Raw genomic sequence first — 144,179 nt, forward strand, 5'->3', positions numbered from 1 at the left:
CATCCAATTATTAATAATTACAAATAGATCATTCAATTTCAAAAAATCACAAACAAATCATTCATTAATAAAAAAATACATTTTCAGTTTTTGAGTTTCTTAAAAATCAAGGCTCAATCCTATGATTTGAATGGTGGAGAGACTTTCGTTAATGAGAGGAATAACATATATGAGACAAGATTCATTTGACAATGAATTGTGTAACTTTGGACTCAATAAGTTTGAAAATTTTGAGTGATATTATGACTTTTGAGAGAGATTTTTGAGAATTTAATATAATGAATTAAACGAAGAAAATGAAGTAAAACTTGACGTACATCAATCATCCTATAGGACAACCGATGATAATCGATAGTGACATACGACACATTGTTGATCAATCAATGACTTGATTGCAACTCTCTCAAATTAATATTTTTAATGAATAAAATATTTCATATAGAAAGTTCCTCTGATATTCAACGACCAAGTGGCACATCTACGACAATTGATAATTTTAAGGATCCATTCATTATCTTTATGACTCATTTGTTAGTAAGATGTAATTTAACATTTTTTTTATAATTCTCTCTTCTTTTTTTACATAACCTTAACATTTCAAATTCGAATTGTCCTTTCTTTTTCTTATGGTACTGAACTTTTTTGTTTGAATTTAGTTGGATTTGCTACCATAGGCCTTAGAGCTGTCCTGTCAATGTTGTCTTCCTTGGAACCAAAGCTACCTGGGAAGAAACCTGAAGATTTCACATCTGATGTAGATGCCCCAACATTTGGCCTTGAACTCTATGAAGAATCAGCCATGTCGGCCAAAAAGTTGATTGTTTTGGCTTCTTGTCCTTCAAACATATCACCAAATATGTGAAATTTTCTTTCTAAAAACACCTACATGAAAGAAACAAAAAAACAGAAAAAACTTTGACCTTATCCGACAACACTACACAAAGAAACCCAAACAAAAGCTAACAATTTTACAAATCAAAAAGAAAAAAAAAGGGTACCTTTAGCATCATCAGGGATTCCAACGCTGAAATCCCCAAGATCCATTTCTTCTATCAAGCACTGGCTTAGAAGATTGACAGTGCTCGCTCTTTCAGGAGATTCCTGTCCTGAATTAGACATTTTGCTCTCTTCTTTCTTCTTCTCTTGTCTGAAAATTACCCTCAAGCTTCTTATGGAATGTTTATAGATTAAAAAAAAAAGTTGAAAGGTGTTTCCTTTAATCATCACAGCAGTTGAAAGAGATGATAAAATAAGGAGCAAAGTACACAAATGATCCCAATTATAAGGTGTTACTTTTTAGAGTCTTCCGACTATTAAAAATTATAAAATGGTCATCCGATTATTCATGTGTGACAAACTCATTTTTTTCCATTAAAATTTAACAACCATTTGAGATTGATGTTATCCTACTGACTAATTAATGTGAATTTATTTAATTAGCACTAAGATAAACCTAAAACGTACCATAAAATCTAATTTAATTAGAAATTGATCCAAATTTTTGTAGGAAAATTTTAAGATTCTAATACAATATAGTTTTATTCTCAAAATATTATTTGTTGATTAAGTTTATTTAATGTGAGAAATCTCATTGAATAAATAAGATTTCTTGGTAATTATAGATTTTTGTTGATATGGTAATAGGTTATAAATAAAGAATAAGGTCTCACATTTAGTAGTTAGAGATTATTTGATGAGGATTCGTAACTTTCTACTTGCAAAAATTATACATTGTGATGTGAAAATTATTTATTGATTTGTCTGTACAAAAGACATAAATTATCCTGAGGATTTTGTAACTTTATTCGAATACGGAGTCATAAAATTTAAAATATAATATTAATTTTATAAAATTAATAAATAATATTTTTTAAGCGGTGTAAATTTCTTTTAGTATTATTTTACATAAAACTTATATATAATTTTTTAAAATAGACAGCTGCTATTTGACATCCTTTCATGTATATGACTTTGTCACTTTATCCATGCAAAGGTTATATAATTACTGGATTTTACTTATAAATAGACATAAACAAGACGAAATTAATATGGTTAAATATTTAAAATATATGTCAATGTAATGAAAGTTAAAAAGCTTTTTTTATATCTGTTTATAGTGAAAATTGAGGATTGAGTGTTGCGTGCATCATCTATTTTTTTTTAAATATTTTTAAAATTATTAAATAAAAATGTAACAAATATGTTAAGTTAATGTTTATTTTTTTCTTTTTCTTTTTATTAACCGTTACATTTTAAAATAATTTTTGCATTGGGAAAAAAAGTAAAATAATTGATAACATATTTGTTATTTTTCCTTCCGTTGGTTCAGTTTGACAAAAAAATTTAAAAAATTAAAAAATAAGGACAAAGGTAATTTATAATTAAAAAATAAGGAAAAAGGTTATTAATAAGAGAATTTAACTCTAATCAATTCTTTAGTAGAGGCCTATAAATTGATAGTTAACCATCAAAGGTAATTAATAAAGAAGAAGAGTACATGAGTGCGTGAGAGAATAATTTGAATTCATAAAAGTAAATTGTTTACTGATGAACAGTGATCGGCTCTTACAAAAGAAGATAAGATGAAAGAATGATGACTAAATAATATTTATTGCAAAGGTATGAACCGATCAATTTGTTTTTATTATTAGCAGAGCGGCAAACTAAACATGCGAGTCTTATTTATTATTGTTGCAAACTCGCCATTCTCAAAAAAGAAAAAAAAATATAATTTAAAAACCTCGAAAGAAAAGGCAAGAGGTAGTGGTAATGGTTAGTTTGGTCGAGTGCAATCCCGTCGAATTTCACCTTGATTCCCTGTCAGACCTACGCGGCCTAGCTTGGTCATGGCAGCCACGAAAGCCTGGTTGAAAGCCGCATTGCTGGATGCGAAAAGGTTGACGGTGTTTCTCGACCTCGGGTCCGAAAACAGTACTTGATCCGAGGTGAACAGACCCATGCCTTGCTGAAGATTCTTGTAGTAGACGTTGTCGAATGTTCGAGGCGTGTTCGGATCCATGTTGATGGCGATGCTGGGGTCGACATTTCTCGGGCACATTTGTCTAAGCTGCATGGCGTATTGGAAGTTGAGTGTTGGGTCCACAGGGCTTCTGGGGCTGAAGTTGTAGATCCTCTTGGAGAATTTGCCGCAATGGGCGAATCCTAAGGTGTGCACCCGACAATGCGATCATATCGGTCTGAGAGAGACCGTGCCTGGCAAACATGGTATTGAGCTGGTCTAGGTTGAAACTAGGATGAGGAAGCTGCCTTTGAACACTGGCTATTGTGGATATCCTGCCGTCACGTCTTCCCAATTCCACCGTATAAAACGGTCCTCCAGTCTGAATAATATATATTAATTAATTAATGGTTTCGATTTTCTTGATTTCACAAATATTAGTTTTGATAATAAACTAATAAATATGTGGAAAGAATTGTATGAAATGAGATACCAATTGTACGACTTCTCTAGTGGCAAGAGCTAAGATGTCTGCACAAGAAACTTTGTTGCTACACTGAGGATTACTATCAACAGCCGCCTTTGCTTTGATCACCGTGTCGAATCCATCTCCGGCTAGGGATATATCGTCCGGATGATCCTTCTCCGCTTTACCATTCGCCGATGCCAGCAATACCGAAGCATCACATCCCTATATATATAAAAAGTAACATTTCATTACAATAATAACATTTATTACATCTGCAATCGATCGATACCATTTTAAGTTATAAATTCACTTACACGAACAAAGCAATCATGAAAGAAAAGCCGAGAGTTGCGGGAGCAGTCACGAAGGTTTGCTGGAACTTCTGTTGGACCGCAGACCGGACAATCGACTCAACATTGGGACATGTTGTACTGTAGAAGTTTGGTGTTAGTTTAGGGGTCTGAGCAGAAATGGTAGTAAAGAGGAGAGGGAGAAGAAGAAGCAAAGAGACAACGATTTTGCTTCTGTTTGCCATGATGTTACAACTTTTTTTATGCTGCTTTGAATGAATGTTTTGTTTGTGTTTGTGGTATTAAGCATTTATAGAAGAGAATATTAGCCTCTTGCAGCGTTGAACAATACACTCTGTCTGGCGGTCGATAAATGCCAACCTTTCAGAGAAATATTATATTCTCACGTTCTCTTGCCAACTTAATGACAAAAATGTTTAGTAGTTTTTCAAGAGTTGTGCAAATGATTGCACATGGAAATTCTTTTGGATTTCTTATTAATACTTTATATATTAGTATATACTTTTAAATATTATTAATAAATTAAATATTAATTGTTTGAAAAAATCATTAATTCCGAGAATAATATAAAAAATAAAATGATAATAATAATTATCATTATAAAAATTAATGATAAAGAATGAGTTTACTTGTCTTGTCTTGGATTATAAGAATTATGACATCCGATACTATATATCACCTGAGAAGATAAACAACTTAATTAAACTTTTTAATAATAAATAAAAATAACTTGAAAGGAAATACTATTTCTTAATTGATCTTTCGATCGGAAACATTTGAAGTATGTCGCTACACAATTTTCTTAAAACAGATTTTCGGTCACTCTTTTGGTGCTCGAGATCGTTGGTCGTATGTCTCCTAAGATATAACAACTGAATGTCAGCTATAGTAATACAACAGTAGAGATCACTTACTATCATTGCCTTTGACTATCACCGAAAAACTAAGGAAAGAATACATTTTTCAAGAAAAAAAATATCTTGAATTTTGAGATATCTTGTTATGAAATTCTCAGATAACCTAACAGGTTAACTCAGTATTTATAGAGATTTTCAAGAAAGATTTACTCCAACTAAATATCTTTTAATATTCAAATTTAAACAGATAATAATATATTTTAATTTGAAATCTTCAAAAGATAAAGTCATATTTTACTATTCAAACTTAAATATATATTATTGTAATTTAAAATATTCAAAAGGATATAATTATCTTTAATATTCCAAATTAAATAGGTAATATATTTTAATTTGACATACTCAAAGAATAATTATCCTACTAATATTCAAATTAAAAATATATTTTAATTTGTAATATTCAAAATAAACATGAATTTAATTTAAACATTAAATTCATCATTAAAGTTCACTCTTTTTCCAACAATCCTCACATGATTGAAATTAATGATTTTATTAAAACATTTTGACTCGGTGAGGTGATAGCCTCTATGATCAATAGTTGAATAGGATAGGTAGGGGTCCTCTTTTGAACCTTCTATTATGATAGTGTGTTTACTTTACTGGCTAATCAGTAAACGTGATATATTTGAATTGTTCCGTCGTTTATGTAAACAATAACATATTTAACACAATTATCTCTATGACAAGAATTTAGTTCTCATGGGTATGTCCTTAAAGCCATGGACATAGTCTGGTTCTGCAAGAATTTAAAAGAATTATGTCCAATAATCTTCTTGAAGCAACCTCACTTTACATTCATATAGGTGGCCTATGTTGCTTGGCTCACTGAAGCACGCAATAATCATTAAAAGCTTTGATTAACCTATACACTTTGATAATTATTTATATAATAAGAACAGACTCGAGATAAAAAAAAACTCACAATAACTATATGATTTATGCAATTTAATTATTCTTTTAAACCTAAATCTTAAGATCTCTAGTTAATATTTTCTTATTTTATGTCACTAGTTTTTGTAGAAATAACATGAAGTTTATTGTAAAAATTTGATAGTACGTAAAAGCGGCGGATAACGTGAAGGTACAGTGAACTGAATAAACAATATGGAAGAGTAACGCGTGTATGCTTTGCCAACTCAACCGCATGTTACTTCCCAACTACTCTGTCAAACAATCACTTTGCAAATTGCGACTTTGCTTGTTCTAACTTTTTATATTTTTCGTGGTGGATTAATCAATATATGTTATAAGTTACAAATATAAATATATATATTAGATTAAAAAAAAGTGGGTTGTGACTATAATAAACAATTATTTTTTATAATTTCAATGGAGAGAGTTATAACCGTTAATTTCATGAATGAAATAACAAGTTGTGAGCTGAGAAAAATTTGAATAATAAAAAACTGAGAAAGGAGTGCCAGAGAGAGAAAAATAATCTTTTCTCTAATCATATATGAGGTCTTATATAATCATCTCTGGTGTTAATGTCATATCTAAGGTTATGCTGATTATCAATAGACTAGCTGTGTAAATAAATATGATTGTTAGATAATAAATTTGATTCTGATAAATCATGTGAGTTTGTCAATAATCGTGTCAAGAGTTTGTAGTTAGTCAAAGGACATAAAACTCTAGAGACTTCTATTTCCTCTAGAGGTTTCGGTGACAGAATTCCTCCGAAGACTCCGATAAATGGAATAGTGACAATAGATATTCAATTTATGAAGATTACACAATAAAATATAATTAATTAATATATATGAGTCAATTATATTTAATATTAAGTATTATAAAATATGATTAAATTAATATTATATATATATTGAATAGAAGTTGTTGGTATTATTAAAAAGTGAATATCCAAAATTACAATAAGAGTTTACAACTATCATCGTAAACTAAATACATTAATTTGGATATTTTCTTTTAACATTAAAAATAGTCACTTTAGATCATATAAGGACATACATGGAAAAGGTTAAAAACCAATCAAAAGACTCGAACAAAAATATATAAAAGCAAATCATATTGCATCGGCAAGCGAACCACGAGAGTGGATTAAGCTATTAAAAGATCACTGAGAATCACAAATTAGAGTTGACCGTCGTGAGAAACTATCAACGAACGCAAAATCGCATAGCCAATTCAATCTGAGAGTCCATAGTTGGGAAGATCAACTGGATTACAAATAAACACCATCTTGATCAGTCGTGGTTTCGTCAAATCCATCCCTTAAAAAATCAAATAAAAAGAACGGTCAAACGATCGAAAAAAAGTGAAAAACGTGTCACAAAGGCAAATAAAAACGTGTTACAAAGTCAAAGAAAAATGCCTCGCAAAGACAAAAAAAAATGCACATAAAGACAGAGATAAACATCTCACAGAGGGAGATTCTTATTAAAAAAACTAAAAAAAAAACAAAGAGAGAAGAGAATCGACAGTCGGAAACCAACATCAAATCCAGTGTTCGTTGTCGACTAAACAAAATCCAAGAAGAAAAAATTGATCTAATATATAGAAAACGGTATAAACTCTAAAGAAAAAAAAAGGAAGGAGAGCAAAAATATGGTTAAAATTAAATGAAAGTAAATTTAAAAATAATTACATATAGTAAAATTTAAAGAAGAATAGAATGTGTCACAGATGGTTTAGAATACTAAACGTGAGTGCACAAGAAATTGAAAACATCACTGTTTAGAGGGGGAAATACAATGGAACATAATTTAGTGCATCCACAGAATTTCCCAGCTGTATATGAATTAGAGTACCCATAGTAAACTATAAAGGTGGCGAAGAAAATAATGATATCCATAAAGCAAGTCAACCGGCATATACAACTGAATTTAGGGTTGCTTTCATGACTTTACTTCTCAATATTATCTTATACACGTATTTTGGCCAAGTTATTATTATATTATGTATCTCTAAGTTCCAACGGAGCAATAATAATGCTATTACACTTCAATTATTACAATCACTCTCACATGGTTGGCGCTATTTGTAATCCCTGTTTTCATTCTATTTTATTTCTTACCTCACTTGTTATATTTTTAATTTAATCACTGAATTTTACGCATTAAATTTTTTTATCGTTCATCTAATTTTTTACTGACAGCTCGATGGTGCGGCTTATTTTATTAGTATATAGTGATTGTATGTACTTTTATTAATATTTAATTATAATATATATGATATTTAAAATAAAAAATCTTAAATTTTACTCCTAAACCCTAACCCCAAATTACAATCCCACCCTTCCACCGTCATCGTCTATCTTCAACTGAAACCTCCATTGTTACTGTTTCTTGCCATTCGGAAAGCACCCTATGTAAACACCATCTTCACAATGTCGAGCTCGTCTTTCAATAGAGTAGATGGGAAGATAGCTATTTGATCCGTCATTGGCGAGAGCTTGGAGTTTCTCATAGCAAATAAAAAATGTAGTAAAGCAAAGCAAGACAGAGCTGAGAATAGAGAAGAAGAGAGGACGCAATGTATGTATAAAAGAGAAGTGAGAACGACAAACGGTAGAGACCAAAGAATAAAAACTCAAAGTATTTAACGCTAGATTCATGAAACTTAAGGGATTTTTAGGTAAGATGGACACTTGATTTGCATTCAAGAGGATAAAACGAGTTTGGTGAAAAATTTACGGACTTATTGGTCACGGTCAACGACGACCGACGATGACCAGTGTGGTGGATGACCGCGAGAACGGTGGTTAGAATTCAAGCATATTGAAAGAAAATGGAAGAAATATAAAGAAGAAGAAGAGAAGAAAAAGAAAAATGAAGGAATATTTGAGTTTTTATATAGATGCAAAACGATGATGTTTCGGTAGAATTTTAGTTTTTTCAAAACCACATCGTTTTGATGTTATGTGTCATGTCATAACGTTGTTAATTATTTAACGAATGAGTGACAAAGACAGGACCAATGTCAAAGTTCAGTAATTAAATTGAAAAAAAAAATAAAAAATATAAGGAGTGAAATAGGGGAGAAAGTAAAGTTCAGTGAGTAAATTTATAAAAAATTAATATTATATATTTACTCATAGCTAAATTAAGGACAAAATCGCCCAATAAATGAATTGGAAAAAAAGATTATCACATGTTGGCTTCCTCATATTATTTTTTGAAATAAGATGGTTTCTATAATGATTGAAGAAAACGATCGGACGACATGACGTCTTCACAAAAACGATCAGACGATACAACATCTTTTAATCTTCATGCATGTAGAAGACATTATATCATTCGGTCGTCTTTTTCGACGCACTATGAAAAGATCCCTCCTTGAAAAATAAAGTCCAACGAACATTTTTCGAGAATAGATTTTATTTACTTCACTAGTTGATCGATCTTGCCCTAAATTAAGTATCCTTATTTGACCTATACCTCGACATATATAAAACTTCTTATTCGATTTTAAAAAAAATTATCATGAAAATTATTAATGAAAGAAAAGAAAATGTATTAATATTAAGCTTTTGATAAAATTCCATGATTAATGAAATAAAATATATTAACATTACTACATTTTAAAATAAAATATTTTAAATAAATAATTATAAAATTTAAATTAAATTAGTTTTAGTGCAAAAATTTAAATTTAAATAGTTTAGGTTTCTAAAGAATTTTTCGTTCAAAATAGGTGCATAATATTTCTAACCTTACATTTTTAGGTGCCTACGTCGTAATGGTCATTAAATTTTTTTTATTTTTAAAGATTATATTAAATAAAAGAATTATATTATATATTAAATATAAATTAGTTTTAATTTTTAGTACCATGGTTTCAAGCTCATCAAAACTGAAGAATTCTAATTTCCAAATGGAACTCTTCGATTAAACAAGTAGTAGGGGTATTCAATACGGTTGATTCGGTTATTGATTTAACTAATATTTTAAAAATTATATTAATCGAATTTTTTTAACCGTTAATCAACTATTGAAAAAAATTAACTATTAACCGACTGAATCAATTCTGGTGGCCGATCATTTAACTGAACTAATTAGATTCGATCCATTAATTCGGTTAAAATCAATAAGTGAACACCCCTAATAAGCAGTAAGAATTGACTAGCACCTAACCAGAATAAAGCATTAGGCTTGTTTCTTAGAATAGTGAACCCTTGAAACTTGAAGCATATTGTGAGCATGTACAAGAGGTGGTCCAACTAACCCCATGCAGAAATCATAACATGAGCATGCATATGTACTATCCCAAAAGTAACAGAAACTTAAAAGCTTTCAATTCAGAAGCAGATTCTTGTTTAAGTTCTTTCAGAAAGTAACTCATGTATACACTATGGAAGCTAATGCTCCTCATCCGAATTCGAGATTTATAGAAAAATTGATCCACTATTACTCTCTAAGCTGTCACAAAACCATGTATGATTCATTGCAGATGGCACAGTGTTTGAGCATACTCTCAAAAAGTCTACATCTCTTCCTGAAGATAAAAGTGGACAAGTAGATATTTTGTTTATCCTTTTTATCTGATTTCAGCAACAACAAAAAAAGCGAATTCAGGAAAAAAAACAAAAAGGGAAACAGAGTATCTACTTGTCCACTTTATTATTTAAGAAGAGATAAACCTTTTGAGATTATCTTCTAACACTATCATCTACACTGATTTTTGTATGGTTCAATGACCGCCTAGGGTGATAACTGATCAATTTTTCAATAAATCTGGGTTTGGACTAGGAGTAGCAGCTTCCATAGTAGGAAGACAGCTTTTTCAGGGAGAAATTGAACAAGGGGCTTGCTTTTCTTTTCAAGGAAAAAAATAAAACAAGAGGTGTGTGAAAACCAGAAATCCTGAAGCCATCATAGTTGAACATTTGCTTTAATGGAGTAAAATCCTGATTAACTCTGTAAACCTTGACAATATTAATATGCTGTCTCAGTCAAGACTTTATTACATGTATCAAACTATATATACATATATATCTTATGCCAGTAATCCATTGAGGCCTGTAATGATTTCTATACATTTAAGTTATATTGGCAAAAGCAAACCATAACCATGGGACAGCTGCAAAGCCAGTTTGTCATCCATTTTAACCTTAAAAACTCGTTTTGTATATGTATATGTATACCCCGAATTAGATGATACTTATATTAGCATCTCTAAGAATCTGATTTAGGTTTCATGGAGGAATCATTTGAATTCCTGAGAGGCGCAAACACATCAGAAAGCACCACGTGAAGGGTAGAAACTTTCTCTTTGAGCTGAGTATTCTCTTGGAGAATCTCATGGTTGTTCTCCAACAGATTGATCACCTTTTGCGAAAGCTGACGATTAACAGTTTGAAGTTGATTAACCTGTGATTGAAGCTCTTCAATCTGCTGCTTCTTTCTCATCCTCGATCTCCTCGCGGATTCCCTGTTCGATATCATTCTCCTCAGCCTCTTCTCATCGAAGACGATGCTCTGCTGACACACTCTTGCCTCGTCTTCGTTGCTCGGAGACGATGCGTTGGGCGAGAAAAGATGGATTTGAGTGTTGGGCGAGAACCTGTTGGAGAAAATGCCGGAATCAGGGTGTTGAGGAGATGACGAGTTTCCATCCCATGACTCCATATCGAAGTCAGTTGCTGCAGAGGTTGTTAACGTTTTCTGTGAAGGACAGACAGCAAAGAAGCTTTGAATGAGGCTTCCATGGGGTTGATGTTCGCGATGAACATCGAAACCGGGAACTTCCATACGGATCGAATATCTAAGGCGGTCGAGAGAAAAAGCTTGAAGATGGTTTCAAAGTTTTATAGCCGAGGATCTAGCAAATCAAGCAGGGGGTTTCTTGTAGTGCAAGCAACTTCCTTCACTGTCTTGTAATTCATTAATGATGCTTATAGGGGTTGGTTTATTGATTTTGTAAAATCATTTGATTATACTCATACTCGTATATACGTATTTGTTAATTATACCAATTATAGAAGTTGAAATTTTGATGGTAGCAAAGAATATTTATTCATGAAAATAACTTTCGGCTATAATGTTTAACAGACTAAAAATAGCAAAGAAATATATACATTTGGGGGTTAGCCCCTTGTATTCTCCACTCAGCCTTTTACTTAAATGGGCATCTATATTTCCATATTCATAACCATTCTCAGTTTATACCTTTTTTCACAAATATATGCGTAAGAGATTAGAGACGTGATTGTTTCTATCCAAATTTGGAAATCATTTATTTGATTTGGATGATATTTTTTGTGATTATATTCTATTTTTCTAAAATTTTTATATATTTATAAGATTATATTTTTATATTTATATTCAATTATACAATGAGCATGCACGAACCGACTTACCGTAGTGGTTAAAAGAATCATTATTGTTCTTAGAAGTCATGGGTTCGAGCATCAGCGATTGCAAGGGTGATTGAGCGTTCATCGTCAAATGATTGAGATTACTTAGAACATATACTACAAGGGTGATTGAGAGTTCATCGTCAAAATACAGAAAAATAAAAACCGACGACGATGGTTTTATTTATGCTTATTTAAGATCAAGACTATACCACTTTTTAAATGCAATACTTTTTAGTCAATTACTCTTATATCACATACTCATTTAATTTAAACATAGAAATGAGAATATAATATATTCCAATACATGAAAATAAGTTTTAAATTAAACATATAAATATCTCATCAAATGGTCTTAGTAGTAAAAGCAAAAAGTTATTATTCTTAGAGGTTTTGGGTTCGAATAATGTGTTGTCAATAGGTTAAAAAGATTCCGAATAGATATTATCTTATAATCACCTCGTACCAACATACACATAATATTTTAAAACTTTAGTTCTCGTATCGTGTCTATATTATAGAATTAATGCACGTTGATTTCAACCAAAAGTTGACATTTTGAGGTAACTTGTTAGCGGAGAAGTTCATTTACCACAACAGGAAAGTGCACTCAAGTAAATGCCATTGACGATTGCACCACTGGAGAAGACAATTGTTGAAGACTTTTTGTCATTCTTTTTTATCCTTAACGTGTTAGAATCGCTGTGAGGCAACTACTTTTACTATTTTCTTCATTCTTTCCCTTCTCTACATTAACCTAGAATAACTTTTCGTGATGTCGGTATGATCTACAATATTCGATTATTTATTTATTTAATATATATATCCAACACCTAAGAGTATTATATATATATTTATATATATATATAAAGGTAAAATGATATTCATATTACACACATTATATCTAAGACTCATTCATGATGTAAAAATATTTACGGGTCACTTATGTTCCAACTGGAAATGATTTTGTGTTGGTGGTTCATCAAAGGAGAGGTTTGCTTGCCAGATTACGAGTCACTTGTGTAGCTCCCAACTCTTTATTTTTCTTTAAATATTTGTACCTGTTAAACGAAACAAAGAGTTATAAGATTGTTAAGAATTTGTTAATGGTTGTTAGGTGAGTTAGCATATTGATAGATATTGGTAGGGGTATTCAAATAACCTAACTAATTCGGTTAATCGATCGAATCGAATTAGTTCGGTTATCGAATTAGTTCGGTCGGTTAACAGTTAAGAAAATTTTTAGAATTCGGTTAATTCGATTAATTAACCGAAATTAAATTTTAAATATATTATATATAACATATAGGCTCATCCCAAACCATTTAAAACTCAATTAATAATTTAAGATCCAATAACTTTTAAACTTAAATCAATATTAATTAATTAAAAAAATTATATAAATTTTTTATTTTATAATTATATATTATTTAAATTAATTGTAAATTGTTTTTTTAATTAAAAAATATTATATATATTATATATAACATATGGGCTCATCCCAAACCATTTAAAACCCAATTAATAATTTAAGATCCAATAACTTTTAAACTTAAATCAATATTAATTAATTAAAAAAATTATATAAATTTTTTATTTTATAATTATATATTATTTAAATTAATTGTAAATTGTTTTTTTAATTAAAAAATATTATACATATTATATATAACATATGGGCTCATTCCAAACCATTTAAAACTCAATTAATAATTTAAGATCCAATAACTTTTAAACCTAAATCAATATTAATTAATTAAAAAATTTATATAAATTTTTTATTTTATAATTATATATTATTTAAATTAATTGTAAATTGTTTTTTAATTAAAAAATATTATATATAACATATGGGCTCAGCCCAAACCATTTAAAACCCAATTAATAATTTAAGATCCAATAACTTTTAAACCTAAATCAATATTAATTAATTAAAAATTTTATCTGAAATTTTTATTTTATAATTATATATTATTTAAATTAATTATAAACTTTTTTTTTGAATTAAAAAACATTTAATTTTTATATAAATTAGAAAATTTAAAAAAAAATCGGTTAATTCGAGAATTAACCGAAATTTATTCGATTCGGTTAATATTTTCGAAAAAAATTCGGTTCGATTAACAGTTAAAGAAAAAAAAATTCGATTAATTCGATTATAAATAATTCGGTTCGGTTCGGTTTTAACCGAATAAACCACCTATATATTAGGCTATATATAAGGCTTATACTTGTAACGGGTTAGTTAACCTTTTTTTCAGTAAATTCTTTCTTAGTAGTATTCTCTAATTAACAAAACCCCCCAAGCCTATAACAAAGCGACAGCTGTTCATCGCCCTCGTTCACCATCCGGCCATCATGTCTCCTTTCTCACAGTACCGGACACATAACCGATTAAGAATACGAGGATTTAATCCTTCAAAAACTTTTAAATGTTGACATAAAATTGAACGTACTCGTATTTGACACTTATACCCTATGAAGCACGGGGATGGTACTGGTTCCCACGTTTCAGTACTCAATACGTCCCCAACACGGGGACGACACAGATACATACCGGGGACGTGTCACGTGACGAAGTACAACTTGGGGACGTTTCGATGCTTACCCGAGAACGTTTTGAGGACGATATGTGACTATCACATGCGTTCTCAGGTGGCCAAATTGACCCACAACGGCAGAGATTGAGAGCCAAAGCTCGCGGGTTTCGTATCAACACAACCCACATCGACGACGAGGGTTAGGGTCACAACATGAAAGTTTTTGGAAGAGGATCGACGACCTAAGGATGATAGTGGCACAACGAGATATGGGTTAATGGGATGACCGGCGAAGATTCTTTAATCATCGAAGGAAAAAAAATAGAGAGACGCGGATAAACGATAAAACAAAGCAATGGATTTGTGATTATAATAAAAATGGTATAACCTCAGAGTTAATCCTCAAATATTTTAGGGTTTAGAAAACAGGTTAAATGCTTTACATTAATTACAAATTGGTCACATAAATAATTTAGAGATTTAGGCCAAAATTCCCATATCTTAGGGCTTTAAATTTTCTATAAAGTATTTACGTTATGAATTTTATTTTTTAATATTTACTTATTGATTTTATTTTCTAATTTTCTGTGAAATATTAACTTTATTTATGATTTTTTATTTTTTTTATAATTTAATTTTTATTATATGTCACACCCTACCGTCCCCGTACACTATAATTTTAAGAATTGTTGTTTCCTGTCCCCATATCCGTCTTCATATCCGTATCAATACAACATAACTTATACCGAGTCCAACTAACCTAAAGTGTCTTTTTTTTATAAAGAAAATGTGTCTTAGAATCATGTTATGTTTGCTGCATTGTCTCTATCGCTTAGAAAACACAAAAAAAAAAAAAAAAAAAAAAAAACTGGTCTCATTGTATGTTGAGACCTTACACCAAATGTGGGGAAAATGTCAGCATCCCTGAACTTATTGGGGAATTCTTCTAAAAGTCAAGCCAACGTCATGGCCATGAAGTAAGCATGTAGTTAGAACACTAACCAAACCGCAATCTCACCAGCAATGATGTATCCAAGCTCCCGATTTCTACTTTTGAACCAAACTATATCGAGACGTTCGACCTGGCAACCACAAACTACAGATGTAAGAAACAAGGGATAGTTTGTAGTTCTTGCATTGAATCACATCATTACGAACTTCAGATGTAAGAGGTGATGGTTTTCGGCTCCAAAAGCTCTGGGTTCAACTTTAGATCCAAATTACACCTTGATGGGAGATTGGAGACCTGCGATCACAAACTAGAAATCGACAAAATAGCTAGAGATCGTTCACAGCAAATTATTCGATAATTCTTGTATTGAATCACATCATTACAAGCTTCAGTCCATGAGGAAATTCCGAGAATCAGAACATATCAATTAAAGATATAACCTTGATGTGATCTTTTTGTTCATTTGCTTGACTAATCTGATTGCTTAAACTCTGATCCCTGGTATATTTACAACATAGACTATTCTTAACATCGATGATTTCTTCTTCCGGACCTATATTTCCAGAAAGAAGACCGATTCAAAAAAAGAAAAAGAAAAGAAAACAGATTTCCAGCACCAGAATCTTATTCTTCAGACCTGCAAATCCACATTAACAGGATAGTTAACTAACTCAAAACTGGCACGAAGTACCAAGCCTTTGTCTATGTCCAATTGTTCGAGACCGGTGATTGGCAAAAGCAGGGTAAAGAAGCTCTTTGAACTTCACAATAAAGAGATTCCATTCCTCCTCATTCAAGTCAACAAACTTTACGAAGCTTATCGATGTAGGAAGTTGCTCATTGGCACTTCTACTCATCCTAAATGAGTAAGAGTAACCCATTGTATAATTCCCTTCTGGTTTTCCACCATGGTAGTGGAAGCCTTTCTCACCCAAGTTTACTTTTTTCAAGGAGGGAAACGACCTTGAAGCAGTGCGAAATCGATCCTCATCAACTCGTATTTCAGATTCTTCAACGGTCTCATCTACTTGAGCTAGAAAGCTTTGGTCATTCACACTTCCAAACTCGTAATGAAGGGATGCTTTAACAGACGACTTTCCAGACATATTAGGGGCCACATTAAACTGTGCTGTCTCACAGTCCATGTCAAACTGAAACTCATCATCTCTTTCATCAGCCTCAAAGAATGACAAGTCGATCTCCCTCAAGTGTTCTTTTGCCTCAAGGCATATGACCTCAAGTTCACTTGGTTCTTCTTGTTGGACATTGAACTGCCTGCTCATCATTTCACCAATTTCAGCAAGACACAATCCAAATGCAGCAGCTTCCTGAAGGAATATCGAGCAGAGAACCAAAATGCGGAGGCATGCCTCTCGAATCATAGGCAACTCTGCCCGCAGCATATTACAGTCACGAATTGGATCAATATTCTTTATATACTCAAGTTCCTCCTCAGAAAAAGGAATCGATGCCTGAGGCCAATGGATCCACTCAAAATATGGGTCCTCCAAGCTCTCAGGCAAGCAAAGGCCATGATCTATGGGAATGAGATCCACTTTGCCAAAGCCCCCAACTCCACCAAGTTTCCTAACCAAAAGGTTCCCACCATGCCTGTCAGTGTTAAGGATCCTAACATCCAATATTCCTATTCTATGTATAGCATCAACCGGAAAGCTCGAGGATCCATGGTCACTAGCATCGTAATCATGAGCAATGAACTGCTGCAGCGATGCGATCTTGCTGACCTTCTTCGCGTTTTGAAACTTGTTCCCATTCATGACATCGTTTACATTAAAGACCGAGTGAGTAACCTTCACAAGAACAGTTGGAGGCACATTGGCAAAGTGATCATAATCTAAAAGGTATGCAGCTACTTCTCGAAATCCCGTTTCTCCAACTCTCACTGAATGTTTCAGGCCAGGTTGTCCAAGAGCTTTCCCTATGAAGCCTTTCGGGTTATTAGGCGCAAAAGGTTCCTCGTCTGTCGGCTTCACTATCGCAATGTTCTCTCCCTTGATATTTCTAAAGTAATAAGCACCACCTAGCCCACTATTCACAGTGATCGGATCAACACCATTCTTGATTGCCTTAACAATTTCCTTCACAAGCCCAATAGCTCCACTAAAACGCTTTGAGCACCCTAATATCTCAATCAGACTACCCCGATCTCTCTGCTGAAGATTCTTCCCAGAGAGACACGGAGTCGATGAACTCCTATGCATCACATTTCGAGTAAGAAGAAGCGGCGAATCGTTCTGAATGGCACTAAGATCATTGCTTAAAGTAAGATCACCAAATGTTAAAGAGCTCTCATCAGTAGGAACATTGAAGGCAATCTGTAACTTCCTTTTAACAGTGTGAGCATTATCATTTCGATCCAATTCTAATCCCAAGACACAACCAGTTTCTGTCTGAACAAAAACACGCCGTGTTCTAGCGCGGTACTCACCATTGCATACACCATTGGAAACAGCATCAGCCATCTGAGTCTGAACCGAAGTGTCCAACTTGTCAGCCGTAACAAGGGTATGGAAGACGAAGGTGATGCAAGTGAAGTAACCCTTCACTCTATAGCAACAGCCAATGTATTCGTAGCAAAAAAAAAAAAGCTACACTTCAATATAAGTCGTTGAAAGAACTGCATGATTTAAGAATCAAAATAGAAACATTAGTAAAGAAATTACATGCTGCTAGAGATAAAAAAGTGTACAATTTTAATTTATAAAAAAAAGGAAAGAAAAAACTCTTCATCTTCTTTTCTTTCTTTGTTCAAGAAAATAGAAATCAACACGAAAAAACTACATATAAGATCTAAATAAAAATCTGCAAATAACAAAGAAAGAAATGTACGGAAAAGATGACACAGAGACAATCGAATTTGGCTAATGAGAAACATTAAAAAAGAAAAATCAAGGATTAAATTACAAAATCATTGAAGAAGAGAAGAAAGAAGAAAGCATTGAGATTTCAAAGAAGCGATGCTAACTCGCCAAATGTTGAGTGAAAACTGACTAAAACTTGAAGGCAAAGAACCTGAACTGAGAGAGACGTATAGAAGAAGAGAAATCACTGAGAGAGTACGCAAGATGAGCGGCGGAAACTTTCACCATGATTCCATCGCCGGCCGGCCGTCAACCTTTAATCTCTCTCTCTTTCTCGGTGTTTTGTTTTGTTTTGGGTTTGTTTTTGTGAAGGGAATGCAGTTAAATAGTGCCATACTCTCACAGGGAAATTGTGCAAAGAATCAGAAACTTCTTTATGCAATGACCAAAAACACCTTCTGGTAACTTTTTTTTAACTCATAAGAACTTCTTTCTAATTGCCCCGATGACATTTTTATCCCTCGGGTTTTGTTTTTAAAACATCATTTTAACTTTTAGTTTTTTAAATTTTACTTTTATTTTTCCAATTATATTTATTAACTGAAAAAAATAATGAACTTGTCATGATTCAATTGCTTTATTTTATTTTGTTAATAGGGTAGAGTATATAAATGCTCTCTTCAAGATGTCGCTTTGTTGAATAATTTAATTATTAAAAAGTTATAAAATAATTCATCGATTATAGAGAGAGTTACTTTTGTTAAGTCATTCAATTATTAAAAGTTAAAAATGATAATTCGACTGTTAATTATATTCCTGACTCGTCATTTTACGTTAAAAAATTAACAGTTGCCTGATCTTAACATTATGTGTTGATTGAGATAGTAGTTTCAAAGAGATCAAATTTTATCATATCTCAGTCAGTAGTTTAACGTCTAACTCATATTGCAGCTAATTTTTTAAAGGAAAATGACGAATTTAAAACATAATAAATAATTAGGTGACCATGACGTAACTTTTAATAGTCGGGAGACATAACAAAGCAACTCTCTATAATCGATAGACCATTTTATAATTTTTAATAGTCGAAAAACTCAACAAAATAATATATTATAGTCGAATGATTGTTTATATACTTTACCCTGGTTAATATTGACTTTAATTATTTTATCTCCTCAAATATTTAAAAAAAATGAGAGCTTTCTTTAATTTCATTATATATTGTTATAATTTTGAATAGTCTAAAACAGTTACAAAGTACCTAAAATATTTAAAGAAAATAATATCTTTTTATTATTGAAAATCGCTTGATAGATAAGATTAGAGCTTTTATTCTTAATCTTGTGGAGTCTTAATATTGTATAAAAGCCAAATCTTATTGCATAATTGAAATAGGTCCTTTTTTGTTTTGGTTGCATATGAATTTTTTATTTTTTTTGCTCTCCTAGTTTCAAAATTTTATATGATTATTTCGGATTGATCCGACCCTTGTTGCATACCTAGTTTTGGTAAGTGAGTCTCCCAGTAAGAATTTCTACATACACAAGAACTTGAATTCGATACCTTACTTAAACGATAATTTAAATAGATTTTGGATAAGTTAAAGCCATTATGGTAGGATAATTTTTTTTAATAGTTTAGGTGATTATAAGGTATTTAAAATCTTTATTAATTATTGATAATGCATACACACCCTGCAGATGCAGTTGCTCGAACCTAGAACTTCTAGAAAAAACAACAATTCTTTAATTACTGAGGCCGAGTTCATAATATAATTATACTTTGATTTTAGACACCTTTTCTATAAAGTATTGTACATTTTAAGAGTAATTTTCTATAGAATTTATTAAATGATTTTATAGGTAAAAAAGATTATTATTCTTCTTAAAAGATGTATGTTTGAATAATTATATTTGTAGAGTATAAATACATTATCAATAGGTTAAGAAAAATTATGAGCATACACTAACTCAGGATAATATAAGATTCAACTATAGTTTTTTTTTCTCTTTAATAAATCATTTAGAATATGAATTTGAAACTTTTTTAATGTGATATTTGTGTTTTCTTTGTCACTTTTATATCTGAATTTTCACTTTTCTAAATAAAATATTTATATTTTTGTTCTAATTTAATATCTAAATTTGATAAATATTACATATTTGGTACTTTAATTGGACACTTATTCTAATGTGTATTCAATTGAGCACTTGTGAACAAAAAGAATCAATTGGTCTCGTCCCTTATCCTTGTTACCGGTTAACTATTATTTCCATTAATGAAAGGGTTTAATTTTGGGTAAACTACACATGTGGTTCATTTTCTTTTTAGTTTATATTATTTTAGTCATCAATTTTTAAAAAAAATAGATTTTATCATTTATATTATCAGTCTGTTATATTTTAATCACTGATCTGTTAACACCCATCAACTTAATGATGTAACCAGTTAAGAAAAAGGAGTTAATTTTAAAAATCAAATGTTGCTCAATAAAAGAATTATATTCTAATACAGTAAAAAAAAATACCCAAAAACTTACATTCTAACACAGACATACCAAACCCACTTTAAAGAATACAAGTCCTCAGAAACATAGTGATCTTGGACTAGGAAAGAAATTCAATTGAAGTTCATGTTATTATGAGGTAAAATCATGGATGGATCAAAGAAGGTAGTTGGAGACAATCGTTTCTCCTAAAATTTTTAAATTAATATATATTATAGATAATTTCTTTGTATTTTCAGTTGATAATTTAGTTTCGTCTCTAAAATTTTAAAAGTTCATTCTCTCTGACATGATATCATACTTCCGTTCCTAGGCAAAATGGTAGCTAATTGAATATCAAATATTAGTGGAGTGGAGAAGGTCATATGATATACTTTTTATTATTATTATTATTAATTTAAAGATAACTCTCAATCATTTGACATTGAACGCTCACACCTTTAACATTCATTGTGCTCGAACTCAATACCTCAAGAAATAACAACAATATATTTATTATTGAGATCATTTGGTTCGTGCATATATATACCTTCATTCCAGCATTTGGACCCATTCTACAGCAGCTTCAGTGGCCTTCGAAATAAACTTTGCTAAAGTCCCTTATGCAATGGACAACAGCTGGAAAAAAAAAATTCAAGCATCTCTCGGTGGATTTTGCTTTTGTTCTTGGGCAGGAGGGGGGGAAACCCTAAACCCTATTACTTAAATAAATAGAGCTCGAACAGAGACAACTGGAGGTGACGATGATGGCAACAAAGATGAAAGTTAACGTTAGAAAAGAGAGATATTTCTTAGAGAAATAAAAAGGTTTTGAGTTTTGTTTTTTTTTATAAAAATGATGGAAAAAATACTTTTGAAAGTTTATGGGTTAAATTTAAAATTAATATTTTTTAATTTATATCATCAGCAAGTTAACAAGGGTTAACAATTTAATAATTAAAACAGACAGGCTGATAATATAAATGACCAAATCGTTTCTTTTTATTAAATTGGTGACTAAATAAGACACTTTAAAAAAATGATAACCACAACATTTTTTTATCTATCTTTGTTCTAAAATTGCGATATATATTATCTGTATAGCATGCACATAAATTCAAACAAAATTTTATTCATCCATGCATCCTTCTATCTATGCATGCATTAAATTAAGTTCGCTATCATGTTAATTATTACAACCCCATACTTAAGGGTGTATCCACCCTTAATTTAGAATGAACTCATAATTTAAAATTTTCTTTGGTTTTTTGACTTTATTGACTTTTTTATCTTAAAATTTTATTTGTGTTTATTTCATATATAAATTTTATGTGATTAATAAATATGTGTCATTTAGGCTCGTCCATGTACAAACTTTGTATCATAACGATACTTTCCTTCGAAGTAAAAACAAACTTTTTGTTTAGTTCTAAAGAAAGTGACAGAAAAAGTTACAAACAAAGATTTTGACAATATCTTTAATCGTTTTTCATAATGAATTTTAATATAAAGATCTCTTAGATTCCTCATAATTTCAAAATTGACAAATTAATCTTATTATAAAATTGACAGTATATGTATATCTTTTGGGACGAATTTACCCAAGATCACATATTCTGACTATCAAAAAATAAGAAATCATATCATTTTAGAATCAGATTCAATAATCATAAAAATAACAAAAGAGAAATATATAAATGGATCTCCAATGATGTTTAAAAGTTTAAAGAAGAAAATTACGTAGAAATAAATTCGCAGAAAAGTAGATCCTTGTGAAAAAAGGATTCATGAAATGACATTAATGACATCGACTTTTAAGCATACATAACAAGAGCATGAGGTTCGATAAAACAAAGTCATAAGGTAGTAGCGGATGTATGTATTATTTAGGATAGGTATGAAATTTTAATCTCTTTATGTTAATAATATCGAATTCATGCAAATTCAAATTGGATTAGCTGAAAAGATGAACTTTAGGAATTTTCAAAATAATCGATAGAAAGCGGGCAATTTTACTAAAAATCACTAAAAAAAATCAAATATTCCAATTTAATACTCTTTTTCAAATATTACCCAAACTAACACCCTTTCTGAAAACAAGACAAAAAGGTGCATTTTGGGTAACACGCCTTACACACGTGACAAGAATACATGTTCCTAGAGAAACGCCTTCGTTGAGGTGACAAGACACCTAGGAAGCTCATCTTACAAGACGCACCTTTCTCAAATATCTATAAATTATATTTTAAAAAAGATAATTTTAAAAAATAAAATTATAAGGACCAATAATATAATTTAATACATATTAGTTCATGAGTTAAATAGTCTAATGATGTTAGTTTATATAAGCATAATGGAATGATTGTGTTACGTTTGTTAACAATGTGAGATAAAAGAAAAATAGAGTTATTCTACATTTTTTCATGTAGTCTTTAATATTTTTACTTATTCTATTAAGTTAGAGTTTCTTATTTTTACTATTTAAATATAAATTAGACTTTATATTTAAAATTAAATATTTTTTATATGTTAAATATTTAAATATTTATTTTTAATTATGAGTTAATTTGTTAAGAAATATTTTGATAAGAATATTTGAATTAAAATTAAAACTAATTAAATAAATATATATTTTTTATTTTTATAGAATCATCAATTCAGTTTGTTGGAAAATTTTATATATTTCGGAGTTGTTGATGTTTACATCGGATGCATTTCAAGAAGCCAATCTATATTTTCCATTTCCAGTTGCAAATATGTCAATTGTTTTCTCTCAACGTTAACATCTATAGATTCAAGAATAATTGATTAACGAGAATCCTATACAAAGTGAAATTCTCACATTTGACAAGTAACAAAACCAAAATTAACTTTTTTTTTGTTTGAGGCTTACTACCAAAGTTCTTCAGAGCAATGGAGAAAGGATTATGATGCGCAAATCAGTCTGGAAAACAACTTGTGGAAGGTGCATCCCCTGAAATGTGTCTTCGTTCTATTTTGTTAGAAAAGGTGTTAGATTGAGAAATATTGTTAAATGGGTGTTATAATGGAAATATTCGAATTTTAGGGTGATTTTTTTTTTATAAAAACGCTTAGAAAATGTTTAATACTTACCCACCAAAATTAGGTGTACAACATAATTTAATTCAAATTAGTCAAGATAAAATCTTAAATCAGGAGGACAACAAAAAGGAAATAATGAGATGAAACATTAAAAAAATAATATATTAGGCTCATTAGAAATAGTGATTATTAATGAAAGTTGAAGTTTCACCTTGTTTCTCATTAAAACTTTAAGATGAAAAGTGAGATGTCAAAGGAAATGCAACTTAATATAAGGTTAAGAAAATACGTTATCGGAAATATTAATATTTTTTAATATTTCTGATAGAGCGTTACCTAAAATACTATTTTTTCTATCGGAAATATTCATTTTAGGTAGCGAAATTAACATTTCATGTAGAAAAAATAACATTTTAAGTAACGTTCATATTAACATTTCCAATAGCGTATTTACTTAGTCTTATATTAACATCAGAAATATCCGAAAAAGTGGCCTGTGGAAATTGTCCTAAACAGTTTTATATCTGCCCGGAATTTGTAACCATTTTTTATCACAATTTAACCGTTCTGATTTAAACTGAAAATTTTAAATTTCAGTAATCAAAATAAGAGTGATAAAAATATTAAACGAATGGTGTAGTTTACCCATATAATTATTACAAAATAAGAAGTTGGCTAATGTCATCCACATAAAGGTGACATTGTCACGTTCTGGTTCCCAGTTTTGTCTGCAATGATTCCTTTAACTTGGCTAAAGAAGAGAAAGACTCCTTCCAAACTTCGAGGCCATCAATGATCACCGATTGTCTTTCAGCACCTTTTCCGGAAAGAAAATAAAGCAACTGACAGAACAAAAGTAGTACACTTGGGGTGAGTTTGCAACTGTGTTGTAAATAACTGCAGGAAACGCCATGAAAAACCATAAATGTGCTTACAAACGCGATGCCTTTTTGCTCATAATTGACTGAAACTCCACCCTCTATTTCACACAAGAAAGGAGAACACGAGCAGGACAATTACAATGCCAAGTTAATTTAAACACGATCTTTATTTAAAGAGAAGTAAAAAAAGGAGATCAAGCTCTTCACCATACACACTATTAGCTTCGAAAATGGATCTCATGAAGCAATTGTTCAACACTCGATTACAGACTCAAACCCGAGCCGCTCAGTTTCTGCGTTGTTATCTGATCTAACCGAGCTGCCATTTCAGCAGTCAAACAATTCTGCCAATCCCCAACCTTCCCTTTCCGAAAATATGTACTGTTCTCAACAAATCCAGTATCAGGTGTCCCATAAACCCCACTTTTATTCACTTCCAGGTTGCTAATTTCTCAAGCTACACGTTTTCACAATCTTTTCAATCACCCCATTTTGCTGTTCTTCAAACGAGGAAAGGATAACCGACGAACTCCGCTAATTTCTTAACATGAAAACCAGTATCATCACTCATCTCTTCATATTTCAAGAACAGAATCCTACCCGGATGTTCCAAACTTGCTTTCCAGTACCCAAAACATGGTCCCAATAAGGTCCATAGAAACACTCACCTTCACAGAACAACTCGAACGCCTCATCAGACCAAGGGGTTGAGCATTTCGGGACTTTAGGATCCTGGCAATGAAGTGGTACAATGAAACAATGAATCCTTGGGGTCCCTGCAAATGTAAACAATTTACAACCAGAATCGATTATTGATGTGGGTAAGGAAGAATAGGAACATGTGTGGACAACAGAGGGATTCCAAGGTCTCGATTAGTGAAAACTGGGCATGCTGAAGCTCCATGAAAGGCACGATATCATGAGACAACTTGAAAAGCAAAGGGGTGGTGGAATCTTGTATGAAGTTCTTGTAATGGTGGACCGTTAGTGATTTCAGCCAAGTTGTGCCGTCTTTTGGGACGCTACAAAGGATGATATCGGTGGGTTGAGCTTGGAATTGTTGTTGAGCCAACACGACGCCTCGCAGGAAAGTGGGATGAGCCAAAAGCCTTGGTACTGACAAAGATATTTATAAATACCCCAACAGTTGCCTTTGGGAAGAGTCGATATCATCTCTTTGAATGATTTCTCAAACTCATCCTCGTTTTCTTTCTTCTCAGTAGGTTTACTTATGGAATCTAAGTGAGACTCCATGAAGAGAGGCTCATGGGTGAAGATGTTATGGAATAATGGCTCTATATATAGGCTTAAAGAAACTCACAAATGTATAATAAAATTAGCAGACTCTATTCTATATATAACGGGATAAAGGGAAGGTATAATAGTAGGCTGTCCCAACGTTAGGTTGAGAGAAGTTTTTTTGGAGACTTCCGGCAGTCAGAATTATTAATTGTCCATCGTGAGAACTCAATCCCACAACACAAGTCAATTCACACAATGTATAATAAGTTTACAGCAATATCAAAGTACAAAAATAAAATAAAGAAAAGAATAAATTACATGGTCACTGAATCTCGAGTACTCAGTTTTGAAATTCAAAAATCAAGTTAAAATATCGAAATTCCTGTAGGTTTATGAACAAAAACATCTTAATAATATTTCGTAATCTAATACATATATATAATAAGTTGATGATGCTAAGCTCAATGAGTGCGGATGAATATTAATATGAACACCATTAAATTAATTTATAAATATTAAATCATAAAGTATTAAAAATTTGGTCCCAACTTTTATTTAATTCAATAAATTTAGTCATCAATCTGATGGTGATATGTTACTGTGATTGGATTTTTTAATATCTTTTATTTTATAAAGTTTTCATCCAATCAAATGGTGCCACATGTCACTAATTGAATTAATGAAAAATAATTTAAATTAATTATCGTTGTTGGTGGGGTTTGAACCTAGGACACAAGTCGAAAAACTAAGCACCCTAACCATTAAACTATACCGCTAAATTTGTTTAGTATACAAAACATAATCTATATAATTTATAATATAATTAATGGTAATTAATGACCTTATAAGGACTCGAACATGCAATAATCGAATAATATGAAAATATAATATATATAAATAAATATTATAATTGATTAATAAATGAATATGTTTTATTTATATTTTAAATCACATTTAATGAAAAAATTAAAATAAAAGTGAATTTAATATGCTATAATTGACATGCATCATTTTACATAATTTTAATTAATAAATTATCTTCATTATTCTAATTTTATTGAACTGAAATGTATCACATCTTATATTTTAAAATATCATAACGTCGATCGAATTCTAATCTTATTTAACAACTCTATATTAAAGTAGAATATTTCAATAAAATCAAGTTTCCCCTAAAATTTTCTTCAAATATATAATGAATAAATAATAAAATATAAATTCTTACTTTAATCGGGATATAAATGAGTCAATGCATAAGTTAAAATGCTTACTACGATAAGCCCTCAACTATCAGGAAAATTCTAACTCAATGAAGCTCTTCGATATATTTCAATTATAATATATTATTTTTTTGTTATTATTTTTTATTAAAATGATTTAAAATATAAATAAAATACATTCACATGTTAATCAGTTATAATATTTGTGCGCACGCACGCGCACACAGACACACATATATATATATATTATCATATTATTCAATTATTCCATGTTGGGGTTCTTATTAGGTCATTTTCTCTATTTTTTAATTGTCGTTAACTATATATATTACGTCGTGGTAATTTTGTCATTTGAATAGTGCAACCCAATGGTTGTGGTGTTTGCTTCATCTCCTCACGTTTTAGGTTCAAACCCTACCAGTAGCGATTATTCCATCCAATCAAATAGTGTCACATGTCATCATACGATTGAGGATTACTTTTAATGAACTAATTAAAAGTTAGGACCAAATTAATAAAATGTTTAAGTAATGAGGATTAAATGTGTAATTATATATATTTTATTAACTGTTAGGTCATATTCTCTGTTAATATTTAACGGTTGGTGGCTTGATTGATAAGATTTAAATAGTTAGGTGACCCGATTAAGAAAATTAAAAAATTAATAGTTAAAGTAAAAGGGGTAAATAATTAATTGGTCAATGATATAGTTTATCCTAAAAATTAATGTTTTATAAATATTATATTTTAATTAAATTACATTTATATTTTTAATTAATTTATAATCAGAAGTTTAATATTTTATAATTTAATATTTTATAAATTAATTTAATTATACTTATGATTAACGGTATTCATTCACATTCGTCAACAATCATCGTAGAATATTTTTATATAATATTGGGGAATGTCTCAGGAAAGGCGGGTTAATATACGGCTAATATACAGCATTACCGGATACATTAAAATGTATTTAATAAATTCGGTTTAGCGGTACCTATTATGTTGACAACTAATAATGTTTTAGGTAGAAAATATGAAAAACTATTAAAAAATTTGGTAACCGGTAAACTTTGGTTATCGGTAAGTATCTATCCTTTTTATAAAAGTGTCCATACTTTTAACATATCAAGTAAATTTTACCGGTTTTGTCATAATGAATCTGGTTTTGTCATATTTTTACCTGTTATATTGTAAATTATCTATCCTTTTTATAAAAGTGTCCATACTTATTTCACTGTGAAAATATATTTATTATTATCTTTAGTTAATATTGTTAAATTTAAAATCTAAATAATATTTTATAAAATATCAAAACAATCAAATAATTTTTTGTGTAAATGAAATTATTAAATTAATATTGTAGGTGGAAAACATGAAACACTATTAAAAAATTGAAACATAAATTACATAACTTTCAAAAAAGTATATATCATTTTTATAAAAGTGTCCATACTTATTTCACTGTTGAAAACATATTTATTATATTTGGTTAATATTGTTAAATTTAAATTCTAAATAATATTTTATAAAATATCAAAACAATCAAATAAAATTTTGTGTAAATTAAATTATTAAATTAATATTGTAGGTGGAAAACATAAAACACTATTAAATAAATGAAACATAAATTACATAACTTTAAAAGCAGTTTTAAATCCTAAAAAGTGTCGATACTTTTAAGAAATATATCGATCCAAAACGATATACCAGGTAAAATTATGATAAAACCGGTAACAAAATGATAAAACCGGTAAAATTAAAAGTGTCGATACGTTATAGGATCGACACTTTGTGAATTTAAAAGAGAGTTATAGCGCCTATAATGTGTCGATACTTTAAAAAAAAATCGATCCACAACGATATAACAGGTAAAAATATGATAAAACCGGTATCAAATGATAAAAACGGTAAAATGATACCGGATATATTGAAAGTGTCGATACTTTCGTAAGTACGTGTAATAAATTATCGACACTTTCAAAGAAATAGGTAATTATCCTTTCGAAAGTATCGACACCTGACATAAAGTATCGACACTTTTGTATTTGTATCGATTAAATATAAATAACATATCCGATGAAAATAAGCTAAATATCCTCTGAAAATAGATAGAACGGACGAGTTTTTGAAATCGAAGAGTAATTGTTGCTGCATTTCAGAAGGCGTTTCTAAAGCGAAGTTTGTTTGTTTGTTGCTGCAGTCGAATCGAAAAGTATGTTGTCGAAACCCTAATTTTTTATTATTACAGTAATCGCGATAGGGTTTTTTATGTGTTGTTTGGGGTTTTGGAGTAAGGAAGCATTTGGGACCGATTGCAGGTAGAAATAGATATTCAAGGAAAACGATAAATGTCGATACTTTTATTAAATATTATAGGTAGAAAGATATTATAGGTTGTATAAATGTGCCGACACATTTTGGTGTGGCCATTCAAATTCTTTTGAAGAAAACCGTTTTACCACAAGAGTAGTTATCTATATTTGTATATTGAAAAGTGTATGTAACAAAAAATTTGATTTGCGTAAACTGATATATGAAGGAAAAATGGAGTCAATGGGTTGGAAAATTGTTGGTGGAGCAGATGACTTTGAAATTGAGGCCGAGACTCGAAAGCAACCAAAGGGTGGATATATGTACTTCTAGTAAGTATCAATGTCTTTTTGTTATTATTTGTTGAAATGGTAATTGGATTAAAGTATCGATAAACTTTAAATTGATTACAAATTTTAAATGTTAACAGTATGGCCGAATGCAAAAGGATGAAGGGAGATGGCACAGAGCGGTTCGGTATGTAAAATGAAATTGACATTGAGTAGTATTAGTATTTAGTGTTAATGTATTGATTAAGAAACGTTTATGTTTAATATTAGGTGAAAAAAGATGTGAGGTCCAATGGAATTCAATGAGTGATGCTGAAAAGGAACCTTACATCACACAGTCAAGGAATGATAGTAAAGAATACAAAGAACGGAGGAAAGCACATGAAAATAAGGTATTCATTAAACTTGTAAATACGTTGATACAAAATATAAGAACTATAACATTATATATTGTTAAAAATGTAGGAAGTTTCGACAAGATGCAGCATTAAAAGGGTGAATTTATTAATTAAACACCTTAAGGAGAAGGGTCAGTTGAATGTGCTGGGAGAAATAGGTTTTGGATCGTTGATCGGAGTAAGGGATCGACCTATTCGGAGGGAATTGTGTCGATCCTTGATGGCACAATTTGACGTCAGTCAATGTATGGCTAAGTATGGTGATTATTCATTCCCTCTGGGGGTATCGACTGCTGCAGCCGTATTGGGGGTACAAAACAAAGGCAAAAGTGTTATAGAAGTCTGTAGGAGTAAGAACTGGAAAGCACTTGCCTCCAATATGGTTTGAATCATAAGGTGACATATACTGAAGTTGAAGAGGATATCAAAAGTGGATCTTACTTGGGGATGAGCTGAAGGCCCGAGTTCTATTGTACCTTGTCGGTATATTTCTTTGTCCAACGGGTGATACGTCAACGAACAAGGAATATGAAGCTCATTTGCGATGAAGGCTTGAAGGGTGAATTCAATTGGGCTGAATATATCCATTCGAGATTGATTGAATCAATTATCACCTTTAAAAAGGGCAGCCAGAGATACCTCAAAGGGTGCATAGCAATCTTAGAGGTAAATGAGTTGAATCACTTTTTTGTGTTTTTATATAAAAATTCTAATTTTATTATAAATGCAGGTTGCACTGTTCGATTTTTGGTCGGGCTGTGAGGCAGTGCCGGCTTATGAAAGAACCGGAGTGGCACGCATCCGTGCATGGGGAAGGAAGAGGTGGTTAGAGTGATGGTGAAGTTGAAGTTGGATAGAGGGAAGAAGCAAGAAATGGTAATAAATGTAATTAAATATATTAAGAATATAATCAATGTCTTAATATTGTAATTTAATTTTTTGAAGGTTATTGGCAAGGATGTAGAGGAGGCAGTGGAGGCAGAGGAGAAGAAAGGAGGGATGGTTGTATTGAGGGAAGAAGTATTGGGGGATAAGGTGAGTGGGACGACGGTGAAGCAAAACAGAGTAACTTCGACATTTTGATGTCTGAATTGGCTGATATCAAAAAAATCCAATTTGAAATCATGCAAAGACAATCAAGAGTCGAAGAGAAACTTGATCAAGTCGTAGAGAAACTCGAGAGGCATAAGGGGGTAGTGGAAGGAAAAATAGATGGAGTGGTGAAAGAAGTAGAGGTGTTGAGGGGTGAAGTGGTGAAAGAAGTTTCGGTGTTAAGGGGTGATATTAAGATGGTGACGGGAGAAATTTGAGGGAGTGGTGAAGGAGGTTGTTGATTTGAGGAGTGAACTTACGGGGTGAAGGGGGTGGTTGATAAATACTCGGATGAAGGCTCAATTGAAGGGTGAAATAAAAGATATGAAGAGCTATGTAGAAAAAAGTACGATGAACTGAAAAAATATGAAGAAGAAAGAGGGAGGAGGAAGAAGAAGAGATGGAGAAAATGAGGAGGAAGGAGAGGCCCAATGTGCTTTATACACCGGAGAGTGTCATAGCAGCAGTTTTGGATTCGGAATGTCCTGCACCCCAGAAGAAAGCAGAAGGTAAGTTTAATAAAAGAATACTTAATTTGATTTTTATTATGTTGTTGTGACAAAAATTTGTATGCAAAATTGTAGGTTGAAAAAGCGGACATTCCAACTGGAATTGATGACATCGAAGCTGCAATTTGTGATTATTTATGGAATAGCGAGTTAGAATCGGGGTAAGTGAAATATATTGTTTTGTAAATTATAATGCATAATTTTTTTGGTGCATAACTTCTTCTATTTTAATGCAGATTAAAATATTAGATTCTTATAATAAGAAACGCATTTGGGTTGAGTCATGTGGATCTCTAGGAAAGTATCCCTTGAAAAACTTCAAATTTGTGGAGCATAAGAAGAATAAGCAATTGAATGGGTATGAGATGTTATCACAAATAGAAAGCTTAATTTATGCAGTATTCATCATAATTGACATGTGTGGTTTTCAAATTTTGTAACAGATATGATTGCGGCATGTATGTGATGATGTGGATGGAATCGATCGGTTCTACAGGGGCAACTGGTGATTTTGTAAGTGGATAGAAAAAATTGTTTGTGGTAAAATTGTTAAAAGTCGTAGATTGAATGCTGTAGTTGACAATACTTAACGTTCTGACAATTTGAATATAGGTTGTTGGAGACTGGGATCGATCGCGAGTATTAAATGATCTCGTAAGCCACAATCAAAATGAACGAAGACAGGAGATAACAAAAGCCGCAATATTACATAAAATAACAAAGGATGCAATGATGTAAATGTCGAGTTAATTTTGTATAAGATTTATAATTTTGTATACGATTTATAATTTTGTATACGATTTATATTTTTTATGTGAATATAATTATGAATGAGATGAGAAAGTTAGCAGTATGTTGTTGTACATGTTTTCTTACACATTAAGGGTCATGTCGATACTAATATAGTTTGTGTCGATATTTTTTTTCCAGAATGAATTTTTACAAGGTGCATCAATAAAGTGTCGATCCATATATAAAAAAGTGTCGATCCCAAAATCATCGAACCCAAAAGTATAATGTAATATGTAATTTTTTAATCTAACCGGTACAATTATACCGGTTTTATGAGAGAATAGTCTAAATAATGTGTCGACACTAATAGTTTGTGTCGATATTTTTTTCCCAGAATGAATTAAAAACAGGTGCACCCATAAAGTGTCGATCCATATATAAAAAGTGTCGATCCCAAAATCATCGAACCCAAAAGTATATGTAATATGTAATTTTTCAATCTAACCGGTACAATTATACCGGTTTTGAGAGAATAAGTCTAAATAATGTGTCGACACTAATATAGTTTGTGTCGATATTTTTTCCAGAATGAATTAAAAACAAGGTGCACCCATAAGTGTCGATCCATATATAAAAAAGTGTCGATCCCAAATCATCGAACCCAAAATATATGTAATATGTAATTTTTCAATCTAACCGGTACAATTATACCGGTTTTATGAGAGAATAAGTCTAAATAATGTGTCGACACTAATATAGTTTGTGTCGATATTTTTTTTCCAGAATGAATTTTTACAAGGTGCATCAATAAAGTGTCGATCCATATAAAAGTGTCGATCCCAAAATCATCGAACCCAAAGTATAATGTAATATGTAATTTTTCAATCTACCGGTACAATTATACCGGTTTTATGAGAAATAAGTCTAAATAATGTGTCGACACTAATATAGTTTGTGTCGATATTTTTTTCCCAGAATGAATTAAAAACAAGGTGCACCCATAAAGTGTCGATCCATATATAAAAAGTGTCGATCCCAAAATCATCGAACCCAAAAGTATAATGTAATATGTAATTTTTCAATCTAACCGGTACAATTATACCGGTTTTATGAGAGAATAAGTCTAAATAATGTGTCGACACTAATATAGTTTGTCGATCCATATCTTTGTACGTTGTGTCGAACGCAATTACATCACCGAAGCATGTGTAATCCGATCTCGATGTAGAATCCGACCAAATAAGATTATACAATGCCCCCGATTCGTCTACCGAGTATGTCATAAAAAACCCGGGATCATCATGTTTCTTATAATCAAAGTAGGCAATAAGCGCATTCACATCCCCATCGACGATTTCCTTTGCTTTACCTCTTTGAAGTGCATTGTAGAGGTCTTTATGTGTAAATCCAACATTATACCCCCTGCCTGCTGCGTTAAATAGTTCATTACTTGTGACGTGCCAACACCGACCTCTTTCAATGTTGTTGCCTCATCGATATCAGCCTTACTTACAGCTCGATTAGAACACATAAATGGTGTCATAGCAGATGTGCACAATGCATGATTATGTTTCTGATCAGACTTACTTATAACCCACTGATCGTTTGTATTTGTTGCTGTAACTACGACTCTAGCCTTACATCCTGTTCTTGTGACTGGCGTATGAGCACGTTGACGATCAACAGTATTGACTTTTGATACTCGAAACCCTTCTTTGGAACAACAAATTCTTGTGTCTTCACATTCCCTTCCACGTCAAGCCGTGTTGTTCCCTTACGTGCACTAAACCCATGTTCCCGTGCGAATCCCTTGTAAAGTGCCAAGCTTGATCACGTGAACAGAAGCTGACCAACCAATCTGTCAGATTCATCAACATTATGTACTTCATGGCATTCCTCGGTTGGCTTAACATTGTCTACATCAGTATCCTGGCAAAAATTTTGTTGTGCAAGTTCAGTGCTCCAGGAGTTGATGGATATGTAAACGAAGGTTCATTTTGAACATGTTTCTGTAGTTAAAGGGTGGGTACAACATTAAATTCGCAGTACATATTTAGGTATGTACAATAACTACAAGTATATTATCATTTTAAATTCGCAGTACACTGTTAAAAAAATTGAAACATAAATTACATAAGTTTTAAAAAAGTATCGATCCTTTTTATAAAAAGTATGGACACTTTCAATATAATAGGTAAACATATGATGTAGGTAGCCCTTATATAAGTAATAGGTATCGTTTATATAATGTAATAGGTAATGGTTATATTGTAAAGTGTCTATCCTTTTTATAAAAGTGTCCATACTTTTTTCACTGTGGAAAACATTAATTTAAGGTTATCTTTGAGTGAGTTTTAAGATATTAATTTAGTAATTATAGGCGTCTAATGATTTATTTTTTACGTTACGGTATATATTATTATTAAATTAAAAATTCTAAATAATATTTTATAAATATCAAAACAATCAAATAATTTTTTGTGCAAATGAAATTATTAAATCAATATTGTAGGTGGAAAACATGAAACACTGTTAAAAAATTGAAACATAAATTACATAGTTTTAAAAAAAGTATCGATCCTTTTTATAAAAAGTATGGACACTTTCAATATAATAGGTAAACATATGATGTAATAGGTAGCCCTTATATGTAATAGGTATCGTTATATATGTAATAGGTAATGGTTATATTGTAAAGTGTCTATCCTTTTTATAAAAGTGTCCATACTTTTTTCACTGTGGAAAACATTAATTTAAGGTTATCTTTTGAGTGAGTTTTAAGATATTAATTTAGTAATTATAGGCGTCTAATGATTTATTTTTTACGTTACGGTATATATTATTATTAAATTAAAAATTCTAAATAATATTTTATAAAATATCAAAATCAATAATTTTTTGTGCAAATGAAATTATTAAATCAATATTGTAGGTGGAAACATGAAACACTGTTAAAAAAATTGAAACATAAATTACATAAGTTTTAAAAAAAGTATCGATCCTTTTTATAAAAAGTATGGACACTTTCAATATAATAGGTAAACATATGATGTAATAGGTAGCCCTTATATAATGTAATAGGTATCGTTTATAATGTAGGTAATGGTTATATGTAAAGTGTCTATCCTTTTTATAAGTGTCCATACTTTTTTCACTGTGGAAAACATTAATTTAAGGTTATCTTTTGAGTGAGTTTAAGATATTAATTTAGTAATTATAGGCGTCTAATGATTATTTTTTACGTTACGGTATATATTATTATTAATTAAAAATTCTAATATTTTATAAAATATCAAAACAATCAAATAATTTTTTGTGCAAATGAAATTATTAAATCAATATTGTAGGTGGAAAACATGAAACACTGTTAAAGTATCGATCCTTTTATAAAAGTATGGACACTTTCAATATAATATAATGTAATAGGTAAATTGCAATGCTATCGGTATAAATATACTGGTTTACTTATAAAATAGGTAAATATAAGCGCTACCTATTACATTATATAAGCGCTACCTAGTATGTTATTGTACTTTATAATATTTCCGGTTAAATAATATAACATAACCGGTCTAAATTTTAAACCGGTCACTTTTAACCGGTCACGCCGTATATTAGCCGTTTTTTAGGCGCCGCACCGCAGAACGACCCATAATATTGTTATACCGATGATGTAGTTTTGCAGGCTTTATGGTGTACGTGCGCATGAGCACAAGTAGTCTTTAATGATATGAGTTGTAATAAGTTTAACTTGTCAGATACTTTTTTTCACCTCTGCAAGAGTTTTCTATTTCATTATGATTAAGCGGCTGTTTGGACGAGGAATGTGGGATTTTTTCGGGAATAGAATTCACGTTTTTCATTTGGTTTGGTCAGAAATGTTATTTTTGAAAATGTTTTATTATTAATAGTGGATTTTTTGAGATATATTATTGAGAATATCATTATCTCCCTTCCCTTATGTATTGTAACATTACCGACGTTTTGGACTAAAATGTCCTTAAATTTGTTTTTTTTAAAATATCATTCTTCTGTCATTGAATAATAAAAATTCTAATAAGGTTAAATTACAAATTTTTCTTTAAACTATTTTAGATTTACAAAAAAATCTATAATTAAAATTTTATTTGAAATTCAGGGGCTAAAATAAAATTTTACCTTTTTTAAATTTTTTTATATTTTTTAATTTTGTAAAAAATTTATATAAATTTTATGAATTAATTTTTTTTAAAAAATATATTTTTCAACTTGTAATATTATACAAATATATAAGGACATTTGGTCAAATATACATTCTAATAATCTTTTATTTCTTTAACCAAACACGGTAATCTTACAATCCTGCTAAACCAACCAAACAAAAAATACAACATTCCCAGTAATCCTATTCATTGGTAATCTTGTATTCCCACTGGTAATCTTATATTCTGTGAATTAAACGCACCCTAAAGATAAGATTCAATAAATGTCAAGCACTTATTTTTAACCTAACCGTACACCATTGTCGTTGAAAATTTTTTCATGGTAATTAATTACCACGGTTAAAGTTCACTTGGAAGAAAACTAAAATAATAGTTTAATTATTAAATTGACTCATATTCTTGATATTTTCTTTCATTTTGATATATGAATTTTAATTCTATTAATTTTTCAGATATTTTTATCCATATGTTAAATATGATGCTGTCATGTTATTATCGGTCGTTTTTAAAATTACATTATATAATTATCATATAGAAGAAATCGACAGGATTGAAAGCACAAGTCAGAAAGAAACGAGCGAGTACCTAAAATTAATTTTAGGTATAAATTTGGACAAGAAAATAAAAATGTCAATTTAGGTGAAAATGTTGAGTAAAAGGGACAATTTAATTAAGCATTTTTTTTCCAAATAAACCTTTAACAGTAGGAATAATGAAATTTGAATGGAAGGATCAAGTATGTTAAACTTGATTGTGTAAGAATTTATTTATTTATTATTTAATGAAGGATTAAAATGCAATTCGCTAGAACTTCTCTTTATTCCATTTTGACATTTGCACTTTATTTTTTTTTCAAAAACCATTCATAATGTTTAGTTCGTTTAGTTTTCATTTTGGTATTCACAATTAAAAACTTAATGGCGATGTGAGTGTCACCAAAAGGTAATGTCACGTCAGCATGAAAATATAAAAATACTACATCAATAATTATGTTAATTTCTTAATGGTGGGTACCAAATTGAAACTTAAACTAAACACTAGATATAATTTGAAAAAAATAAAGTTTGAATACCAAAACATAAAAAAAGTAATAGTTCAAATATTAAATGTGTAATTTACTCTAAATTTTTAGTAAATAATTAAAAGTTAATCAATTACATGTTTGATTTTAAATTATTTTTCTATTATGTTTTTCTCTATACAAATGATATAATAAAAACATGTATAAACAAAAAAATTTGAATAGTTTAGAGTGTTATAACCTATTTTTAGAGAGTATATTTCTTTATTATTAAAAACTCGATGGATTCAATATGTTCAAACAATTTAGTTCACAACTATATTTTTAATAATACTCTATGGTGATTATAAGATATTATTTGTTCAAAAAATTTAATTATCGACAATGTAAATATTATTGCGAACGTAATTGCTATACCTCAAAATCTCTAAAGGGAATGTTTTAACCATTGAGATCTCCTATTGAATACCTTAATTTATAATTCTTATATAAACCTAAAAGATTTATTAAAATGAAAATAGCACACCAGATCAAATTAGAGTTGAGTTCTAATGTCCAAATCTGTACTCAGACCAATATTTATTGTCGTACTGTGAAAGGATAAAAGCACACCAATATTTTCAAATCAGGAGTCTCCTTCCTGGTGCATCCGTAGTACAAACTCAAACTCTTATCACTGTCACGTGTATCTTTGTCCTAGCCACCTTGACATGCAAAGTTTCTAAAATATCGACAAGGAAAGGTGTGAGCCACATTGTCTAAAATAACAACACTTCATCACCTTTGATAGAGTCAATTTCTCGACGCTTCAAAATATTCAGTTCTGGTTTATGGAGACCCTTTCTTGTTCTGGTTTGAAACTACCGTCACGGTCTCGGATGAACTTGATGCTTAAATTTCCATGTGCTAGCACTATAAGTGGTGAAATTTAATTTTCTTATATCACAAGATTTAAAAGTCATTAATATTATGAATTATATTGAGTGACCTATGTGATTAAAGATAATATTATTTCTTTGGAGATTTCATATTTGAACAATTACGTTTGCATGATATATATTATCAATAACTAAAAAAAATTCTAAATAGATAATACATTATCATCATATTATTAAAAAAATCATTAACAACTCTTTCCTCCAAATCTATCGATCGTGCCCTTTATTCCTCATTAGAATATATAGTGAACAAGCCATTGAGCGTTTAAAACAGGGCTTCACTCGAACTTTGTTCACTATTCTCAGTTCATCCTACAAGGTCAATCCTTGAAGGATTCATAGTTGATAATTAGGTTAATGTCGGTGAGATATATTTTTTCCATATTAATCATCGTGTATTTCTAGTGTGATAATTTTACTGTCTTTTCATCATCATACAACCCCCTTATGTGATTTAAGGGAGAACCATCACCTTACTTTCTTAAATTTGATCATGTCGTATGCCATTTGTAACATTTAGCTCAATTTAATCTAAATCCCAAACTAATTGGATAATTAGAATCTCAACCAATTATTAAACCTCAATCTAGAATCAACATATTAATCATGAGGATTTTATAGTATTTAAAGTTATATTGATTAATAGAGAATTTTATTTATTTGAATATTGAGTTTCGAAATTATTAAAGTAGTGTTTGTTGATGAGCAATACTATTCTCACGCTCCGTGGTTTCCATTTAAGATTCACAGACAACAGACTACATAAATTTCTAAGATCCAATTTTTTATATTTTATTTATAATTAAATATAAAAAGCTTAAATACTAAATATTTTTCAACACCGTTTTTCGTTCGGGTGGGGTGAGACCGATACCGATTTGGGGTTTTTTTCTTTGAAAAGATTTTGAAATGTGAGGAGTCGCCACCAATCATTTAAGGTGCGATTAAGACACCATGAAAACCGGGTGATTTTAATAAAAAAATCATTTTATTTTTATAAAAATATCGACTTTTAGGGTATGTGAAAAATCCAGAAATCAGGTTCGGGAGTCAGTTACGCGTAGGGAAATATTAGTACCCGCACAAGTGCCCAAAAATTGGTATATAAGTGATTACCCTATATTTAAAATCTAAAAATTTGAGTTCGATCTTTATTTAATTTGAAAAGGGTATCTGTTTATTAAGATCGATACCATTCGCCCCCTAGCATAAATGCGGGAGATCAACTATTGTACATAATGACCGGACATTGCCTTAATTTTAGAAATTATGATGCGGTCTTGAAAAGGATGTCGACCTATTTCGGGAATCACCGGTAGTCACCCCTGAGCATATTTGTGGGAGATATACCATTAATTCCCTAATAAGTGAACATTGCCTTAGGTTTGAAAATAAAATGCAATCAGACAAATTGTTATTCGTACTAATTAAGCTTCGTACTAATTAAGCTAAGGATAAATTAATGATTTTCTAGCTTAAAGCGTCAAATTATGAAAATTAAGTAACTTAGAAGCTCAAACCTAAAAATGTAGGCTCTGATATTAACCCTATTTGATTTTTAAATCAGTTATTGAATCAAATAACTGAGATAATCCCTTGAGCATTTAGGCGAGGGCCAAGTCGAATTATTCCCTAAATTAAAAGACTGGTTTGAAATCTAATCTAAAATAGAGGCTATAATATTAACCTAAATTAATTTTAAGATTCGAATAATTAAATTGGAATCTTGAGCAAAAACGAGGATCAAATTAAGAGTTCTCCTAATTTAATGACTAAATACATATTGAATAATTAAAAGACTATGAACTAAATCTAAAGAGTGATCTATCAAGGACTAAAAGGATACAAATATTAAAGAAAAATAAAATATAAAAAAGCACTAAAATTAAAGTACTAAAAAATGAAGGGTAAAAATAAATTAAAAGACTAAATTGCATAAACATTAAATTAACAAGCTAAAAAGAAATAAATTAGACACACAATAGGGGCTAAATTAAACGAAATTGATATTTACTTGCTAAATCTAAACAAAATAAAAAAAATAGATCAAGGACTAAAATGCAAAAACACGTGGAAACTACAGGGATGTAAAGGTAATTTTTCCTAAAAATATATAACATGCATAAAAAAGGTAAATCACAAAAAAAGTCCCTACATGTGACTAATTTGCAAAAACGTGCGTAAAGTAGGGAGACTAAAAAGTGAATTTATCAAAAAATACAAAACATATATGTAAATGGGAAATTTATGAAAAAGGTCCATGACAATGGCTATTTTGCAAAAATGCAGCAAAGTTTGGGGGGCCTAAATTCAATTTCCCTCGAAAACTAATCCTATATATACTAACATTTTCCCTTTTTTATCATTTGTTTTCTAACCGATATTGAACTAACACAAAAGAAACATATTTATTAATACTCGAAATAAAAAGGAGAATAACCTTAAAAATCGGTTTATTGCTTCTGGATGTATCAACAACGAGAGAGATTACAGTGATTGTGCTTGGGTTTTTATAACCCATTGACAGAAGAAATTGAAATGATTGCTTTTGTTTTTTTCTTGTTGTCTCTGAGCTTGCGTGAAGTGCTAATGGAGCTGAGTAGTGGCATAATGGAGCCTCCCTTTGGCATTGGGCAGAAAGCGGCGACCATGGATAGGGGATTGAGGGTAGATATCCTAGGGTTAGGGTTAGATTAGGATGGGCTTGGGTTGTGCCCCGTGTCGGGTCTAATTCGGGTCTTTGGGTCGGGTTTGGTTTGGGCTGGTTCGGGTATGGACGGGGGCTTCAGGCCCGGTTCGTTTTTAGTTTTATTTTGTAATGGATTTGGGTTTTAATTGCAGTTGGTTTGGTTTGGGCTTGAGGCCCGGTTGAAAAATAAAAAAAATAGTGATCACAATATTAAATATAATCCTTAATTACTTAAATATTATATCTAAAATGCAAACAATTTAATTCCAAAATCTAAATCTTAAATACCAAAATGCTAAATCCTAATACACGATACTAACATCTAAATGTTAAATTATTATTTATTGGATATCAGTGCCATGTTCGGGTTTGTTCCATTTGCCGCTCTGCTAATTCACGACCTAGCTCACATCGAGCTCTCTATTCCTACGCCTTTATACTATGTTCATGATTCACCAGCTTGTATATCGGACGTTTTACTATTTTAAGTTATAAAAATGTCGTCTTATTTCCAAAAAATATATAGAGGGGGAAAAAACAGACTATTTATCTTAGGAATTTTGTTGAAACATCTTTACAAATTAATCCGGATAATATTTCTGATATTTGAATCAATTTAATTTCTTTCGAAGAATTAAAAATATAAAAAGAATTTAATGAGAGAATTTCATAAATGAATAAAATATTCTTAGTGAAGAAAAAAAGAAATTTCATAATAATATGATTTGTATGTTTAAAGTATGATTTTTATGATTTTGTATGGATAAACTTGTTACTTGTATATGTGTATATGTGTGTTTGTCCGTTTCTTTGTTTAAGAACTATAATATTAAAAATATATAAATTATATACTTTAAATTAAAATCAAACGAAAAAGTATTTTTTTTTATCAAATTAAGGTCAAACCTGACAACAAAAATCATATCTAAGCTTGGGCTTCCTCGTCCTCACCAATCCTCAATAGGTCTAACTGCTCAACTTGTTAGGTAAGCAAATAAAAGTCTTTATATATTGAATTTAGAATGAATCACTATAATCTCTTTTGTCTTCTTTAGTCTTAAATAAAAGCAAATACCAACTACCGGAGGAAAGGGAAGATCAATCAAAGTCTATAAAGGAGGAGGAGTGGGAAAGACAGAGAATGGGTGGACAATTGCTATTCATGGCGGCGCCGGAGTCCCTCATTCTTTGCCGCCTGAAAAATGTCTCCCTCGTGAAGCTGCTCTCCGCCGCTGCCTTGACGTTGGGATCGCCGCTCTCAAGGCCGTAACCACCCCTTGGACGTTGTTGAACTTGTGGTACACGATGCTTTTATTGCTATACTTAAAGCGTGTCTGTGTGTGTATGCTTTTATGTTCAGTGATCAGTCAGTGCATCTCTAATCTGGGTTTATGTCAAATTCATGAACATCTCTTTGATGTTTATCTGATTCTGAGTAGACAAAAAACAAGGCCTTCTGTTGTGCTAATCACATTCTTATTACGTAGGTCCGTGAACTGGAAAACCATCCGCGTTTTAATGCGGGAAAAGGGTCAAGCCTGACCACTGCAGGTACGGTGGAGATGGAGCAAGCATCATGGATGGCAAAACAATGAAATGCGGAGCAGTTTCATGTGTCAGTACTGTTGTTAATGCCATATCTCTTGCGCGCTTAGTCATGGACAAGACCCCTCACATTTATATGGCATTTCATGGAGCTGAGGCCTTTGCAAGAGAACAAGTAAGCCACTATCAAACTTTCTTACTCATTTTCTTTAACATTCACTCTGTTGAAAGAACTCTCGGCTCTGAACATTTTTCATCCATGTTTATTTACTTCCTTATCGCTTGCCTCTAGTATTTGAAGTTCATCAACTTTGTTATATTTTGTCTGTTTCTTTCCCCTTAATCAAATTAATTTAACTCTCTAACTCATTGAATTGTATTAATCTCACCCTTTTAACATATGAAAGTCATTGTTAATCGTTATAATATTGATATAGCATTTCACTATATTGATGTGATAGTCCATAATATAACAACAGTATAAAAAATTAATTAATTCTATCTATGACATAATCAAAATTAGTTAACACTATAAAGCGTTATCATGAGGTCGTTGTAGTATAGTGGTGATTAAACCCGCCTGTCACACGGGTGACCCGGGAACGGCGTTTATTTTTTATTTTTGATATTTCAGTGCAAATTAAAACGTTAGGCTTTATTCCCTGGTAGGCTTCAACCTATGCGGTCCATGCAGTTCATGCACTGGTTTAATGAACTTTAATTCATAATTCCTCGTTGTATTGTGAGTTTGAATATCCCGGCTATTTAATATAATACCTTATATTACTGTCAAAGAAAAACAATTGCTGTATTCCCTCTCTCTATGCTCCAATTGGAATCACTTTTTATAACAAATTTCTCAGAAATTTGTTATAAATTCTATGCTTCTTTGCTCATAGTTGATTAAAACCTATGTTGCACGGGACGGCAGAGGAACGGCGTTTCAAGTACTCGAAACTTCCTTGGCACGGGGACGGTACGGGGACGGGCGGGTATGTACCGGGGACGTACCACGGTGGCAAGGTACATCCGAATGATACGGGGGACGTTTCGTTGTTTACTGGAGACGTTTCGGGGACGATCTTCCTCTGCCGTCCCCGTGCAACATGTTATCAACAACCTCCTTGAACTCCTTGTTCCTCACGAAGTGTTTGGTTGTAATCCGTCTTGAACTCTTGAAGTAGCGCCTCGAACTCGGACTGGTTGAGGTTCTTGTTGATTTCGGTGTTAAAAAGGGTCTCCATCTCGTCGAAGTCGGTGGTGTAGAACCTCGGCGTCAGAAGGGTCTCTTTGATTGATGTTTCGTCGAAGATTGGAGTGTTTGAACTGAACTTGGAGATAGACTTTACGAGTGCCATTTCAGTTGCCATTTTTGGTGGAGACGGTGAAGACAGAAGCTAGGATGTTGAAGGAGAAGGTGTTTGAGTTATAGGCGAGGGACAATTGATTGAATCTCTCATCCAACGAAATATGGGTCTGTGAATCAAATACTGACACGTGTGATCTCCATTATCACATTATCAGCAAAATGCTACTTTAATTTTCAGCTCTACGAATTTCACCAAAACCCCACCATTGGTTGACAAAATTTTGGATATTTAATCTGGTATAGTTGAGACAACCTTTGATGTATATTATCCATACATTATTATTGTTGCAGATAATTTTATTTTCATGACCCAGATTTTTATGGCCAAAACAATGAAATAATCAAATAATATCCATATATATATATATATATATATATATAAACTTGATTCAATACCAAGATAATAAAAGTTTTCCTTTATATAAGAAAATTTATTATTTTATATGCCGTACCCTTACCGTCCCCGTACCCCGTAATTTTAAAAATTACCGTTTTCTGTCCCTGTCCCCGTATCCGTTCCCGTATCCATATCGGTGCAACATAGATTGAAACTTCACTCAGTTTCTCAACGAAGAGTTGAAAAGCAAGTTTGATCAAATTACAATACAAGGTTTGAACATAATCCTTATTCAAAGGGTAGAAAAAGCAGACACAGGAATCAAGCTTTCAGTTACAGAGTCAACCCTGAACCGTTCATTTTGTGCAATGTTATCTGATCCAATCGCTTGGCCATTTCTGGTGTCAAGTAATTCACCCAGTCCCCAACCATCCCTTTCCGAAATACAACTTGTTTTCAATCATTCCATCGCGATGTATCCCACTTTTATTCGCTTCCAGGTTGCTTAAATGATCAAAACTGCACATCTCCACTATCTTCTCAGGCATCCCTTTTCGTTGTTCTTCCGACGAGAAAGGGTGACCGATAAACGTCGCCAATTTCGTGACATACAAAACAGTATCTTCCATCAGTTCTTCGTACTTGAAGAACAAAAATCTCTCCGGATGTTCCAAACTTGCTTTCCAATACCCCAAAACATGGTCCCAATAAGGTCCATAGTAAGACGCACCTTCACAAAACAACTCAAATGCCTCATCAAGATTAAGAGTTTGAATGTTAACGGATTCGCGTACCTGGCAATGAAATGATATAACGAAACAAAGTATCTTTGGGGTCCCTGCAAATGTAAACAATTTTACAACCAGAATCGATTATTGATTGGGGTAATAAAGAATGCGGAACATGTGTGGCCAGTAGAGGAACTCCAAGTTCTCGATGAGTGCAGAAACGGGCATGATCGAACTCCATAAAAGGCACAACATCATGGGGCATCTTGGAAAGCAAAGGGCTGGTGGAATCATCGAATGAAGTTCTCGTCATGGTGGCAAAAATGAGGGATTTCAACCAGGTTGTGCCAGTTTTCGGGGCACTGCAAACAATGATATCAGCAGGTTGAGCCTGAAATTGTTGTTGAGCTGACAGGATTCCCGGTAACATAAATGGGTAGATCCACAAGCCTTGGAACAGAACAAGATCTTCATTACCACCCCAGCCGTTCCTTTTGGGGAGAGAAGGTATCATCTCCAATGATTTCTGAAACTCATCTTCATTTCCTTTCTCAGTATATTTACTTAAGTTGGATTCCATGAAGGGAAAGCCAATGGGAGCAAATGTTATGGAACAGTGGCTATATAGACATAAAACTATTATAACGTCAGGTCATGTCACTATTTCGCATAATATTTAAAGGTTGGTGACTTGTTTGTAATAATTTTTTAATTGAGGTGAATAATATATTAAAACATAAAAGTGGTCCACTTAGTACCAAACACATGATTGTGTGACATTATATATATTTTACCCTTAATATTTAATCAAGCATACATATTTAATAAGTTAAATTATATATATTAAACATACATATCTTACATACACATCTGTTTGAATCTCAATCATTTAAGAAAAAGAATATTTTTTACTACTAACACCACCAAATGAATCCTCTATAAGCATTTATTAGAATATGCTCATTGTTATTCTTTGAAAAGTTAAATTAAATTTTTAAATATAATATTAATTGATGTTTTATAGAAAAAATAACTCATATGCAATAGAGATTAGAGATAACGATTCCATCATTTAATAAGTTAATTTATAGTCACAATTAAATTATTATAGAAAACGATACAAAATAAGTAGAGTATAGGAACCATCGTATGAACCATGTTCTTATAAAAATAAAATAAAATAAAACCGGGCCGGTTCTCAATGTAGTAGGTGAACGATCGTTTTCTATATTACCACGAGTCTATATTAAATACCAAATTAGCCGCCATTAATTATATTTCTTTAACAATTAAAAAATATTAAAACATAAAGATTCCCTATAATTGTCTGTTAATCCAATTTTCAAAGAGGTAGTTAGGGCCTAGAGGTTGACTGTTTCGGGATGTTAGAAACTGAACATGTGGTGGCCATTGTGGATGTGGTAGCTAACATGTTTAAAAAATTTTAATTAATATTCAAACCACATTTAACAATAAGTCGTTGTAGTATAGTGGTGAGTATTCCCGCCTGTCACGCGGGTGACCCGGGTTCGATCCCCGGCAACGGCGTTTTTTTGTTTTTTTAGCGTTACGTGCAAATTTAAAAAATGGGGCAAATTTTGTTGTTCTTCGAAGTTGAATTCAGGGAAGTAGGGTTTGCCGAGACTGGAACGTGTAATTAAATAGTTAAAAATCCAATTATATCTCTTTATAAAGAAATAGTAAAATAGAGCTAAAATCAATTTTAACATCCTTTCTGGCAAATTTTAATAACTTTTGTTTGGTTCAAATAAATTATTGATTTGGTTTAAAGTTAGAATTTTTTTTATTTAAAAAATATATTATTTGCATTCTTAAGATAAGATAAATTACTTGATTTACTACTCAACTTTCTTCTCACTCCTAATTTAACCATTCAAGTTAAAAAATTAATTTAATAATTAAATTTTGCACATTGAATTTTTTTACTCCATTTTCTTACTAAAAGCAGGATGTTACTTATTTTATTAATATATAATAATAAAAATAAATCCCCTAAATTATATTCTCAAACCCTAATCTAAAAACTTCTAACCATAAACCACCATGAACTTCTCCCTCCGCCTTTCTCAAACCCTCATCGTCATCCTCTCCCCCTCTCCAAAACCCTTACAATCTCTCCTTCCCATCCCTCAAACCTTCACTGTATCATATTTCCCTTCTCCTCTCTTAATTTCCCATCGACATCCCTTCCCCCTCTCTCAAACTCCTATTGTCTCTCTTTCTCTCCCTTAAACCTCACTGACACCCCTCCCCCATTTTCTCACTCTCATTGTATCCGTCTCTCCCTCTCTAAAACTTCATTGATGCCTCTCTCTCCCTCCCCTGAATCCTCACCGTCTCCTCCTCCCTTTCCTTAAATCCCCATCGACATCACCCTCTCATGAGAAACGTGGTTCATAGATTGAAGGGGTTATGTTTGAAAAGAAGAAGGTGAGTTCATTTTGGGGTGGGGGAGATGGGTCTGGAGCCATGATAATTTAAAACTCGAAATCATGGGAAAATCCATGGTGATTTGAAGAAGCATTGATGATAGTTATGGTGATTTGAGAGGAAAAAGTTTTTTTAAAGTGAAAATGAGAGAAAATTTTGGAGGAAATATTTATTTATATTTTAACTGAACAAACACCACATCATAACACCGTCAGTGACTTTAACAGTAGAATGATCAAATTATTAAATTAAAATTAAAATTTTAATTATTAATTTTTTTTTTTAAATTTAAGTGATCAAAATAAGAAAAATAAGAAAATCGAGTGACGAGTTTAATAATTTACCCTTAAGACATTGGTTTTTCTGGACTTTGCATGTGTGTGTATATGCGTTTACCTTTTTATTTATAAATATTATAAAAATTGAAGAATCCTAAATAATAATTATTTTTATTTAATACATGTATGTTCGACACTCATTTCATGATATATATTTAGAAGTATATCGATCCCCGGCAACGGCGTTAACTTTTTATTTTTGAGAGTTACGTGCAAATTAAAAGAGTGGGCCTTACACCACCACTAGGATGCTTCCAACAAGAAGATGCCTCTTCTGTCTCTTGTGTTTTTCCTTTTCGTGGGAACCAAATCATGCTTTGCTGGATTTTCCATGTCCATGTCCATGTCCATGTCCTGCATTGCTCGAATACAAGGAAACAGGGTGGGAGTTTTCCATTATTAGATCACAAGGAGCATGCACATCAAAACACACCAAGCAGAACAATGCTCCAAATATAGAGTTTAGAGATGATCTTAATATCCATCACACCCATTAGCAAAGGTTTGAATTTTAAGATTATAGATATCAGATTTTAGAATACATAAATATCTTTCATAATTTTTACATTTATATTTCTATAATTATAATGAATTCTTCTTCTTCTTCGACATTATAGAAAGATAACTAAGACTGAATCAGGTTAAATTTTATCTTATTTTGATTCTTTTTCCACAATTCCTAACAATCTGTGATTCAAATTCGGATCTCGACATATGTAGTAAGTAGACCTTCACAAAAGTAAAATAAAATAAAATAAAACCTCAGTCACTATCTGAATAAATTAATTTAGATATAAAGACATCAATTTCTAATGCCATACATAAGCCATATGCCATCAATTCTTTGTAGACTCGGTAATAAATATTATAAATAATATAATGTATCCCTCCTCCAACCTGCACAAGCCTAACAAAATGTTAGCTACCTATGGAAGAAGTCTACTTCGAAGCACCGTTGGACGACTCGGCGGATTTTGCATCAGATGCGTTCAGCTCATCCCACGCTTCGATCCATGTCACCATACCACCGGCAAGCGTGTTGAAGTAGTCGTCGACCTTGCTTAGTTTTGCCTTTACCTGCTTGGAGATTTCGATGTAGCATTGCTGAACCGTGGTGCAGTCCTTAGGAAGGGTAACGGACTGGCAGAACGGGATCAACTCTTCTTGCCAGTAAATTCCTTTGTATTCTTTCTTGAGATTCACGAAGGGGTTGCTGGCTTTGCTGTGCCAAATGTAAGGCAGTCCTGTCTTCACTCCCAATCCGAGGTGGTCGCATATAACCTGTAAACCAAGCAGCTTCAAACATCAGATTTACATACATGACGAACATTTCACCGTCAGGTCTTATGAAAATGCATCCGAAAAAATAATCAATAAACACTTGCACAAGAAGGACCCAATCGCTTACAAACACAGGGAATGCTACGATAAATCAGATAAAATCTAAGTTCTAAGATCAGCTTCAGACAACCAAAACTGATATCAAAAGCAGATAGAACAAGGTATTTTGATTTACCTATGTAATCAACCAAGGATTTAATCACTTCAAACAAACAGATAACGATACATTTCAGAATGTACAATCGAACATGACTAAAACAACAAAAGACTACGAAATTATTAGGAACGGCTACTAATACTTACATTACCATTGTCAAGCAAATGAGCAACGGCTTAAATACATGTTATTTAAAAAAATACAGTCAAATAAGGAAACAATATATGGAAATACCACCAAATTGCATTAAGAGGACATCTTTTTTATATAAAGAAAATCAAGTCACACATCGAGATCGAAACTTCCACACCCAGAACACTAAAAGATAACATCAAGATCCAAAACTTAAATCCCACATGCAAAACAGTAAAAAATAAACAAACCCAATCTCCAATTCCAAGAACCGACTGAAAGCCATATCTCCAAAAGCTCACAAAATCGAAGGAAAAAGAGAGATAAAGATGTGAGTTTGGGGCTTAAAAAGCAGTCATCGTCAATGGTATAAATGTACTTCTTCTTGGAGACCATGTAACCGAAGCATCGACAAGCAGAGTCCTTGAAAGAGATGCAAGAGGACTTGGGGGCCCAGAATCCTGTTGATATCGTTCCTATTGTAAAGCTCGTAATCAAATCCTTGGGGAACTTTGATGGTCTTGGAAGGATCACCGTCTTGAACTATGATGAGATGGTAAGGCTGGAAAAAGGGTCTCCACATCTCCAGAAAGTCCAAGTTCCGAATGGTGGGAATCACTATGTCCAGCTCATCTTTCAACGGCGGAACTGGTGTGATAGTGGACGGTTGTGCCATTTTCGAAAAGCTTGGACTTGGAGAAATGCAATGGAGGGGCGAGTTTGACTGTTTGAGATTATAGAGGATGAAGGAAGAGAAATGGTGTTTCTATGAGAGTCGGATTTATAGTGGGTGGCGCGTTCGAACAAAAAAAAGTGACTTTTAGTAGTAGGAAAACACCTCAACTAGTTCCATGCTATCGTGTTTTTCGGTGTAACGAGATTTGCTAAATTGCTTAAAAGATCCCTTTAAGTTTCTCGTTTTATTTAGACAAGTTTGTTAGAGAAAGTGGAAAAAATTGTTCAGGGATTCTAAGATTTGAAAGTTTGGTGACCAAATTGAATTTTAAAATTGAGTGGCTAAAATTAAAATATAGACAAAGTTGAGCGGTTAAAAGTATAGTTTACCCAACTTTCTTAAAGGTAACTCTCGGTTCCTCCCTTTCGCTAATATGTCAAAGTATTTGGAGCACTCGGAAATTATTAGAATTGGGTATCGGATGGCAGATAGGCTCGAGACATTCTGTTTCAATATGGAACGATAATTGGCTCCCCTCTATTCCTGCTAGTCGTGTTTCTTCTACTAGAGTGGCTCACTTGAACGTTGTTTCTGATCTTCTAGAGCCTAATTCAAGGGGCTGGAATGAGTCATTGGTTCGCTCGATATTCACCATTGATGAAGCAAATTCTATCCTACAAATTCAACTGCCTTTGTACCCTCAACCTGATCTTCTAGTATGGAAGGGAGAAAAGTCCTGCATTTACTCGATACATAATAGTTATAAACTGCTTCTTAACACTACCACACCCCTACTGCCGATTGAAAACATTTATAATTATATTTGGAATTCCACTTGTCCAGAAAAATTAAAGATTCTAGCTTGGAGGCTTACTAAAAATTATGCCCCAACAATGCACAATTTACTTATTAAACGTGTGGTCTCGAATCCTAACTGTCTTTAGTGTCGAACATAGAATGAAGATGCGTTACATGCAAGCCGTGATTGCCCTTTTGCTTGCTCGGTTTGGAACAATTCGGGTTTAGTATGGTCCAATGCTGCTAATCAATTGTGTTTTGATGATTGGCTACTGTGGCTTTTCAAACTTACAACCTCAGACAAACATAGCATGATTATTACTACTCTATGGTTATGGTTTTCTCGAAATAGGTTGGTACATGAAGAAGTTTCACAAAGACCTGAGGAAGCAGCAGTCCTCATCAAGAGTTATTGTGCCGAATTCAGAAACCTTATCTGATCGACAAGCATTCCTTCCTCTATTGAGACAGAACATTGGACCCTTCCACCACCTCTGATCTTTAAGGTTAATGCTGATGCAGGATTCAAATCATCAGAATATCGGTCTGGTTCAGGCGTTGTGATAAGAGATGCTGAAGGTCATATCATCGGATCCTGCCACAAAATCAGTAACCATGTTCATACGGCTTTTGCTGCTGAAGCTACAGCTTTACTCCGGGGGTTGGAATTTGCGAGTGAATCGGCCTCCATTCGGTGGTAGTGGAAAGTGATTCCAAAACTCTAATTAACAAATTGAATTCAAAGAATTTGGACTTTTCAGAGATAGGACCAATCACCCGCGATATCCAGACATTGGCGAGGACCTTCACTCTTTGTTCCTTTCAGTTCTGTGCCAGGAGCTGTAATAAGGCAGCGCATGCAATGGCGGCGGAAGGATTTAATCGTTTAGCTGATTATTTTTGGGGTAGAAGATGCTCCGATTGCCGTTCGACTTATAGCTGCCGATGACAGGCGATTTCTTGATCCACCGTAGACTTATTGGATCATCTTGTTTGGGGATTCACTTCTTCATTGCTGCTGTGCGCATCCCCATTTTTTCTTCTATCATGGTCCTTCACCGTTCATTCTCTCATGCAAGATGGTTGTGTTACTTGTTTTTATCCTTTACAGGTCCCTTTTTTATTTTATTGTTTTGTTGCCTCTCTTTTATTTAAGAAACTATGTATTGTTTCTTTGTCTAATAAAACACAGCCGACTTTTAATCAAAAAAAATTATAGAAATATATTAATGTAAAAATAATTTTAATAGTTTAATATTAAATAATAAATATAATTTTAATGGAATTTATCGCAATCGGAACATAACAAGCAATATATAGACTAAAACGAGATTCCTGAATAGAATGCTATGAACTTGTTTGATATTCTACAAACAAAAGCAGCTGACTCCAAAAAAAGAAATGGCGTAAATTACAATCATGACACATAAATAATACACCAAATGCTAATGGGGACCAGAGATTGTGCACCTTCATCCATTTTTTAGCGTGTTATGTTGCTGCACCAAACTACTCGAACCCCATCGACCCGGTCATTAAAAGCTTCAGCACGATAATACGAAATCAGATGCGAATTGGACGTCAAACGTCGAAGGAATAGCCTTAGTGGTTTCGCAGACGGTATTCATCACATACACGCCAATAAGAAAACACATGATGCCAAGATTGTCACGACTGGATGAAGTAGACAGATAACTGGCCTAAAACCGGTATTTGGCAACCATGGGTACGCATCAGGAGGAGGCATGACACAGTTATCACCGTTGAAATAAATCCTCCGTGGAAAAGCCCATCCCTATTCGAAATTGAAGGTTGATGCATCTTTTCGGAATAATAGTTCCGATTGCACATTCCCAAGAGGACCGGCTTCATTGAGGAAATCATTGTAGAACTTTAAGTCCCCATAACATTGCAGTATCATCTGCATAAGAAAAGTTTATTCTAGTCACACAGATTCTGGGAAATGAAATGATTCTACTGAAAGGAAATTATTATTGGCGAACTTAGACTTACTTAAGCCAGCATAAGGAGTTAATGGTTTGTAATTGAAGCTGAAAAGTTGAGTAAGATTGTCAAAGTTGGGGTGTTGCACAACAAGATTCCACTGCGAATAATTCGATGCATAATTGAAATTGGTGATCGTGATCTTCACACGCCAGTATTCCTTGTAGTTGAGCTTAACATGCCAGTGAATTCGAACTGGACACATATGGCTTGTACACTGAAGCAGAGGTGTGGTAGATTTGCCTAGACCCGGAACAGCTGAAGCTAAATGTGAAGACCTTTCACTGCAAGGTTCCATCACCGAAGAAAATAAATACAACTGCAAAATGTAAAAGGACAATTAGAGGGGGGGAAAGACAGAAAAATGTGAAAAGTTACCTTACACAACTCCCGGGTCGGTTGCGTTATTACAGCCACAAGCACATGTTGGGCAGCTCACAATGGTGTCATTATAGAAGGAAGAGAGCGAGACGCAACATGTAGGTGTCTTTTGAGCCAGGAATTGCGAATATGTGCATGTAACATTCCATGTCACTGCAATTATACGCAAGTTAAGATAACCTTAAGATACAAGTTCATTCCTCCATGCTGAATTATTAATAAATATAACTTTATTCTCAAGCTTCAGTAATGATGTCCAATAAGTTTTTATATAAATTCATACACACAACATAACATCGTATAAGTTGTTTTGCAGCAGAAATAGAAGTGAAGCATGCAAGTAATTATATAGATATGATTGAAATGAGAATTAGTAATGTGTTGCTTGATGAAAAATCTGAAAAATAAGCCAAAAAAAGGGACGTATCTGATTTGATTACTACAAAGTAGAACTTGAGCTTAGCAAGTAACTTACTCATAGTTGTGTTATTCTCCTTTTATCCGCCGTTATGAATTTAGTTGGTTTCACAATCTTTGCAGGTCCACAAGTATATCCCGGACCTGGAGCTTTCAGGGTAAAGTTTCTAGTCACTCTGAAATGAGCTTGCTGCAGCGCCAACACTAACCGAAAACGGAAAACACAAAAAGCAATGATTGATTATTCTTTAGGCAGTTGTATACAATATATACGTACGTATGTACCTATAAGCGGGTGCGATCATACCAGCACTAATGCACCGGATCCCATCAAAACTCCGCAGTTAAGTGTGCTTGGCCGAGAGTAGTATTAGGATAAGTGACCTCCTGGGAAGTCCTCGTGTTGCACCCTTCCTTTTTCTGCCGGAGGTCTTCCACGGAAGTTGCTTTCAACCTGACGTTGGGGGCAGCCTACTACTCTACCTCCTCTTACCCCATTGCATATGGGAATAGAGTTTTGTTGTTTGTTGTTGTTGTTGTTGTATGTACCTATAAGCGGCATCTTTTGAAGAACTTTAAATTGGATCTAACAGAGAAAACAGTAAAAAGAATGCTTTGATCTTTAGACTTCTGGTAGAAAGTTAATGCTCATTTTCGATTTTGAAGTTAAGTCATTAGCCTTTTATAATGCAACAAAAAAGAGTGCCTCAGTATCACTTACAACATAGTCATCTGGGGTCCAGCTTATTATGTCCCGTTTGATAGTGATATTGCCGGTTGGATCGAGTGCATCATAAGCTTCTGCAGAAAGAACCCAAGAAAAGATCTCGAAACTTTAAATTACAAGATATTCATCAAGGCATTGAATTTAAAACGAAAACCATTGATGATTTAGATCTGGAACTGGATCAAAATCCAAAATCAACATGAAAATAGTAGAAGTTTGCCCATTCGGTCTTGTCCCCGATATCGACCCTTGGTCTGTCAAGGATTACAGAAAGAATGGACACGTATAAGATCCAAATAAGTGAAATGCTTAGATAGCCTAATGGGAAAAATGTAAAGCAGTTTCATAATTCCATGTGCTATGATTGTTATGATGGTGACTTCGATTCTAAACTTCATTAAGTATCTCTAACATTTTATGGTCAACTCTATATCAGTAAACACCGTACAGTTTAACACACACTTTTGACCGCACAGATCTCAATTCTTAGTAGATTGTTTACACTTTTTAATCGGTTAAAACACATAAATGCTGTGTTCACCTCTGTTATGATCCACTCTTTCCTCTTCGCTATATATATATATATATATATAACAAATTAAGCAGCTTTTGAACAAGAATGGGGAAAGTAAATGATGCATAAAAACGGAGCTTTATGTCAGTAAGCATAGATTTATTCTTTGGGGAATTAAAACAAATACCAAACTGATGAAAAGAAGAGTAGATCATCACGCATTAAGGACGAAGGATTTGAATTCAGAATAGAAGCTAAAATCAGATAACTGAATCAAACTTTCCAAATCAGATCAACACATCATATAAAAGAAACTAAAATATGAAGCTTTATTGGAAAGTTACCGGTAAGGGTGCGTTTGGTTCACGGAATGTAAGATTACCAGTGAGAATAAAAGATTATCACAGAATAGAATTACTGAGAATGTTGTATTTTATGTTTGGTTAGTTTAGTATGAATGTAAGATTACCGTGTTTTGTTAAAGGAATAAAATATTATTAAAATTTATATTTGACCAAATTGTTCTTCTTATATATTTATTTTTTTAACAAATTAAAAAATATTTATATTTTTTCTTTTAAAAAAATTAAATTCATAAAATTTATATAATTTTTTTTTTACAAAATTGAAAATATAAAAAGGTTTAATGAAAGGGTAAAATTTTATTTTAACCCCTAAACTTTATATAAAATTTTAATTATAGATTTTTTTGTAAATCTAAAATAGTTTAAGGATAAATTTATAATTTAATCTTCGTATAATTTTTATTATTCAATGACAGAATAAAAATATTTTTAAAAGAAAAAAAATTAAGGGTATTTTAGTTTAAAACGTCGATAATCCAACTGTCGAAACGATTTTTTTCTTAAAGGTGAGAAAAGGGTGCGATTTTAAAAACCACATTAATTCTTAATTATCTCTTTTTAATTTAAAAAACAAAATGTGATTTACAAGACCTCTCGTTTCGAAAAATTTTGGATTTCCTTTACGATCGAAAAATATAGTTCGAAGAGTCGCCACCAATCTTTGATTAGGGTGTGATTGGGCACCCCAAAAATGTTATCATTTTAAATAAAAAATTAATTAAAACAACAAATTGTGGTCTGCGTTACAAAAAAAATGAATTCGAGAGTCGGTTACGTATGGAGAAGGATTAGCACCCCCACAACACCCTAAATCGGTACATAATTGATTAATTAACGTCTTTGCAATGAACTTTACAAATTCGAATTTAATTTAATTTTTGATCCCTTAAAACAAAGATATAAATTAAAAAAAATATTCAAAAGCACTCAAATAAATTAAATTAAAATTATCGAGTCGTTTTAGAAAGATAAAGAATGTTCGATTATTTACAAATATCGAGACCAGATCTTAAAAGCTATAACAACCTTTTCTTGATAAATTTAAATAAACGAACACTTCCTTTTCTTTCGTTCCCAAATTTTAAGCGAAGAATCGATTTTTAGGTTTCACTTTCGGGATACACTTTTATTTTAAAATTATTAAAAGCGGACCTCAAATCAGTTATGACTGCCCACTTAAAACAATTTTAAATTAAAAGGGTATTACCCTTAATCTAATTATGTGATATGTCGAGTTATGCAAATGAGGCTATCATGTAAATTATGCAAAAAGTATGTCATGCCAAAATTAATTAAAAAACATTAAAAATATCATATAGCGTGACATATATATATATATATATATATATATAAAATTATATATGTATATTTTAATTACAAATTATAAACTATGCCTATTAACATACAATGTACAAATATGACTCAAATATAAAAACAAAAACATAACATGCTAAACTAAAAATTTAAAAAGTATATATATACATAAATGTAGTGACTAAATTTGAAAAAATGTAAAATTCAGTATACTACACAAATTCAGACCATTTTAACATGAAGGACAAATAATTCGGACCCTAAATTGCTAATAAACCATAAGCATGCATATGACTGAAATAAAAGAACATAAAACAACATATCAAATACATAAACTATACAAAGTACAAACAAATAAACTAAATGGACTAAAAGGAAATGAAGCGTAAATTAAAAATATATATATACGTATATATCACTAATTAAAACAAGGGTTAAAACGAAAATGCTTAAGTTATGAGGGTCTAAACCTAATCCATCCCTAAGGTCATGGTGGCTAACAATAATTAACCCTAAAGTTTTAATATATAACTTAACTAAAATTAAATCTAATATAATGTAAACTAAACCTACAGCCTCATCAGACTCCTTTCTCCCCTCACGCTCAATGTCTCTTCTCTCATCTTCTCAAACAGAGAGTTATACAACTCTTTATGCCGACCACCGTGAGACAAGAACCCTCTCTCTCACTTCGAGACCCATCGACCGAAGCTTGGCCATCAATCTCCGATGGCCTTTTCACTCTAAACCTACGCTAACTCCTACAAAAGAAACACCTAAGCTAACCCTCACGAACCAGGATTCTCTGTTCCTCTTCCCTCTCACTTTTTCTTTCACCCAAGGCCCTTACTTTCAACAACGATTGGACCCCGTACGGCTATAAGATGGAGCCGTTGAGATTCTATCGGCGTTCGTACTACTCAGGTAAATCAACCCCAAATCCTTTTCCTTATTTCTGGTTTTGCGTTTATATTTGAAAATTACTAAAACGAACGGAAAAAAAAATGAAACTGCAAATGATAAATGGAGAAAAAAAAACCTTTGCAAGAATTCGATTTCCTTTGCGCTGCTTTCTCGATTTCTTATACAATAGTAGAGTTGCACTTTATTTTCCTCTTTTACATTGATTTTTCTCTGTAAATTTGAAGGAAAGATCGACACCCCTCCCTCTGTTACAACGAAAAGCCCCCTGTCCTTTTTTGTGTTTTCTTTTGCTTGTTAATGGCTTCTGATGATTCTCCTGCTCGAAAAATGGTTCTTGATGACCCCCGTGAATTGTTATTCTCTTTTTTTGTCAATCCTTGCCAATGTTTCCTCTCGACGATAGATGTCTATCTCCTTGTAAACTGATTTCTTTTATGTTCTTATTGTCCCCCACTTACAAACTGTTTCCTTCAGTTTTTACCCTCTTTTTCCATAACCGTTTGCCTCATTGCTTCTTACGTGGCTCCCAAAAAATCTGAATTGGTTATTTGCTGCAGTTATAGGCGAAACGGTTGAAGAGGGACAATTGGGTGTTGCAAACTGTTATACTTATTTTAGTCATGCAATCCACTTTGAATCTTATATTGGACCCCAGACAAAAATGAGCATCTACAGCTGCCCCTCTTTGCTCATTGTCGTGTAACGAGAATAGAGCAAAGATCAATAGATGATCAAGTTTGTCCAACCATTAGAACTTCAAAAGATTAATCCGCTCCTCTGTTACTTCAGGATAAGCAAGACTTGAAAAATCTTCGAATGACGGGTCTGCTCCCTATCCCTTCAGGGAGTATAAGACTCAACCAATCTTCAGCAAACGTGTCTGCTCCCTATTCATTCAAGGAGTATAAGACTCGAACAATCTTCATAAAACGAGTTCGCTCTATATTCCTTAGAGAGTATAAGACTCGAACAATCTTCAACAAACGTGTCTGCTCTCTATTCATTCAGAGAGTATAAGACTTGAACAATCTTCAATAAAACGGGTTCGCTCTCTATTCCTTCAGAGAGTATAGAACTCGGAAAATCTTCAATAAACATGTCCGCTCCCTATTCTTTCAAAGAGTATAGGACTCAATCTTTAACAAACGTGTCCGCTCCCTATTCATTCAGAGAGTATAGGACTCGATCTTCATAAAATGTGTCCGCTTCCTATTCTTTCAGAGAGTATAGAACTCGATCTTCAACAAACGTGTCTGCTCCCTATTGCTTCAGAGAGTATGGAACTCAAACGTCTTCTTCTTACAGGTTCGCTCCCTCTTTCTCTAGGGAGTATGGAACTCGAACATCTTCTTCTTACGGGTTCGTTCCCTCTTTCTCTAGGGAGTATGGAACTCGAACATCTTCTTCTTACGGGTTCGCTCCCTCTTTCTCTAAGGAGTATGGAACTCGAACATCTTCTTCTTACGGGTTCGCTCCCTCTTTCTCTAGGGAGTGTGGAACTCGAACATCTTCTTCTTACTGGTTCGCTCCCTCTTTCTCTAGGGAGTATGGATCTCAAACATCTTCTTCTTACGGGTTCGCTCCCTCTTTCTTTAGGGAGTATGGAACCCGAACATCTTCTTCTTACTGGTTCGCTCCCTCTTTCTCTAGGGAGTATGGAACTCGAACATATTCTGCTTATGGGTTCGCTCCCTCTTTCTCTAGGGAGTATGGAACTCGAACATCTTCTTCTTACGGGTTCGCTCCCTCTTTCTCTAGGGAATATGAAACTCGAACATCTTCTTCTTACGGGTTCACTCCCTCTTTCTCTAGGGAGTATGGAACTCGAACATCTTCTGTTTTACCACTTTCTTATGAATACTTCTAGATGATTTGCTTCACTACTCTCTCATGAAGACCTAAGTTTGATTTGTTTCGAAGGTTGAACCTCTCAATTCTTCAGGGTATGCCTCTCTGAACGTGATTTCTTACGTTCGAGATTTAAAATCTTCCTTTCGATTTGTTGGCCTTTTGACATCATGCATATTCTTTTTTCACTGGAAGGTCTGTCAAAACCATGTGTTTATGCATGAAACACGAACACGAATGCAATTAAGTGTATTAGTGTAATGCATTTTCTTTTATGCAAATGATGTTCTCATGAATGCATAAATGTTGAATCAATCTTCACTTGGCTCCAGAATGGTAAACTCGATATTCTTCTACTTGATCATTCTTTCAAGGGTTTGCTTTAGACGCTCATGCAACAACTCATAGTTTCCAACTTGCATTTTTGACGAGCCCTCTGATCTTATTTTATCTCCTTGTCGTCTTTGTTATCTATCTTTATTTCGGAGAAAATGTTTTTTTCTCTCAACTTCTTGCTATAGTCAGAAGCATTATTATGTTGCCCCATTTTTGGAGACTATGTACATGACTGCCAAACTCCGCCAAGATTAAAGGGAGAGCTGCATCTGTTTTGATTTGACTATTGAAACATAACACCAAGAGGACCCCTCCAAATTTCCTTTTCATCACATCATTTCTCATTTTAACCTTGGAGTTGCGTAAGACAACCTTCATCTTGGATAATGGAAACAACACATGATCGCAACATTGATTCAGCATCATATTTACTGGCTCGTAAGATATTTAACACATTCATCTTTTCCTGTGGCTTCTGCCCATATCTTTCAATTGGAGAAGCTTTTTACAATGCGCTCAGAGTTTTTTTGCATGGTATTAGAAGGATACCAAAACTCAATGGAGATTAAGATGAGATATTTTGGCTGGCCAACATTAATGCATGTGAAATCACTGGAATAATGCAACTAATGATGGATAAAATGATCATATATGGTAAACTCTACTGTCAGTGTTTCACCATTTTCAACACTCATACATTTCTATCTCATTGGAATTATTTGTTTAATTCAATGATCGTTCAACAGGTCTTCTTTGGCTTCCAAAGATGCCCCACATTAATACCTCTGGCTGAAACATGCCTTCACTAATGCCGCAACATTATCTTATTCTGATACGGGCCTTCAAAATGCCCCAACACCTCAAATTGTAGGGCTCATTCCTTCTTCGTCTGAATCATGTCATCTCAAAATGATGGGGGTTCAGTCATGCCCTAGTGTGGGTATTCACGGCTCCCTTCGTACCAAGATCTCCTGACTTTGAATGCTCAAATTCTTGTGCCGCTACACAACAATATAGCCGAATATCTTGGGGGTTTCTCTTCATGTTGCCCTAAACACTTAATAAGTGATCAATTCTTCTAACAAAATGTCTTGTGCTTTTATACAAGCCGTAAGATGTGCCTCTTCTGAATGATGAGATCATATTCTTCTTGATGGGTTACTGACAACGTCATAAGGAAACGTTACAAGCTCCATTCCTCGTCCTTCTGATCTCTCAGACTATCTGCTTCAAGATTGCATAATGCTTCATGCTCCGGCATTGCTTATTCTTCTTCTCAAATAGAGGCACAATGAGCTTCATCAACTCCAAGGACCTTCCATATTTGAACTGTCCTGTTTGAAAATGTTTTTCTCTTTTTCTTATTTTAGGGATCAAATAATAAAAGAATTTTTATAAAATATTGTCCCTTAATTCAGGCTCATAATCGAATCAAATCATAAACATGGGTTCACAGAATATCAAAAGAATCAATAGCTCTTTAATATTTTCAGGGTTATAGCTCTTTGACAAATGTCAAAATTGAGGGGTTAGCTTCCTATTTTCTAAGGTTTCAACCACTGAAATATCATTTCCTTCTCGGTCATCGTGAATATTGCAACATGCCCTTCTTTCTTGGCTTGGTATTTTAATCGAATGCAGACAAAATGACACAACTAGCATAATCCATTACTAGACTTTTTAGAACACTTTCATTTCAGTTCTCTGAAATCTTCCATTTGTTCAAGCTTCGTAGACTCCTCTAACCAAGGCAGTGCAGAAATATCGATCTAAAAATGAAATTTCTGAGTGCACGTGTGAAATTGACTATAACAAGTGTTCCTTAACTCCCTTAGTCCATTTTTGTCACAACTCTTTATTTATAAAATTGATTTAATTTGCCATTGTCTGGCTAGCTGAAATCAGCTTTATTGTAATTTACCTCTATCGGGCTAGCTGAAGGATCCATCTCATCACAAAGTCTTTGACTTGACAATCATAGTTGAGCATACACCGAATTGCCAAGTATCCAATCAAGGTCATGGTTTGAATATAATCTATTCATAAAGCCAGGGCTTTCGAGTTTCCTCTATAACCAATTGCTTTAGCAGAATAGCTCAGCTTTATTTTATATATATAATCATTTTTATCAGGGTAGCTGAATTATATCCATAAAGCCGGGGCTTTTAACCAATTGCACTAGAGGGACAGCTCAAGATTTATTATATACATATAATATTATAATATGGGTATACAAATCTAATTTCTTAAGCTCGTCAAGAAGAACCTGTTATAGTCTAGGTGTTGTTGAAAGCTAGAAAATCTCATCGTTAGAGTTCAATTTCCAAGCAACTGACCTAAACTAGATTCATCTGCTTGACTATTCCATCCGTAAAGATCATAATCATCATTGAACGTCATCAATAAAAGTGTGGTCTATTCAGTTTCGTAACATCATACACAAAAAATCCCCCCATGTTGCCTGCTTCTGTTCATACCTTAATACCAAGCCTATTGTTCATCCCCTTATGATAGAAGAAGGCTATATCGGTCCCTGCAAGAAAATGGTATAGTGTTCGATTGTATCTTCTAGGGATAAGGTCAAGGTCCTTGTTTTATCAGGTTTCAACCTTGTCATTGCGTTAAAGATTTATAACTCTAATCGTTAAAGAGCTTCTAATTCAGTTGATATTCAAAGAATTTCAAGTCGTAAATTCGATTCAATGCTCACCATCCATAAAGTAGCATGAATTCAAATAAAATATCCTTAAAAAAACTGAGAAATGATGAAAAACAAGTTCAAACATGATGTTGCAAATGGGAAATGCGATTGTGGTGGAGCACAACCTTCACTTGTTCAACTAAAAGGCCCTACTTTCCCCAGAATGACGGGTACCCCGTTGGATTAGGGTTTTTATCCACATTCTCTCCCCATATCTCGATCATTTCTTGTGTCAGGACTCTTTTATCAACGAGATTTTCTATCTCTTCCATCAACGGTATGCACTTGTAAGTGGGATGACCTAATGCCCCCATATGAAAATCACAAGCACTATTCGGGTCGTAGCCATAAGCGGATGGGCTAGTCTTTATTCTTAATGGCCTTGGAGTGAGGTATTGATTCATGATTAAAGGGGATAACAAGTCGGAAATGGGCACTTGAAAAACCTTGAGGGTCGTATTTTCCTAAGACATCTTCTGTGGCCAGTCTCGGACTACCTCTCCTTTAACTTTCTTCTTGTCATTTCCCACTTCTATCTTCTTTTTTAGCGTCAGAGAGGTCTCAAGAGTTGAGTCCTTTATCTCTGCTTCACATATCTCGCTTTCCTTGATTTTATTTTTCTCCTTTTCAATACTCTCTTTGGCATGTACTTCACTTGTTTCAATCCCATCAACTTCATTCTGGCAATTAATTTTCAACTGCTGAGCATCCACCTCTATAACTCCATGAGCCAAAAGATCTCGAACCTGTCGCTTGAAGTTGCTATAATTCTCAATGGAGTGTCCTCGGGCTCCAGTATGATATTCACAAGTAACATCCTCATTATACCAACTCGGATAAGGGGGCAACAAAGGCTTGGCCAGACGTGGGATAATCAGTTGGGCTTGGAGCAACTTTGGATATATCTGGCTATATGAAAACTCTTTTGATCCCACTTTCTCCTTGCCGTTATTATGATCATATTGAAGACCTTGTGACTGACCACTGGAACATTCGCTTTGAAGGTTTAACGTTTGACCAACATCTTGGGAGAGACATTGATTTGCAAATCTCCCTTCATCGATAAGTTTTGAGCTTCCGGGGAGCTTAGGTTTTCCATTTTCAAAGCATAACAACCCTTCCGTGATGAAGTTTTGAACTTTAAATCTCAGGATCGTACAATCTTCTGTAGAGTGGCTAAACTCATGAGAATGATAACCGCATGATTTCTTGATACCTTGCCAGCCTGGACGCAAATAAGTATTGTACCTCGGAGGAAAAGGCTTTAGAAGCCCACTTTCAAAGAGAAAGGGTAACAAGTCTGAATATGAGATCGGAATCGGAATCAGAGGTGTCATCTTATTCTTTTTTCTATTCTTTTTGGCCTTCTTTACTGGCATTTGAGCCTCCTCTATGCCTCTTTTCTTTGAGTCCGGCTTCACTTTCATATTAGAAGTTTCACCCTTAACTTCTGCTTTTCCCAGTATGATCTCCGTAGCATCTTCTGGAATCTTACTTGATTTTTGGAGTTGACTTGAATTACCACATCCCCTAACAGGTTCTTGATCAGTTGCTATCATCACATTGGCTGCACCACTAACATTCAGATTCTCACCCGAAGTCTTCATCTGTTCTTGATCATTTGCTATCATCACATTGGTTGCACCACTAACATTCAGATTCTCACCCGAAGTCTTCATATTTTCTTGTGTAATAGGGTCATCTGATGATTTCTCCCCATATATCACTGTAATCATCATGCTCATCAACTTGGACATCTGTCCCATGGATTCAACTTGGAACTTCCTTGCTTCATCAATCATTTCTTGTTGGGTCCTTACGAGCAGTTCTTGAATTCTCTCGATCTTACTAACTCGTGCTAAGATCTCATTCATTGTTGTCTATCTTTCCAGAAACACGTCTCATGGTAACTTCAATTTAATTTTAGAGCTTTTGTCATAGTATCCTTCACAAGTTACTCTCACGTTTTCATGATTGATGCGTGTAAAAGTGCTTAAATTAAAGCAATGCGAATGCAAATGTGGATGCAAAATGCAAATGCAAAAGGTGTTAATCCCAAAAGTGACCACTATAGAACAACCTTCATTTAGACAACAATATTTCATTACACCATGTAATCAAAATAAAATTGTGATTCTTCATTTCCTTGAACCGTACTCTTCATGGAATCTGGCATTGCATCTCCAAAATGGTCGGCGTATTTTATCACATTTGATGAAATCGGTTGTCCTTGAATTGAATCTTGGGATCTCCATCTCCACTTTCAATGGAAAGTGCTCTTCACGTCTTTGTGAAGGGTCTTCTCGTCCTTGGCATTACTGCATCTATCTCCTGAGGGAACATCTTCAGGATGTCTTTCTTTGTGGATCGGTCTTCAATCAGTTTCAAATTTCTTCATTCATCGGATGTCCTTCATGAATCGTTCTTCAGTCAGGTTCAAATTTCTTCATTTGTCAAATGTTCTTCTTCATGAATCTTCTGAATGCCTCTGGATCTCCCGATTTTGATTACATGGTTAAGAATTTCTTGTCTCATTATGACCAGCCTTCTTATTAGTCAATCACTTGCGAATTAACACCTTGTGATGACATGAAGATGTGAATGTAATAAAATCAAAATAAAATAGACATAGAACAAAAATGGGTTAGTGCACTTAATATAAACAACAAAATAAGTACCATAAACATCAAATAAAACCTACCCTCACATGCTGGCTACCCAATCATGCTTTAGTAGATCCTACCCAACATGATATCTACCCCCATGCTTTGTTTGAACATTAAAACCCTAACATCATGATATCTAATTCGCATGCTTGCTTGACAAATAAACCTAACCGCATGATATCTAGTTCACATGCATTTATTCGAAAAAATGAAAATGAATAACTCAAAAAGATTTTCCTTGTGTACCCTCCTCACGGGACTCTTAAGGTTCGGGTTTGGCTCGACCTAAGTTTGGGCTTTATGTTCACTATATGCTGAGTTCGGTTCTAAAGTAATAGGTTCTGGAATTGTCCTTGTCGGTGCCCCCTTGGGCTGCCGAACCCTCAATCCTGGCCCATCACAGGCTTTAGGGGATCGAGTTCAATTTCGAGGGAACACACCTCCTTATGTCCATACGGAGGTGAATACCATCACGAGGACCATAAGGAGTGAGCTCCAGGAGCGATCCACTATCCCATGCGGAGGTGAAAACCACACGAGGGCATAGTCTCTCACTCCTACTTAAATAGGACGGAGCGGGGTTTTAGCTCATGTTATGATAATGCAACTGTGCAGTGTGTGAGGAAAAGCGAAAAAACACATAATAAAAGCACTCAAAAATCAATTCTCAATTCACAAATAATCTGAAACCATTAGCAAACAGATCAGTACAACTATTTAATTGTTAATCGAATTAAATCAAAATACAAACAAAACTTATTAAAAAACAAACAAGGGATCAAAAACCAAATTAAAACAAATTTATAAGTTTCAATTGCAAAGACAATTAATTAATTGACTATCGGCCTGACTCTCTAAAAAAATGTCCCCAGCAGAGTCGCCATGCTGTCGAAACGATTTTTTTCTTAAAGGTGAGAAAAGGGTGCGATTTTGAAAACCACATTAATTCTTAATTATCTCTTTTTAATTTAAAAAACAAAATGTGATTTACAAGACCTCTCGTTTCGAAAAATTTTGGATTTCCTTTACGATCGAAAAATATAGTTCGAAGAGTCGCCACCAATCTTTGATTAGGGTGTGATTGGGCATCCAAAAAATGTTGTCATTTTAAATAAAAATTAATTAAAACAACAAATTGTGGTCTGCGTTACCAAAAAAATGAATTCGGGAGTCAGTTACGTGTGGAGAAGGATTAGCACCCCCACAACGCCCTAAATCGGTACCTAATCGATTAATTAACGTCTTTGCAATGAACTTTACAAATTCGAATTTAATTTAATTTTTGATCCCTTAAAACAAAGATATAAATTAAAAAAAACATTCAAAAGCACTCAAATAAATTAAATTAAAATTATCGAGTCGTTTTAGAAAGATAAAGAATGTTCGATTATTTACAAATATCGAGACCAGATCTTAAAAGCTATAACAACATTTTCTCAATAAATTTAAATAAACGAACACTTCCTTTTCTTTCGTTTCCAAATTTTAAGCGAAGAATCGATTTTTAGGTTTCACTTTCGGGATACACTTTTATTTTAAAATTATTAAAAGTGGACCTCAAATCAGTTATGACTGCCCACTTGAAACAATTTTAAATTAAAAGGGTATTACCCTTAATCTAATTATGTGATATGTCGAGTTATGCAAATGAGGCTATCATGTAAATTATGCAAAAAGTATGTCATGTCAAAATTAATTAAAAACCATTAAAAATATCATATTGCGTGACATATATATAATTATATACGTATATTTTAATTACAAATTATAAACTATGCCTATTAACATACAATGTACAAATATGACTCAAATATAAAAACAAAAACATAACATGCTAAACTAAAAATTTAAAAAGTATATATATACATAAATGTAGTGACTAAATTTGAAAAAAAAGTAAAATTCAGTATACTACACAAATTCAGACCATTTTAACATGAATGACAAATAATTCAGACCCTAAATTGCTAATAAACCATAAGCATGCATATGACTGAAATAAAAGAACATAAAACAACAGATCAAATACATAAACTATACAAAGTACAAACAAATAAACTAAATGGACTAAAAGGAAATGAAGCATAAATTAAAAATATATATACGTATATATCACTAATTAAAACAAGGGTTAAAACGAAAATGCTTAAGTTATGAGGGCCTAAACCTAATCCATCCCTAAGGTCATGGTGGCTAACAATAATTAACCCTAAAGTTTTAATATATAACTTAACTAAAATTAAATCTAATATAATGTAAACTAAACCTACAACCTCATCAGACTCCTTTTTCCCTTCACGCTCAATGTCTCTTCTCTCATCTTCTCAAACAGAGAGTTATGCAACTCTCTATGCCGACCACCGTGAGACAAGAACCCTTTCTCTCACTTCGAGACCCATCGATCGAAGCTTGGCCATCAATCTCCGATGGCCTTTTCACTCCAAACCTACGCTAACTCCTACAAAAGAAACACCTAAGCTAACCCTCACGAACCAGGATTCTCTGTTCCTCTTCCCTCTCACTTTTTCTTTCACCCAAGGCCCTTACTTTCAACAATGATTGGACCCCGTACGACTATAAGATGGAGCTGCTGAGATTCTATCGGTGTTCGCATTACTCAGGTAAATCAACCCCAAATCCTTTTCCTTATTTATGGTTTTGCGTTTATATTTGGAAATTACTAAAACGAACGAAAAAAAATGAAACTGCAAATGATAAATAGAGAAAAAAAAACCTTTGCAAGAATTCGATTTCCTTTGCGTTGCTTTCTCGATTTCTTATACAATGGTAGAGTTGCACTTTATTTTCCTCTTTTACATTGATTTTTCTCTGTAAACTCGAAGGAAAGATCGACACCCCTCCCTCTGTTACAACGAAAAGCCCCCTGTCCTTTTTTGTGTTTTCTTTTGCTTGTTCATGGCTTCTGATGATTCTCCTGCTCGAAAAATGGTTCCTGATGACCCCGTGAATTGTTATTCTCTTTTTTTTGTCAATCCTTGCCAATGGTTCCTCTCGACGTTAGATGTCTATCTCCTTGTAAACTGATTTCTTTTATGTTCTTATTGTCCCCCCACTTACAAACTGTTTCCTTCAGTTTTTACCCTCTTTTTCCATAACCGTTTGCCTCATTGCTTCTTACGTGGCTCCCAAAAAATCTGAATTGGTTATTTGCTGCAGTTATAGGTGAAACGGTTGAAGAGGGACAATTGGGTGTTGCAAACTGTTATACTTATTTTAGTCATGCAATCCACTTTGAATCTTATATTAGACCCCGGACAAAAACGAGCATCTACACCAACAATACCTAAAGAAAGAGATGTAATGACATTTCCAGTAATATACCCAAAAAATTTTACTATTAATAATGTAAGATTACCGAAAATGATATTCCCAGCCAATTAAAAAGAGAATGTGGATTTCATTCCCAAAAATTTTACATTCTCCAAACCAAACACAAAGTGAAAGTGGAGCAGGAAAACAAGACAGAGTAAAAGGGTGAAGCTCATAATGGAAATGGATGAAAAGACGGTCTTCATGACTGTTGATGAAGAGCTCGATAGCTTATCAGATGCTTTTTTTTATGAGGTGATGAAGCGTAAGATCTGCACAAGAAAGAAAGAAAAAAAATAGCTGATTTATTAGTACCGAGGTTGACTATGAAACAGACACAGATCCCTCCCTCCCATCTCTGTACAAGCTGTCGGTTTCTTACTATTCGTTAGTTAAAACATTCGCGTATTATTAACAAAACTTAATATAGAAATTAACCCTTAAATTTAATTTTTAAAAAATTAGATTGATTTGATATGTAAATTTAATTTTTTAAATATATATATATATATATATATTTATTTTCAATATAATATTTTAATAATTAATTAAATTATGCTATGTGGCATTTGATGATATTAATATTTTAAATAATTAATATTATATTAATAATTTGATTGATACATAAATTATTAAGTTAATATTTATATAATTAATTATTTTTAAAATTTAAATAATAAGATAATAAGAATGTTTAAATATCAAACTAAAAAAGTTATAAAATACATGATCAATTTGTATATTAATTATATTAATAATGTTAACTTTACGGATATGATAATAAAAAAACAAGTATCAAGTTTTTTCCCCCTTGATATTCAAGTTTTTTATATCAAGTATCCAGTTAAAATTCTTGAATTTTTTATGTTTACAATTGAATATAATATTATGTAAATCATAAGATAAATCATATACATAATCAATTTTAATATAATAAAAATTGAATTATGTAACCTTAAAAAATGTGTTTATTTTTATTTTTATTTTTTATATAGTATAATTGTGTCGTTTGCTAGGAAGAGGACGTTTCTCTCCCCCTAAATATGACATGATTATTCATTGCCCAGCCACTACCGAGCTTAGCTGCTATCATCATCATCATCACAAATTAAATGAATTACTTTCTAAGAATTTGACATCATAATGTGGTTTACTCCCAATTATAATTTTTTTTAAATATAATCACATTAAACAATTATACTTGGATTTAAATAATATTCATTATATCATATTCAAAAAAGCCCTACGTAAATAAAGGGAGGTTATTTCTAGAGATTTCAAGTTTGAGCACAACATCTCTATAGGAATGTTTGAACGTTTATTATCTAATGAGTGAGAGTCTTTCGAAAAATATTATCTTATAATCCAAACCAATTAAAAAAAACTCACCCATAGCACATACAAGAAGCATATTGTTGAATCAGATAGGCATTCCAATGGCCCAACATTTGAAACCTAGAACTCCGGTCCGGTGCACTGCTCCCTTCAAATAGTTTTCTGCTTCTTTTACAGGCTATGCAAGGCCATCAAAAAAGGTGGGCATCCATTCAATAATATGAGTGAACGCTACCGCCTGAGCAACAGATAGGAAGCCCACAGCTTAGTCGTCTGTATTATCTATCATTTCATATTGCCCCCATTTCATTTCTTTCATTTACTATACACACTCTTTATCTCCCAACCTTTTTTTTTATCATATCAAGAAACTAAGATTTGCTTATCTTTACAATCTCTCAGCTCTGGTCATTTTCCAACATCTTACCAGTCTATCAACACAATAGCAAAAATAGACAGATTTTGCTGGTAAGTTCTGCAATCCAAGTGATCGAAAGAATAATAACACCACCAATCTGTAAGAAATACCAAACTCGAACCTATATCAAATACAAGACAAAAGGAGGAGGACAACACACTCGCAATTGACCTTCCTATGATTCATATGGCCAGGTCAATACATCATAATAAGGGATGACACAACCAATAGGATGATAAGTTTTCAGTCTAATATCCATTTCCTGGTAGATTGATAGCACAGCACTACGCTAATTCAAGTATAAGCCAAAAGCAGTACACAGAAAAGAACCTGACAGTAGCACACTTGAAAATTAAACTTCTTATGATTCAGCTGGCCAGGCTCAATGCATCATAAATAAGGAAAACACGATCAATAGGATGTCAAAGTTTCACTCTAATTTCCAATTCCTGATACATTGATGATGGACAAAGTGGCATAACTCAAACCTATTTCAAACATGACTGATAGGAGGGTGAATTTATGTCCAATTTCCATTGCAGGGTCGCACAACACCTTTCTGTAAATGGTAAAGTTTAGAAAGTGACAACGTCCTAGGATCAAACTTACCTATATACGCATCCACAATTTGTCCAGCTATTCTCTTTGAAAGATTCTTGCAAAGTAAAAGTGCATTTCACAGCAAAATGTAAACTATCAATCCTCATTTGTAAGGTGCAAAGAATGAGTAAAATGAATTACTCAACATACTTTTTTATTTCTATTGTTGCAAATACTAGAGTAAAAACAAGAACGAAAATTTTACAACAGAAATCATAAAAGAAAAATAACCAAAAATCAGAAAAGAAACTCAGATTCCAATAGACATTGTCAATCCACTTACATTTTCTGTAAGTAACTAGGTAAATTTAGGCACTGCGCATCCTCCCTCTACTCTTCTTCACAAAACTTAGTCGAATTTGCTTAAGGCGTCTCCTCTTTCGAGCCATTTTCTCAGAAAAAGTCTCCCTCTTCTTCTCCTTCTTCACAGCTTTGGTTTTCTTCATATATCTTGAATCAACACGATAGGGCTTAGGTACAACTGGCACCCCATTTTTCAGAGCTTCATTATAAAGAACATTGGCTCGATCAATGCGGTTATGAGCACACCATTTCCCCATTAACAAATCATAAGTCTTAATGCTAGGTTTACACCCATCAGCCTTCATCTTCTTAAAAATACTCATGGCATGCTCAATCCTCTCAATTCCACACAAAATCTTAAGAAAGCCATAATATTCTTTCTTGCCAAGCTGATCACCAAAGCCAGCAGATTTCATCCCATCCATCATCTCATCGCCTTCACCAACTCGAGCAGCCTGATACAAACTCCGAATCAAAATCAAGTAGCTATCAGCATTCGGAGAACAACCCCATTCCCCCATCCTAAAAAACAACTTCATCGCATCCTCAGTGTTCCTAATCTTACAAAGATTATCAAGCAACACATTAAAAGTCTCAACATTTCTTGGTACCCCATAAAAGTCCATATCAAGCAGAACTTTCTCAGCTTCCGAATGAAGCCGAAATGGATCTTTTGCCCTACAAAGCTTACAAACACAATCGAGCATTGCGTTATACGCCGTTGCACCAATCTCAAAACCTCCCCTATACATTTCCCCAGCTAATCTTCTAGCCTCCTCAAGCTTCCCATCAACACACCAACCTTTGATCAATAAATCACATACCATCTCGTCCGGGAATATCTCGTTGGCAGTGTCTTTCACCATCTTCTCAGCATAACTTGCATACCCATGTCCACACAATTTCTCCACTACCAACCTCAGTGATTCTTTATCTCTTTTGAACCCATAATCTTTCTCCATTCTCTCGAAAAAACTCAAAACTTGTGTTGGTCTGCCAGCACGAACCAGCCTATCAATGGATGACTTAAGAGTTTTAGGACCCGCAACAGAATTTTGATTGACGAGGAGATCATGGGCAGCTTTGAAATCTTTCCTTCGACCAAAGTAATCAATGAAAGACGAAAGCGTTTCATCGGTGTGGTTGAAGTCGGGGTTCGATAGAATCCAATCGTGAAACCCTAAAACAGTTCGACCAGCTTCAGGGGAGAGATTAAGGGTCTGTGAGATCAACAAAGGGGTTGGTTTGATATGAGAGAAGTGAAGCTGGAGTCTTGGGGTGATCGCGAGAGGATCTAAAGAAGGGTCACTGAGGAGCTCAGCCGAAAGAGATAAAGCAACAGGATCTGGGGTTTGGGGATTAGGGTTTTGGGTTGAGAAGGATTTAGATATTAGAGGGAACTGGGTTGGCGTAAAATGAGGTTTCGAAGAGAGCAAAGCGTGGGATTGAAACGGAGAAGGCGAAGAGAGGCAGCGGTGAAGCAGCCGACGGAGTTGCATAGACTTCAATGGCGGCATTTTGTTCACACAATTAGAGAAATGGGGTTTTGGAGAATAGGGTGAAAATAAGTCGGTGGCAAGAGAAAGAGTTGAGCATTGATTTTGGAAAGTGGTTAAAACCCTAGAACTCTTCTGCCATGAATGAGTAAGCCAAGCCCTAATCTACAGTGTTAAAATGGACCTTGGAAGAAAGCCAGATTCTACCAACGTAGATGGGCTTCTTTGTTGAGTAGTATAGCACCTAAACTCATTCTGATTTTTTTTTTGGTATTTTTAGAGAGACACTATATTTTATCTAATTATGTCATATTAATAGTAGTAAATGAAGAATTTTTATTAAAAAATAAAAAAATGATTCCAGTATTTAAATTCAAATAATTTAAAATATATGTAAAATTTATAAATTTTATATTATGTGAGAAAATTCTAATATCTAATTATTAGTAGTTATCTATTTTTTAACCATTTACTCTTTAACTTCTAAACAATAATTTACTCTTTTTTCCTATTTTTTTAGATTTTTTAGATATTATATAAAATCCTCTCGAATATATGAGTATAATTGTTCGAAAAAAAGAGTTATCATTAAGCAGTTCGGAAACCCTAAAGCAATAATAGACAGTATTCTGCTTACAAGCCATTTGTGATATTATGGAGCATGTGCAGGTTGATTGTATTTATCAATAGAAAAAACATTAAATCATTTTGTATTAAGATTTATTTTATTTTTATAGATTATATATATTATATAACATAAATATTAATACATAACAGTTGACTAATAAAAAATCCAAAAACTAATAAGTGCGTCTTGAATAAGACAATTTATAAATAATTGAATATTGAATGTTAAATAATAAAAAAGTTTAATTTTTTAAAAAATATTTAAATCATATCAATTTTTTTCATTCAAGTACTTGTACAATATTTTTTATTTAGGTACTAAAATATTTGTTATAAAAAATAGACTTGAAAATGAAGAGAAACTGAACGAATAATAAAACCACACAAAGTTGAGGAATTAAATTGAAAAAAAAAACTTATTATAGGGAATAGGAATTTAAAATACATAAACAGTCTATAATGGTTTAGAGCACGTGTTTCAAATTTAATAAAAATGAGTTAAAAAAAGAAATTAAAGAAATAAAGAAATCCGAGACTAAACCGTAAAATTATTAAAACATTGAATTAACTAATATGAATAACAATTACGTGGATTTTAAGAAAGTATGATTAAGCGTGGTGGGACATGAATATGATTAATAGATTTTGGGTCCAAAAATACAGCGGAAATTGAATGTGAAAGGCAGGAAAAAGGACCACAAAGCATCCATGCGAGCGACTGCAACGTCAAAATCCGAATTGAATGTATTGGATCTTGCGACTATCACTCTTCCTCCCATTCCAGTCTTTGTCTGTCGTCGTCAGATTTGCAGTCATTTGTATTCTATTATTTCATATTCATACACCCTTGTGTTGTATCATTCAAAGATATTTGTAACTTTGGCTCTAAACTTCTCTTATTTCCTACGTATTGTTCGTGTAGCAATTGAATTATTATACACTTGTATGTAGGGATAGGAATTTGATATGAGTTTGATGAGTTTCAACTCGATTTGATCAATTTTTTTTTTATTGAAAATTCAAGTATAAATTCGAGTTAATTTGGATTTTTTGAAGGATGATGTCGGGTTAGATTCAAGTTGATGGTGAAAATTTTGACCCGATTCGATATAATATTATAATTATCCTTTATTTATGTAAGGATAATTGCAATAATACTCTATTATTTTTTCCAATTAAGTTTTTATTTTACCTGATAAAAATACGTGTGTAGGGTCGAGTTTGAGTTCACCTAAAAAACTGGGTTGGATTTTGGGTCGGGTGTAACATTCCTAAACCCAGGTTGGGAACGAGTAAAGGGGTTTATTTTTTCATGTTAAATTCAGATGAGCCAAAAATCCGATCCAATCCATAACCATCCCTACTTATACGTCATTTTCTCTTATTTACAATAACATATTTTATATTTTTATTAAAATATATGTTATGATGTATGATCCATTAATGTAGTGGTAATTGTTAGATAAGTAAAAATGGATGACTAACATTAAAAAAAATAGATGTCCCTTGTTCCCATATGTAATGAGGTAAGGGGGATGTAAGATAGTAGGCTGCCCCCAACACTATGTTGAGAGCAGCTTCCGTAGGAGACCTCCAAATTATGAAATACCCTCCATGGGACACGATCTCACGACCTCAAGATTAATAACCTTTTGCTCTACTAACATTAATGTTAATAAATAAATAAATTATGAAAAAATAAAAAAGATAATTTCAATAATTTATTTTCACTTATTGATCTTAAAATTTATACAATTAAATTAAAGTTTTATACATAAAGGAGCTTCTAAACTGAAAAAATAAATTATATAAGTTGAGACTTGAATTTTAAATACAATTTCAATTAAAACTTTGTTTTTCAAAAATATTTTGTCTCTGAATCACAAACTCAGTTGACAAGTAATTAATACTAATTATGTGATATATGCATGTCATATATAACAAGGAGCATTTCTTCATATAAATGCTAATTTTCATGACAAAGATGCAGTTACTCAACATGCATGGCTTATACATGCATGCATACATACCTATATATATATATATATAATTAAAACATTAGAATCACATATAATGCAAAGTACAAATCAACTACCAAATGAAAAACTCTATAATGCACAAGTATTAAGCATTCTTACCTGCTGCATTATGGATTTAATTAATCCACCTGAAGAACTAATTGAAAATCACTGCCACTGCTCCATCTTTTCTCCTTGTTGATATATATAAATCTAAGGACCTTTATTGTAATATGATCTCAACTTTTTCTGCATGAAATGCAGTTCAAGCAATCATTCCTTCATCTGCAATCTGTATCATTTGGATCATCTCCTTGATTTTCATCATCTTGTGTATGAAAAGGTTTCATCGAACTCATCGTGACGGAACTGGATAGAAAATTTGAGCTCAACAATTGCAGATAATTCATTTGCCTAGAATCATTGGCATTTCCGTCTGGATTCGAGCTGTATGGAGGATACGTGTGGAAAAATGAAGCCATTGTCGTCGCTGGAACCGTCGATGACGACGAAGACGGCAATGAGACACTCGTCGTGTTACCGTTGAAGAAGTTTTCGGTTTGGGGAGCCATTAATCCATTGTGTCCGAACTGAGACAAAGACAGATTTGGAGGCTCCCAATGATAATATGAATTCAAAGGCACACCATTGTTTAGGAATCCAGGAAATGGGGAATTATGAGTGGTTAATGGAAAATCCCTTTGATGACGATCCTCAATATTTCCGCCATGATTTCCATGATCGATCCATTTCCCCTTATCTCTTTTAGCTCCTATTCTCTGATCTTCATCTTCACCATCTTTCATCAACATCGAATTCGGATCGAAAAATGGAGGATTATTCAATTCATGAGGAACCAACAATGGCTGATGAAACTGATTAAATCCCACAGGCATTTGAAGCGGAGGGAGCTTATCGATGTCATCTTTAGTAGCTTCAAGTAACCAATCCACCACCTTGCTCGGCTGACCAACACCGAGCCTCTCTTGCAAATCGTATAATTGAATAGCCGTTGGCACCGAAAGCCTAATACGCCGGTCCCTTAATCCCCTTACCGTGCAAACTTTGCTATGCCGATCTTTGCCTCCGGAAGAACGCGAAACTCTCACAATCCTTGGGTTTCTAAACGATGACCACTGCCTTGAACTTGATGATGATGGCCCCTTCGACAACTTGCTGCCGCCACCGCCGTCATTGGTTTCACCCTCTTGCTTTGCTTCCCTTGAACTCGAGATCATCTTACTCCTCTCATCATTCATAAAATATATGATTATCAAGCTGAAGATAATATGAAAGCAGCCGTCAGACAATCAATTTGCCCTACTTCATGCTTCTTCATATACATATAAATTGAGTTTAAAGATCAAAGTAAGATTTGCCCTATCTTCATGCTTCTTAACCAAGTAAAGTTAGGGTTTAAAACTAGGGTAAAATTTTCAAAAACAAATTTAAAGGCAATTGAAACTATTATAAGTTAATCAAAGAAATTCCCTTTTTTGTTCCAACAAAAGATGAGTTTGGGAATCAAACAAAACCAGTTTTTGCCCTAAAAAAACCCAGATCGATGCATATGATAAACTTACATAAAATTGTAACAGATGCAAATGTTCCAGCAGATATATACGGGTCTAGTTTGTCTTCTTTCTCGACAATACTTCAGAAGCGTAAGGAACTTGAAGTACGAGAAAGTTGCAGAGACAGCAATGGAGATGGAAAGCTCATTTCAGCTTTCAAACGCTTAAAGAACAATTCTGCTGAGAAGAAACCTAACAAAAAGAAAAAGAAGAAGAAAACACAGCTGTTGGGAGAAAGATAAAGATGCTTGGAATTCCACTGCAGACATGATGGATGTTAATGTAAAAAGGAAAAGCAGCGGCACATCTATGTCCATGTGGCATCACGCGAGCCGACACATCGATCTTCGAAGTTATCTTATTAAATATATTATCTCAAATCCGAATAATATAGATTCAAATAATTCATAGTATACCACACACTGAACAATCACTGGTTTAATTATTGCACCACATCTCTTGGTCATCTACATTATTTCATCATGCTTTGAATAGCACACAAAGTAGAAAGTCTAACTTCACAAATTTACATATTTGGGACCATTCAATACATACTAGAAAAGAAGGCTTATGCTTTACTGCAACTAGAATAGCTTTATATAATGCATGCCTAGCTTGCTTAAATTCCACTTTCCAACTTATATATATAATTATGCTACATTGAAAAGTTAAAACCAGAAAAGAAAAGGAAATTTAAGCAGAATTAGGTTAAAATGGAACCAAATGCTTTATCAGAATATTGTGGGGTTCAAAAGTTCTGGTTAGGAAAATTACATTATAGAGATAACTGTCTACTTACCTATACCTTGTAGAGGAGGGACCAATCTCTCTCTCTCTCTCTCTCTCTCTATATCTATATATATATATATATATATATACACGTATGTATAGCTTCTTTCAACAAGGACCACTCGATCTAAGGAAGCACTGAGATTTGCAAGCTACAGGTTGGACCTTGTAAACTTATATCGAATACAATATTATACATTTTCCTCAGTCGATTTAACTTCAGTTTGCAAATGATTTCTTGATAATCTGAACTTTAGGGAAATGGAATATGACCTGAGTTGCATAAGTGCTGATTCTGAAATTTTGATTTATTGAAAAATGATTGCATGAATCTACTGATAAATCTCGAATTTGTTAATACCCCCCCCAAAAAAAACTGTAGTAAAACCAGAAGCCATAATAGCTAAGTTTCAGAGATAGCTTACAGTTGCAGCAGTTGAAAAGCTGAACATTTAAATCTCCATATTTGTATCGGAACAAGGAAAAAAAGAAGACCCTAACAATTTGATGAGCCCTATGAACCTGCACTATCAGAGCTTTACAGCAAAATATTCAATACGAATAGAATTTATGCAGCAAATTACAAGTGATGAATTAAGAGACGAAGTCAACGATCGATCCCTTCAAGACTCTATTATTGATTTAATCACATAAACAGAAATCTGTGATGAGTTATCCCTGTCTTTGCAGGAGGGGAGAAATGGCATCAGGAGAAAGGACGTGCACTGCTTTGATTTTCTTACATAATTTTTTGGATTAAAAATGCTCCCAGATTTCAAACACACCTTGTTGGGTCATTCTACTGCCATTAAACTTCTTCTCATCGGGAAGTTCCAATGTTTACTTCATTGTTTTGATCTCCAAATTTAAAGGGATAACACACATATATTTATATATAACAAAAATGAAAAGGGTGTCGGAGTTTGTGTTTTTAGATGGGTATTACGAGTCTTTGATTCTTCTGGTTACATTCGCGTGTTGGTTTCAAGTTTGTGTCGAGTTTTATAATTTGGTGTTCTGTTTTTTTGTATTGTTGAAGATTTATGTCATCTTTATTGATTTTATTTCTAGGTTTTAAAAATAAACTTAGGTGTATTAATGTTTTTCTCCGTATCAGTTTCAGAGATATTTCAGTTGTAAGATATGAGGGTTATAGCGAATCTAGTTAGGGGTAGGAACGAAGCTATGCCTAGTCCCGGACACCATTGTCCTCATTTTTTTATTAGAAAATATATGGTAAATCATATATTAGAGCTACTAATTTTAGTTTATTTTGAATTTATCCCATCATTTTTTATGATTAATTATACTTTATTCTCTCATTTTTCATAGTTGATTATACCCTTGAGTTGGAATCCTGGCTTCGTCTGGTTAGAAAAATTATTGAAAATTTTCATTTCGGTGTAGATATTGTATAAATTCCTAGTTTTGTACGATGAGCCAATGAAAGTATACTTTATGGCCAAGTGACTAGCAAATCCAAAACTCTAGAACAATTACCATGTCTTCCCTTTATGTTAAGAAAGCTATGTAATAGTTTTTGGTTACGAAAAGTTTAAGTCAGAAGTGGTTCCTCCAGTCCAGTATCAAGATATACCTAAGTTCCAATTGAAAAATTATTTAATTGTAATTAGGGTTTAATAGTCAGCTATAGACTGGCTCTCATCTATTAATGTGAATAATTACCTAATCGGCTAATTAAATCCCCTTTTACTTCTTGATAAATCTATCTTTACTTTATGACCAATCTATTAACCTCAACTACTTCCATGCACTGTTCCACTTTCGATATAAATTAGGTCTGGAGATTGTAAATTTTTAATATACTTTGATAATTGTTTTTAATTTAAAATTATGAGATATTATAAATTATTAAAAAATATTATGTAAAATAATTTTAATATAAAATTAAGTATAAACATTGAGATTTAAAACTCGAATTAAACGAAAATGTAACGTATTACGAGTAATTGTATTAAATCAAGATTTAATGGCTTCAATTGCATTACTGTCGAGTTTCTTTTATTTTTTTCCCCTTGAATAAACACAGTTGAAAAAAAAATGAAATAAATAAACGTCAACTTATCTATTGAATGCACATGCAAAAGTGTAACATTTTTTTTTCTGAAATGGTGGCACAAAATCAGTGGATTGCGATTGCAAATCCAAAAAATGTGTTTTTTTAAAATAATTTAGAATAATTACAAGATATTATTTATTTAGAATTTTTCTTAATTATTAATAATGCACACATATATTATAAACGTGTGTATCGAACATGTAACCTTTAAAGATAACAACATTTTTTTAACCATCGAAATCACTCAATTAATGCTTAAAATACATGTTTTTTTTAAATAATTACAAATAGATTTTGTTACTAAAAATAATGGAAGGAATCAAAATTACAACGCACCTAAGCATAGAGAGAAAAATAGGGACAATAGTCGCACACAAAAAAACTCATATAAAAAATATTAAAACCAAAGATACGAAGAAAAAACGAAACATTCTCTTGAGAATCTTGTCCAACATCAAAAGAACACAGTAACCTTCATTAAAATCCATTGTCTCTGTCGAACAAAACGTTTTACGAAGTGATAAAGGAGTGGTGAGGGAACAAAACTATCTGGCAGGCTATTTCGCTACGCAATTCTTATTAAATCGGCAAGCAATCTTTTACCAAATAAGGGATATGACTACATGTGATCACCAACAAACCAATCAGAAAATAAATATTGTGAAGGTCTTTGTGCGAGCATCAAAATGACGCAAATGTGTGCAAAAAAGCGTATCAAAAGAGCAAAGAAAAAGTGTGATACAAGGACAAAAGTTCTTCTTCAAAATTGGAAGAAAAAAAACTCAAAAAAGAAAAGAAATTAAATGACATAGTACAAAAAAAAATCTAATTAGTGCCATTGTGAGCAACCAACATCAAGATTAATATCACTTTCGATTAAACAATAATCAAAGGAAAAGAATAATACATTACAAAAATCCCCGCATCTATAATTTTTGTTTGAGGTGTTAATGTCGATTTTCTGATTGACAAAAGCTTATATCATAAGAATACACACTTTGTTTGTTTGTTTGTTTTTTTTTCTATCGGAAGAAGGCATAATAGATGACTACCTAACCCAGACGTCAAAATGTGTTTAATCAACTTAAAAGCATATTTAATAGCATGAGGCCACCCTTCTTTTCCTTAAAGTTTATAAATAAGGAGAAAATATACTTACGTTCATGATTTGAACTCTATACTTATTATATATAGTGCAATTTTATACACGATCCATTGTTCCTTTCTAAACCCGCATAACGTAAAGTGTGCAAACTAATGTGTGGGTACATATGTATGCACATCAAGTAAAGTTGGTAATGATAATATGAGTAAAAACGATGAAATTGAAAAAATAAATAAACTAAATCTATAATTTGCACCTACCATAACGATTAATTATAATATAATTAGACTTAAATAAATATACTAGTTATTGTTTAGATCAAAATTAACTACAACAATAATAATAATTTAGAGTATATAATTAGCATATTGTCACTTTCAACGGCACACAATGGTCTCGACTATCATAATCATCATCGTGATTAGTTATTGATTATTGATAATAAAAAATGATATATTTGTTAAAAAGGAAACAGAGAAAAAATAATGAAAAAGGAACAATAATGGAGTGTTCATTTGGATTATGACCATCCAGCTCAGTTGGTAGAGCACAAGGTTCTTAATCTTGAGGTCGTGGGATCGAGTCTCATTGAGGGAATTTTATAATTTGGAGGTCTCTCACGGAAGCTGCTCTCAACCTAGTGTTGGGGGCAGCCTACTATCTTACCTCCTCCTTATCCTTTTACATATGGGAACAAGAGACATCCATTTATGTTTATAAATGAGACATATATGTTAAATTTTATATTGTTAGAATATATCTCCTAAGTATTTATGTCATAAACTAAAATATGAAACAAAATAAAAATAATACGAACACATCAAAACCTACATAAAACAAAATATTAACATAAAATTATTCATGAAAATAGCACAAAAAATAAACATAATTTGAGTACAAAACATGAAAAATATGTGAAAACACACCAAGACAACACTAAATATGTGAAGAATTTAGACAGGATAGAATTAAAAATATTTTTACCAACAATCAGTTGGTCTAATGGGATGAGACACTAAATTCTTTAAGTAAAGTTAAGGGTTCGAACCATGACGCTTGTGAGTGGAGAAAACTGGGTTGGAAGGGTCATCATTGCTTTTGTAGTACTCGATCTGAATTAATCGATCAATAGATTGTATATCAGTGATTAATTAAAAAATATTTTAAAATACTAAGAAATGAAAGAGTTTACGTAATGTACATGTATTTGTTGTTGGTGTAGTAGTAGTAGTAGTTGAGTATAGGTTTATGAGACGTCATTTTCTGGTCTGGTGATGGAGTTATTATGAGTCTCCTAACTGCCAGCGAAAGCAGTATCGGCAAACCCTAGAAGACGAAAAAGGAGTTAAAAGCATGCAAAAATGGTTCAATTATTAAACAAAAGTTAGGCAGCCGCTGTTCACAAAGTAGTGAACCTCACTCTCTCTTCAGTCTTCTTCACCCTCCCAAGACTTCAACACTTTCGCCTACCCCTCGCATGCGCATTCAAGAATGGACCGAATTGGTGATCAGGGCAATTGCCTCGTGAAAATATGAAATTATTAAATGTTTCAGATATTTTTTCGCTTAAAATTTCATAAGTTTGTCTCCTTCTAAAATTTTAAAAGTTCATCATCTAATATAAAATCTTACATCCGTTTATGAACATATTCCTATATTTTCCATATATTTTTATTATGATATCATTTTCAAAGATGAAGCTACAAGCCCTTGGTTAAAAGAAAATATTTAGAATGGTGTAATTATTTTATTTTATTTTACTTTTTGTTTTTATTATTGATTGGTTTCAAATATAGAATGCTTAACATAATTTGAAAAAAGTACCTGTTACACAAGTCTGTTCTCACAATTACTTTTAATATTAATATGTTTCTATGATAATTGATATAAAGTTCTTAATGTTTAATAAATATGGGTGAAAACAGCGGATGTTAAGGATAGTAAAAAACACGGAGTTTATGCGTGGGGGTCCCAAAATTATTTATCAGTTTTGGTAATAAAAGTAGAAGCAAAGACTGCAGTCTGCTGCATTCGGGCCATGCATGCAACGCACCTGTAATTTCTCTATATTCAATGTCTTCCTCTCAAGTGTTTTAATTACTGCGGGGGTAAATTTTGAAGAAAAAATATATATATTGTGAAGAAATGATAAATTTATGTAAAATAATATTAAAAATATATATTGGTTCCGTTTTTCAGTAATTTAGTGCAGCAGTACGTTGCGTTTTATTTTTGGTTGTACACTGCTGTTCTTGTGTTTCCTTCTGTCATTCCGGGTTGAGTAGCACTCTTTCCCTCCACTTAGATTTAAGGAGATTTTTAACGAGACTCTCAATCAGGGTTAGACCTGTATAATTCTCTTTTTTAATCATATTCGCCGAGAAAAAAATTAAAAAAGAAAACCTAGCTTTTAATCAGGCATCAAATTATGTATATAAGATATTATTATAGGATCTGTAGAATAGGACGGCTATGTACCATACTTGTGTTGGGTTGCAATTAGATGGGTGGTTCAAAGGTTTGATCATCACACTAATCATCTTATCATACTGATCTTAATTCTAATTATACAACTTATATTAGCCCTATAAGGTTTGATGCAATAAAGTTTAAACTATTTAAATTTTCCTCTACTCATAAATTAAAAAAAATAGATATCTAAATGCACTTGAATTCGTGTCTTGGATGTTGTAATGATAATGATATTAATTAAGTTATTTAAAATATATATATTCAATTAGATATTTGAATGCATTTAGGTTAGAGATTAAGACATATCAACATAAAAAAAGAAAAATAATCTCAAAATTCACTATTAACTACGATGAGTACAAATACATTGTATCTCGTGTATATCTTAAAATTCGAAAACTTTCTCTTAATAAAAAATAAATCTCAAAAGTTATAGAAACTACAGAAAGGGTTATATCTCTCTAAAATAATTATCTCATTATTCTAAAGACTAAGACATGTTATCTATTTATATAATCAAATACTTAGTCATCAAGAATTCTTATCTCATAAGAATTCTTAACTAAATAAACTTAATTACCAAGTAATCTCCAATCAATAGAATAATTGACAAATCCAACTCAATTCTAACTCAAATTTGAGTTAATATCTAATAACAGATTATATGAATATATGAAAATTTTAAAAAATTAACAAAATTATTTCTAGGCACAATATAAAAAATATTTAAGTGTATACTTTTTTTTCGGTCAATTCAGATTTTTAATGTTACAAATGTTATCATTTCAAGTGCTTCAACCGTAACGACCGTTAAGTGGAATATGTCGCACTTATATAAATTTAAAAATTTTATTTAAAATAAAAAACTTTAAATTATAATAAAAAAACTCAAAATTTTCTCACATATTAGAAGAAACCCAAAACTTTAAAAATCATAATTTCAATACTTATACCCACATCGACCGTTATTCTTTCAACCATTACAGTCTACCGAATCTCCACTCGACTGTATCTCAACCTGACGACCAGTTACCGACTATCATATAATTCCGAACATCACGTGTCTTTTCAAACAATTGCATGTGCAATGGGTTTTGAATAATTTCACACAGAACAATGGGCTTTTGTAAAAGTGTGGAGGCCCATTAAAGTCAATACTCCGTGGCTATTGGAAAGGCGTTTTGGTATTCTGGGTTAGCCCACTATATGCGATTTCTTAAAGTTTACTCGGATGTAAATATGTCCTATGAAGAAAATTGCAAAACTGTATATTAAGCACCTTTTAATTTTTGAAATTAAGAAAAAATTCTCTAAAAATAATAATAATTTATTTTATGTTAATTTTAAAATTAAAAAATAAATAGTTTTTTTAATCAATTTTATATAATTTTAATTGATATAATAATAAATTTAACCATTAATAATATAGTATTAATAGTAATAAATAATATAACAATTTCAATATATATATTCGTCAGCCTTGCTGCTGTTTCTTCAATTCCTACTTTGCAGGCATACTCTCCTTCTCTTTGGGCATCTCTCTCTCTCTCTCTCTCTCTCTCTCTCTCTCTCTGCTTTCTTTCAAAGCTCAGATTTCTCTCTCAAATCACCCCCGCGATTCAGGTACTTCTGATCTTAACTTTTCCTTTCCTTTTAATGCCATTTGATCTCTGCTTGATCTTTTTATATACGATTGATCTGCCTATCAACCGCTAGATCCCGACTTTCACCTCAATTTGGTTATTAAATTGGCTTCATACTCTTCTTTTCTATCAAGGGTTTTCTGGGTTTTCCATCTTTTATTGATTAAACGTTTGTTATCATTGTAATTATAATTATAATCTTTCTGAATCTTCGTGTTAATTGTTTTTAGATATAAATAACTGCTTCCTTGTGTTTTTGGTGTTTAAAAAATCTAATTTCCAGTGATGGGTTTGTTTGATCACTTGTTTTAGCTTTGGGGTTTCTGAATTGCTTCAGAATTGTTGGTATAGTGTTTAATAGTTTAGAGTTTATATGAAGAACTATCAAATTACTCGTTTATGGTGAAAATGGTTTTCACGCTTACATCTCTGTTCATGTTCTACTTCATGTTGGTTAAAGTTGTCTAGGAGGTTGAATATATTGTATTTTGTTAGTGAACTTTTGACTATTCTATGTACTTCGTATATCTTGTTCGTTGTTTCTATTATGTTTACTGTCTTTTCTAGATGCTATTGTAGTAAGTATTTTTCTTTCATGTTGTGGTAAAAAACCAGGACAGTAATCCTCATACTTTATTGTGATATTATAGTTGGCTGTGGATATTGACTTTCTATTGATTTATTTCATCGAAACTATGTGCAGATGGCCATGCAGGAAGGAAATCCTGCCGGCACGCCTAGTGCTCAACTTGTTGGAAATGCTTTCGTTGAGCAGTATTACCATATTCTTCACCAATCGCCGAATCTTGTGCATAGATTTTATCAAGATTCAAGTTGTTTAAGTCGGCCAGATGTGTATGGCAACATGACAACAGTAACAACCATGCAGGTAAGCCTGCATTGGGAGTTGGGATAACTTCTAACAGGACTAGGCACTAGCATATTGTCATCGATAATTCAAAATACATGCATATTTCTGTAAATGACAAGTTCTTTGAGAATAATTACCGAAACTTTGTAATGATTGTTATTATGAATTCAGTTTTAAAAAGTATGGGAAACCTTGGGAGAAGCATTATATATCTATAAGTCCATAGTTTTAACTGTAGTAATGGTCCTAATGGATATTTTCGGAAGTGTATGTTTGTGGAGGCTCATATATTGGACTTGAATAGATTTTTTCCCTTGTAACATAGCTTAAACATATTTTGGTTGATGAGTGCTTTTATATTTGCTTTTGAGTAGGCAATCAATGAGAAGGTCCTATCGCTGAATTACGAGGACTATACAGCAGAGATTAAAACTGCAGATGCTCAAGACTCTTTTGAGAAAGGGGTCATTGTACTGGTAACTGGATGCTTAACCGGAAAGGACAATGTGAGAAGGAAATTCACACAAACCTTCTTTCTAGCTCCACAAGACAAAGGTTACTTTGTCTTAAATGATGTTTTCAGATATTTTGAGGACAAAGAGTTGCAAAACTCTGTTCCAGTTAATGGCATCAGTGAACAGGCTTCAACACCTGCCTTGGCACCAGAGCCAGGTTTAACTTGATTCTCTCACTTTATGAATTATGTTTATATACTTGCTTTACACTCAAATTATGGAATTACCTTTTCTTCCAGAGCCAACTCATGACAATCTTGCGGAGGAACCATTAACTTGCCTGGAAGATGAAAATATTAATAATGGTGATGAGGTTTTGACCCTTCAGACAAGGAGGAAGGATCAGTTGTTGAAGAAGAAGTTGTTGAACCTCAAAACATTGCAACTCATAGTGAGAGTGTTGTGGCTGTTGATTCAGCTCCTGCAGTTTTAGAGGATGCTCCTAAGAAATCATACGCTTCAATTGTGAGTTTATGTCAATTGGTTTTTTTCTTTTTCTGTCATGACTTGATGGTCCTTTTATTTTTATTACTGAATTTACCGAAATGTGTATTAGGTCAAAGTAGTGAAAAGTCATACATCATCTACTTCGGTCTATGTTCCTACCAATAATGTGAGGGCGGCATCTAAAGAACCACACTCAATTGTTTCTGCAAATCCTGCTCCAGCCATCGAGGCAGCATTGCCTAACAATGATAATGCACCTGAAAGCAGCAATGACAATGAGGAAGGTAATTGCCAACTTCATTTATGTACTATTGGATAATAATAGCAACACATTTATCTTTTTCAATGAAATTAGATATATACCTTTATTGTTTTCAATGAATAAAGATATCAATTATGTGTCATACGTATTTTTCTATTTGATTTATCTTGATACATATTCTTTTTTGTTTTAAGTATAAATCTCATTTACTTTGTTCTTACGAAAGCTGAAGGACACTCCATATATGTACGGAACTTGCCTTACACTGCAACACCTGCACAACTTGAGGTGGCATTCAAAAAATTTGGGCCCATTAAGCGCAATGGCATCCAAGTCAGAAGCAATAAGGTTGACTAAGTTAATGATTTGAGCTTCTCCAGTTCCCATTCCTAGTTGACATTTGACATTTCAAGTTCAAGGTGTTGGTTCTTACTCTTTTTTTTTTGTATTTCTTTCCTCCTACAGCAAGGATTCACATTCGGCTTTGTTGAATTCGAGAATGCAAGTTCAGTGCAGAGTGCACTTGAGGTATGATCACTAACATAAGTTGCTCTTCCATTAAATCACTTACCTGACAACAGTTAATAAAGACTCTTTAACAAATGCATACCATGTGTCAGACAAGTTCTGTTAAGTTTCTCCCGAATAATTACCACTACTTTAATGTTGAACGAAAATATAAATAATTTATTCCTGAGGTTAAGCTGTCTTGATGTTTACAATCATGTCAACGCCCCCTCCCCTGACTAGGAGTGCTTATCGAGCGAGTCGATCGCGAGTTGGGTTGTGCTCGACTCTTGCTCGTTAAAAAATTTTGTTGTTCGACTCAACTCGTTTGCTCGTTGTTTGCCTCATTGCTCGTTAGGCTTGATGCTCGTTGCTCGTTAAGCTCACTGAAATTTTTACCTTATTTTCTTAACTATAGGTAAAATCTACTAATACACTATACAGAGTTTAATATAACATAAATTAATAAATTTAACAAAAAAAAATTATCAAAGGAGTGTATGATGCATTTTCAAAGTCTAAATTCCAAAGTAACAATCTACAAATATATTAAAATAATAAATAGGGTTTGATTTTTAGTGTAGTAAAATATTAATAATTTAGTTTTTCGTTGTTTATTAGATAATTAATAGATTAGCAATTTATCATTTTTTATTATTTATTAGTAAATTAGTAATTTTTTTGAATGAAATAATTTTTAAGATAACTACTAAAAAATTAACGAGCTACTCACGAACTTATTGAGTCAAGTTGGACTTTGCTCAACTTAACTCAACTCGTTTAGGTCTCGAGTTCGAGTCGAGTCAACCCGAGTTGAGTTTTATCAAGTTTTGACCGAGTCGAGTTTGAGCTGCTCAACTCATTAAGCACCCCTACCCTTGACCTCAAACAAAGCACTATTTCAGAATGATAAAAATCCAGAAATAAAGCCCAAAACCAGGTCAATGTTAAATGACAGTATGGGTTAGATAATGTGAATATGGGATTTTGGCCACTCGAAATGAATCTGATTTGAACTTTTGTAGACATTTATTCGAGAAAACCCTACTGTATGCGAAGATAATTAAATCAGCTGGTCTGATAGAATAAATCCCCTTGATCTGGTGTCTTTTTATTCTTCTGCTACTTAGACAGTATATAGAATGATAGAAATGAATCCTGGACCTTGTAATGGTTTCTGTAATTTAGATCTTTTATTTTCTTTAACCTTATATCAGTCACTTTCAGTTTGCACCAATTTGCAGCCTTGCTGAATATGTTGGAAAATCCAAAAGCTTAAACCTACTAATTTTTAAACTGTTTTATGGATGTTGCAAAAATTTCACATTTTATGCACTTTCTGGGTCTACAATTCGAAGGAATTAACCTAAATCAAAGGTTTAGACTTTAGATTACCGTTCATTCCTTATTTTTGCATCTTTCTCAACTGCATCACTGTGTTTTCGTTGCAGAACATAATTAGATAGTACTGAGGGACCTTGATTTTTTACGATAATCTAAGAAGTATTTATATAATTCGTTGTTATTCTCAGTCAGCCTCCCTTCTGTGTTTCCATATGGTTGTATCTTTGAATTTATTGTTGTGCTCTTGCATTCCAGGCTTCACCAATTACCATCGGGGACCGTCAAGCTGCTGTGGAAGAAAAGAGGACTAATAATCGAGGTAATTCAAAATTTAGAATTTTGATCCTGAAATTTATCAAAATTTCATTATTTCATTTGCCCAAACCAAACTTTTAGTCCATCTAATAATAGAAGCAAGTTTAGGAAAAGGCATGATCTTCAAAACATAGCTATAGTGCAAGACGTTCAATTTAATTTTGCATGATGTGGTCGTGGATATTCTATATCCATCTAGGATGACAACTTTGAGAACCTGCACTTTTTTTTGCAGCTGGTAGCACCGGGAGTGGTACCGGGACTGGAAGAGGAAGGTATGCTTCAGGTAAAGCTGGGTTTCGGAGTGAGAATTTCAGGGGGCGGGGTAACTTTGGCAGTGGCCGAGGAGGCTATGGCAGGGGCGAATTCAGAAACCAGGGAGAATTTTCAGGACGACCAAAGGGTTCGGGTGGATGGAACGGAGATAACTATCAACGAGTAAATCAGAATGGAATAGGCGGCCGTCAAGGTGCTGCCGATGTGAAACCATGATTCAATTTCTTCAAAATTAGCTGAGCAGATTATTATTATTTTTTGAGGGTATAAAACAAAGAAAACGAGGGCCATTAGGATTCAAGTTGTTGATTCCATAAAGTTCACTCTTCTTTTTTTTACTTTCCCCCCCCCCCCCAACACTTTTACATTGGAGAAATGTCTTGAAGAATCTTTGATCTAACTTTTTGATATAATCCTCATATGCCACTTTTACCGTAAAATCCTTTTATTTTAGTACAGGTTGTTGACTGATTTGAAAGATTCGACTCACCGTTGATTTTTGTTTTTCGTACTTTGGTTAAACCGATATGATCTTTGTCGATGGGAGTCATTGCAATACGACATCGCACAAGGAATTGATAGTGGTGAAAATGGTAGCATACAAGATAGCTTTGACTTTGAGACTTGAGGGTATGTCGTATGTGTGTATTTATCAAATGTTTTTAAGATCGGACCGGACATTGAACCGGTAAAGGTACTGATTCATTGGTTCAATCGGATTCAATCGCAGTTGAATTGGATTTTATATAAAATAATATTTTTTTTATTTTACATAATATTCAAAGCAATATTAATATATATGTAATACCTTTTTTAAGTTTAAAATATTAAAAGGTATAAAAATATCACAAGTCATAATATATATAAATTAAAAATCATAAAATCAAGTGAAACAAAATGATTCAAATCAACTACAATATAATATTTAAGGTAAAACATATTAAATAATAAATATAATTATATAACTATAATCAAAAAAATAAAATTGAAGCTTAAAAAAATCATAACAAATGATGTCATTTGATTTGTTTTTTTTTAAAAAAAAAACAATCCCTCATGGCTAAGAAACATAGAAGAGCATCCCAACTTACTTCTATAAATAATAGAGGTAATTTGACATTCAAAATCATTGAGCTTTTTGGTGAGCACAGAGCGAACTATTCTTTCGCTTTAATTGAGCTCAAATTTTAGGCTTCAATCGAACTTCTAATTTTTTTTTGAGTTCGAGCCTTTTCGAGTTCAAGTTTTAATATTATATTTCGAGTTTGAGTTGAACTTGATAATTTTTAGCTCGTGAGTTTTTTTAGTCGAGTTGAGCTTCCTTTTAAAGTTTTCGAGTTCGAGTCGAGCTCAGCAGTACTCGAATTTGACTTGGCTCGTTGAACAAACGACGTATTTTGGTTTAATTTTTTAAAAAAAAGAAAAAAAGTGAACCGACGGTTCAAACCGGTTTTGCCAGTTTTCAGCCGATTCATCCCGGTTTTACCGATTTTCAGCTGATTCATTACCAGTCCGGTTTTGTGAGGTAACCGGACCGGATAGGCCACCGATTCACGGTTCAATCTGTCACACCCCAATATGGGGTTAGATTTCTTATAGTTTGAAATATGAAATGATATAAAGTTGGTTGGAAAATAATTGTTTTATTAGACCATTATTTTATTAAACAAATGGAGGATAATGAATTAGGTAGAATGTGGACAAATTGTAGGGTGAAATATGATTAAAATAAGGATAATGGCATTCTATAATTGAAAAAAAATAGATAGTAAACGTATATGCAGGGAAAGGCTGGCAATAGTATATACAAAGCAAATGTTATGGAAGCCCATTCATTGAGCTGTAATGATGATGGGACGCATGTGGTTGGATTTACTGATGCTAGCTAGCAGTGGTGTTTCTTCATGATTAAGAACTGATTAGAGAGGGTTTGATCGAAATTTGTCTCTGTTAGAAAAACTGCATAAAATACTCTTCATTTGTTGGCTACTTTTCTGAAAAGAAAAGGTTTCAGCCATGGATGGTGGCTTGGGATGGGATAGCTCAGAAGTGGAAGACAATTTCTTAATTTTCAACTCAAATTCTTCCATTTATGGTGACAAGATGAATCTGCCAGAAGATATCTTCATTAATCCAATTCAACAACTCCATACAAGACCAGAATCAGATATAGTATTTGAAATGGTTCAACAAATACTATTTCCTGCTGCATCAGATCCAGTGAACGTTATCTCAAACTTTGATATACTGATATGGAAGGATGGTTTAAAACAAGTATATCTCTCTTCTCATTTTTCTCATAGATCATCAGCTTCAATTTTTGTTATTGGCATAGCAGTTTACTCGCAAGTCATGGCTGGTACTACAAAAACAATAACAACAAACTCTCTTGAGTCCCTTGATTGCTTGCTCTCAGCTACTAATAGCAACAATGATACATCAGTTGTGTTGAAAAATCAAACCACATGGGCTGCTAAGCAGCCAGTGGCTTTGAAAAAAAATTATTAAAAGCTAATTTTGTTGATTTTTTATATGGTCAAATTACAAACTTTAGTCATTAAACTTTAGTGTATTTACAAGATTAAGTCCTTAAGATTTAGCTATAAATACCCTATCTCATTTGGCTTCAAAACCATCCCAAAGCATTCTAGCTTTCTTCCAATACTAGAGAGAATTTAGAGAGTTTCTTGAGAGTTGTTTTCTCCTTTTTATCAAGAGAGAATTATCATTGTTTTCTCCTTGGTCGATTGAGAGAAGTTGTAATTCCTATTTTCTCATAGTGAAATTCTTCTATCTTTGCCCGTGGTTTTTACCCTATATTATTCAGGGGTTTTCCACGTAAACTTTATGTCTCTTTTATCTTTATTTTTATTTTCTCAAATTATCAGTTGCGATATTGCTCTATCCGATAGCCGTCTTCCGCAACAATTAGTATCCGAGCCAGATTAGAGTGTGTAATATCTGCTTATTGTCTTTGTGGTTGCCACCAAAAGGTGGATCCTCCAACATAAGAAAGTAAGAAGTTATTACCCATTCTTTGAAGGTTCCAGAGAACTATTCACGATAGTGAAATAGTGGGAGCTATCTGTAAAAGAAGCTATGACAACGAAATTTAATATTGAAAAATTCAATGGGAGAAATTTCTCATTGTGGAAATTGAAGATGAAGACTATGCTGAGGAAAGACGGTTGTCTAGCAGCTATCAGTGAAAGGCCAGTGGATTTCACAGATGACAACAAATGGATCGAAATGGACGGGAATGCTATGGCAAACTTTCATCTAGCATTAGCAGATGAAGTATTGTCAAGCATCGAGGAAAAGAAGACAACTAAAGAGATATGGGATCATCTCACCAAATTGTACGAGGCCACATCGTTGTGCAATAAAATTTTCCTTAAGAGAAAATTGTACACTCTCCGTATGCCAGAATCTACTTCAGTGACGGAGCACTTAAATACACTGAACACTTTATTTTCTCAGCTTACATCCTTAAGTTGTAAAATAGGAGAACAAGAACGTGCTAAACTTCTACTTCAAAGTCTACCAGATTCGTATGATCAACTCATCATCAACTTGACAAATAGTAATGTCACCAGTCTAGTCTTCGATGACGTTGCAGCTGTTGTTCTACAAGAAGAAAATTGGCACAAGAACAAGGAAGACAGACAAGTAAATCTGCAACAAGTAGAAGCATTGACAACGATGACAACGATGAGAGGAAGATCAACAGAACGTGGCCAAAGCAGCAGTCATAAATATGGTAGATCGAAGTCGAGGAGCAAGAAGAATTTAAAGTATTACAACTGTGGAAAGAAGGGTCATTTGAAGAAGGATTGTTGGAGTCTAAATAAAAACTCCAATCCACAAGGCAATATCGCAAACACTTCAGATGATGGAGATGCTCTATGTTGTGAAGCGTCAACCACCGTGGAAGGTAGAAAAATATATACAGATATATGGCTCATTGATTCGGGAGCAACATATCACATGACCTCAAGAAGATAATGGTTCCATCATTATGAACCTGTCTCAGGAGGATCTGTGTATAGTTGCAATGATCATGCCTTAGAGATCGTTGGCGTGGGAACCATCAAATTGAAGATGTATGATAGAACAATCAAAGTTGTTCGAGATGTGCAGCATGTGAAGGGCCTGAAGAAAATTTTATTATCCTACGGATTGTTGGATAATAATGCAAGCAAGATTGAGACACGGAAAGGAATCATGAAGGTGTTCCGTGGAGCGCTTGTGGTGCTGAAAGACGAAAAGATAGCAGCAAACTTGTACATTCTGAAGGGAGAGACTTTGCTAGAAGCAGAAGCCTCTGTTGCCTCATGTAGTTCAGATTCTACAATGCTATGGCATCAGAAACTTGGACACATGTCAGAACAAGGAATGAAAGTTCTTGTGGAGCAAAAGTTACTTCCAGGCTTAACAAATGTATCACTTACTTTGTGTGAGCATTGCATAACAAGTAAGCAGCACGGTTGAAATTCAACACGTCAAATTCTAAAGGCAAAAATGTTCTAGAATTGGTTCATTCTAACGTATGGCAAGCACCAGTTACATCCCTAGGTGGAGCAAAATACTTTGTCTCATTTATTGATGACTACTCTAGGAGATGTTGGGTGTATCCTATTAAGAAGAAGTCAGATGTGTTTTCAACTTTCAAAATCTTCAAAGCGTGGGTGGAACTTGATTCTGGAAATAAGATCAAGTGTTTCAGAACAGATAATGGAGGAGAATACACAAGCGAATAATTTGATGACTTTTGCAGAAAAGAAGGCATCAAAAGACAGTTCACAGTGGCAAACACTCCTCAATAAAATGGAGTGGCAGAGCGGATGAACAGAACCTTGTTAGAAAGAACAAGAGCAATGTTGAGGGATGCATGCCTAGAAAAATCATTCTGGGCAGAAGCAGTCAATACCGCATGTTATTTGGTGAATTGAGCTCCATCAACTGCAATAGAGCTGAAGACACCAATGGAGATGTGGACTGGTAAACCAGCTGATTATTCAAACCTCCATATATTTGGAAGTATTGTGTACGTGATGTACAACTCCCAAGAAATCTCAAAGCTGGATCCAAAATCCAAGAAATGTAAATTCTTGGGGTATGCTGATGGAGTCAAGGGGTATCTCTTATTGGATCCCACTGCCCGCAAAGTGATCATCAGCAGGGATGTTATCTTTGTAGAGGATAAACTACAAAGAAAAGAAGACGACGATAACACTGAAAAGTCAGAGACTACACAGATAAATGTGGAAAATGAGTTTGAACAAGGATATTCTTCTGAAGCAGAACCAGCACATGATGAACAAGAACTTGAGAGTTCTGAAGCACCAACAACTCGTCAATCAGATCGTGTGAGAAGACGTCCCAATTGGCACTCAGATTATGTTATAGAAGGTAATATTGCATACTGTCTTTTAATAGAGGACGGTGAGCCATCAACATACCAGGAGGCAATAAAGAACTCAGATGCTTCACTGTGGATGATGGCGATGCAAGAAGAAATTGAAGCCCTTCATAAAAATAATACATGGGACCTTGTGCCATTACCACAAGGAAGGAAGCCAATTGGTAACAAATGGGTCTTCAAAATCAAGCAAAATGGTGACGATCAAGTTGAGAGGTATCGTACAAGACTGGTGGTCAAAGGATATGCTCAAAAAGAAGGTATTGATTTCAATGAAATACTTTCTCCTGTGGTTCGACTTACAACAGTTCGAGTAGTTTTGGCAATGTGTGCTACATTGAACTTACATCTAGAGCAGCTAGGTGTTAAAACATATTTTCTTCATGGAAATCTTGAAGAAGAGATTTACATGCTCCAGCCTGAAGGTTTTGAAGAAAAAGAAAAGAAGAACTTGGTTTTCAAGTTGAACAAATCTCTGTACGGTCTAAAGCAGGTGCCGAGGTATTGGTATAAGAGATTTGATTCCTTCATTATGTGCCTTGGATATAACAGACTTAATGCAAACCCTTGTGCTTATTTCAAGAGGTCTGGTGATAACGATTTTGTTATATTGTTGTTGTATGTGGATGATATGTTGGTTGCAGGACCCAACAAAGATCATATTGAAGAATTGAAGGCACAACTAGCTAAGGAATTTGAAATGAAGGACTTGGGATCAGCAAACAAGATTCTAGGGATGCAAATTCACCGAGACAGAAGTAATAGGAAGATTTGGCTTTCACAAAAGAATTACTTGAAGAAGATCTTGTCACGATTCAACATGCAAGATTGTAAGCCAATTTCTACCCCTCTTCCTATTAACTTCAAATTATCCTCTTGTATGAGTCCTAGCAGTGAAAAAGAGAGGATGATGATGTTTCGAGTACCATATGCATCAGCAGTGGGAAGTTTAATGTTCCCTATGATATGCACAAGACCAGACATTGCACAAGCAGTGGGAGTGGTTAGTCAGTACATGGCAAATCCAGGCAAAGAGCATTGGAATACAGCAAAGAGGATCCTGAGATACATCAAAGGGACCTCAAATGCTGTATTATGTTACAGAGGATCAAACTTACTAATCAATGGGTATGTAGATTCTGACTATGTAGGGGATTTGGATAAAAGAAGATCTACTATAGGATATGTGTTCAAAGTTGTTGGTGGAGCTGTAAGCTGGGTTTCAAAATTGCAGTCAGTTATGGCTACATCCACAACAGAGGCAGAATATGTAGCAGCTACACAAGCCAGTAAAGAGGCAATTTGGTTGAAGATGTTATTGGAGGAGCTTGGGCACAGTCAAGAGTATGTCTCTCTGTTTTGTGACAGTCAAAACGCCTTGCATCTAGCAAGGAATCCAACATTTCATTCAAGGACAAAGCACATACGAGTTCAGTACCCTTTCATTCGTGAAAAGGTGGAAGAAGGGACAGTAGATATGCAGAAAATCCATACCAAAGACAACATAACAGATTTCATGACAAAGGTAATCAACGCTGATAAATTTACCTGGTGTCGATCGTCTTGTGGGCTGTCAGAGACGTAAGCAACATGATGGTACAAGGTAGAAAGAATGGTGTGAAGATATGATTGTTCCAATCAAATCTTCAAGTGGGAGATTGTTGAAAAATCAAACCACATAGGCTGCTAAGCAACCGGTGGCTTTGAAAAAAAAATATTAAAAGCCAATTTTGTTGATTTTTTATATGGTCAAGTTAAAAACTTTAGTCATTAAACTTTAGTGTATTTACAAGATTAAGTCCTTAAGATTTAGTTATAAATACCCTATCCCATTTGGCTTCAAAACCATCCCAAAGCATTCTAGCTTTCTTTCAATACTAGAGAGAATTTAGAGAGTTTCTTGAGAGTTATTTTCTCCTTTTTATCAAGAGAGAATTATCATTGTTTTCTCCTTGGTCTATTGAGAGAAGTTGTAATTCCTATTTTCTCATAGTGAAATTCTTCTATCGTTGCCCGTGGTTTTTACCCTATATTATTCAGGGGTTTTCCACGTAAATTTTGTGTCTCTTTTATCTTCATTTTTATTTTCTCAAATTATCAGTTGCGATTTTGCTCTATCCGATACCCGTCTTCCACAACAAGTTAAAGATGATGGGATTTCAATGATATTCTCTTGTTGTAACAGCTTATGGAATTTTGTTGCTACTAGTATTTCTACTACTAATATTGCAGTTTCATCGGGAGAATCGACAGACAATGGCGTAAACACCAGCAATGAGACGGTGTCCCAGAGTTTTTCAAATCAATACATCAACAACATCAAACGATCAGAAATGATGTTTGATTCTTCAAAGAGAGGCAACGACGAGTTCAAACTGAGAAATTGTTAAAACCCAGTTGTGTTGTGAAATACTGCTTCTGTTTTGAGTACTTAGTGTTGTTTCAATGGGGGATGTTATCGAGGATTCAAAAATAGAGCCAAAAGAATCAGATGTGAAGATGGAAGAGAATTCTTGTAGCTCTGTTAAGCTCGACCATGTGGTGTATAGGCAACTTGTCGAGATGAAGAAGCGGGATATGGTGAAAGTAAGCGGTGATGGAGATGAACAGCGGAATACTACAAGTGATAAGGAGTTTGAGGCGATTCAAACCAAGTATGTTGGTTCTCGGACAACGACCAGTGACGAAGGTTGATGCGGTGATCGTCGGCATTCAACTACCTATCGACGAGGCTCCCTTGTTCATCTCCAGAATACGGCTTGAAGCTTTGAATATTAAGGGAATGAAAATGAAATGAAACAATTGAAGATTTCACGTGTTTTTGGGAGTATGATAAAGGTTAAAGAGTAAATCGCAACGTGAGTCCTCTATGTGTGGTGAGAATCAACCTTGTCATATAGTTTTCATATAGTTATGAATATTGCTTAATGGTTTTAATAGAATTATTTTGGCCACTACCCTTGGTGGCTAATTATTAAATTGACCCCCTAAAGTATTAATTTTGTCAATTAGGTCCCTCTTTTATGAAAAGGAATTCTAATAAGTTAATTTTATAGTGAGGGAAATTTATTTGGATTCAAATTCAAAATTTGTTCGACGGCGAAAGGAAGAAGTTCGAAGGGTGATTAATGTAGCTCAGTAATCGAGGTAATACTTTACTACCTCTTTATGCTTTATAGAACGTGTTGGTATTGGTAAATGCATGAATGGAAATGTTTGGTCTCATATGTGTAATTAATAAAGATCTACACTTGATACGAATACGATAGCAAGTAGGTAACTGAATATGGCTCAAATGACTATTATAAGAAATTGGAGGACAATTGAAATTAAATTACAAGTTCTGGAATTAAGTGATAAAAGAATCAGCCATGGATATATAGATTTAAGTGATAAAAGAATCAGCCATGGATATGTAGATTATAATTTATCTCATTAAAGGTACTTAGATGATAAATTATGAGAATATTTCGATTAGGTAAAATTACGAAATTACCTTTATGTTGGAAAATGACAAGTATTGTCCCTGGAAGTGGATTAATAATCTAAAAAGAATTATTGATCTGATAAAACTATTGATGTGCATAAGAAATGTAAGTTTTACTTGGAAATTATGGATAACCGGTTTTTAACCCCAATAGGGTTTATGCTAGATACTAGAAGTCTTTTAAGGAATCATTTCAAGATCAAAGAATGTTTGAGGAAGCAATTAATCATAGGATCTCTATATTATATTATTTTCGTTAAAAGTTAATATCGAAATTATCTAGTTAAGAAATTACGAAAATGCCCTTGAGAGGTAAAATAGTCTGAGTTGACTCTGAATGAGAAAATACTTTGAGGATTTATACTTAACTCGATTAAGTACGAATTTAATTATTAAGATCATGTCTTTGTAAAGAAAAATTCATGATATTTCGTTTGTAAAGTCTGAGAATGCACTTGACCCGAAAATATCCGAGTAATGAGTAAATACTTGAAGAATAATTTGTCGGGGTATTCTGCTGTCAGAATTGTTCGAAATGACTGAAATAAATAATAAGATTGAATTTAATAATAAGATCAGACGGAAGAAAAAGATTAAAATACACTGAATCTGTAAAATGACCAAAATACCCATGTAATAGAAATGACCCAAGAATACCACCAAGCTCAGGAATGATTGGATATCCTCGAGCTCTGAAATGAATGGAATAAAACTGAACACCAAAATTACCAAAATACCCTTATGGCCTATATTAAGTAAATGTCTTGGATTAATTAAGGAATACAAATAAGCATAGGTGTTGAACTACCTTTAAAAGTTATGGAACACAGCTTAAGTGAGCCGATCAACCTTAATGATATGTCAGTACCTGAACGGCTTAAATATTACTTGAATGCGTGTTTGTCTACTCAAGTTTGACTCGATGATAATTTTGGAAGTATTCAGCCCAGCTCAACTCTAGATCGCATTCAGATCTAAGAATTGGATATTTGTTTGACAAATCAACCACAAAGACCGAATTGAACTAAACGGAAGTACAATATGTATTCGAAATTCAGAAACGTCTGAATTACTTTGGAAAACCCCAAAGTAACTGGAATGGACTTGATTGCTAAATAAGCTAAGTAACCTCAATGACTGAGGATTAAGTAAGTGAATTGAATAAGTCTGAAAATTCTGATGAGTTTATAAGATGTACTGTCCTTATGAAAGATGAACTACAAATCAAGCACGTCAGTATTTCATGATACAGTGGAAGCGTGAACATGGAATAAAGACATTGAAAGATTTATTCAGCGATGATTCCGAAGATTATATATGGATTAGAATTTGTGGTATTAAAGTGTAACTACCCTGTGAGGACAATGAATTGACCAGTCGATAAGCATTAGTTCTGGGAGTTATTCATCTGGAGTTGTTCGATAATCTAATCAATCGACAAAGATTGTAAAGGATTTGAAATACCCTTATGATTCGTTAAGCTTCTGAAAAATGTCTGAATAAGATATGATCCTGATGAATCACATTTTGAATAACTGATGATTTCGTCAGTTAATGAACTCTTCCCATGGTGATTCGAAATTCCAACGTTCTATCGGCATACTGAAGATCTATGTTTCTCTGCCTTATAAGATTATCCAGTCCCTCTAAATAATATCCATAAACTCTGGTGTGTTCCCTACTCACATGAATATTTTATCTGATTTTCGATTTGAATTCTGATATGATACTTGACATGGATTCTGATATGATACTTGACATGGATTCTGATCTGATATCTGACATGGATTCTGATCTGATACTTGACTTGGATTCTGATATGATACTTGACCTGGATTTTGATATGATACTTGACCTGATTTATGTTTTGATTTTTGATATATCCGTTTACGGACGAACATATTTTACTTGGGGGTAATGTTGGAGGAAGTATACATGAAGGCTCATCAGCTGTGTGCTCAGGGCCTTACGTACCGGCTCCTCGGCTGTGTGCTCAGGGCCTTACTTACCGGCTCCTCGGCTGTGTGCTCAGGGCTTACTGGACTTGACGGTGGGTGTATGGTTCTGGGGAACCTACACATTTTGGACTTGACGGATGGGGGTATATATATATATATATATATATATATATATATATATATATATATATATATATATATATGTTTTAAAAAGATCTGAAAAGTTACATGATTTTTGGGAACACACTATATAACCTATTATGATCTCCTGAACTCAGTAATTCGAAATATTTATCTGAACTGAAAGCTCATTGTTCGTTACCCCGAAATATCTGTAGGATCTTCGCTCAGTATAAAGATCTGTAGATGTCTGAACCGAAAAGGAAATATATGTTTATTTGTATCTGCATGTTCTTCAGCATCATTTAGTAGTTCTGTATTACTGAGCTTTCCAAAGCTCACTCTATTACTCATCTTTTCAGGTTAAAAGAATTGTACAAGTGCATCTATCGACTTCAGTAAGGGAGTTCTTCCGGTGTTGTTGCAGATTATGGTACATGTGATTAGGGGGCATGTAATTGTATTTTGTTTTATATATAAGTCTGAAAATATGTTTTATTTTTAAATATGGACAAATGATTTTATAAGTTTACATGTTCTGATAAAAAGTTTTAAATTTTTCGCTATTTTTACAGTGGGTTGCTCTGGTGGCCCTAATGTGACAACCCAGATCTGATCGGGTTACCCGCATCAGTCTGGGGGGTTACTCAATCGGTTAAACCGGCCGGTCCCGTCCGATTTTAATAACCATGGTATTTATCCTATCATGTTTTCATTTAATTGTGTGTCGTTTTTTAAGGCAAAAAAATCAAAAAGTATTTTTTTTATTCCAACAAAGAAAAGACATTTTTTTAGTGACGAATTATAAAATAAATGGTTGTGTTTTATTACCTAATGCGGTAATTCCATTTTCAGAATAAAGAAAATATGACTAAATAAATTGTAAATAATTTAAATATTTACAAGAAGGAATCTAAAATTGTAAAGTCTTTTAAAATAAAGAAAGGAGAGTAGGTGAGATTACATAATCGGCGCGTGGGCATAACAAAACTGGATAGCATCAGTGCGAGACCTTCTCCTTTGCATGCAAACTTGCCTCGCTTGTTGTCACACCTTGTCCTCCGCCACGCGTACACATATTTTCATTACACGTGTGCTCTTTAAAAATGAATCTTTTTAATTTAAAAATTTTAATCTAAGAAAGTATTGTTTTTATTTTTTTCTTTTATCTTTGTTGATCGACGCGGTAATAATTTTAATATTAGTTGTCGACTGTAAGTATTTATTATTGTCATTTTATTTTTTATATTGTATCTTTATTTTCTTTTCAATAAGTCTGTCTGTATAACACGTTTTTATATGTCTTTATAACACGTTTTTTTATGTCTTTTGGTATGTTTTTCGATTGTTTGGTCGTTGATTTCATTTATTTTTTATAAGGATTGATTTGACATCGTAATGATTGATGAAAATGACACTTATCTGTTATATTATTGATTTTCCCTACTTTTGACTTTAAATTAGATTTGGATATCTATTATACGTTCGTGAATAACTTTTCACTTCGCTCGAGATTGATTTACGATTTTTCGGTGGTCTTTTAATAGCTTGATCCTCTTTTTTGGTTCGTTTGCCTAAACGATCAGATTTATTTGTATCAATCTTCGTTCGAGTTTTCTTGGTAATATTTTAATCATTCCTTATATGATCCTTATGCGACCTTAAGTTACTAGTTTTTGTATCAATAATTATAGGAAATCGTCCTAATCATGTGTTTAATTTACAATTATAATTGTAAATCTAATTCAAAATTAGTGATATATATATATATTTAAAAGTAAATTACGATATGATTTCAAATTTTCTTTCCAAGAATCTTAAACCAAGGGGTTAAGTTTTATAATATGGTATGGATTCACTACAGCAAAATTGTTCTACAGCGGCGTTTTTAGCGGCGTTTTAAGATTAAACGCCACTAACTTTAAACATACAACGGCGTTTACATTTCAAACGCCACAAATGGTAACTTTAGCGGCGCTTTTATACAAAACGCCACGACAGAGTAGTACTTTAGTGACGTTTTTATACAAACGCCGCTATAGACTCGTACTTTAGTGGCCTTTTTATAAAAAACGCCACGATAGAGTAGTACTTTAGCGGTGTTTTTATACAAACGCCGCTATAAACTCGTACTTTAGTGGCGTTTTTATAAAAATGCCGCAATAGACTTGTACTTTAGTGGCGTTTTTATACAAACGCTGCTATAGGCTTGTACTTTAGTAGCGTTTTTGTACAAACGTCACGATAGACTCGTACAGTAGTAGCGTTTTTATACAAACGCCGCTATAGGCTTATACTTTAGTAGCGTTTTTGTACAAACGTCGCGATAGACTCGTACAGTATTCATTCATTCATTAACCTGATTGTTCCTCTTTTCTTTGACAGGTCAGTAAGCATACACAACATTTTGAATCAGATTTCTCGGTTTGCAAAAGACATGAAAGTGCTTTTGGTGGAAAAAGTTTATGTTGTAAATGTTTTGGGTATTTTCTTGACCCTTTCACATCAACTGGACTAATGCCTTGATTTTTTTAAAAATTAATGCCATTAGTTTGTTAGCTTTGAACTTAATATTCTTTAAAGATATCATGTATGATGAATGATGATAAATTGCTTTCTTTAATAAATTACTTACCTTTATATTCTCTAGCTCCGAAAAGGATGTTTCTTTAAGTTTGTTGTTATGGATGTCAAGTTTATTGGAAAATGCTACAGGTTAAATTTGGGTAATAAAAGAGTAGAAAACAACATTTGACAAATTAGTTTTAATTTGCAAAATCAATTTCTTTTAGCTATAGAGAGGTAATTAGCGGCGTTTGTATCTTAAAACGTCGCTATAGATATGACCTTTTGCGGCGTTTGTTCTAAAAAACGCCGCTATATACCAGATCTTTTGCGGTGTTTGTGGGAAAAACGCCGCTAAATCTCAAGACATATTGCGGTGTTTGTGGGAAAAACGCTGCTAAATCTCAACACCTATTGCGGCGTTTGTGGGAAAAACTCCGCTAAATCTCAACACCTATTGCGGCGTTTGTTGGAAAAACGCCGCTAAATATCAACACCTATTACGGCGTTTTTTGTTACCAAACGCCGTGAACTTTAGCGACGCTATTTTCAGCGGCGCTTTTTGCGGCGTTTGTTATAGCGCCGCAGGTGTTTTTTGTAGCGTTTAAAAACGCCGCTATAGGTAAAAAAAAACACCGCAAATGTACAGTTTTGCTGTAGTGATTAATATATAATATAAATATTAATATCAAAATTTATTGTTTACTTTTTGTATTTCCACATTATATTTTTATCCCATTTCCAAAATGGATCTATCTAGAACTAATTATGGGCCCACTTTTAACATGATTGATTATTGAAGAGATTATGTTATTTTATTGGTTGAAATTCTTTTGAAATTTTTACTATTTATAATGGGCAAAACTTTCAAGATAATGTTCTCGAATTTTTTATTTAACGCTATAATGTACTCCTAAGATTAATTGCTCAAATAGGGGGAATTGCACAGTGTTGGTCGTAGGTCGTCATGCCTTCCGGGCGACCTACGGCGTGGCAGCTTCCCAGCATAGGTCGCCATGCCCTCCGGGCGACCTTGTAGGTCGCCATGCACGCCAGGCGACATGGTAGGTTGCCATGCACGTTGGGCGACCTTGTCCTTGGCCTTGCTCCCCGCTGCATGCTCGCATGCTCCCCATTGCATGCAGGCGACCTCTTCCGACGTGCATGGCGACCTCTTCCGACATGCATGGCGCATGCAAAGCTTCATCCTCTCACCACAGCACGTAGCAAAGCTTCATCCTCTCGCCACAGCTCGTATAGAACACTTTTGTCGTGATTTCATTGTTGCATGCATGAGGGAGACAGGGGTGAGGGAGGCAGAGCCACCTTTGTCGTGATTTCAACAGAATCACGGAGGAGTTCGAGCCGCTTGCATGGCGACCTACAAGGTCGCACCGAGTGTATGGCGACCTATGATCTCGTTTGGCTTGCATGGCGACCAATCCATGCACTGTATAATTCACACCATTTGAACAATTATTTATTGGACATTATCACGTGAATTATTTTTTTTCACATCAATATCTCGTGAGTTTTGCCATTTATAATGCTAAATAAATAATAAAATTCATAAATGTAAATCTTATAACTTACTAAACAATTATGAGTACGCATATTTATATTAAGAAATAATAGACTATAAAGTGTTTATTATATCTTTATTAACTGTTAATATTACATATTAATCATATTTTAATTCAGTTAAAGGAAATAGAAAATCCACTTCACTAAATAACAATGAATAATGATATGATTATCTTTTCAAACTTCTTTTTATGCAAATATCTTCTCAAGCTTTTATAGTTTCTTTATGGAGTAGTATTTTTTTATATATTTTAAGAATATCATATAATTAAATTTAAGTGTAATTGATATGATTATATAATAATTACTTGTTTAAATAATAATCATAATTTGTAGGTATGTTGAATAGTATATAATTGAATGTTTCTAATTACACTCTTCGATTGTTAGAGACTTGTGAGAATTAATATAATTTTGCAAGTAATTATACAATTCAAATTAATAATTAGTATCATTTTGAAATTTAAATTTATATAATTTGTAATTATATTTTGCAAGATTATTTATACTATGTCAATGAAACATGTTATTGTAATTACAAGAATAATAATTGTAGTTTTATTCAATTTCACAGTTGTGTTCAAACTTCAAACACACGTTTAATACTAATAAATAAATTCAAAGATTAAACACAAAACTAATAAAAATTTAATCTATAATCATTTATTAAATAAATATTTATAAACATGTATTTAATATAAAATACTTCTAATTTATATTTATACAACAAAAGAGAAAAATACAAAACACAACTTGCCAAGTCTTTCGCGGCCAAGGTTTTATTGTTGGGTTAGTAACGTATCAGAGTATTGACTTAAAATATTTATGTTTTCTATACATTTTAATATATTAATAATTAATATATAAATTTAAAAATTTTGTATATTTTCCTAATTGTTGAATGAATAAAAATAATTTATTAAAATTAAACATAAAAATAAGATATTTTTATGAATAGAATAGAAATCAAGATCCGAGCTGGGTATGTATGATAAACAATGGAAAGTCGAAACATAATGTTTTTGCGGTAAAATTCGTACTCGAATGAGTTTGTGTTATGAGTGAGCGAGCGAGTTGCAACAATGCCACAACAGTAACCGTATGTTTCCATCTTTTCCCACCTCCATGTTCTTCCTCCCCACTGATTACCACGTGTGGTTCATTCTCATCTGTGCTGTGTCATCTATAATATCTCATCAAAATTGTTTCCAATCTGGGTATCTTTCTATGAGAGGTCTTTTTAACACAAAACAATCAACTCTCTCCCCCTACAGTTTCAGTTTCTGTGTTTTCATCGATCGTGTAAGCTTTTACCTGATTATATTTTCTGGGTTTTGTCACTTTTTTTCTTCTTCTCTTCATTGTAATTTCAGTTCGTTTTTATGATCATGTGTTGTTGCTGTTTCTTCATTCTTCTTAAATCTTATCAGTCTTTTTACTGTTGATGTGTTTGGTTCTTTCTATTGATTTGTTTCTGAATCTGTGGTTTCTTTCAACAGGAAGAGGGAAGTTCTTTGACCTTCTTTAATGGCGGAAGCTAAAGTGATCGACGACAAGGTTGAACAACAACCGATTCAATTTTTTCCCGGATTTTCATTCGAAAAACGTGTTTCAAAACAGACCCAAGATTCCTTTCCTGAAGCTAACCTTAATCTCAGGCTATCTCTGGGTGGGATTTACGGTACTGGGTACACCAAACAAAACCCGTTAACCAGATCATCTTCCATAGCTGGAGAAGTGGTTAAGAGGAATTTCATCGACCAGGCGGGAGACACGACGCCGAAGAGTTATCTTCCGATGCCGAGGTCTTGTTCGTTGCCTGTACAAGTGGAGAGGAGTAGAAGGGTGGTGAGTGTTAAGGAGTTAAGGTTGATGAAGCGAGCTGAGGCGAAGAAACGAGCCGAGGAGAAGCATAGGAATGCCATGAAAGGGACTGATAAAGAAAGGTTCTTAACGGCGGCCACGGCGGCGCCATGTTTTCCTGCTGGAGTTCCTGCTTGGGCTGCTGCTAAAAACCCTGCGTTTAATAGAGCCATTGATACGACAAAGAAAGGCTTCGGAAACTCTGAAGGTATGATTCCTTTTTCCCTTTCCATGATGGAATCTCTTTGGAATTTAACGAGTTTGAGCCGTCTGATTTTTGCTCAGCTTCTAGTAGTTTCAAATTTCACGTTGAACTCCAGCTTCTTACAGCTTGTACTTAATTTGACTCAGCATTGACAGGCTTAGATATTCATGCCATCAAAATAAGAAATATTATTACATAAATCCGAGATTCGAATATACGTTGGACATACGTTACATAAATCCGAGATTCGAATATACGTCGGACATACGTCATGTAAATATGAGATTCGAATATATGTCGGACGTACGTCATGTAGATCTGACATTCGAATATATGTCGACATTCGCCAGATAAATTTGAGATTTAAATGTATGTCGGATATACATTAGACAAATTTGAGATTCGAATATGCGTCGGATATACATTAAAGATAGATATTTAATGAAAATTTTGAATAACTTATATTTAAAGCATCCATATTTTATACTCTTGCCTTTAATTACTTACTTTCTCATAATTTAGACATTAAATATGAAAAATCCGAACATCATAGCCTAGATACACATATTCGAATGCATGTCGTGTTTGAAAAAAAATTCAATGCAGGAGTAGGTGCAGCATCGTCTTCTAACCTAATCAAGTCCGAACTAGGGATCACCTCCGGTGCTGCAAACTTCGTCAAACTTGAGCTGAAGGAAACCGAATCGGAGAATACGACGAAGAAGGCTAAACTTTCCAATAGTTGGATTCAAGATGAGGGGATGGAAGTGATGAAAGCAATGCCTACTGTGTCCACCACCTGCCTCGACGGGAGGAAAATACAAGGGTTTCTTTACAAATACACCAAAGAACAGGTGATCATAGTGTGTGTTTGCCACGGGCACTTCCTTTCACCGGAAGAATTCGTGAAGCACGCCGGCGGTAGGGATGTTGAAAACCCGATAAAGCATATCAAGGTCTGCACAACCTCCTTTTACTAATTAAGATCAATATGCGATGAGCCGGAGAGAGTTCAACTTGTAAAACAATGACCGTTATTTTAATTCTTGATGATGGCTTTTTAGCATGGATGTATAAACTTTGCCTTGTTTAAGAACTCCATTGAGTAACTTTCTTAGTATGAACAGGGCCAAGAACTCCATTGAGTAACTTTCTTAGTATGAACAGGGCCGTGGCAGGATTTTCGGGGGTCCTGTACAAATTCGTATAAAGGAGCCCCTATTTTTTAGATATATTCAATTTCGGGGCAATAATAGTGGCGTTTTCTTGACAAACGCCGCAATAAATCTATCTATAATGGCGTTTTACCAATAAAGCCGCAATAATAGTTGCGTTTTTTAAAAAAAAACGTCGCAATAAATATATCTATAGTGACGTTTATTGGTAAAACGCTACTATATATTTTTTTGGGGCTTTTTTGGGGGGCCCTGTGCGGTCACACAGTTTGCGCCCCTCAGCCACGACCCTGAGTATGAAGGTGAAGGCTTGACAATATAAGTATCACAGCTTTGCTTTACAATCATGTAAAGCACATAGAAACTTCATACAATCTTCTCTTTTTCTTCGTCTTTTGTTTCTTTTCCATTCATCTTATTTAATAGTTCTTTAACGATGTTTTGTTAGAGTATTACTTCTGGATTTATGTCCAAACTATTTAATTATAATTTATGAATTATCTGTTTATATTTATTCACGTCAAATAATATAATAGAATAATAGTGTATTATTGAGTTTTATAAAATTCAATGTTGGAACTTATTTTTCGTGTGCATGTTGTTAAATTTTGGTGGTGAAGACCACAACAACTTGAGAAGAATTTCGTAAGAAGTTAATTAGAATAGAATACCTTAGATTTGTATGGGAAAATCTATTTGCAAGATGGTCATTGATATTGAATCAGTAAACTATATTTGCAAGTGAACCATTTCGTAGAACCTGGATTTAAGGGAATCTGGTTTAGGGGTCTCCAGGGTGGCCTTTGGTTTAGGGGTATCTGGATTTTCTTTTAAGGTTTGTGGAAGGTTTTTTTTTTTGTTCTGCGTACCTTTTTGGAAGGAACCGCCACCTTTGTCTCCATCTTCCCGTCTTCATTAAAAACAAAGATACACATCAGTTAATGTTTTCTTATACTAATTAAGGACTTTAAATTGAAAATGAGTGAAATTTTGTATCTTAAAGCCGATTTTAATATATAAAAAGAACCAATTTCTTTCAGGATAAATTATATCATTCATCATTCAATTATTTTCTCTCTCTTATATGGGTTATTGTAGTTTAAAACTTTTCAATTTTATAACAAAATTTTCGAATTGCTTCTATTTGCTCACTCCAACTTATTTTATTAATATTTTCTTAATGATGTGACATGTTTTATTATTATTTTTGCCGCATAGTATTAAAATAAAGTAAAGGTCATTTTTGTCTTTGTAATAAACTCAATTTATTATTTTCAATTTAATCATCGAAGTTGCTCAATTGCATCAATGTTTAAAATATTTACTATTGTTTAGGATTATAAGTTAGGGTTTAGGGTTTATAATTTAGAGTTTTAATTAGGGTTAGGATATAAGATGATGCAATTAAACATTTTCGAGTGCCAAATTGATACGAAAATACGACATGAGTAAAAATGATAAATTGAGTCTATTACAAAGACAACATTAACCTTTTTTGTCTAAAAATAAAAATCCTAGCCTCGACCCCAAACTCTAAATCACAACTTTTAAATCATAAAACTCAAACTCTCAACTCTAAATAACAATCCACAAAATTTAAATTGCAACCCCAACCTCACATAACAACCTAGAAATCCCAAATTACAACCCTAAACTATAAATTGCAATATTCAAACTTCAAATAAACTAAAACCCAAAATTACAACACCCAGACTCCAAATTGTAATCTATAAACTCCAAATCGCACTAGCTTAAACTCAAGTTATAACCTCCACTTTCACCCACAGTTGGAGCATCGGGATGAAGTAGGGGTTCAAATGGGTATGAATTATTGGGGTATGATTTAAGGTTTGAAAATATTTTATTCTTTTTATTTTAAGACACATTTGACATAAATATTAATAAAATATACAATATCATAATAAAAATATTATTAAAATAATCCATGTCATCAATGATCGACTAAGACATGAATAATTAAACATTTTAATTATTAACTTAAGGATTTTAAAATTTTAGTAAAAAAATAAAAGAGAAGATATTTGAGCGATTAACAATGTAATTTACCCATTTCTACCGTATAATAAAATACTTGATAAATGGAATGGAATGTCTATGAATTTGCTGGGTATCATCTCTTTGCTCCCTCAAACAATCCTTCATCGCTTCAGCCGAGGTGACGCTCTCATTACGATTTGCAGTCTCGGAGAACAGTCTGGTCGTCCGGAGATCCAGCAATGGACTCGAACGGCGCAGCTGTCACCGTACTCGCGGGATTTAGACATCCAATTCATTTGTTCACTGTTGAAACTGGTGTGAATACTGAACAACGATTCGTTTGAAGTCATACTCCATTCGGCTCGGTTTGCCGTGCTTGGGATGGTATCCGGCCCGAAGTTGCTGACGGGGTGACTGCATCTTTATCGGCCGAAGCTGGTGACGAAGATGATGATATTTTATTTTCACTAGCGTTGGCTGCTTGATGAGGCTTATTTGTATTAGTTCCCCTTACATCTCCTGATTCCACAGCTGAAATGCATGAGAAATCAAACAAATGTGTAGCTTTTTAATATTTTCTATGCCTACCCACAACTTCCACATCCCCTCTCAGTTCCGATGCACGATTCACAATTCACAATTCATACAACTATTCGCATGCTAAAATAAGATAGAAATAATGATGTAAAATTTATTTAGAGAAATGTAAATTTTATTGTGAAAAATAAAATTATTATAAACCAAATGTATTTTAAAAAATGAAAATAAATATAAAAAATATTTTTAAAAAATTTATAAATATTATAAAATTACAAGTTTTATAACAAGAATAAAAGAAATGGATTAGTGATTTATTTATTTATTTTTGATGAGATATGGATTGTTACACTTATCGATATAGTAACACAGGCAGCCTCGCACTCAAGGCAATATACAAAAGGTAAGCATTTTATAGTACAAAGTGTCTCTCTTTACAAAAAGAAAAGAATTTTAAGAAAAATCTATATCTTATACATAAATATTTAAACATTCTATTATATCTTATAAAAATATTTAAGAGAAATGGAAAAGAGTGGATGTAACATAAGTTAAGTTTCATACGAGGAAAACAATATCCTCTGTGCATTTAGCAGTGCATCAGATCCTTTCTTACTGTTCTCCACAATCTTCTCTATCAGTTGCTTTTCCATTTCATCATCACAGTCACCATATTCATCTTCATTAACACCGACATCAAGCAATCCATGAACCCTTGAAGTTTGATCTTCCGATGTTCTTCCCCCACCATAAATGGCCTCCTCCATTATGTTCTTCGGACACCGATGCAGGAAGGAACCGTTTGTGCTCTTTCCATCATACTTAGGCAGCTCGTCTTGATGGTTACTTTGATAAATGTCCAGTCCCGCATCATCTTCTTCTTCGGATTCATCCGTCTTCGACAGTACCTGGCAAGCTTCGTTGTATGCATCTAAAGCTTCCCCTGATAGTTTCATAACTAGAGGATCGGATAGGTAATCGAACTCTTCATTAAATTTCCATTCGCTGTTAGAGACCTTACATGAATTCTTATTCTCTGATTTCATTAGCTTCACCTTCCTCTGGCTGTTCCGGAGGGCCGTCTCAAGTTCCTCAACGTGTTCTTCAAGCCTCGATTGAATGACTTCATGTAGACGCAAGCTCAACTCTCGCGGTGAGACTGCATAATTTCCGGAATGAGTAGTTGAACTGCCACATCTATCTTCGTCAGACACAGATTCGACAAGAGCCTGCACATTGACCATATCGGACCTCAATTCACCGTCGGTGAAATCCGCTACAAAATCCAGGTCAAGCTGCATAAATTTTTAGCCGTACTGTTAGACATCCAGGCAAGTGCGCAGGCATGGAAAAAGATTCAAACCAAAGAGCTTTCCCTGATGTTATGATTATTATTATTTACACGTGTTGACGAAAACGGGTAAAGAAAACGAAAGAACACGAGAATTTTACGAGGTTCGGCAATGTGCTTACGTCCTCGGTGCCTAGGCGGTGCTAGAAGTTTTATTCAATGATATTTTAGGTCTAGGTTACATCTCTATTTATAATAGAAAACCCTGGTACATAATTACAAAATCAACCCTGTACCGTACCGCGGGGGCTGCGCCCCCACACCCCCAACCCACATAATTCGTAACCCCACAACGAGACTTTCTTTGTAAGGACAGTTGATGTTCGCTTCGCTCACTCCGCTCCATCTCCTGTCCTCTTTACTGGTATATTTATGAGCCATACCTAACAAATCTCCACCTTGGCGAATATCCTGCCCCTTGGAAACTTCAATGTGGGTTGGGTTACCTTGCTTCTTTAACAACTCGAAACATTCAACAAGTCCAAGCAATGCTTGAACTTGTCTGTCGTAACTGGCTTGGTGAACATATCAGCGGCATTCTCATCAGTATGTACCTTCTGAAACAAAACCTCTCCAGATGCAACCAACTCTCTGATCTTGTGGAACCTTACATCAATATGTTAGTTCTAGCACGATACACCTGATTCTTAGCCAAGTGAATAGCACTTTGATTATCACAAAGCAACTGAACTCCACCTTGTTGAACACCCAACTCCTTCACTAAACCAGTAAGCCATAAAGCTTCTTTTGCAGCTTCAGCGCTGCCATGTATTCAGCTTCAGTTGTAGATAGTGCCACGACAGATTGAACAGTAGACTTCCAGCAAATAGGCCCTCCACCAAGAGTAAACACATACCCTGTCGTAGATCTTCTATTATCCAAGTCACCTGCATAATCTGAATCCACATATCCTACAACCAAAGGATTATCCCGCTGACTCCCAAAAACAATTCCATGTCCCACAGTACCCTTTAAGTACCGAAAGATCCACTTGACTGCATCCCAATGTTGCTTACCAGGTTTAGACATGTACTTACAAACTTGACTAACAGTATGAGCTAAATCAGGACGAGTACATACCATCGCATACATCAAGCAGCCAACAACATTAGAATACGGAACCTTTGCCATATCTTCAGCTTCCTTATCTGTCTTGGGGCACTGTTCTGATGAGAGCTTAAAGTGATTCGCCAATGGAGTGCTAACTGGTTTCGCGCTGCTCATCGCAAACCTTTCTAGCATTTTCTCAACATAACCCCGTGAGATAGCCGCAGTTTCCTTGAGTCTCTGTCCCTGCAAATTTCCATTCCAAGAATTTTCTTTGCAGCACCTAAATCTTTCATATCAAATTCCTGACTCAATAAAGTTTTCAAACCGATAACATCATCCATGTTCTCGCAGCAATCAACATATCATCAACATACAGTAATAGAAAAATAAAAGAACCATCATCAAGGCTCTTAACATAGACACAACAATCATACTCACATCGGTTGTAGCCAATCTTGATCATATAGGAGTCAAACCGTTTATACCACTGTCTCGGAGACTGTTTCAACCCGTACAAAGATTTCTTCAATCTGCAAACTAAATGCTCGTTTCCAGGTTGAGTGAAACCTTCAGGTTGCGCATGTAGATCTGCTCCTCTAAATCACCATGCAAAAAAGCAGTTTTAACATCCATCTGCTCTAAATGCAAATCCCAACTAGCCACCAATACAAGTACTGCTCGGATTGAAGTGTGCCTGACCACAGGAGAAAAGATTTCATCATAATCAACTCCTTTCTGCTGTGAAAAACCCTTCGCTACCAAACGAGCCTTGAACTTCTCCCCCTCTTTTTCTGTTACTACTGGTTTTTTCTTATACACCCATTTGCAACCAATCGGCTTCTTACCCTCAGGAAGGGGAACTAACTCCCATGTGCGATTGTGATTCAAAGACTCCATCTCCTCAACCATGGCTGCCATCCACTTGTCGTTTTCCTGACTAGTAACGGCATCATGAAAAGTAACCGGATCATCACTGCTAATAATAAGTGCAAAAGATGCCAAGTCTTCAAAACCCAATCTGTTCGGAGGCTTTATATTCGTCCGTCTCACCTGTCTCTGGCGAGACTATAATCCTGCAAATCATCCGTAGTGGAACCACCAGAAGTCGGTTGAGAAGTTTCTGGTTTCTCAACTGGAAACTGCTCGAAATCCACCACTGTCGTGTCTTGCTTCTGCTGCAACATGGATTGTTCATCAAAAACGACATCTCTACTAATCACAACTTTCTTCGCAACTGGATCCCAGAACTTGAATCCTTTGACACCTTTCTTGTAACCCAGAAAAATGCACTCATTCGATTTTGCATCAAGTTTGGATCTCTCATCAGCAGGTACATGCACATAAGCAGGACAACCAAAAATCCGTAAGTTATCAAAACTAACATCATGACCAGTCCATACCTCTTCTGCAACTTTCCCAGCCAGCGATGCCCTTGGCGATCTGTTGATAAGGTAACACGCCATGTTAACAGCCTCAGCCCAGAAGTGTTTGGGAAGCCCCGCATTCAACCGCAAACATCTGGCTCTTTCATTCAACGACCTGTTCATTCGTTCCGCAACACCATTCTGTTGTGGTGTCTTGCGCACTGTAAAATGCCTCTGAATCCCATGCTCCTTACAGAATTGTAGGAATGTGAATCTGTGTACTCCGTACCATTATCAGACCGCAAACACTTGATTTTTCGTCCTGTTTGGTTTTCTACCTCAGCTTTCCACAGCTTGAACTTCTCAAAAACTTCAGATTTCTGTTTCAAAAATACACCCAAACTTTCCGTGAAAAATCATCAATAAAAGTAACATAGTACCTAGATCCACCCAAAGACGATGTCGTGGAAGGCCCCATACATCAGAATGCACATAATCAAGAATCCCTTGAGTTGTGTGCTTCGCAGTCTTGAAACGGACTTTAGTCTGTTTACCAAGAACACAATACTTGCAAAAGTCGAGCTTACAGCTTTTGACACCATGCAACAAGTTTCTCTTGTGTAATTCTGTCATACCACGTTCACTAAGATGAGCAAGGCGCATATGCCACAATTTTGTCGTATCATCACAGGACCAACAGAGTGAACTCCACCTGCAACGGTACTCCCTAACAATCTGTAGATATTCCCTGCAGTCATCTTGCCTTTCATCACAGTCAATGCTCCTTTAACAATCCGAATGGTTTCCCTATCCTCGTCAGCCTTAGGGATAAAACCATTCTTGTGCAAAGTGCCCAAGGAAATCAAATTCTTCTTCAAGTCTGGGATATGTCGAACACCACTCAACGTCCGAACGGAGCCATCGTGCATCTTAATTCTGACATCACCAATACCAACAATATTGCAACATCGATCATCACCCAAATAAACCGAACCAGAATTAACCGGCCTGTATGTCGAAAACCATTCCCTATTTGGCGTGATGTGATAAGAACATCCAGAATCAAGAATCCAAGCATCCGTCAATTGTGTCGTTGAAATAGAAAGCATATCACCCTCACTGCAATCAGAAGTATCATCCTCGACCACGTTCAGACTTGGATGAGCCATCACGCTTGTCATCGGTCTGCTTTTTCAACTTCGGACAGTCTCGCTTCATATGTCTCGCCTCCTTGCACTTGTAACAGTGAATCGTCTTCTTATCCCTGGATTTGGATCTGGAATTCCGCTTCCCGGACCCTGCCTTCTCTGGCTTCCGTCCCGATCTCGATTACCCTTGACATATAAGCTATCGGCTTGAGAGCTTTCCCCTGCATTCTGCTTCCGCTGGTTGTGAGCCAACAAGGCTGCAGTAATCTCCTCAACGTTGATAGTCTCTTTCCCATATGTAAGAGTAGTCACCATGTGTTCGTAAGAGGAAGGCAACGAACACAACAGAATCATCGCTCTGTCTTCATCCTCAATTTTCACATCAAGCCGAGCCAGATCAGAAACGATTTGATTGAAGACATTCACGTGTTGCGCCAAATCGTGATCGTCCTGCATCTTCAGCCCATACAGCCGCTGCTTCAGATACAGTTTGTCGTTAAGGATTTGGACATAAAACTGACTTTCCAACTTCCTCCAAATTTCGTCTGGAGACGATAGATGCATGACGTGATACATGACCTCGTCCGCAAGCATAATCGTATGGTTCCGCCGCTCGCTGCTGCAATTCTTCCCAATCTTCCTCATCCATCGACGCGGCTTTGTAGGTCGCAAAGCCTTCAAGATCCCTTGCTGCGCCAATAGATCCTTCACCTCGTTGCCATAATCGAAGTTACCCTGACCATCGAATTTCGCGACTTCGAATTTTGCTCCTGACATCTGATACCAATTGTTGACGAAAACGGGTAAAGAAAACGAAAGAACACGAGAATTTTACGAGGTTCGGCAATGTGCTTACGTCCTCGGTGCCTAGGCGGTGCTAGAAGTTTTTATTCAATGATATTTTAGGTCTAGGTTACATCTCTATTTATAATAGAAAACCCTGGTACATAATTACAAAATCAACCCTGTACCGTACCGCGGGGGCTGCGCCCCCACACCCCCAACCCACATAATTCGTAACCCCACAACGAGACTTTCTTTGTAAGGACAGTTGATGTTCGCTTCGCTCACTCCGCTCCATCTCCTGTCCTCTTTACTGGTATATTTATGAGCCATACCTAACAACACGCAACGCCTATAAATGGTTTGAAACACTCTATAAACAACACATCCATTTTTAAAAAATAAAGCAACCATGATGCTGATATCGACCGGCAATAAAGTACAAGGAATTCGTCAGAAATATGGAAATGAAGCAACGGGTCATCAAACAATACATTACCTCGACAAGATCAGACACTCTTTTCTCCAGGTTAGATACATTCATGTTTAGACCCATCCTCTCGAGTTCAGCTTCAAGCTCGGCTTCAATTCGACTCATTGACTCCAAACTTCCCTCTACCCTATCATAATAAGATTCTCTACCATAACATCGTTTCAAATTATCCAAATTCTGTTCAACCCTGTCATGAATCGAATTGTCATACGTCGCCTGTGATTCATTCTTCTCATTAGCTATCTCATGAACTGTCATTGAATTTTTCATCTCAAGCTCATCTCGAAGATCTTGAACTACATTCTCAGTATGCTTTAATAACCCTCTCAATTTCGAAACTTCCCTTTTGGTTTATGATGTAAGAAGACATTATACCAATAGAAATCCCGAGACATAAGAGAACTACTCCATCGTCCGGACCTGGTTTGCATAATGAATAATGTATTAAGACAAATACATCAAATATAACAAGTGAATATATTGCTCCGGGTGCAATGAAGAGAAGCGGAGACATACTTATATGCAGAATTTGAGAACAATAAACAAATAAACTGAACTCAACGCCAAATCATGTTATTTTGCATCAAGCTTAAGCTCACACAGAAAAAATAGAATGCAACATGTCAAACACATACCAATCCAAAGCTGAATCCGGATTCCGAGTTACATGGAACTGCATATTAAAGGAAATGAGCGAAATGTAAAGTAGTACCCTGTGTGAATGCATCTGCTTTTCGTTATCCATTTTGCAAGGAACACTTTGTTCTCCACTGCACCAGTTCCTCTCTTAAATTTCAACTTCTTGGGGGGATCCAACGAACTTGATTTTGGTAACGGAGGGATCCCGTACATATCCACTCTTTTCCGAAGTGGCTTGATTATGCATCTTACTATCCATAGTTCCATTCGATCCACTCGAAGAACCGCCATTGCTCTGCTGATTAACTGGCTTCCATCGGTTACGATCAGTGGTCTCGATATAACAGATGGTGGCGATGGAAGAGAAGTACATACGTACTCTTCCATCTCAACATGTTGCATATATAGTTCAGCCATCATGGAACTCTCTAAGGAACTTAAAGGTTTAAGTAAATGACCATATGAATATCTAGTTTCAAGTAAGCTGGTTTTCCTATGAGGATCACTGAAAATGTCCATTCTAGGTCCCTTTCTACATTGATCTTCTCTTAGGCTTGGATCATTTGAGAATCCGTATGCTAAACTTGATTGAGAAATCGAATAGCAATCGGCGCAAGTCCCAAACTTCCCACCATATCACTATCGAATCCGCTAGCGGAATCCACTTCAGCTGAAACATCTCTTCCTTTGAATAAACATCGCCCTGGAGTTTGCTTCTCGGAGCCGATCCGCAGAAGGGACCGGTCCCAATTTCAGCCTTTTGAGTTCTTAACTCAGGATAGCTAGTCCTATACCTACGGTGATTACGCCAATATTCAGCAAAACACCCAGCAGTTGCTGCTGCTGCAACAAGCCATGAATCCATTTCAGAAACTAACGTTTCTTCAACATGAAACTTAACCCTTATTTCGATTTTTCGACATCTAGAACCTCGAATAGACAATTACCATGAATCCAGGTTTGGAAAAGCAAACATCATTGACCTCATAACTCCAACCTCTTTAGCAATTCAGGACAATAATCAATTAGAGAATGAAATCTTCTTGAATATACTGAAAACAGTGCAAGCTAAGCTTGAAACTCCTGACATGAATTCATTTCAGAAAACTTAACCCTTAATTCTAATTTTCTGAGCAACAATTACAATTAATCTCAGTTCGAAAAAGAAAATCAATGCCTCACAACTCAAACAATCCCGAGCATTCAGCAGATAATCAATAATAAACATATGGAGCTAAGGTTGAAACTCTAAATTCCAGAAAATTAAAGAAGGCAATGAAATGAACCACAACACAAACCTTAAAAGAAACAAACAAATATGCTCTTTTCAATCTACAATCTTCAGACAAAAAAACTTAATGATCAAAACCCCATTTCCCCAAGACAAACAACAAGAACCACATGATTCAGAAAACGGATTAAAAATCCAAGCTTTACCCGTTTGAAAACAATATGAAAACTGAACACACAAAAATGGACAGAATGGAACCCGTTTGCACTCAAAGTGAAGCTGACAAAATGATTTTGCTTGCTTCAACTAATAATAAAATAATAAAAAAATTCAAGGAAAGGGTGTTAATGTTTTTTACTTATTTTTGAGAATTTAGAGAAGTTGTGAATTGGAATCAAACATACCCAGTTTGAAAAAGACAGTTTGTTAGTTTGATAATCGAGATTGGGGAGAACAAGACCCGTTGCTTTGTTATCTACACAAACTACTAATAAAAAAAATATCAAGTGTTTATTCTGAAAATTTATTCAATAAATCTATATTATTACAGTAAATTACACAAAAACTAATAAAAAAGTATAAATACATCTTTTAAAAATTGTTAATTTTAATAGATATGTTATCTAATTCACTATGATTATATATCATTAAATATATTTTTTTATTTAAATCCTAAATCTGTAGATCCAAGCAAAGTCAAGTTAGTCCATTCATGTAATGTAAACTCCTCGGTCCTCATGAGAAAAAATTTAGACCAATGAATTTCATTTTTTTAATTTTTAATTTTATGGATTTTAATGGTAAGGAAATTTCGTTCTAAAAAGTTAATACATGAGAAATATAATTTATTAATCTGTCTTTATTATTATGAAAGTTATTTTCAAAAACAAATATCTAAAATATCATATTTTAGTTCAAATATATATATATATATTGTTATTTAAATATTTAAATATTTAAATAATCAAAAGTATGTATTTAAAGTATACAAAATTTTATCTAGGTATTTAAAGTTGACATGTTATATCGACTAAAAATATATTACATACCTAGATAAAAAAATTAGGTACCTACTTGACCAAAAAATATTTTAAACTTAGATAAAAAGATAATATTTTAGGTACCTATTTTGATAAATAGTTTAAAAATTTTCAATTTTTCTCAACTTTCAATTATTCATTTAATAATTCTAATTTATTTTATTAATAATTTTTGTGACATGACATTTTTAGTATTATTTTTATTAATATATTAAAATAAAAATTAAAATTATACCCAAACCTAAAATCATAAACCTCTCATATTAATAAAATAATATAGGTGATTTAAATAGGAATAATTTGAAACTTAAGTGATTAAATTAAAAAAATAAACTTCAATGACCAAATAGAAGTGAGAAGATAGTGAGTGATGAATGATGTAATTTACCATAAAAATACCACGTACAACTATTCTGTTAAGATTTTAACGGATGGGTACCAAAATGAAAACTAAACTAAACGTCATGTATGATTCTGAAAAACAAAATATTAAGTACGAAAACAAAACAAAAGTAATAGTTTAGGTATTAAACGTATAGCCTATCTTAAATAAAATAACAAAATAATTATTTATAAATAATAACAATAATAATTAATAGATCCCTTCACAAATCTCTTATCACTCTACTTATAATCATTTATTAATTTTATAATCACTTAAAATTAATTGAAAATATAGTTTATACTCCTATTGTATTAAGCTTATTTATAGATATAGAATTCTACATAAAATACTTTAAGAATATGATATAATCTAATATAATATCAATTTTATAGTATACATGCTTACAAAATCAAACTACTATTATCTAGTTAGATAAGATTTGTGCAAGGGCTGAGTCATTTAGTCATAGATAAAAAATGTTAAACTATGATTTTAGTCCCTGTATTATATTCAACTTAGAAAACTAGTCTCTATCTTTATTTTAGTATAATGTAATCCTCTTATTATTAGTGCATTTTTAATCTAAAGACTAGTTTGGTATTACTTTTGAAAAGTACTATAAAAAATGTTTTTAAAAGTATTTTTGAAAAATGCAGTTTAATTTTTGATTGTTTAGGATTATCATTAAAAATGATTTTGAAAAGATAAAATATTTATTTTACACATTATACTGTAAAGTGAAAATATAGTATTTGAAGATAAAAATATAATTTCACCCTAAAAATGATTTACCACAGCAAAATAAAAAAATTTGAGCTTTTGAGGTTATTTTGCAAATCAATTTTCTAACCATAATTTTAAATCAATTTTTGGTTGTTTAACATTGATTCCCGGATAAAAATTCACTTTCCAAGTCATTTTTTCTAACCATAATGTCAAATAGTTCAGAATTATTTTTGAACAGATACTATATTGTACTTACTTCAAATTAATAAAAAATAAATTTATTAATAAAATATAAAATAACTAGAAAATATATTTTTTAAAATTTTAATAGAATCAAGTCATCAGAGTCGAAACAGATACAACTCAACCCAACCAATTTTATTAAAAAGGTTAAAAATTATAAGACAGAAAGCACAGATCTAATCTAACCAAAAGCACAGCTCATAACTTCACCGAGCAAGAAAAATATATAGGAAAGATGTGGTTATAATAAGCATGGATCTGATAATTTTATATACGAAATAATTACAATATATTATATGAAAATTTATTAGAACATTTATATTCAACATCATATATAAAAAGTAAATTATACGGATGATTACTTTTACTTTCAGTTTGTATTATTTCAAAAAGTAATGATTTAATCACTTACATTATAAATTTATCTTAATTTAATCACTGATTCGTCAGTTTTCATTAATTTGATTATGTGACATATTAATTAAAAAATTAATTTTAAATTTGACCTTAAGCTTTAATTTTTTAATTTTATTCAAAAGAACATAATAATCATCTTTAAAAAAAAACCTTCTCTTCTAAAACCTAAATCTTAACCTTAAATTTATTGCTACCATTTTCTTCATTGTCCGCATTATCTCCGACAAAGAAGAACTCCAGAAAGGTTAGGTTCTATCGCAGCAATCATGCTTCCAATTGCCAACCCGGCAAGGGCACCTGCAATAAACCTTACTCCTCTAGTAGCCCGACGAATAGGATTGCACCGCAACCGTCACCGTCGCCTTTCTCATCATTCTCTAGAATTCCAATCTCAACGGTAACAACCCTAATAGTTGTTTACCTTATCGACTAAAACCATCATCGTTTACCTTATCGACTCTGATGCCATCCCTCACCCATTCTTGACCTACGCTCTCTGCCTTTACTACTTATTGCCTCACTCTTCGTATTGTCGTCCTGAAAAGACCTAACGTTGTCGTGCACCTTTCTTCCATTCCTCTAATTGCAAACTTACTACTATTACCCCCTTTACAACAGAATTCCGACATAGTTGTAGTTTTCGAAATAGTTCTCAATCTCTTCGGAATTCCTTTTCGCTTAAGATATATGGATGGTGGTTAAAGGTGACCACGACAGCAAGTTTAGGGTTAGATAAAATTTTAGTTTTTTTAAGGGTAAAAAAAATGAACTTTAGGATCTTCAGGGGTTAAATTTAAAATTAATTTTTTTTGTCAATATGTCATACTATCAAATTAACGAGAGTACGTTAATGCCTCAATCATCGATGACTAAAAATAAAAGTGATTGGTCGTGTAAGTTACCTTATATATAATTACATGTATGATTAGAAAGTTACTAAATAATTGAATTTTAGTATAATTATTTGTAGTTGTAATAAGAATATCTTGTTACGCTCTTGAATCCGTAGATGAAGTGTAAGAACTAAAATAATAATGTGTAATAATTAATGTAATAATTTTAAATTTTGTTTATTTATTTAATTTTAATTATTCAGTCCTACTAAATTGTGTCTAATTACAATTTACTATATTATTACCTATAAAATAAATAGATATTTCTCTAATTTTGGATGACTTGTGCTGCCACACTTTTACCTGCTCTCACGAAAACTCCTAAACTCTCTCTCTCTCACTCATCTAACAATTCATTAAATTAATTCATTTCTTCCCACCAACCCTTTTACATGTATAATATTATATCAATCCTAAATTATATTTTTATAAATATTGTTCTAATAATTGTCGATACAAATTATTTTATTTTATTTTCATATTAATCCAAAAATCCACGTGTAATATCATTAGTGTTATTTTTTTACATTATTAATAATATTATATGTTCATGTAAACTTTAGTAATTTAATTTAGATTTATACATCGAAGCAGCAAGACAAGTAGAAATCTATTACTGAACTATATAATTTCCATATTCATGTTATTTTTTATTTATACACATACACATATACATATACACAAGTACTTGTATATGCATAATATGAATTATTCACTCAAAATATTTTTTCAGATATTATAATTTGGGATAGACCGAAGGATATTGGATACGATTATTTTCAAAAAACTTAAATTTTCATATAATTTAAATATTTTCTATTAATAATATTTTTTTTATCAAGCTAAAGGTGATTACAAAGTAGTATCTATTTTATGTATTCTCAACCATTTGATAATGAACATTCAATCACTCTTACAGTCGCTGATGCTCGAACCAGTGACCTCTAGGAACATCAACAATTTTTTACCTTTTAAATTTTTAATATATGTTTTTAAAATTCATATCCTAATCTAAAATTTTACCTATGTATCTATTATAATTCGTCGCACTTAACCATATTAATGTCACAATAGCATGCAGATCCCAATCCAATAGAACCAACACACTTTCCAAAAGATATACAATTTATGGACCAACTCCAACTGTTTCTGAATTAGCAACGCCTTCTCTTCCCACTTACTTCATCAACTTCACCACCCAATTTCAGAAACCAATCTATTTTCAACTTTCATCGTCACTTCCTTTCCCTACAAGCAATCATCAACATTTTAGACCCGAATCTCATTATTGATTCAAACAACCATCGATGGAGATTGATGATGGAGAGCCACTGACGCCAGACAGAATAGTGATTATCCTGTAGGCTAGCTCCGACAGACGATTCACAAGAGAAAATTCGCCCAAAAACCAGAGAAAAAAAGTCTCTAGGGTTTAATAAAATATTATAAAATCAATAACTGTCAAAAGCAGTCCACAAGCCGGACTGTTATAGCTAAAAAAATCGTCTTTATTCGAATTTTGCCAAAAATAGCAAAAATCGTATTTATTCGAATTTTGCCAAAAATAGCAAAATCCCGAAAATCACTCTAAATTGAAATTCGAAATAAAATAAGCAATCTCCCAAAAATCCGGTCTAAATCGGATTTAAATTGACTTCCTAATTAACAATCGAAATATTACCATAAATAGTAAAAAATAACTAAATCTAGTGATTCGGAGGGGAAAACGGCAGAATTTGAGGTTGAAAAAAAGGCCACATGGAGCGTAGCTCAATGTGGAGAGCGTGCGCGTCGAAAAGAGCTTTCCGGATTGGGGTCTTATGCGCGATTCTGACACCTGTAGCCAAAGTTATGGCCAAAAGACTGAAACATACTCAAAACGACCCCAATAAGGAACATGTCACAATCATTCCCGCCTTTGCGCTGATCTGCCAACTCATGGTATCTCAGCGCCATCAACGTGCAATCTGACAGCTCAGCATCATCTGTCTCAGATCCCCCTGCATCAGTCGCCCCGGGTTGGAAAGAACTCGTCCTCGAGTTCAGAGTAGTGTCATCAGGATCCACAAAACAATGACTCAGGTGCTTCACATTAAAGACATCAGAAGTCTTCAAGTGACTGGGAAGTCGCAACCTGTAAGCATTATCATTGATCTTCTGCACGACCTCACAAGGTCCAATCTTCCGATCCTTAAGCTTATTATACTCACCAACAGGAAAACGATCACGAGTTAATACAGCCCAAACAAAATCACCAACATCAAAAAGTACCTGACGACGATGATTGTCGACCCGAGTCTTGTACTTGGTATTGCTCTCATGAATGGTCTGTTTCACCTGCTCATGGATACCCCGAAGATACTTTGCCATCTCATCTGCTTTAGGACTGAAACGTCCTATACGTGGAATAGGGGCTAAGTCCAACACCCCGGATGGGTTCTGACCATAGACAATCTCAAATGGGCTTAAACCTGTGGTTCTGTTTTTTGATCTGTTGTAGGCAAATTCTGCCTGAGGCAATGCCAAATCCCACTGCTTCGGCTTCGTTCCTGCCAAACACCTTAAAAGGTTTCCCAAACTTCGGTTCACCACCTCAGTCTGGCCATCCGTCTGGGGGTGGTAGGCGCTACTGAAATTCAACTGCGTTCCCAGTTTCCCCCACAGGCTCTTCCAGAAATGACTGATGAACTTAGTATCACGATCTGAAGTGATGGATCGAGGAACACCATGTAAACGCACAATCTCCTTGAAATAGAGATGGGCAATCCGGTCAGCATCCATAGTCTTTCTGCAAGCTACAAAATGAGCCATCTTGGAAAACCTGTCAACCACAACAAAGATAGAATCAGAGGCCCTTTGGGTGCGGGGTAAGCCTAGTACAAAATCCATGCTGACATCGAACCAAGGAGCTTCAGGAACAGGTAAGGGAGTGTACAATCCCGCATTGGTGAGAACTCCCTTAGATCGCTGGCACACATAACAACGGTCCACATAATGGGCCACATCACTAGTCAACTTGGGCCAATAAAATTCAGAAGAGATAAGGGCCAATGTCTTATCTCGGCCAAAGTGTCCCTCATTATGGAGTTCACTTATAATTTGCTGCCTCAATGAACAATCTGGAATGCACAATTGTAATCCACGAAACAGATACCCATTATGCAAAACAAAATCATGACGGTGACCCTCAGTTACCTCCTGAAATATCCTTCCAAAGGAAGGATCAGCTGCATACATATCTGTGAACGTCTCAAATCCTGCAACTTTAGTACTCATGGTGGTGAGAAGTAAGGTACGACGGCTCAGGGCATCTGCGACGCGGTTCAAACTCCCTGCTTGGTGCCTCAGCGTAAAAGTGAATTCTTGCAAGTATGCTACCCACTTGGCATGACGTCTACTCAGCTTGTGTTGGCCATTGATGTACTTCAAGGCCTCATGATCGGTAAACAGAATAAACTCCTTCTGTACTAGGTAGTGACGCCAATGCTTCAGGGACTGAACTATGGCATAGAACTCCAGATCATAAGTGGAATAATTTTTCTTTGATCCCGATAGCTTCTCACTGAAAAAAGCAACCGGACGACCTGCCTGACTCAGAACACCACCAATGCCAACGCCAGATGCATCACAATTTACCTCGAACACTTTGTCAAAATCTGGAAGTGCCAAAACTGGAGCCTCGGTCATCTTCTGCTTGACCAGTTGAAAACTGGCCTCTGCCTCCTCAGACCACTGGAAATCACGCCCCTTGAGGCACTCTGTGATAGGGGCGATCAGAGTACTGAAATTTCTAATGAATCGACGGTAAAAAGACGCCAAGCCATGGAAACTTCGGATGTCATGTAATGTTCTTGGTCTGGGCCACTCCAAGACTGCATCTATTTTTGACTGATCTGCATGAACACCATCAGTAGACACAACAAAACCAAGAAAAGTCACAGAAGTAGTGAAGAAAGAACACTTCTTTTGATTGACAAACAAGCACTCCGTTTTCAGCATCTCAAAAACAGCACGGAGGTGATCGAAGTGTGAAGTCCATGTCGGACTATAAACGAGGATATCATCGAAGTAAACTACAACAAATTTCCCCATAAAAGGCCGCAAGACCTGATGCATAAATCTCATGAATGTACTGGGCGCATTGGATAACCCAAAAGGCATGACCATCCACTCATACAACCCTTGTGGCGTTTTAAACGCCGTCTTCCACTCATCTCCAGGCCTTATTCTGATTTGGTGGTAGCCGCTCTTAAGGTCAATTTTTGAGAAGATCTTAGAACCAGATAGCTGATCCAACATATCATCTAGACGGGGAATTGGAAACCGGTACTTCACTGTAATTCTGTTGATCGCTCGGCTGTCAACACACATACGCCAAGAACCATCTTTCTTTGGCACTAACAGAGCAGGGACTGCACATGGGCTCATACTCTCTCGGATATAGCCCCTCTCCAACAACTCTTCCACCTGTCGCTGCAACTCTTCGGCCTCCTTGGGACTGAGGCGATATGCTGGTCGATTTGGCAAACTTGACCCAGGAACAAGGTCAATTTGATGCTGAATATCCCTCATAGGTGGTAGTCCAGGAGGAAGATCCTCTGGCATCAAGTTAGAGAATTCTGCTAGCAACCGCTGCACCTCTACTGGTAAATCTGTATCCACGTCTACTGCATTGTTCTCGCAAGGTAGCAAGGCATAGACCACGTCGCCATGCTCAATCTCATCTAAAAACCTGGACATAGAAAGCAGATTAGTATTATGGGTTACTGGGGTAGGAGTAAGTCCTTCCCGCCGGGGTGCCAACACAATCTTTTTTCCCTTGATGCTAAGGGAATATGTATTCTTCCGTCCATCATGAATGACACTGCGATCATACTGCCAAGGTCGACCCAACAATATATGACACGCATCCATAGACACAACATCACACCAGGCATTATCAAAATATTTTCTACCAATTGAAAAAGACACCAGGCATCGCCTATCAACTGTTACCTCACTGTCTTTATTTAGCCATGACAACTTGTATGGCTTAGGATGACGGTCCGTCTTCAACTGCAATTTCTGGACAACCTCCTCGGACACTACATTCTCACAACTGCCGCTGTCAATGATCATTTTGCAGACTTTATCTGCAACTGTGCAAGTCGTGTGGAAAATATTGGTTCTCAACCAATCGTCCCCTGAATCGCCCTTGGGGGTAAGTAGACTCTTGCGAACGACCAGAGTCTCATGACCATCTCCATATAGTACATCATCAGTCTCATCATCGTCATACACGGGTTCGCCAATCTCCTCATTCTCGTCTTCCACGTTTTCCTCAATCAACAAATTTTTGCCCTTTTGACTAGCAGGCTTCCTGCAATCAGTCGCCCTATGCCCTTGTTCACCACAACGAAAACATCTAATAGTAGGGTTAGAATTACCCTGCGGTGGCTGCTGAGCAGGACGGGACTCTTGAGGGCGAACTGGTCGACTGTTGTGATCGCTCCTGATCACTGGTCTCCTGTTTTGTTGTTTTTCAACAACAAGTGCACGCTGGTATGCTTCCGAAACACTCCACAATGAATGAAGGCTGAGGACATCTTGCAAGGGCTGGCGTAAACCCCCCAAATATCGCGCCACCATCTGCTCCTCCGTCTCAGATAAATCGTTCCGGGCGACCAATTGGTAAAACTCCTCCGTGTAATCATCGACTGATCGCGCGCCCTGCCTCAACGCATGAAGTCGCTGAAATAAGGTTTGCGTGTAGCCGAAGGGAAGGAAGTGGCCCTTCATCTTCTTTTTCATCTTCTCCCAATCAGTGATCTTGGCTTTGCCCTGTCTTTCTCGTGAACGTCGTAACTGTTCCCACCACGCAGATGCTCTGCCCTTGAGTTTGATGGCGATCAGTTTCACTTTCACACGATCGGGGACTTCCTTATATTCAAAAATACGCTCCACTTCATTAATCCAATCCACGAATCCCTCGGCCTGTAATGTACCAGAAAACTCAGGGAGATCGACCCGAAAACCGAGGTCTCCATGACGCTCCTCCCGACCACGGTGCTCCCGGAATCCTGCGCCCCGGAATCCTGCGCGATTGTGATATGGGTTTTCGAAAGTGGAATTTGTATCGTGATCAGAGGCCTCACGATCCTCTAAATCCTGCGCCGCTAGGCGCTGGGTTAATTCTGCGACTTGCCTCTGCAAATCCGCAATCATCACATCCTGAACGCTGCGATCACGGCGTTGGGCTTCCTCATTCGGAACCTGCTCACGACGACCACGACCACGACCTCCAGCCATTGAAACTGGTGAAATTTCCCAAGAAGATGTTGAAGCTCTGATACCAACTGACGCCAGACAGAATAGTGATTATCCTGTAGGCTAGCTCCGACAGACGATTCACAAGAGAAATTCGCCCAAAAACCAGAGAAAAAAAGTCTCTAGGGTTTAATAAAATATTATAAATCAATAACTGTCAAAGCAGTCCACAAGCCGGACTGTTATAGCTAAAAAAATCGTCTTTATTCGAATTTTGCCAAAAATAGCAAAAATCGTATTTATTCGAATTTTGCCAAAAATAGCAAAATCCCGAAAATCACTCTAAATTGAAATTCGAAATAAAATAAGCAATCTCCCAAAAATCCGGTCTAAATCGGATTTAAATTGACTTCCTAATTAACAATCGAAATATTACCATAAATAGTAAAAAATAACTAAATCTAGTGATTCGGAGGGGAAAACGGCAGAATTTGAGGTTGAAAAAAAGGCCACATGGAGCGTAGCTCAATGTGGAGAGCGTGCGCGTCGAAAAGAGCTTTCCGGATTGGGGTCTTATGCGCGATTCTGACACCTGTAGCCAAAGTTATGGCCAAAAGACTGAAACATACTCAAAACGACCCCAATAAGGAACATGTCACAATCAATTCCCGCCTTTGCGCTGATCTGCCAACTCATGGTATCTCAGCGCCATCAACGTGCAATCTGACAGCTCAGCATCATCTGTCTCAGATCCCCCTGCATCAGCCACACTCTGACTCTGTTTCCATTATCATATCGTCATCTTCTTGTAGTGCTAGCGTTGTGCCACTTTCGTTCTCTCCGGTTCATCAAGCCGCCGGATCATCACCGAATTGTCTCCTTCATAGGTTGGAGAGTGGAGGGATTTTATCGTTAGCCGGTTGGTCAAACGACGGGGAACGGCTGAGGTTCGTCGACACGGAAGGGAACGAGTGGAGCAACGTGGAAAACCGATTCGACCAGCTAGCCTACACCACATACGGTGTAAATGGGGCTCAACGGGTTGTGAAATGGTCGGATTTTGGTTCTTGCATAGGTGAGACCACCAATATGGAAAGGTTGATAAGCATGCTTTTGCCTTATGTTTTACAAATCCATTTTTGGGTTGCAGGAATGAGAGAATCTGCAGAATTCAGTAATGAGCTGCTAAGAGCATTGAGAGGAAGAAGAAGAGAATGGAAAAGGGATATTACAAAAGATGAACTTCGCCATTTCTGGACTCGCATGACCGATCCTTGGTTGGATTCCAGGATACAATTACTCTTTGACCTGTAATTACCCCATATATCACTTTTTTACTTGCATTTTTTTCCTTCTCTAAGACATTTATATCTCTTTTCTGGGCATTTCCCTCAGATGTGATAGGAATATGGATGGAAGAATTCATGAGAGAGACATCAAGCAGGTGACCATATATTGACACTATAGTTGACGTTTATTTATTTTATAACTAAAGTCCTCTAGATTTCAACATATTCTTTATATTATTTTCATAAATTTTACACCAATTTGAGTGTTGTAAATTTATTTAATTTTTTTATACAATAGTTAAACTATTCATAAGTTGGAGATTATTGTGTGTTTAAGCACGCTCTATCCTCAAGAACTAAGTTAGGTTGAAACTTCATGGAACAAATATAAATAGTAATAAAATGAGGATTAGAGTCTAATTATTAAGTTATTAATTTTAAAATTAAAAAATTAGGGAGTTAGGGTCTAATTTACTTAATTTGAAATTGATAGTGAAGTATTTAAACTGAAAAATTGATGGTTGGGGCTTAATTTGTATAGTTTCAAAACTAAAAGGAATCTAAGAAGCAATTTATCTCAAAAATTGAGAAGCCACAGTTTAATTTGCCTGGTTTAAAAACTAAGAGGACTTCAAAATTAGTTAAACCTTAAAATTGAAAGGAGTCAAGATCTAAATTATCTAACTTCAAAATTAAGAGGATTAAAATAGTAATTAAACCTGAAACATTTGGGGTATGGCTCCTCCCACTGTATATGGTGACTCTTTCTCCTGTATGTTATAATCACAATGGTGTTAAAGAGAAGTAAAACTCGGCTGGAATTTAAAATTTTATAAGTTGATGAACAAGTAAAATCATGTAATATTTGTATTTTGATTTGGACAAAAATGGTAGGTAATATCGTTGATATGTCCCATAAATAAGTTGTCAATAAAGCACAAGGAAGCTGAAGAATACGCTGCTTTAATCATGGAAGCCCTTGACATTGAACATCAAGGCTATATTCAGGTATTTCATTTCATTCTCATTTTATTACTCTTCTAACAGTTCAAGAATGGGATTATCCATTTCAAAGAAGTTGATATCTATGAATTGTTTAATTTAGATTTAGATGATAATGGTGATTTCCTTTTCGGTTTAGCCATCGGATCTTGAAGCTCTTTTCAAAGCACACTTACCAAAAGGCTCCTCAACCATTTCATATCAGAAGAATCGTCGTCACCATCATCAAAAGCAAGTCTCTTTATCAAAGGCCGAGATATTGTTTCGTTCATACTGGAGACGAGCATGGATAATTCTGTTGTGGTTAATGATTTGCTTTACACTTTTCACATGGAAATTCATCCAGTACAGTCATCGCTCAGCCTTTCAAGTCATGGGGTATTGTTTATCCACAGCCAAGGGAGCTGCCGAGACCTTGAAATTAAACATGGCTCTCATTCTTCTACCCGTTTGTCGAAATACAATCACATGGCTGCGCAAGAATCCAGGGTTTAACTCTGTTATTCCCTTCAATGACAACATCAACTTCCACAAAGTAAGTCCTCGCTTTCTTCGTATATCAATTGTGCAAGGATTGTCGGATTATGCTCGACTCTGATATAGTTCGACAATCCTTGCATCCAGTTAGAATTCTTGGAATTATTCAGTGTGGGAAAGCTCCATTTTGCAGCTAATTGCAGGAGGAATAGTGATTGGTGTTATTCTCCATGGGGCACACATCTGGCCTGTGATTTCCCAAGAATTAGTGGATCAGATCGTTCGGTTTTTCGACAAACTATAGCCAGCTGGATTCGGGTACCAGCAACCGTCGTATTTACAGATATTGGCCACAACTGAGGTTGCAACGGGGATTACCATGGTGATCTTAATGATGATAGCATTTACATTAGCGACCAACTGGCCTCGACGCCGGTCTCCGGCACTTCCTCGATCCATCCGAAAGTTCACTGGATATAATACGTTTGGTATTCCCATCATCTGTTTGTTCTGGTGTATGCTTTGCTCATTGTTCACTCAATGTTCCTCTTCCTCACAGATAATTTATCTGAAAAAACGGTAAGAATCTTATGAATCTATAAGATTGTTTGTAATTTTATGTTATGATATAACTCATATAAGTCGTTGATTTCCTAAATATTGAAATTCCATGCCATTTTACTTCAAATATTCATACCAAACACTCATATATAGCATTTGTAGCTGAGTTACATAGCTATAGCAAAAGAGAGGATTACTATAAAGAAGCATATTACTATGTTGCTCCGATTCTTTATTTTTCTTAAAATATTTATATCGGAGTTTTTAAAAAATTGTATTCGTATTTGATTAACTATGACATGAGTTGTGATGTTAAGAATGTTCTTACATAGACATGGATGTACATTGCCATTCCGGTTTACTATATGCTGGAGAGAGGATGATTCGAGCTATAAGATCAGGGTTTTCTGAAGTTAAATTCTTGAAGGTATGCTTCATATAACGCAAGTTTCTATTGATAATCTGGTCCGTCCCTAAATTTTTACAAGTTCACACAAGAAAGGAAGATTAATGGAGTAGATCCTGAAACACTGAGTAGGATTGAATTCAGACGCATCTCTTTTTATTTGTTTGAAACGTTTTCTCTCCGAAATATGCATATTACCACCTTCATAAAAATGTTAAAGAAAAATCTCTTTGTTGTTTCTGAACACCATTTGCAGGTGAGCTTATATCCGGGGAAGGTGTTGTCTCTAAAACTGCAAAAACCACAGGTTTTAGGCACAAGAGTGGCATGTATATTTTCATTCAATGCCCCCAAGTTTCACCCTTTGAATGGTAAAACATGAGTTGATGTATATTATTATGATATTTTACAAGCTAATTGTTCAATGCTATTCTGCACCACCCTGAATGATATTTGGTTATCAGGCACCCATTTTCCCTAACTTGTGGACCAGAAGATGATTACTTAAGTGTGCATATCAGAACTCTTGGGGATTGGAGCTATCAGCTATATGGTCTCTTCCGGGAGGTAAATATTACTATTCGAATTCGAATGTGAGTTTAAAATACGAGAATATATGTATAATGTACGAGTATGTTCAAGTTTTACTATTTTATTTTCCATTTTTAGGCAAAAATAACAGGACCAAAGCAGCACCCAAAAATCTATATGATGGACCATATGGAGCTTCTTCTCAAGACCACATTAAGTATGATATTGTGGTAATGGTTGGCCTTGGCATAGGAATCACACCTTTCATTAGCATCCTCAAAGATATTGCTACCCGCCTCAACAACTCCACCATTAATCATGTAAATAACTTCCACCCTTTTCTGTTCTTCAATATCTTCTTATTACAAATATCGAGTGTTCGGTACAAGTACGTGTTTGACACGGATAAGGCTTTTTTTTATATATAACTTGTTTGAACATTTGAAGAATCATATTCGAGTCAGAATAACATAGCAAATGAACTATGTTCTTCGATTGACTACAAGTGTTGTGAACATAATGTAGGCAGCTTGTGGAGAAGGCAGCCTTGAGAAGACACCATTCAAAGCTTATCTTTATTGGGTTACAAGAGAACAAAGCTCTTTTAATTGGTTCATGGATGTTATGAAGGAAATAGCTGAAGCAAACGAAAAGCAGGTGAGAATCTCTAGTCATTCTTCATCCATCATCTAAAAAACCAGACCGGACGGTCCATTGAACTTGTTCCATCAAGAGCCAATGTTTATGAGAACAAACAAATTAAAAGCGTGTATGCAAAGCCAGTTATTAGGCTTAGACTGTGTTTGATAAAATATCTATTTGTTTAGTCTGTTGTAGAGATATCAATTTCCTAACCAGTGTATATCAAGAGGGTGATGCTCGTCGGCTTTCATCACCGTTATACAATCTCTGTATCAAGCCAAGTATGGAATTGATATTATCTCTCGAACTCCGGTGAGCACGAACTCGATCGGACTTGGATAATTTATGTATTTATATTATGTTAATATCATATATTTACAAAAACAAAGTTTTGTAATGTCAAAGTAATGAGATTTTTCAGGTACACACACAATTTGGTCGACCAAACTGGTTCAACATCTTCTCAAAACTGGCTAGGAGACATAGAGGGGCTAGGATTGGTAAGAAAAGCTCATATAATATCTATATTACTTATATTCGAGTGCGAGTATCATATATAAATATGTATCCGATACGCTATTTCTTATTTTTAATGAATCATATTTTTTTTAATACAAACATGAATTTAGAAGTGAGGTTTTGGAGCAGGCGTTTTCTACTGTGGACCAAAGGCGTTAGCCAGAGAGTTGGAGAAGTTGTGCACCAAATTTTCCACCAAAACCAACACAAGATTTGTGTTTCACAAGGAGTATTATTAGCATTCTTATGGCGTTTTTCTTTATAATTAATGTTTTCTTGCAAACTTCAACGTGAAAATATAAATTCTTTGTACAACATTTAAACTAGAAAATGGATATTTTCAAGATCAATATGAAAATTTTAAAATACGTAAGAGTTTATGTTCTTGGTTGGTATTCTTCTAATTAATACACAACAATTTGTATATTTGTACGGTAGTCAATTCATGTACTATTATTTTTTTTAACATAACTATATTTAAGAAACCATGCATTTTACTTTAAACACGTTAATATTGCATTCATATATTTTTGGGTAAACTACCTCTTTAGTTACTAAACTATAGGGTAATTTTATTTTGACCACTAAACAAAAAAAATCATTTAAGTCAATTAGCTTTCAATTTGATTTCAATTAACTCATAGATCGTGAACTGTTAGAATTGTTGACATGACAAATAAGTAAATTTCTATAACGACATATATGATCCTTATTATTTGCACATTCTATCAATTTGATCTTACTTTTAAAATCTAATTAAAATTTTAATAATTAATTAACAAACTCTGGCTCAGTTATCGGAATACAATCAACAGGTAATTTACCCTCACATTTTATGTATTTTAATTATTTTCTGTTTCATATTTGTATTATTTAGTTTATGTTGTGCTTAAAACAAAATAGTGGGGCTGATATTGGATATATGCATTAAACAAAATTTACCATCCCCAATATTTTCATTCGCAATCGCAAGGAGTTGGAAGAAATACCAAAATAAAATCAAAGCGGATTTATTTTAGATGAAAACATCCTTCCAAAAACATAGAATTGTCCTTGTCAAAGGCTGTTGAAATTTAAAACCATCACAAAGTACATTAATTCCCAGAAAGGAAGATGTATTACTGGGGGGATTATTTAAGTACCTCAACAAAACATTCAAAAGGAAGCACCTCCACCATGTCCAGAGAAACAGTACACTGATTTTTTATTTCGTCACTATCGGAAAAATATTTGAAATCAACCCTCCAATGCTGATGCTCCGGATATAATCTCAATCAACTCAGTGGTGATCGAAGCTTGACGGGTTCTGTAACACACAAATACGACCAACACATATCTACTTCAGCTATGAAAAAGCAGTAAAAAGTTATAGCAACTAAATGAAGTTCGATAACACATGCCCAAGAACAGAATAATAATCAAGTGTAGAAACCGTTTCACGTGAAAGTTCACGTTTATAAAAACAAGAGAGGCACGAGACCTGTTATATGTAAGAGTAAGGCGATCAAGCATATCGCCAGCATTTCTGCTTGAGCTATCCATAGCAGACATCCTTGCCCCTTGCTCACTACAAGCATTCTCCAAAACCGCATTGAACATGACCTGGGGGAAATACAAAATTCTTTTTAAGGTAAATTACAGACTGTAGCAATTAGCAGCAGGCACATAGCAGTAGATAAGGAAAAGGGGAAAAATGAAAACAATAAAAAATTTCATATTTTTGGCAGATTTTTTACTAGATAAGGTTACTTTTAACTCAGAAATCAAAGGAATATTTGTATTAATGAATAGCACATGGAATGAGGTTTTGTCATCATAAAACAGCTCTCAACAACCAAGAGTATCATGTCAAATTCACAAATTTGAAAAATGGGATTCATTTATTAAGTTATAGTTCATGACATCACGGTATGACTTCCATGCAGAATAACAAGAAATAAGGACGCTTGTTTCAAACAGCAGGACATACCAGGAGAACTGGAATTCAGCCAGATTTTGAAGTATTTCACCCTTTGTCTCACCACCCTCAACTTCGTAGTTGTCTAGATCACCAAGCTTTCCCCCAGATTCAGCTTCCCTTTCAACAATCTATACAAATAAAGCAGCAAGAAGAGAATATATAGAGCAGCGCCTAACCAGGGAAAAAATATTTATCAATCTGAAAATTCCACTCACTTCGGGTGATAATACAGTTGACACTGTTGGTAGAAATGAAACTACAGAGTGAAACTTGTTGAAAACAATCCTCAAAGCATCAAACTCCACATTCTTTAAGATCTCATCAGCAAGAACAGAGACCTGAAGGTGAAAATATTTGTGAGCATGGAGAAAAGAAATAGAAAATTTGCATAAAAAAGAGATCCATCTATCAGAAAATTCCATTTCATTCAAGTGATCGATGGGCTAAGACAGTTAGCCACAACCTCTACAACATTAAAAAGAAGCCAGATATTTATCAAGGTAAGGTGAACAAAATATTTGTATGTATGGAGAAAAGAAAAAGAAAAAAATCCATAAAAAAGAGATCTGTATATCAGAAAATTCCAGTTCATTCAAGAGATCAATGGCTAAGACAGTCAACCACAACCTCTACAACACTAAAAAGAAGCCAGATATTTATCAAGATAAGGTGAACAAAAGAGTGGATTGAGGGAAGTCCAGATTATAGTCTTCATTTGATGTTAGGTGATTGGATACTATTAAGTTAAAACTGATATAATGTGTTAATGTTTTGTTTCCCTTGGTCTAGAATTTGAAACCAAAGGTTAAAGGTTAAGACAGTCAACCACAACCTCTACAACACTAAAAAGAAGATTAGTGTGTTAATGTTTTGTTTCTCTTAGTCTAGAATTCGAAACTAAAGGTCCTTTAAAGGTTCCTTCCATTATTATAATTTACTTCATGTTTAGAATTTCATTTAATCAATTTTAATAGCTACTACTTTGGAAATCAACTCAGTGTGAGGAGGATATCTGAAAATCAATAATGTACACACTAGCTTGTTCAACTGATAAAGAAAAATTGTATGAGGCCTAAATATGAAGATATTCCTAACCCTAAATGTGAGGCCTTTAACGTCTTTAATGCGAAAAGTGAGGAGATCTAGTGTTAAGCCTGAATATTATCCTCTTCTTATTTTTGTTTTTAACACTGTCGGATTAACCATCTATCATGCAAATATCAACCCTACCTTAAATTACTGTGATGGCTACCATTCACTTCCCTAGGCAGCCTGTAGATTGAACCTTTATTTGTGTTTTCACCATCAAAATGGAGCCTCTCCTTTCTAAATCAACAAACATTAATTATCTCAGATTATCAAATTTAGGGTTCTTGCCAATCATAGATCCAGATTTGCCCTGATATAGCATTTTCTGGACTGAACCAATAGGGAACAGTCACAACCAGTACAATTACTTAAACTTAAGATGTTGCATCAACATATCCTGTTCCCAGGAGACCAAAAGAAGGCCTTAATGAATGAATCAAGCATTCAATCTAGCTATCAAATTTTCAACTTGTATGAAAAGGTTCTCTCATTGGGAAACTGTCAAATGCAAATAAAAGCACAATAACAGACCTGAGTGTAGTTCAAAGGATTCTTGCAGCTCAGCTATGACCAACTCAATGTCCTTCTTAGAGTCACGGATCAATTGAGCCTTAGCCTTCTCTCCCAGAATACATTTTGTTTCTTTTCAGGGCCTATGCGGATAAAGGTATTAACTCATAAGAAGTCCCAAGAGGACATCAACTAAAGAACACACAGAAAAAAAGCAGAAAATATTAAGTTGCTTTAGTGATATACCGGAGTTCAGCTTGTGGACCCCTTGCTTATCTTGACTGATGTCGAGTTAATTCCACCACAAAGACCTTTGTCAGAAGAGATGGTTACAACAACGCTCTTCTGACATCAACACCTAACAATGTGACAAGAAATATTAATAAAATGAGGCTGAAAAATACATTTTAGATACATATAACCGTAAAAGATTATTAAACAATATAGCAGAGGTATAAACAAGATGGTAAACAGTCAAAGGCTCTATGCCCTAAATTCAAAAGCATGTTATGTATGGTTAATTAACAGATCAAAGTTAGAACACTTCCCATTCTATGTTGCTTCAACTCTTCATTTTCCTTTTAAGTATTTAAGACCAACACTTGTGTCCAACAAATTTTCAGACATGGGCATTGGGATATAACCCTCCAAGATGCTTCCAAATATATGGAAAAATTTTTTAAAAAAATTGGGCATACCCATATCGAACACTCCTATATTCGACACTCACACTTTAGTTACTCTTTAGCATCCAGATTTGTAAAACTTAAGTTTATTCGCTACTATGCATAAAACACCACTCTATTTTAACCTGAACCAAGTAATATTAGTTATTAACTGATCAAGCAAGGTATTATTGATACAGAGCCAGTATTTAATAACCAGAGCCTCTTTTAACCAAATAATGCATATCAATATAACACATGATTTTCAAACATAGGTGCTATAAACTAAGAAGCATTTATAAAAGTACATCTTGTCTGCAGAATTGTTCTGTCAACAATCAAAAACCAAAGTTACATTTGCATAAACCTTCTAGGGAGAGTGTATGATGGAAAACTAAGCCATTGCATCATATAATTGACAACATGAACACCAGTTCAACATAAATGGGAGAGCAGAGCACAAAGTGACAATTAACAACTTGAGATAACAAACATTAGGAAAATGAAATGAGAATGCAACCAAATTCAATTGAATTTGAATTTGTTCAGTAAAGGGAACATATAAGAGGCTTGTTAGAGGACATACTAGGTAGATCGCCAAGAAGTGCAGTAAATGGCTGCCAGAGGCCTCGGGAATTCTCAGCTTTAGTTTGAATTGCTCTCAACTTTGAGGCAGCAACCATCTTCATAGCCTTTGTGATTTTCTGAATATTCTTAACACTCTTCATCCGGTTTCGAACTGCATAAATAATTGATCATCACCCATGTTAAAACCTTCATCAAGAACTCTGACCCTAAGAGAAAAAGTAACAAGCAAGTATATAAAACATAATATTGAAAAAAAAACAAAGAGAAAATCAAACAAACCCTACCGATTTGAGTTGAAATATAACGAAAACCAATCCGACCCTCATCCCTGTCATCCAAATTAATTATTAGTAGTTCACAACATATCAAAAAATGAAATTGCAAAAATAAGAATTTCATTATAAATCCTACAAGGTTCAATCAAAATTTGACATATTCATATTTTCTCATTCTTTTGAGTAATTGAACACGCCACAATACCAACCGTTTAGCACAATTCTAGACATATTCAATCGCAAAAGAAAATAAAGCGCCATTAAAAAACCCGAAAGTACATTATGCAAAACTTTAATTTGTTCAGAAACAGTGGGAAATCGAATCACTCTAAAAACGCGAAATAGAAAATATCTTCCGTTCGATTATCAAGAAAGCAAAGAGAAACAAATAGCATTCGGGTCTTCAGCTAGAGAAATAGACAAAAAAAACAAAGATTTTTTACCTGGTTTGTTAAACATTGAAGAAAAATCAAGGAAAGATAAGTAAAATGCGAGATTGCATGAAATGATGAGTTGAGAGATCGGTACTCGTGAGAGGGAGCGAAAGGAGAGGATCGGACGGCCGTGACTGGGCGGGAAGAGATCAGAGGGGCGAAACGTCTCCCTTCACGTCTGAGAGCAGCCATCGCCATTGCTTACTGATACGGGAAAAAAACCCTAGAAAATCGTTGCTATTGTGGATCAATGCTATTCTTTTTGTTTTTGCTTTTAGGTACTCTCTCGCAGAGCGGTGTTTTACTGCTATTGGTTAAATTGAAAAACTTTACTTTGAAAACAATAATAAAATTCAGAATAATGCGGATGCGAAGGATTCAAGCAAATCCAATACGACACCGTTTTCCAACTCAAGTTACCTGGTTAAACGAGTAACAATCCTAAGATAAAAGACATATTAGTTTGTAGTTGGATTTGTTCTTTATATATACATTTAACACATTTGAGATGATATATTGTTTAAAGTTTTTTAATTATTTTACAATGAATGTTTATATATTGTATAAACGATGTTTAAACTCGAGACTTTAATGAATAACAATAAATCTTTTAATCACTAATATATTAATTTGTAGTTGGCTTGGTTACTTTATTTTTAAATTAATTTTATATTAATAATTATCAAAGATATACAAATGTTTTTATAAGTTATAAGTTCGAAACTAATCATTAATATTTGACTAAATAATTATGTGACCTTTCATTTTTTTAATATTTTAATTATAATGTTTCAATTTTAAATAAAATATCTTTATTTAGATAAAATTATTAGTTAATTATCTAATATATTTGATTAAATTCCCTGGCTAAGCCTTGCTCCTTCATCCTGGTGGGCACAATTTTGTTGGCTTGATTTCATAGGATGTGAAACATGTTATAATCCAATTGGCCAAACAAAAATAATAAAAAATATTATTTTATTGTTGACATATTTAAAAAAATATTAAAAATTATCACGAACGTTTTGTTATATTTTTAAAAAATTGAAAGTTTAGGTATTAAAATGACAAAAACTGATAGTTTATGTACGAAATGAATAATTTACCCTATCAATAATAAGACCAAAAATCACGTCTCCTGAAATTCCTCTCCAAATTCCACCGATAAATCAGGTAAATAATAACTCCTACTAGTTAATTTGCTGCGAATCTCCTCCTAGCTTTCTTGCTCTTTTTTTTTCTTTATCTGTGATTTGTTCATTTCTATTTTTTCTCCATTTTTCGTTCTTTTTTGGTGAAATTTTGTGTATGAAATAAAAAGTTTGGATTTTGTACATATCATGTAATAGTAGGGGTTTTTTTTGTTTCTGGGTCGTTTTACTTTTTTATGATTTAGTCAAAGCATACAGGAAGCCCTCAGCTACTCAGCTTTTGGTTCTTTACACCTTTTCCGATTTGCCGGAGCAAATTATCATTCGGCTTTGATAGTCATTTTGCAATCGGTGCGCCTTGCTCCTTCTAAAATTAAACGGTGATCAAAATAAAAAGAGGCAGTAGCTGAGTGGTTACTCGTATAGTTTATCCTAAAACACTTTAGGGGAAACAATTCGGCTGATGCAATAGGCCCTTTAACTACCATTATTTCTGCTCTTCGTAGCCTGTTGGTGTGAAGGAATTATCCATCTCCGAAGATATGCTATCACCATGTCTTCCCCTTTGCAAGAATATGTTTAGGTTTTCATTTTCACCCACCAAATTCTCAGAACTTACTACTCTCCTCTTCCCCGTTTCTCACATGCAATTTTCCTAAGCCCAAGGCTTCTAACAAAAGACTCGGAATCCACAGCCAGAATCGACCCGGTAATAGCCACAACAACACAAACCCCATAGGGAAAGTGACAGTGAAGGGAAAGAAAGAGAACGTTTGGAGTATTGATAATGAGAGGGCGAAAGCTGAGAAAGAGAAAGGGAGAGAAAAGTACAAAGCAGAGGAGGAGGAGAAAAGGAAGAGAGTGGTTAGTGATCGGAAGAAGAAGATGGGAAGAGTTTTGGTCTCTGCTGCTATGTTAATGGAAGTAGAAACTGTTCTACAAACTCAGGTATTTATTTACTATTTCTCTTATATTTGTGCCTTATGAATTCGTGTGGAAGTGGAACAATTGATGTGAACTGTTAATAAAATTCGCCCTTTAATATATATACGGAACAATATCTCGATATGATTGTTGCTGGGAACATGGAGTGGCCCATGACTTCAATCAGAGCTGAAGTCAAGTTTCAGATGTGCTTTACTTGTATATTACTTTAGTTGTTGTGTTGGAGATATAGATGATGTGCTGCGGATTTGACATGTTTGGAAGGGTTTAGTTCGAACCTGTTCGAAATGGATAATTATGGTATTTGGTGCTATGCTACTACAGTTTGTTTCAATTACAATTACAACTTCACAGTTTGTTTCAATTACAACTTATTTGAGGTTATTTTTGGAAGCTGTTTCATTGCTTTTGGCAATTCCCTCCACTCGTCCCAAAGTAAAAAACGAAGCAAAAATTGACCTAGAGTTTGCATGGCTTCTAGTTGGTCATGAATTTTTAAGTTTCCAATTGCTAGCTATCAAATATGATTACTTTTCTTGGTGCTTCAATTATATATTTCTTAATATCCAGCACCGGCATGAAGGTTCTAGTTTTTTAGCTCCCATTGGAATGTACTAATCTCATGTTTGATGCAGAATTATTTATGGTTTGCCTTTTCCATAAAGAAACTTGAGATTTGAGAGCCATCAGAAAGGGGGAATGATTTCTTTATCAGTATAAATGGATTATTTGATCAAGTTGTTTCTTTGGTTCTTATGTCTTGTTTCAGGAACCTGTAATCAAACCGGCATGGAATACATTTGCTAGTAGCGTGAGTGGGATATGGAAGGGGGTTGGAGCGGGTTTTCTCCCATTACTGCTGAAATGGAGCCAATTGAGATTGGAAACAGGAACGAAAACCTATATGACTGCTACGTGCTTACCCATGTTGAGGCAATTTTTCCTCCCTCTGGAAAGACCTCTGAATCCATAGGAAGATAAATTGGGTTACCTGATCCACATGGTGAAGTTCCAGAACATGTTGGTGTCAGCCTTGGAAATATGGAAGAGTCCAGAGTCGAGAAAGCAACTTCGCCACTGAAAGAAAAAGCCAGTGATGGTACGACAAATCATGTTTTGCCTAAATTTGGGTCTTTTGACTTGACAATTGTGATGTGATGGAAGAAGATGTCATGGACAATGAGCCTGGTCTTGTTTCTTTGAGGTTAGTTTATTCATCTTTCTTCAGTAATCGCTATAAAACCATGACTGAGAGCGAGACTTTCATTCAATGCTGTATTGCTGTGAAGAAAATGATTATTCAACCTTTCATTTGTTTAGTTAGCCATTTAGTACTTTTTTTCGTAGAAGAAAAGTGGATATGAAATCTGATTGTCGAGAGTAGACTATTGTTTACCGCTCCACTAGAAAAGATTTGTTAGATAATTTCTGAAATGATGAGTGAACAATTCATTAAATTCTACATTTTTTTTTAGTGAATAAATTAATGTCTTCCTCTGTTTTTTATTTGATTTCTGACATTTGTTACTTGTTGGTCTAACTGTCAACTCACAGGATGGATCTTATTCCAGAGGCCCCCTTGATATTCCTGTTGGTGAAGTTGATGACTCTAATTATTACCTTTCTCCAACTTTAAATTGAACAAGTAAGTTTTCCATGCCATGTTTGTTGTTTTTTCTAAGCATTATCCAATTTGATTTGCTCTGTGCATGCCATGTATTTATTAAAAAAAAGTGTCATTTTTCTTTTCTTTTCCAAACTAGGCCAGCAAAATCAGAGGAATCGATTCTGTTAGTACATAATGCATGTTGTTGACGATGTGGAAATGTCATTTATAAATTGTAAATGTTACTCTTTAAGACTCGATCTCTCATATTTAGGTAATTGTGCCAAACTCTGATGGTATTAATATTTTTGAGATTTTCTGGATAACCTGTATTTGAACATGTGATAGCATTGTTTTAATTAATGCAGGGCTGGTGGAAGATATGTTTTTTCGTTTTTCATTTTGTTGCTTACTACTGAATTCAGCTCGATTCATTGTGCAGTGTTTGGTCAAAGGTTGCCACAAAAGACTTCGATTGTTCATACAATGGAGTTTGATAATGGGGGTTCAGATGTACAGTAATGAGAGTTGCGTTTATGAAGAAGAGTGGGTGAGTCCTGCACATATTCGTGAGAAAAGGTATTCTTTTATTACGTCTCTGTTGTGATCTTTATGTTTGCGTGTTCTATAATTCTTTTGCATGATGAAACTGATTTCATGAGTTTATATGTAGTTTGAACGGTGATCCAGAGTTTGATTTGAAGCCATTTTCTCAACGGAAAAGAACTAGACCTTCAGAACTTGTAGGGCTGTGGAAGGTGTTTGAAGTTAGTGCCACTCCGATATGGTGATGATACTGTAGCTGTAGAAAGCAATGGTGCCCCTTGTGCTTACCTTTGCATGG

The 144,179-nt window shown here is 33.9% G+C and overlaps 8 protein-coding genes, 2 long non-coding RNA genes, 2 other non-coding genes and 6 pseudogenes across 12 annotated transcripts; 7 read left to right on the forward strand and 11 right to left on the reverse strand.

The window, feature by feature from the left end:
• Nucleotides 1-2,724: 2,724 nt before the first annotated feature.
• Nucleotides 2,725-4,043, reverse strand: LOC120155059 (annotated as a pseudogene).
• A 6,677-nt stretch (nt 4,044-10,720) lies between these two features.
• On the reverse strand, nt 10,721-11,384 carry LOC120155055 (basic leucine zipper 43-like). The gene has a single exon (XM_039166639.1). The coding sequence runs from the start codon at nt 11,370-11,372 to the stop codon at nt 10,797-10,799; it is 576 nt and encodes a 191-aa protein (XP_039022570.1). The 5' UTR covers nt 11,373-11,384; the 3' UTR covers nt 10,721-10,796.
• A 4,560-nt stretch (nt 11,385-15,944) lies between these two features.
• Nucleotides 15,945-18,282, reverse strand: LOC120155054 (phosphatidylinositol 4-kinase gamma 7-like). Its single transcript, XM_039166638.1, has one exon. The coding sequence runs from the start codon at nt 17,950-17,952 to the stop codon at nt 16,141-16,143; it is 1,812 nt and encodes a 603-aa protein (XP_039022569.1). The 5' UTR covers nt 17,953-18,282; the 3' UTR covers nt 15,945-16,140.
• A 26,668-nt stretch (nt 18,283-44,950) lies between these two features.
• Nucleotides 44,951-45,925, reverse strand: LOC120155064 (annotated as a pseudogene).
• Nucleotides 45,926-46,821: 896 nt separating this feature from the next.
• Nucleotides 46,822-46,893, forward strand: TRNAD-GUC. The gene has a single exon. It is a non-coding gene; the product is annotated as a tRNA-Asp (tRNA).
• Nucleotides 46,894-49,049: 2,156 nt separating this feature from the next.
• On the reverse strand, nt 49,050-50,160 carry LOC120155065 (UDP-arabinopyranose mutase 3-like). The gene is made up of 3 exons (XM_039166643.1): nt 50,016-50,160; nt 49,514-49,650; nt 49,050-49,430 (listed from the first exon to the last, which is right to left on the reverse strand). The coding sequence occupies exons 1-3, from the start codon at nt 50,158-50,160 to the stop codon at nt 49,074-49,076; spliced, it is 639 nt and encodes a 212-aa protein (XP_039022574.1). The 3' UTR covers nt 49,050-49,073.
• Nucleotides 50,161-52,806: 2,646 nt separating this feature from the next.
• Nucleotides 52,807-54,216, reverse strand: LOC120155074 (annotated as a pseudogene).
• Nucleotides 54,217-54,333: 117 nt separating this feature from the next.
• Nucleotides 54,334-54,452, forward strand: LOC120155076. Its single transcript, XR_005518941.1, has one exon. It is a non-coding gene; the product is annotated as a 5S ribosomal RNA (ribosomal RNA).
• A 16,044-nt stretch (nt 54,453-70,496) lies between these two features.
• LOC120155075 (pentatricopeptide repeat-containing protein PNM1, mitochondrial-like) lies at nt 70,497-73,025 on the reverse strand. Its single transcript, XM_039166647.1, has 2 exons — nt 71,394-73,025; nt 70,497-70,613 (listed from the first exon to the last, which is right to left on the reverse strand). Exon 1 carries the CDS (start codon nt 72,936-72,938, stop codon nt 71,427-71,429), a length of 1,512 nt encoding a protein of 503 aa, XP_039022578.1. The 5' UTR covers nt 72,939-73,025; the 3' UTR covers nt 70,497-70,613; nt 71,394-71,426.
• Nucleotides 73,026-75,629: 2,604 nt separating this feature from the next.
• Nucleotides 75,630-77,443, reverse strand: LOC120155056 (transcription factor TCP17-like). The gene is made up of 2 exons (XM_039166640.1): nt 77,146-77,443; nt 75,630-76,840 (listed from the first exon to the last, which is right to left on the reverse strand). The coding sequence occupies exon 2, from the start codon at nt 76,819-76,821 to the stop codon at nt 75,844-75,846; it is 978 nt and encodes a 325-aa protein (XP_039022571.1). The 5' UTR covers nt 76,822-76,840; nt 77,146-77,443; the 3' UTR covers nt 75,630-75,843.
• Nucleotides 77,444-85,066: 7,623 nt separating this feature from the next.
• Nucleotides 85,067-90,068, forward strand: LOC120155071 (nuclear transport factor 2-like). The gene is given in 10 exon segments (XM_039166645.1): nt 85,067-85,205; nt 85,929-86,114; nt 86,471-86,768; nt 86,851-86,925; nt 86,928-87,076; nt 87,168-87,342; nt 87,547-87,668; nt 87,786-87,848; nt 89,427-89,490; nt 89,722-90,068. Coding segments are annotated over 9 exon segments (1,389 nt in total). The 5' UTR covers nt 85,067-85,205; the 3' UTR covers nt 89,979-90,068.
• Nucleotides 90,069-92,137: 2,069 nt separating this feature from the next.
• LOC120155073 lies at nt 92,138-97,358 on the forward strand. Its single transcript, XR_005518939.1, has 3 exons — nt 92,138-92,207; nt 95,204-95,207; nt 97,333-97,358. It is a non-coding gene; the product is annotated as an uncharacterized LOC120155073 (long non-coding RNA).
• Nucleotides 97,359-106,425: 9,067 nt separating this feature from the next.
• On the forward strand, nt 106,426-110,624 carry LOC120155066 (ninja-family protein AFP3-like). Its single transcript, XM_039166644.1, has 4 exons — nt 106,426-106,969; nt 107,573-107,922; nt 108,899-108,987; nt 110,486-110,624. Exons 1-4 carry the CDS (start codon nt 106,426-106,428, stop codon nt 110,622-110,624), a joined length of 1,122 nt encoding a protein of 373 aa, XP_039022575.1.
• Nucleotides 110,625-111,074: 450 nt separating this feature from the next.
• Nucleotides 111,075-118,512, reverse strand: LOC120155072. The gene is made up of 3 exons (XM_039166646.1): nt 117,578-118,512; nt 116,872-117,285; nt 111,075-111,971 (listed from the first exon to the last, which is right to left on the reverse strand). Exons 2-3 carry the CDS (start codon nt 117,133-117,135, stop codon nt 111,228-111,230), a joined length of 1,008 nt encoding a protein of 335 aa, XP_039022577.1. The 5' UTR covers nt 117,136-117,285; nt 117,578-118,512; the 3' UTR covers nt 111,075-111,227.
• Nucleotides 118,513-123,746: 5,234 nt separating this feature from the next.
• Nucleotides 123,747-134,351, forward strand: LOC120155067 (annotated as a pseudogene).
• Nucleotides 134,352-135,178: 827 nt separating this feature from the next.
• Nucleotides 135,179-135,731, reverse strand: LOC120155057. Its single transcript, XR_005518938.1, has 2 exons — nt 135,593-135,731; nt 135,179-135,418 (listed from the first exon to the last, which is right to left on the reverse strand). It is a non-coding gene; the product is annotated as an uncharacterized LOC120155057 (long non-coding RNA).
• A 220-nt stretch (nt 135,732-135,951) lies between these two features.
• Nucleotides 135,952-139,940, reverse strand: LOC120155068 (annotated as a pseudogene).
• Nucleotides 139,941-139,994: 54 nt separating this feature from the next.
• LOC120155069 overlaps nt 139,995-144,179 on the forward strand; it is a 4,464-nt pseudogene continuing 279 nt past the window's right edge.

The sequence above is a fragment of the Hibiscus syriacus genome, unplaced genomic scaffold (assembly GCF_006381635.1).
Source record: "Hibiscus syriacus cultivar Baekdansim isolate YM2019G1 unplaced genomic scaffold, ASM638163v2 tig00111161_pilon, whole genome shotgun sequence".
Taxonomy (NCBI): Eukaryota; Viridiplantae; Streptophyta; class Magnoliopsida; order Malvales; family Malvaceae; genus Hibiscus; species Hibiscus syriacus.

Excerpts from the sequence above, each read along its gene's own strand:
- LOC120155055 (XM_039166639.1), bottom strand. The coding sequence starts at position 11,372 with ATGGAAGTTCCCGGTTTCGATGTTCATCGCGAACATCAACCCCATGGA.
- LOC120155072 (XM_039166646.1), bottom strand. The coding sequence starts at position 117,135 with ATGAAAAATTCAATGACAGTTCATGAGATAGCTAATGAGAAGAATGAA. Across the intron at positions 111,972-116,871 it reads GAGTGTCTGATCTTGTCGAG|CTTGACCTGGATTTTGTAGC; the intron begins GTAATGTATTGT and ends AAATTTATGCAG.
- LOC120155075 (XM_039166647.1), bottom strand. The coding sequence starts at position 72,938 with ATGCCGCCATTGAAGTCTATGCAACTCCGTCGGCTGCTTCACCGCTGC.
- LOC120155065 (XM_039166643.1), bottom strand. The coding sequence starts at position 50,160 with ATGGTCTCCAAGAAGAAGTACATTTATACCATTGACGATGACTGCTTT. Across the intron at positions 49,651-50,015 it reads TTCTTGGAATTGGAGATTGG|GTAAATCAAAATACCTTGTT; the intron begins GTTTGTTTATTT and ends TTGATTACATAG. Across the intron at positions 49,431-49,513 it reads TGGGTCCTTCTTGTGCAAGT|CTGCTTGGTTTACAGGTTAT; the intron begins GTTTATTGATTA and ends TGATGTTTGAAG.
- LOC120155066 (XM_039166644.1), top strand. The coding sequence starts at position 106,426 with ATGGCGGAAGCTAAAGTGATCGACGACAAGGTTGAACAACAACCGATT. Across the intron at positions 106,970-107,572 it reads AGGCTTCGGAAACTCTGAAG|GAGTAGGTGCAGCATCGTCT; the intron begins GTATGATTCCTT and ends AATTCAATGCAG. Across the intron at positions 107,923-108,898 it reads ACCCGATAAAGCATATCAAG|AACCTGGATTTAAGGGAATC; the intron begins GTCTGCACAACC and ends ACCATTTCGTAG.
- LOC120155054 (XM_039166638.1), bottom strand. The coding sequence starts at position 17,952 with ATGGCTGATGCTGTTTCCAATGGTGTATGCAATGGTGAGTACCGCGCT.
- LOC120155056 (XM_039166640.1), bottom strand. The coding sequence starts at position 76,821 with ATGAATGATGAGAGGAGTAAGATGATCTCGAGTTCAAGGGAAGCAAAG.